The 144,179-nt window shown below is 39.7% G+C and overlaps 1 protein-coding gene across 3 annotated transcripts; it reads right to left on the bottom strand.

Moving 5' to 3' along the window:
• Positions 1-21,075: 21,075 nt before the first annotated feature.
• SMAD2 (SMAD family member 2) lies at positions 21,076-108,064 on the bottom strand. Of its 3 annotated transcripts, none has more exons than XM_070361830.1 (11): positions 107,921-108,064; positions 75,894-76,182; positions 50,336-50,425; positions 49,096-49,289; positions 47,943-48,077; positions 45,643-45,717; positions 33,462-33,515; positions 32,048-32,260; positions 29,557-29,694; positions 29,097-29,241; positions 21,076-26,034 (listed from the first exon to the last, which is right to left on the bottom strand). In XM_070361830.1, exons 2-11 carry the CDS (start codon positions 76,127-76,129, stop codon positions 25,911-25,913), a joined length of 1,404 nt encoding a protein of 467 aa, XP_070217931.1. In that variant the 5' UTR covers positions 76,130-76,182; positions 107,921-108,064; the 3' UTR covers positions 21,076-25,910. The 3 variants fall into 3 exon arrangements, with proteins under 3 accessions (XP_070217931.1, XP_070217930.1, XP_070217932.1); XM_070361829.1 differs by lacking the exon at positions 107,921-108,064 and adding an exon at positions 107,486-107,700; XM_070361831.1 differs by lacking the exons at positions 32,048-32,260; positions 33,462-33,515; positions 107,921-108,064 and adding an exon at positions 107,486-107,705.
• Positions 108,065-144,179: the final 36,115 nt, after the last annotated feature.

Below are 144,179 nucleotides of genomic sequence, written 5' to 3' on the forward strand. Positions count from 1 at the left end.
TCCTTGGCTCTCCTTTTCCCTTACATCTCAGAGCTAATCCATTAGCAAAGTCTTATGCATATCCAGAATGAAGTAATACCTCTGATGTTTGCATAAAAATAAAATGATAGGAGTGTAATGAAACAAGATCAGCCATAAGGTGATAATTGTAGCAGCTGGGTGACAGGTAATGATTATTTGTTATCCTGTCCTCTCTGTTTTTATAAATATTTGAAAAGAATACACACAGACACAAAATCAAACCACTTCTCACCACTTCCATTATGACCATCCTGTTTCAAGTCATCACCACTACCTGGATTATTGCATGTGGTTTCTATTCCTTACCTCTGTATAGGGATAGTACTCTCACCTCAAAATCTATTAACCCATTAATTGCTTTCCAGTATATTCACCAAAGACCAGCTTAAAACCCTAAGACCTCAGGATAGTCAACAAGGCTCATTGTTATATCCGTCTTCATCTTACTCAATTCTCTACCATTTGATCATAATTATTTTGTAGAACGTCCTCAATTTTGCTTTTTCTGAAGCTTCATCATGATTTGATTCAGGTTATATATTTGGTAGAAAACCCACTCAAACCAATGATCACTTAAAAAAATTTTTTTTTAATTTTTAATGTTTCTGGCTGTGCTGGGTTTTTTCCATTATGGCTAGCAGGCTTCTCTTGTTATAGTATTCAAGCTAGTTGCCCTGCAGCATGTGGGATCTTAGTTCCCCATCCAGGGATCGAACCTGCGTCCCCTCCACTGGAAGGTGAACTCTTAACTGCTAGACCATGAGGGAAGTCCCCAATGACCACTTTTTAAAGAAGGGTTCCACCAAGACTCTCCACTGTAAATATACCATTTTCCTTCTTGTAATTGATAATCTGTGAAAATATGCCAACCCCTGATTAACTTTCACTCAATGGTTTTAGTGCCCAATGACGGTCCTTATGATTTAGTCATTACTCTGTTGGTTACATAATGGTGATTTTCTGCATTTACTGGCTGGTATTCTCTGTAAGAAGTGCTCTCCCCTCTCAGGGTGGGTACTTTTCTAGCTGCTGCAGTTAGTGCTGGCTTCGATGAAGTCTGAGGTGGTAAGTTTCAGTCAGAGACTGAATCAATGTAAGAAAAGTGAACTAGCAACTCCAAGGATAAGAACATGGTCAGCAAAGGAATAGACAAAAGTAAACCCCTGGAGGTGCGCATGCCTCGTGCACCCGAGAAAGAGTGAGAGGGTCTACAAGACTAGAGCAGAGTGGATGGGAGGAGCGAGGTGGCGATAAAGCCAGAGCAGTAGCAGGGCCAAATCTTGAGCACCTACTGGGCCATGCTCCAGGAGCTGGGATTCTAAGAACACAGAAAAAACAGTGATGATCTTGAGCATAGGAGGGCCATAATCTGATTGACCTTTTTAGAAGATCAAGTCCTCTTACCATTGTTTTCACCTTTCAGATGGAAAAGCTTGAACAAGTTTGATTAATACACTGGGTTGATAAGGGCATGTGGCAAAAGAAATATTCACATTCATAACCTGTGGTAGTACACACTGATAAAAATTTCATGGAAGGTAAGTGCAATAACTCAAAATTATAAATGGAATTTGATTCAGCAAGTCTACCACTGAGAATGTGTCCTACAGATATACTTGTGGGTGTATAAAATGACATAGGTCCAATGTTACTCTTTGTAATATAGTATATAATAGTAAAACACTGGCAACAACCTAAGAATCACCAGCGGCCATTAAATATGGTAGAGTATCCATAACAGTGGATGCAAAAACAGAAATGAGAGTGGACTTTGCTGACTAACATGGAATATTCCCAAGAAATTATAACTGACAAGATTAAGTTACAAAACATTTAAAATGTAGACTCTAGATGGTCATGAACTATATCTTGGAAGGATATAAAAGAAGCTGATAACATTGATTACCTCTTAGGAAGAAGAAAGTAACTTTGATGTCCACCCTGTTAGGCTTTTTCAATTTTATACTTTATCAGTTCTGTTTCCTGTTCAAAAAGAAGATAAAACTAAGAAGACCACTCTGGCTTCTATGTGGAAAAGAGCAGAAACTGATAGACCAGCTGGGGCTGGGGGCTGTGTGGTCCTTCGCAGAGAACTGATGGTGCCTGAGCCCAGCTGTCGTGGGTGAACTGGTGTATCTTTCACAGCCAGTAGAGCCCCTTCTTCTCTAGAAATTCCGGGTGTTACTGTCTCTCAGAGACTGTTTCTGAAAAAAAGGAATAATCCCAATAGAATCTCCTTGTTGGGCCCAGAGAAGAGAAGGGCCTCGCCCAGACCACAGAGATAGCTGGTGATGAGTCGATAGGAGATTGTAGGTCTTTTGAATCCCAACCCAGTGCTGACTCATTCTAATTACTAGAGTCTTGAAACCAAAGCCCACTTGCCTCCTGTCCCACTTTCCAAGCCTCCACCTTTTCCACACCCTCCCTGTGACCCAGAGGCATCACAGGTCCTGTGGCTTCTGCAGTCTTTTCTCTCTCTAGCCTTCCTTCTGGCCTGCTGCCCACCCCTGCCTTGGACCTCAGTTATCCTCCCCTCCTCCTCTCCGGAAGGCCCTCCACTACACACACACACACACACACACACGCGCGCGCGCCTGCACACAGGGCTGAACTCTTTCAAAGACCACCACCAAAGTTTCTGCACCCAAGCGACCTCCCAGGATGAGCCATCAGACCCCTGGCTTCTCTCCCATGCACCCACCAGCATCCTCTTCCTCCCATCAGGCTCCAAACTTGCCCATCCTATATTCCCACCTCTTTGAGTCCTTTTGGCTAATCAGTGTAATTAATTTCAATCCTACCTTCCACTCTCATAGAGCGTTTCTCCTACCAGTGCCCTGAGTCAGAGGCATAAGGGGCAGATATTTCAGGCGGCTTGCATTCAGATCCATCAACCACAGAGCTAGGGCACTCCCTATCACACCCCCCCTCCCCACATGTCAGAATGGGACCCAGGCCCCTAAACCCTGTGCCAGCTTTATATTCCTCATTCTACTCATTTAGTCTAATATTTAAAGTCAGAAGTCAATGGATTAATCCTACCCTGGTTTATAAACATCTGCATGTGAACTAGAGACTCTGGGAGCCACTGAAGAGAATAACTAATTCTTCTGTTAGGGAATGACAGTGACTTGGCAGCAGACTGGGGTGTTTTTCCGGAATAGGCTTTCACCTAATTCCAAAGATATTAAACACAAGGTCTCTCCATTCTTTTCCTGGAATGTGGTTGGGCTTGAGGGGTCTATGGCTTGGATACAGTTTTGTACTCTGGAAGCCTTCCTGTACAGACCCTGTCTTGCTCATGCATGGCGACACTTTGGCCCCGTGACACCACATGCACCCATGAAGAAAATAGAGCAGACAGGCTTCGGCATAGGCAAGTAAAAAGCAAGTAAAAGCCACAAACCTCAAAGTGGAAATAAGTTTCCCATGGGCTCAGAGGGACCCTGCCCTGGGCGCTAATGCCATCCTCCCTTGTCCAGTGGGTTTATGCAGCACGCCACAGAGTGACGTAACAAATGCTTTATTGACTATTCAACACACACTGTGCCATTCCCTGATCTGTTTAATGTGCTGTCCTTCATTAGCAACGTGTGTTTCAGGGTGCTGTGCAAAATCACAACCAGCTCAGGGCACTAACATGACATTTCCATCCAGCTGTCACCATGCAGCTGGGGTAAGTGGGCTCACACAGTTTGTCTCGCTGGTTTTCACTGAGTCAGTATGTGACTACAGCATGTGCAGAAGAGGTCATCTCAAGAGGGCTCAATCAGGATAAGTAAATAAATGAATGAATGAATTTATCTACATTTTAAAACTTTACAGCCCCTCCCTAGTTTGCCAAGCACTTTTGCAGTTTGTTACCCCTGGCGATCCTCTCCTGTCAGTTACAGCCTGGAAAGAGGACCTAAGATTCACACAGACAGGGCCCTGAAGACATCGAAGAGCATCAGGGATCCCCAAGGGCTCCTCTTTTTTGTTTATTTGGCTGCACTAGGTCCCAGTTGTGGCATGAGGGATCTAGTTCCCTGACCAGGGATTGAACCCAAGCCCCCTGCAATGGGAGTGCAGGGTCTTAGCCCCTGGATCATCAGAGAAGTCCCCCAAAGGGCTCTTCTGTCCAAAAAGACTAGAAACCATGAGGGTATGTGCTGCACTCCCCTTTTACATTTGAGGGCACAGCTCTATAGAGACACAAATTAGAAGACAGAGCCCCTGCCCTCAGGGAGCACTGGGAATGTGACTATAAAGTACAGTAGTCTGCCCTTCTCCATGGGGATTCTTTCCCAGAATCCTCCTGGATGCCTGGAACAATGAAGAGTGCCAAATCCTACATACAAACATACCCATGATGAAGCTTGATGTATGAATTAGGTACAGTAAGAGAAACCACTACTCTTGTACCTTGGGGCCAATAGCTAAAATAAGTGTTACTTGAACTGCTATATAGCCCTGCTATCTTGAAACAGTTCACCTGATAACCTAACTGGCCACTAAGTCAATAAACAATGGGGTTTTTATAAGAGCCTCTTGATGAAAGTGAAAGAACAGAGTGAAAAAGCAAGCTTAAAATTCAACATTCAAAAAAAATCATATCATGGCATCTGGTCCCATCACTTCATGGGAAATAGATGGGGAAACAGTGGAAACAGTGTCAGACTTTATTTTTTGGGGCTCCAAAATCACTGCAGATGGTGACTGCTGCCATGAAATTAAAAGATGCTTGATCCTTGAGAAAAAAGCCATGACAAACCTAGACCGCATATTAAAAAGCAGAGACATTATTTTACCAACAAAGGTCTGTATAGACAAAGCTATGGTTTTTCCAGTAGTCATGTATGTATGTGAGAGTTGGACCATAACGAAAGCTGAGCACTGAAGAACTGATGCTTTTGAACTGTGGTGTTGGAGAAGACTCTTGAGAGTCCTTTGGACTGCAAGGAGAGCAGCAAACCAGTCAATCCTAAAGGAAATCAGTCCTGAATATTCATTGGCAGGACTGATGCTGAAGCTGAAGCTCCAATACTTTGGTCACCTGATGCGAAGAACTGACTCATTGGAAAAGACCCTGATGTTGAGAAAGATTGAAGGCGGGAGGAGAAGGGGACGACAAAGGATGAGATGGTTGGATGGCATCACCGACTAGATGGACATAAGTTTGAGCAAGCTCCAGGAGTTGGTGATGGACAGGGAAGCCTGGCGTGCTGCAGTCCATGGGGTCACAAAGAGTCAGACACGGCTGAGCGACTGAACTGAACATTAGACAAAGGAATGGTTTCATATCTCAGGTAGGATGGAGTAGAATGGAGTGAGATTTCATCAAGCTACTCAAAACATGTGCAATTTAAAACTTCTGAATTGCTTATTTCCAGATTTTCCATTTAATATTTTTGGACCACGGTTGATATGGTTAGCTGAAATCATAGTAAGCGAAACTGCAGAAAAGGGAGGATGACTGTACCACAAGTATTCTTAAATCAGTGGATCTGTTATGTTCTGATGAGAGATGCCCTTCAAAGTCAAGAGGGGCAAGGCATTGTCAGGGCTTAGAGCTCAAGCTCTGCTCCTCGAGCCCTGGACTCAAATCCCACCCCACCACTCATCGGTCAAGGGGCCTGGGCAAGATCCCAACCTGTGTGGTTTTCAGTTTCCCCAGCTGTGAAGTGAGGATGTTACCAGGAGTGTCGCAAGGATTCAGGGAGATAATGTACATAGAGCCTTTAGCGCAGTTCCTGACACACCAGCTGCACACCTAAGACAATATGCCTCTGTGAGCCTTGCTTTGCTGGAAATATTTCTGGACTCTAAGAATTTATATCAGGGCTTCCCTGATGGCTCAGTGGTGAAGAATCCACCTGCTAATGCAGGAGATTTGGCCTTGATCTCTGGTCCAGGAGGATCCCACATGCTGAGGAGGAACAAAGCCCGTGGACCGTAACTACTGAGCCTGTGCTCTAGGGCCCACGTTCCAGAACAAGAGAAGCCACTGCGAGGAGAATCCTGCCCGCCACAACTGGAGAGTAACCTCCACTCACTGCAACTAGAGAAAAGCCTGCTCAGCGACGAGAATAAATAAAGAAAACAAATAAAGCTCAGACAAAAATAAATAAATAAGTAAATGTAAATAAAGAAATTTAAAAAAATAATTGATATTGGGGTAATTTACAAAGACAGAGAAAGGAAGTCCTATGGCTTTAGTTCTACTTCTGCCTTTATTGCTCATGACGAACAGCCCCTTACGTGGTCATCAACTGGGTCCTTTGGGCTGTTTCCAACGATGAGCCCTCTCCTAGTCAAGAACTGCTGAAGGTGTCACAGGCGGAGCTCAAAGGAGGATTCTCAGTCAAGCCTTCAACAACAGCATCACAGGAGTCAGTCTGTCCTCTGCGTCTTTGTCGTTGGTGGTGGCCAGCGGGGAGGGAGAAGCTCTGTGTTGCCATGGGAACAGGCAGTCTCTACACTGCAGGTCAGGCCTGCAGATCCTCTGGTCACCCCCACCCCCTTCCTTTTATTCAGTTCCCTAAAGCAGTGGTGGATGTCAGTGGGTGGTAAAGGGAAGTCAGTTATCCTGGCTAGAAGCAGGCAGGGTCAGGGGACAGGGGTAGGGGGACGACACCCTTCGATCTGGAAACTGAACCAGGGAGGAGGTTCAAGAAACCCACAGGAGGGGGTTAAAGTAGGCGAGTCAGTGTAGATATGTGCTGTCATGAAGAACAGCCCACCCCTCGCCCCCCTTCTCTGGGGCTAAAGAGCAGCCAGAACCAGAAAGACAATTAAGCACTCTTTTGTCTGTGTGCCAGGTCTCCCAGACCTCCAGGTCCAGGTCAGAGCTCAAAAACAGGGCCGTGACTGCAGTCTTTTAAGAGCTTTGCTGGATGACATCCAAGGTTCAGCCTTGTCTGTCTGCAACTCTCTTAAATCTTCTGAGGCTTCCCCACACAGAGCACTCCCCCGCCCCCTCCTCACCTGATGACTAAGTAGTGAGGGAGATGTCATGTGTTCCTACCACGTACCTGTTACTTGGGTGGAGAGTTCTTCTTAATTCTCAACCCCGAAGAACAAGCTACCTACTTCCTTTCGCTTTCTGGTCTGAGATGTACTTGGATATGGAGTGCTGTGGACTTGCTACAGAAAACGTTTTAAGAGGAGACTAGGTACAATGTTTTTTTTGTTTGTTTTTTTTAGGTATAATGTTTTTAATCAATTCTCTTTTTATCGAAGGATAGTTGATTTACAGTGTTGTGTTAATTTCCGCGGTACAGCAGAGTGACCCAGTTATACACATACATACATTCTTTGTCATTCTTTTCCATTATCATTTATCCGAGGATACTGAATATAATTCCCCGTGCTATACAGTAGGACCTTGTTGCTTATCCATTCTATATGTAATCATTTGCATCTACTAACCCCAAACTCTCAGTCCACTCTCTCCCTACTCTTCCCCTTGGCAACCACAAGTCTGCTCTCTATGTCTGAGTCTAATGATTTAAATGTATGATAGATTTCCACCCCATTTGCCAAAAGCCATCCTAAAGAGGGCTGATAAAAGTCTGCTAAATGCTGGTAATTATATAGTGGAAACACGTACCCTTGCAGACATGAAGTCAGAGGGCTCCTACCATCCTGGCTGCCTAGACCAGTTCATCAGAGCACAGTCAGTGAGGAGCCACTGCCAAACACCACAGCCAGATATTGCAGGGCCTTGGAATGGCTTCTCATCCTAGGAAGAAGTAACCTGATGCCAGAATTTGAGGAACCCAGCAAATTTCAAATTGTACACATATGAAAAGAAACTAAACGGCCACCATTCAAGTCATTTCCCAGGTCTAGGACCTCCTGGGTTTTCTCTTTGCCCACTCCTGCTCTCCAGCACTCGCCCCCTGCACCTCCTTCCTCCACGCTCGCCATCCCCACTGCACCTCTGCTCAGGCTTTGTTCTCAAAGGCAGTGCTGCCCACCCTCCCCTCCCCGCCTTGGTCCACCCTGAGTGCTCCTTCTAGGATCCTGAGGCATTTTGTGCCCTCAGACTGTGCTTTTGATCTGATTCCACACTGCTTTATGATCGGAACTGGCTACATCCATGACAGCATCTCAAAGGTCTCTCAAACAGGTAGAGTTGTTCTCCAGTATCCACAGTAACTAGTGTTTCAAAAGACTAGTTGATCAAGCACCATATTTGATGTAGAAATGTAAATAAAAATAGCCCCAGGCATCCTCAGGCGCAGCTAACTGTGCCTGGACCCTCCCTCTGGCACCATCTTCTAGAGTCTGCATCCTCCTCCTTCCCTTGATTTGAGGGGTGCCGCTCCTGGTTTTCTCATGTCAAAACAACTTCTATGTTCTCCAAAGACATAATTATCGACCTGGAGGCTTTTCTGTGGAAGTGAGTACCACTGTCTCCTTAAGGTTTGGAGTGCCCTGGGGAGTTCCTTAGGACCACACTGCAGTATCTGCAGCTTCCACTGAGACCAATCTAACTCCTATTCCCCAGCCCTGAATAGAAGGTAAGGACTAAGCCAAGTTCACTTGGTTTCCAGGGGAAGGACGAGAACCACAAGGCTCATGGCCCCTGTTGCTTTGTAAAAGGCTGCCCTGGAACCCAGAGACGTGCCTTAGCACCTGCAGGTACAATTCACTCCCATGAACTGGGTTGGACTGACCCTCAATCCCAACCTCTCGCCCTGCTCCTACCCCAAACTCACTCTCATTTCAGGGCTTGCCAGAACCTGGAGTCACCAACGGAAAAATGAGAACAGCTGATCAAGAGGGAACCCCGTGGAAGGCAATAAAACCAAAAAACAAAAAACGTGCTGCAGGAAAGAAAGAAGCATACTAAGCATTTTGAGGAAAACAACTTAAAAATTAATGGGCTCTCAAGAAAGAAAGGCATCATAAGAGGATCAATCAGGAGATTTTTTTCTGAGCCCCTGTCAGTTGGTCAAGAAACATTTATTGCATGCCCACTGCTGGAAATGTTGAAGTGGACACAGTGATGTAGGATAGATTTTTTTTTAAATGTTTGGGAAAAACTGATTTTAGCCTCTGACCCCAAGGAGCTTATAACCTAAGTGGTGCTGATCGAATCTAAACCATTCTTCCCAAAGGCCCTGGTCCTGTTAAACTGACTGTCGAGGTTCCTCTCACGTGTGCCCGTGTCACCCCACGTGCTCCCATGTGAGTTCTCGTGTATCTAATTCTCACGAGGTTCCAAGCGCTGCTGCCAGTTGTTGCCATGGTGGGAGGGAATTTTCAGTCTCGGTGGTTGGGGAAGACTTCACACAGGAGAGCACATTTAAACTGGGTCAAGAAGAGTGGATAAATTTGGAAGTGCCGAGCGAAGGCTGGAGAGCTTTCCAAGGCAGAAAGGAGCTCACGATTTAGCAAGGAAGTTGAGTGTACCTAGGCCTAATTATAACATGATAAATGCTCTCCTACCAGTACAGACACATGACAAAGGGAATGCTTAGAAGGACAAGGAAGTTTGGAGCGAATAGAGAGGTCCATGGTGGGGGTGAGATGTGAACCAGACTTTGGAGGGATGACTAGTGTTATATCAGATTGAAAAGGGAAGGACATTCAAGGTACCAGGACCAGAACAGGCAAACACGGAAGCCAGGAAGAGCAAGTCTGAGGTGAGAATGTAGAGCCAACACTTTGCTGATATTAAAGAATCCATCTTCCTCCTACAGTCTTCCTCCTGTGGTCTTCCACTAAAGCTAGGCCCTGAGGCTTAATAATGGCAGGACAGAAAAGGATATATACTACATTAGTAGTAGCATAACTGTGACATTTAGAGTCTTTTTTATTATTTTACTATTCTCCGGCATCTCTAGGATGAAGATAAGGAGTTTTGAATGTCAGGTTTTATTGAGAATGAAAAAGGAGATCATAATTCCAAGAGTTCCATTCACATATCAAAAGCAAAGGTTGGACAACTGAATGCGGAGTTTTCTCTAGAACAGAGATGGGGGAACTTGGGATGTGAAGTAAGGAGAGTCATTTCATAAGGGAGAAAGTGGAATGACTCCTAGGGCAGGGACAGAGGAGGAGTCAGAAAGGAAGAGTAGGTTGTAAAGAAATTAGAACGCCCAGAACTTCATCTTCCTTCCTCTCAGAGTCAAAACTCGTGTGTGTGTGGAGGACGCAGGGTGAGGATGGAGAGTGAGACAGAAACAGCATGATGGGTAAGAGGACCGCTTTCCTAGGCATAACCTGGTGAGCCACTCAGAGAAGTCCTTCTTACGACTCAGAGGCATATGTGCAACACAGCACAGCTTGGAGGCACGAGCTCGGGACTGGCAGAGGGAACTGACCAGATAGTCTGATAATCGCCTGTTGGCTCCCCAAACTTGAGCAAGATGCTCAGGACATCCCAAAGTTCCAATCTCCTCCTTTCCCAAGAGTCAACCAGATGAGTTGTCCTAAAGCTGGAAAATGAAGGCTGCTGAACAATGGAGACCTTGAAACCAAAGGCAATGGCAGACTGGGGTCATCAACAGGTTATACCAACATGTGAACAAAAGCCACGGAGTCACTCACATGCACCAGCAGATTCAGTAAGGGCAATAGCCACTGAACAGACAGCAGGATGGATCGCTGGCAGCAAGCCTGCCCAAGGAACTGAGCACACGCACTGGAGAGCTGCTTCCCTGTCACCCACCTGCTAAAGTCACCTCAAGGAGGAAAACTGGAAGATGCCTTGAAAAATGGAGCATTTATTCCAAAGGGGCAATTAGATGCTCGAGAATAAGAGAATGAGTTATCTTTGATTGGCAAGTGTAAGGTCATTTCCCACTTCCCACACCCTCCTAAATAAAGCTAGATGGGGCTCATGAGGAATTTTAAATTAATGATATGAAATGAAGAAAGTGCGACTTTCTTTTGCACGGACTGAGACACAGTGTGTGGGAGGTGGCAAAAGAGAACAGCATGGACAGGGCAAGTCTGAAAGCCCACAGGGGACGCGCTCTAAAGCCGGGGTTTGCTCACTGACCATCACTTCGGGCTTTCTAAAATGCAGCTCCCACGCTCCTTTCCAGACCTGCTCAGTCAAGATTCCTCAGGGGAGGCCAGGGAAGCTACATTTTAAAAGCTCTCCTTGTGACTCCATTTGGGAAACTGGTCATCGAAACCCTGGTATTAATTCAAGAATTAGCCTTGGACAGGACATGGCTTCCTTCCAGTCAAAGGGAAAAGAGCAGTGCAGCATCCAGAGGCAAGTGGAACAGAAAGGTGACTTCAGTAAGACGGTCAAGGGTGGCTGGTACAAACGAATCTCAACACACGTGGTGGGAACAGCGGGACAGTCCTGACAGGGTTGCAAGGACGTCTGTCTGCATTTCCTGTTGTCTTTTAGAGTAGGAGTTACTGGATATGTACAGGCTGTAGGAAGGGGCAAATGGTGACTGAGAATTGAAAATCTGAGAAGGAATGACTGATTGGAAGCCCTTTAGAGAAGCCACACAGAACCACCTGGGCTTGGAGCCCATGGCTTAGTCTTGACACAAGACAAGTATTCCTCTGCCATTGGACTGAGGAGGGGAGGGGAAGGAACTGGTGGTGAGGAGAAGGAAAATTCTGGAGCCTCACGTGGTACTAGCAGGGGGGACATCCAAGGGACAGTAAAGACACCTCTCAGCACGGGGCCTCTCAGAACCTGGAGATAAGATCAACTTTCCTTGCAAATTTTAGCTCCTAGTCCATGTTTAGCAAAGACAAAAATACCAAAGGCTTTTTTCAGGGTGGGCTGTGAAAGTGGATTGGAATGGAAGGAAAGTCTCTCTTTTTTTTTTAACCCTATCTATGTATTGTTCAGAAGTTTTGATTTTTTTATGAAAAAAAAAATCCTTATATAAGTGTGTAGCTTTAAAAAAAAAAAATACCAAAGCATATTGTGACAGTTTTAGATTGTATGTAAAATATATACTTTTGGATAATACATTTTTAAGTTGGAAAATAAGACAGAACTTCACCTAATAACTGCCTAAGTGATTTACCAAAACATGAACAAGAAAGTAACCACAAATGGTACTGTGGCATGTTTAATATGTAAGTCCAACACATTTTCTATGTTCATTATATCTGAAGACAATGCTAGTTGATCAACAAAATTCCTTGGTTCCACTGCACACTTTTATTTTAGGACGCTTGCAACAGACATGACAAAGAAACGTTTGGTTCCAAATACAATAACCAAAGTAACTAGTCAAGGTGAGGCACATAAAAATTTCATGCATGAAATGTCTAAAATCTGTCCAACAGCAAATTTTTGTGTTGCTCAAAGCAAGTTAAAAAAATACATGTCAATTATGGCTTGCTTAATGCATTTTAGAGATTTTTCTTATGATTTGTAATAGCTTCCTCTAACTAAATGTGTTGCTAGAGATGCTTGAAACATTTCCCGTTAAAAATACATATATCCAAAGTAAGGAGGACAGGAAAAACATGACACCGTGCAGTGGTTTTTTCTCTGGTTTTTATCTGGGTGGGTGATTTTTTTTTTTTCTGCTGGTGTTTTTGTATTTTACAAAAATAATGGGTATTTTATAATGTTAAATAAAAGTAGTTCCATCTCTATGCTTCCAATAAAAGTCCACAAAATATTTTCGTGTATTTACATGAATGTGATCATCAATAGTAGTAGTGACCATTAAAGGGGAGTGTGGGGAGCTCGTTCAAACTTATGCTTGAAGAGAAATACCCAGACTTCTGAGATATATGGTAAGGAAACACTGGGCACACAAAGCTGAAGGCTGAAAAGTCAATTCCACTTTCAGGGGCTACCAAGCTAGGCCGTATCACGAGACACGCTCACCTGCCAACCTCCTCAACAGCAGAGACTCAGACTCTCCACACAACTGCAATATCTGTAATCAAGAGGACACAGATAATTGCGGTGTTTCTTTTTAAAATGTGTCAGAGTTACGACATACTGTGATCCGTTGTTCTTACTGGTGAAGCTTCCCTAAAGCATGCCAGGTCTCCAGAAAGGGTCAGCGTGAGGTACAAGAGGCAAACAGCTCCTTTGCACGTAAGAAGTCCCAGAAAGGTTTTGAAAGTGGTGTGAATCATGTAACATTCTGTCATGTGATGATGGCCAGGGACAACCGGAATTAAGAACCTAGAGTAGACAGAAAATACATGGCTTTGGTTTTAACTCACCTTCACGGTGTGTATTGGAAGAGGTTTCTACTGAATGCTCCATGGATTGAATACACTTGAGCTAAACAGATCCCAGCGTGGGACCTTCATCTCCTACTCCTCACTGGCAAGTAAGTACAAAGCCTGGGCATGCTGCATGGAGAGCCTCCGGCCCTGATTCGCACCTCCTGGCACCTTCCTCCTCCACTACTTCACCGTGGCGCCTTTCCATGCTGAGCTGAGCCGGGGGCTCCCTTCTGGGGAAGTCAGCAGGGAGGCAGGAGACCGGAAAGTGCCTTGTGGGGCTGAGCCTCCCTGCCGTTCCCCCCTGCACCCTCATGAAAACATGCCTGGGGCAGCTGCAGGAGGATGGCACGCAGAGAGGGGCTGAGTCAAGTCCCCCTCCCTAGTGAGCCAGGCAAACCTGCAACTACGCAGAGACGCCCCGTCTAAATCGCTGACCTAATTTGTATACGGCATGTTTATAACTGCATGCCACTGGGCTTTTACGGCTGTCGTGAATTACTTCTGTGGCAACCGAGAATTGCCCCTGTGACTCGACATCTCTTGGTATGGGATCTCTCGCAGCTTTTCTGAGACAGGTTGGTGGCAAAGACCTTCTTCCCTGCTACCACCTCCTGAGGCTCCATCGACTGTGGATTCAGTCCTCCAGCACTGAGCTCCTCTTCTGGGTGATCCTCCTAACCACCCTGAACAGCAACTTCCTCATTTTGGAGGATTGAAGGAAAGGAGGAACTTGAAGCAAACTGGTGAAATTATCTAAAGTTACCACAAATTGGCAGAATCAAGGCCCAAACCCAAGACCTCTGATTCTGAGTTCAGTTGTATTTTCCATTACATCAGAAATGATAACCAAGGCTTACAACGAGCAGAATGTTATTCTGTCCAAAGTCATTCAAGACAGAAAAAGTTTGTTTAAAAAGGCAACTGAGTTTTATTTCATTATTCAAGATAACTGAAGTAGTTGACCATTACAGGGCTGTTTTCTTCAAGCATTCCACCCTTAGCACCTTGTTGCTTAAATGTCTTTTAAAACATTACTATTCACAGTTGAGAAACAGCCAGACAACCAAAGAGACTAAATTATATAAATCTCCCACCATTTCTCAGTTATATCTTAGATTTTATCTTCAATACTCCTCTTCGGCCAATCACTAATTATGTAAATTGTAAAGGTGAAGATTAGTTGTTCCTTGGTGGCAATAGAGTGAAATACCAGTGAAAATATAAATTAAAAGAGAATATATGAAATATGTACCCATTTTAAAGGTGATCTTCTGAAAGATGTAATAACAAACCAGACTCTCAGACATCGCTCTCTTTTGTGATTTTGGCTCTTAAAAAAAGTTAGAAACAAATCAATGAAATATTCTAAGATAAGGCCGTTTTCTAGGGTTACTTTAACTGTAGTTTACAAGGGTGGGCTGGAAATAGGGGGAAGCAGAACAGAGAATTAAGTAACATTTTGGTGAATGAAAGTCACACCCTTTATTATATACATATTACTAGAAATTTTACTTCAAATTTAGTTTAGCTTGATTTTACTAATATATTTTATACTTAGGTTAAATTTAAGCACCTAGATACTGGGATGATATGTTTAGTTTAAAAAGTAGTTAAACTTTTAGAGGACATCTTGTCAGTGGCTGTTGCTTTAGAATTTAAAAATCGCATTTCACTTTGCATCGTACTTCCTTTATACATATAACTTGGAGCAGAAAATTCCTCCTTCAACAACTTCAGAACAAAGCAAGAAACCACAGTGGTTTGCAGGCCACTAATTCTGTTACAGATGAAAGCATTCAATTATCTCTATAAAATTCAATTCCTTAGAAAATGTGTTTGTGATTGACTAAGTACATTTTTAAAATGTGTTAATACCACACGCTATTATTCAAGATCTTGATTTAAAAGTTGGAATGAAGTAGCTTGTGGTTCTTGCGTAAAACAAAGACTCTGTTTTTTTCAATGTAAAAATATTTTCAATACATCTTATAGAAAAACCTGAACGAACTTTTGGGCCAACCCAATAAAAAGGCAACCTAGAATACTTTTGATTCCAGATGTTAAGCTGGGCCTGTGAAAATTATTTTTTTCCACTGCAGCCCAAACATACTTCAAAAATGAAAACTGTTTCAAAGTGAGTCATCGATTATATTCTTATTTACGTAGCATTTATATTTAAAATACTGTGATCAAATACTGCCAAGAAGAAATTAATATCACTCAGAGTCAAGATCTCTCATGAAAAAAAAACCCTTAAACAAGATTTAAAATTAGAGTTAATTCTAAGCTCAAGATGGGTGGTCTCAATGGAATCGCTGCTGGGCAGTAGGTAAGGCCTCTCTGATGAGTACCACTTCTCACCATGAATCTGCATAAAATACATACACAAAATTCTGCATAAAATCTCAGAGGGCTCTCTATAATCCTCTCCAGCTGTGAGCAAAATGTTAAATTCCACTTAACACACACATGTATATGTACATGTTTAAGTTCCCCCTGCCCTAAACAAGCACTCCATCCTGGGCTGGGACTATGGCTGGTGTTCTCATGTCCTCCAGCCAGCCAGCTCAGCAGCACAGTCTCTATACAGATGGAGACCCAAGGTGTAGAGCTAGCTATGGCTTTTACCTCCTGGCTATCTAGGTTTTATTATTAGGTGCGGGCTTCGCAGTAGCACCTTCCCAGCTCGTGGCTGTCAGCTTCCTGCTCACCACACATAGAGGTTCAGTAGTTGCCCAGCTTTCACGCACATTCAGATTCACAAGTTCTGTTCCAAGATCTCATTTTGACTGGCCCCAAAAGTCCTCTCCATCTCTTTGTGATATTCTTTCTTTCCTAAACTACTCTTTAAGCAATCTTATTAAGTATTAATAGGTGCAAAGGCAGCCAACAAAACAAATGGAGGATTGTAAAATCTACGGCAGATACGTATCCCAAACTCCATTTATTCTGTAACAACCAATAAGGTCACGTAGCTGGACTGGGACACAGTAGTACTCTGTATTCTCTTGCACCTTCCCAAAGATCGTGTGGTCTTATCACAAACTTGCTACCCGTCAGTCTGATTCAATGTTCTTGCCCTCAGTCAATGTGGTTGACTTTAAGAATGCAAACTAGCATCTCAGTATCTATTCACTGCAGCAGCAAACAGCTTTTATATATGCTGTTTTCTTTTGGACTCCTACATTGGCAAACTTCTAATTTTTAGGTTGGGCTTATCTTGTATTACTTTGATGAAAAGGATGAGAGTGTGTTAAAAAGAAGCTGGACAACTGCATGGTACACATATATTCTTGAGCAGCAGACGAATGTGGTCTTCACTCTAGTTCTTGGGCACACCTGGTGCCGAGAAGGAGTGCACCGAAATACATTTGTTTGATATTAATAGGCATGCTTCCCACACTAGGACTTTCGATCTGTTTTGAAGCAAGTGGGATAAAAGCATTTGCCAAATGTGGAGAAAGCCCAAACATGCAAACAATACTTCTCTCCTACTCTTCGGCCCACTGAATATGTGCAATTAGGGACACGGGGGTTTGTCCTAAAAATCTCATGGTGCAGATAACCAGCATCGCTATCAGTAGGTTAACACGCAGGGATGTTCCCAGGGTGAAGTGACGACAGGAAAAGGATCTGTTTTAGTCATCTGTCAACTGAAGTCATGCTGAAAATCAATGGCTCCTTTTAAATTAATAGAGCTGTATGGTGTAGCAATTTAGGCAGGATTTAAGTAGGTTTCCTACCAATACAAAATTGTTAACAAAATCAAGCTAGTCTCTGGGCTCTTCGGTACCAAGTAGCATAGTGCATTTTAGCTTTTGAAGTCCTTTTTGATACATCCTAAAGTAAGCGTCTTAAATGGTCTGAAATAAACAGTCTGCTAACGATTCAGAAGTATTGATTCATCCTAGGAACTGAGCTCTTGCAAGGCACAAAGAAAGTCTGGTTGATGTAAAAAGTTTGTTTCTCAATTATTTCATAACAATGATACAATTATGAGTATGTATTATTTTTCAATGAAGTCTTTTAAAAATACCAATTGCTTTTTTTGCTAAGAGTACATTTTGAGAGTTAATGTGAATTTCACCTTCTATTCTGTTGTTCACTGAACAATCATGAGTATCAGATCATTAGTTTGGCACAGGAAAGCTCTGAAATAAACTAAAATGCTTAATCAGCTAGCTCTGTGAGGTATGTGCTGTGTGCGTCTATTCCAAGCAGTGTATATCTGTCTGCCAAGGGAGTGGGATAAACTTTTCATATAACACCAAACTTAAAAAATAAAAAGAGTCACTCAATAGCATAATTCCATTATGTGAAATACACACAACAAAACTTTTTGTTTCCATATAATTTAGAGTGTGGTCAGCAAAATATAATCCCCTCTTTAAAAAATCAGTTTAAATTAAGATCAATAAAAACAATAAAAAAATTAGTCCCATAATAACATGGTTAACAACTCAAATGGCTTTTTTTTTAATGCTAGGAAAAATGTTCACCTTTCAATGGTGACAGTACTGTTAACACAGGTAGAGAGTCAACAAGGTAAAAAGTGAAAGCACATACAGACACACACAAATATATAAAATTTGACCAGAAATCACAGGACATTTAAGCAATGTTTTCTTAAGTAGAACTATTTTTTTTTTTTTTTTTTTGTACTTTAAATAGACTAAAGTATTTGGTGTGGGTGGAGGGAAGGAAATCAGTATTTCACAACTTTAACTTGAAAACCAGCTGAAATAAAGCCTCAGCTCATTGTTTAATTTTTTAAAAATGGAACCACATCATACTTCTGACAATCATAGGATTAAAGCTTACAAAGAACACATCTACCGTCTACATCACAGTGCACAGAGAGGATGCAGTCTGCAGACTACCACAGGGGAACAAGAACAGACTCTGCACCCTTCATATTGCATTACAAAATCAATGCCGTCTTAGAGGAATCTTGCCTCCCGTGTCGGTGTCATAGCTGGCAAGCACCTGAGGGCTAGGAGGCTATCAGAACTGAGGGTGCTGCTCAGAGTGGATCAGAACACCAGTTCCTTGATCTGCCCCTGGCTGATGCATTTAGTAATCACCATACGACATTCACTGAGAATAAACATAAAAATGCCACATTTTGGCTTCTTGAGCAGGACAGTCTGGGGAATGCAGAAGATAGAGCATCAAAGGCCGTATCTTTCCTCGAGAGAAAAAATCCACGCTCCTCAGTTTTCTTTTACCATGAGAATTTAAATTTCAGATATAATAATTTAACCCCATAAAGACATGATCTGTACTTACATATACACACAGGTTCTGAAGAACTTCACTGTCTAGTTGCCTCTTCTGTTTCATTCAACCACCGGGTATCTTTCCTGGATTACTGTTAGTCTCACTACCAAGAGCACATTGGTGCCATTAGCTATTATTTGTCTTAAATCTCACATTCCATCCACAGTAATAAGTGACCGGAGGACACGTGCCGTAAGGCAATTGAACTTAATTGAAACTAGTACAATGTTTAAGGTGAGGTTAAGTCACAAGAATAGCCAGGGCTATCAGCTCCTCCTTGCTGTGTGGGCCTGGGCTTTCCTGGGTTTAGCACTCACAAAGTTTTGCATCCAAGGGGACCACCTCAGTCCCAGACATGCCAGGGCAGGTTGCCACCCTAAAGAGCACTCCTCACTCCTCCCTTAGGATCACTAGAGGAAGGGTAAGAATCTTCAAGAGCATATAGGGCTACTTATGAGGGAATCAGCTCAAAAATCTTTTTAGGACACCTGCTAATCGCTAGTTCCTAGAAGTCCACAAATATCTTACTTTAAGAACACGTTGATCGAACTTAAGCAAACTGGTGAGCATGTAACAGTTCATCCTTGAAGCCTGTTTTCACATAAATCCTCTATAGGTTCTTCAGGTTTTGTCCAGTTATATAGTATTTTACTATATCTTTTTGAGATTTTTCAGAGCTAAATGAATAATCCAGTTTTATATCTTTCCATATTCTTTTTTTTATGTGAAAATATTCTTTGCCAACCATTTCCCACGTTTGGGCTTCATATGTTAACAAGAAGACTGCCAACTGGAGCCATTTCCCTCAGATTATAAAGGCCCAGAATTATGTTACTTTTAACTGTGCTCTACCAGAAGGTCTGGCCTTGGGGAGAGACGGCAAAAAAAATATTCTCAGATATGCACATTTTTATTTTGCCTACAACGCTATGATCTAGTTCATCAACTGCACAACTGCTTTCATCTTAATCTTTATAGTTTTTCTTGTTTTGCCGTCTTGTATTACAGAAATGGTTAGTGTCACAGTTTCACTATCAGTAATAAAAAGATATAAATATTTATGCCTTAAAGGCCCAGGGTCAAAACAGCAAAAATGAAGCCTGAGGTAAAGCTGGTCTAAGAAATGACCATTTTCGGTTCTACATTTTGCCAAAAAAATAGGGTATTTTTAAAAAATGTAAAATCCATGCATGTTACCTACATGCTATGTATGAGATAATTCTTTCTCCTGATTTAATCTGTGTATATACTAGTTACATAAAACCAACAAATGACTACATTCTTAATGCAGGTACATATACATTCATCAGAAAAGGACCCTAATCTTTTTCACCAACAATTTTTTTTGTTTGAACAATCCAAGAATGTGAATAAAGAAAGTGACAAACAAGTATCATCTTAGGAATTACTGAGAAAGGAAAATCTCTTTGGAAGAAAAAGACTTTAGGAAGACTTCTATGCTGAGAACCAACTTTATGCCACAGCACTGTAAACGGCAGGACTTAATACAGAACCAGAAATACAGCAAGTTACCTAGAGACTAACACTGAAAAACAGCCAAAAGCTTTAAAGCCACAGGGAGAAAAAAAACTGTCAAGTGTGAAATGAAAAATATATAATAGTTAAGTATTTTTACAATTCTAAAACTTCACTTCTGTCCTTAAATCAATATATTATGAATTTCACGGTTCAATAAATAAGCATCTTTAATCAGAAGAGGAAGTAAAACCCTTCCCAGCACCACCCGCACCTCCCCGCCCGCCCCTCCCCCACCCCGCCCACCCCAACCCTGCAAAAGAGCAGACTGGAAATTCTGGAGAGAGTAAGAGGTTTTTTTTTTTTTTTTTTCTTTTTAAAGAGGGTAGAAGAATATAATCAGGGGTGGGGGGAGAAAAATCTAGAAGTCCTTTGTGTGGAGTTAATGAATACTCATTTCCTTCATCAGCGGCATTATTCTTTCAAAGGGCCCTTACATCTCAACCAACGGTGAAAATCTGGGTCTATTGAGGATTTCATGGCAGTGAACCAACAGACACTGAAGTTAACTCAGGCTAATAATACACTCTGGTCAGATCCTCTGTAAATCAGAAATGACCCAGAGAGTCTTGGAAAATTCATTTCTGCTGAGCACAGCTAAGAAAGTCATCTTTAGGCTATCCTTAATTACAGAAAACTTGACTTGGTAGTGGTACTTCCCAGGTTATCTAAAGCAGCAGTCTTATGCCAGGGGGAAAAAGAGTAGGGGCCCGGGGCACACAACCTAACATTATTATTTAAAAAAATCTTTTATGTAATCTGAAGTCAGTACCTTTCACAGAGACCACTCAAGAGCTTTTTTTTTTTTTATGTCAGTTTCAGTTCTGATTCTTAATTGTCAAGCTGCCTAAAAATGGCATACTAACAGAACCACCAAATTAGGACCCTGGCAGAATAAAAAATTTACCCTGATGGTCTGTCCATGAAAGGAAGATGTCTGCAAGCCAACTTAGGAATTTTTTACTGAGATCTAACAAATAAAATCATTGAATACTGTTAAAATGTGTGCAGACAACCCCTACTGTTAAGATTTTTATATGAGTGTATATGTATATATAAATCCATACATACACATTATATAATTTATTTCCTACTAAAAAGACTTAAGGCAGTTATGCTATATATAAAGTTAGCTATAATATCCAAGAGAAAACAGCTCCTACCCAAAAAATTATGTGAACACATCAGACAACTTATCATAAAAGCGATCATGAGGCTATCTGTATCCAGTATAGCTCACATTTCCTGGTTGAGGCTCCCAACACAGGAATTCCACTCCCAAGATAAAATTTGCCCCTCGATCCCCACACACAAAAGGTAGTCTGAACAGACAAAATATTTATAAAAACTTTGAAATGGAAGATATTAAAAAGAACTCAACAGAATTCTGACAACCTCTGGACACCACACTCTACTGTTATTACTCTTGATTGTACTAAACACAACAACTCAATATGCTCCAAGGTGGAAACTGGGCTGGTATTATGGGGAAATTATTGGCTGCAACTGCTGGAAAAGTTCATAATCCTAAACACAATTTAAACAAAATGTGATGATTCATGCTATTTGATCGCCACACACATACACCACACATATTTAACTGGACAGAATTTCTGAACCACTTATAAGTGACTTAACTAATCTGAACATCAACCTTCGTGGTGAAAAAAGTTAGGACCCTGGGTGTGAACAGCACCATCCTTTTTGGTCTTTAGTAAAGTTCAAAGGATAGAAACACTCTGATGTATGCAGATAAAACATGGTTGGAAAGGAAGGGGGCAATCAGCAAAACCACTAGGGATACATGCTGTCAAGAGAAGCAAGCAAGAAAGAAATTCAGCTGAGGAATATAAAGGGCTCAGTAAAACAAAGTTCATGAAGGAAAGAAAATAGGCAGTTATTTGTTATGTCTAAACCTCAACGCGTTGCACCAGAGTGAGAGACAAGATCATGGGTTGCTTATGTCCACAGACTACTTAATTATCTAAAGAGATACTGGGGGAATGGTGGAGGGGCAGCAATCTGTGAATCAGAACCACTAAGCTATGAAAGTCAAGACTGTACATAAAGACAGATGTTAAGAACAGTGAGGATTGTCTTGCGTTATATTACATCCCACCATCAACCAGACCAGGAAGGTGCTGATTATTGAATAAATGCTCAAAGTATTTAATTTTTTTTTTTTTTTAAAGATGTGAAAGATATATTTGGACAGTTTTTGGAAGAGGTAGAGAAACGAACTGGGTACATATACTCTTTTATTTGATTTGAACTAGCAAGAGACTAGACTGATTGTTTTTCACCTTCAAAATCTTAGTCTTGATGAAACTGACAATAAAGGCACAAATAAAGTGAAATTAAAATAATTTTAACAAAGAAGAAAATCTGGCAATGTCTAAAGAACAGATGAAGTAAGCAAAAACGTTAAATATGATTTAAGGTTTAAAAAAAAAAACCTTAGATATTAACAACTTGCAAGTACACACTCAGAATACAGAATAAGAATACAGAACAAGAATATTTAGGTTTCAAGAAAAATTAGGCAGGGCTTCTTCTGACAAAGTGACAGGTCCTGAGGGAGAAAGTAACCCCCACAAGACTAAGAGTCAGTACCAAATCCCAGTCATCTTACCACTCAACGTTACACTGGCTGGGTAAAGAACAGGCATCAGTAAGTGTTCACTGAATGAAGGTATATCATAACGCACAATTACAACTAGTTAGTATGGTTAGTTCAAACCCAGTCAGGAAAGTCAACCTTTTATTAAGCAGTGAAACTTTAAAAAAAAGAAATCTATGTAGAACTCCAATACAGGATAAAAATGAAGCTGCCACTGGCCAGCCAGGCCAAAGTCAGTGGGAATAAACTAGCCTCCAATTCCCTAAACCAGCCCTAAGATGTATGTAATCCAGTGTGAAAACCACCATTTATTTTGGAAATGTGATAGAGAGCATGATCCTTCAGTTCTCACGTTGTTAAACTGAGGACATTACCAGCACTGTGTAGAAGAAATTCTAAATGATGTTGCTAATTTAAATAAAGACAAAATTCTACAAAGAGGAGATCGTATCACTTAGAAGAACGAAAACAAACCCTGTAAAGGAAAAAAACAATCAGCAAAAATTAGGCCACAGTGGACAAAACAAAATGCAAAACCAGCATCTCATTAAAAAGCAGATTAAGACCACTGAACATATTCATACAAATGTAACCACCCCCACCATCAAGTCAACTGCTTGACTGGTCTAACTACTGAATACAATAGGGGCTTCCAAAGAGCTGAGTCCCAGCTTCACACTATGTAGAAGAATCCCACCACGACTGTAGAGACGTGATCCATTACTGAAATGCTACAGACGGCACTGCTTTGCTGAACATACCAATGCAAGAGTAACAGCCAGGACTTTCCAGCATTTTGAGTTGTTCTTTGACCCCAGACAAGGAACAGTACTCCCTAACATCACACAACTTCCCAAGTACAAAGGGCAGAGCCTCCACACTTTCAACAGGTCTGAGGGTGGCGATACCTGGGACATTTATACCATCCACAAGACGGGCTGTACAAGTAGTGATCAGTGGGCAGCAGGACGTCTGGAAGCAAGCAGCCAGTTGCGACAACGGTGAAAATTTGCCCAAGGCAGAATTAAAGAAAGGGTTATTCCATTAAATGGTAGTGACCTGGTGCAAGCTTTTTATAGTAAGGACTTGAGGAAGAGGAAACACTAACAAGAATGACACATGAAGCAGTCCATTACAAAATAAGGCCACCATTATAAATTGTAGACCAATCTGATCCTCAAGTTTGGATCTGTGAAGAGGTTTTTGTATAAAGCATAAACACCTAATAAGTGATGAGTTTCCTTTAAAATATGCCTTTGCATTTGATGCCATTTTCTTTGCCAAGAATGCCTATTTTCCCCTGGCTCTCCGCATGGCTTGCTCCTTTCTCACGTGTTAGCTCAATCATCACATTACAGAAGCTTTCCCTCTGCTTTGCTCGATCACAGCCCCCTGTTTATCTCCTTCATAGACAAATACGCTAATTGTTAGAGTAACTGCTATCTCAGCAAAGGTAAGGGCCACAGCTGTCTTGTTCACCTTTATCCAAAGGCTAAGAAAGTTCCTGGCACACGTAACAGGTGAACAATAAATATCTGTAGAACGAAAAACCACTCTACCAAGTTTACACGAACATATACATGCATATACAAACATAGGAAAACGCGGAGTATCTGACAGAAAACAATCAAATGCGGAAAGTACTGAAAATAACACCTGTACATACAGGTGAATGTGGTTATAAAACACAAGTACCAACCAAAGAAAATCTGTCTTTAAAAATATGAAAACTTACTAGAAAGGGACCAGGAGTGGTTACTGGCTGTTTCTATTGAGATGCAAACAAGAAAAGTTTAAACTGGAATGAGTTAACAATAAACTAAATAAAATAAGGATTATCTGCTGTAGAATGACTTCCAACAGAGCTTTTGACACCTCTGGTCGTGCCTGTCCCTGCAGAGCATGAAGTATGGTGGCTTCTAACAGTCACCACATATTCAGGATTAGTTAAGAACAGCTCAGACCACAGGTATTCATAAGATAAAAAACTTGCTAAACGGCTTCTCCCCCAAATTTTACAATTCAGAATTCATAATTATGTAAAATAACATAGATTTTATAAATTTAATACAACATACCTTAAAAACAGATGGCCCCTATCTGCTGATCAGACCTCAGCACCACTTTTCTAGGTATTCTGCCAAAGCAATTACATTTACAAAAGTCCATTTCGTAATACAGTCTGGTGATTAAATCCAATGAAATTCAACTCAAAAGAGGTTTGCTACTGAAATATTTGAAAGTATCTTTTAAAAAGGGGGTTTATATTCTTAGATTGAATTTTCAGAAAGGATAAATATATTGAAGTAATTGCAGTATATCCCTGAAAATAATTATACTGCCACCTGTGCATTTTTTATGAGGTGTAAAGATAAATCAAAAGACTGCCAGGTTACACAAGTCTCTTATTACCTGTTGAAACTGAAATTTGGTGTAAGACAAAGGGACTTACTCCATATGAATTATCACTGTACTCAGAATTAACTGGTGCTGGCAGTATCAGTTCAACCATTGATGATGATGGATGTCATGCTACACTGTTTTGGTGGAAAAGCAGAAATGGAGGAGAGGTTTAGAAAGATTTACATAAAGTTTCCTTATAATGAGATTTAGCAGTAAGTAAACAAACACAGAAAGAATGAATATTTAAGACCCACTGAACACATTAAGGTCAAGGATTTCAAAAGTTAATCCACTTTTCTTCCCCCAAGAGTTTATTTTTGGTAAAAGGCAGAAAAATTAGTTTTTCTACAAGGGAAATCTGCTTCTAAATGATAATTTGAAAATCTTGATATATATTATATATTAAAAAGACACACAAAAATAACAAAAAAGTGGGAATAACAGATTAGGTACTGTAACTTTATAAAGGCTTGCCTAAATCAAGAAGCAGCACACACACACCTAATTTATGCAAACTAAAGATGTATATGAACAGCACAATACTGTGATACTGGATCATGATACATTACCTGTACACATAACTACTACTGTTATTAATAAACCTTTGGGACACTCAGGTTTATGCCCAACAAGACATCAGTAAGTCTTTAAAATCTTCTCTTCCTCCTTTACGGGAGAGTATTTCTAGACATTAATTTTCCCATCTAATATTCGAACATAGGAAACCACTTCCACAAGGTGCTTTAATTGATGAGACCTCAAGTGCTGTTTTCTCTTGAATTTTTGGATAGTAAACAGTCCACGGGGACCACACACAAATACTATGACAGAAGAGTTGGTACATTAAGTCTTTTGATGGGACTTGATTGGTGATGAAGCTTTATGACATGCTTGAGCAACGCACTGAAGGGGATCCCATCTGAGTTAATACTTTGTCCAACCACTGTAGAGGTCCATTCAGATGAAGTTCAATCCAGCAAGGAGTGCTTGTTACCGTCTGCCTTCTGTTTAAAAAAATGAAAGAAAATAATTACGAAATCAAAAGAATAACAGGGATATGGAAGAACTAAGATAAATCAATAGGCTGTATATACGAAAACCTAGATTCTTTTTTGAACGAGTATTAAGTTTGGACATCTATTATTTTGAAAACTGTTTAATCCTTAACGTCTAACAAAGTACTTATAACACTATAAATAATCACTGGCAGGGCAAGAGATATAAACCAGCACTGTCCCAAGCAAATCAGAATATATACAATCACTTTACTTATTAATCATCCGAAGAATAGAAAATACTCAAACAGAAAATGAAGTCCAAATGGAACAGAGTTCGGACTTAAAGTACATCAAAACAAAAATTCTGACCCAAGCTTACCACAGAATGTTCAAAGCTGGGGTCCAATGTCCCCTGACAAAACCAACAACCAACATCCCTTTTAGCAAAATCATGCAGGTTTTTAATAAGAAACACCGCAAGTACTTCAACTAAACAAGCTATCCTCTAAAAATCGCAAACTGTTCAAGGACATCCTGTCACTTTCACATACAGATTTTAGTTCTTATTTATTATATACAGTAAGTCAGTAAGTCTATTTGCTTCAACGTGACAATGCTGCAAACATGAGGAAAGGCCATGATCAACTCTTCACCTCCAAGTGACACATGCTCAGTATAACCTAGAACTACCATTGTATTTCAGAGGATGTGGTTTTCTGTAGCAGCTGGTGTTGGTGCTCTGCGACTCCCTTCAGATTCTCAGTGTTCTCCAGCCCACTTCTAACTGTAGGTATCTGCATTTCTGTGCCTGCGAACCTCTGCTCTGTCCATATATGGAACAGACCAGAAGTGCCAGTGAATTAACATCTCCAGGAACAGACCTCAACCAATGACACAGGAATTGGCATTTAAATGCCCAGTTTCCTTTCCCTCCAAGTGGCGTAATTCTGAGTGTCCTTTACTCTTCCCAAAGTTTTCCTAAGGGAACAGCTCTAGTGGTATGTGTCATATTCCCTCCCTTGCCTCTCTTCTTTACTTCCTCCTTCCTTGGCAGTGTTCCCTCCATTTCCTGAGTAAACGTCTAGCAGGCAAACCCTTGTCTCAGGGTCTGAGCCTCACATTATCTGTGCCCCTGCCTGATTATTCACTTCAGTACTCACTCACTTAACTGAGACATGAATTCTTTACACATCTGTATTTCCCCTTACTGTGTCTCCTGATTTTTATGCTGGGAATCAAGCTGGCACTTAAAGAAACTGAAAAATAGTTTAGAAATCCAAACATCAAATCTATCTCCTCAGCACCTGTGTCATTAAGGGTAAAAGGTTCCACAGTTCACAGATATATGGGTATCTAAGTTATTTTGATCTGTAAATGTTAAAGGAAACTTTATTATCCAAAGTAGATGTACCTGAAACTCCACTATCCATGAATACATACTGTGTATTACTGCTTCTTGTATAGATTTTATATTATCTCTGGGTTAAAGAACAGCAGAGACCACAGTGAATGAAAGACAGTATCTCTTTCCACCAATCAACGTTGGTCTTAGCAGGAGACCCATAGATACACATGGCATTCTCCCTGACCTATGTAACTCATGTTTAATGCCACTCCGTTTCTACCATGTTTCACAACATTATAATCTTTTGAAGGAGAAAAAGAATGTCTGACCTAATAAACTGGTATCAGACAGTACTATCCGAATCTAATTTTAATATCAACTCAATCCAAGTTCAAAGGAAAAAAGAAACTTAGCATTGTTTGAAGTTATCCCATCTCAAAGGGGAAATGATTAAAACAAAAGAGAGCTACAGCAAAGTCAAAAAATGAATTCTTGCACTAACATAACTTGGACAAAACAGTGACAAGTCTCACTTTAGATACAAATATATAACACATTGTATATTTTTATAGAAGTAGTCAAACCAGTAGATCTCAAATCTCATCATCACAAAAGTCATACACCTCAAAATTTAAGACAGGGAATCAAGTTCAAATGAAATAAATTCTAAGAAGGGTGCAAACTGCTGAATGAAACAGGAGTATTATTACTATACCATATGAGTATCTTCTTAAGCAGACATTCAGACTGTAAGTAATGTGAACTGGAGAAAAGCTAAGTATTTTATTTATAGTTTTATTCATTTTATTATGCTGATGAACTATTCCCTTTATTTGATGTGGAATCCAATCAACTGTTTAATCTAGCAACAGCCTAATTGATCTTACTCCCTGATGACAGATTGGTTCTGGTAAAACTCAATTATGTAACTGCTACTACTATCCTTAGAGAAGAGTCAAGGAGAGCTTTCCTCAGGTCCCATCTCTACCACTGAGAACGTGTCCTTGGGCAAACTATTAAATCTCACCTAAGCCTATTTCCAAATAAATATTGAGTTTGGACCTTCTTTTTTTTAAAACTTTACAAAGACTGCAACCTTATAAAGAAAGAATAAAAACAGCGACAGTAATTCTTAGCCATGCCGAGAGGCGTGAGATACTGCATTTAAAACACAGCACAGTGTCTGGTACCCAAATACCCCCTTCTATTACTGAATAATGTTCAATCTTTTAACCTTATATTAAAGTCATCTCAACTTCTTTGTCCAGTCCTATTATTCTTTACTTTCTATACTCCAGTCAAACCGAACTGTATTCTACTGCCAGGATCATCACTTTCCACCCCTGTACACCTATGACTACTGATATCCTAGACACCTTTTAGAACCCAGACTCTGGGCCATCTCTACCTCTCCTGGCCCCAGCAAAACAGCTCTCCTTCCATGAACTGGTAACCCTTCCAATATGCCATTTACGGTGTTTAACACTCTGCATTCTGTGACAGTGCCTGTCCATACACGTTTTAATTCTATGTTCTATGGTGCCAGCACAGGAATTTGCAATAGTTTTGAATCTAGAGGCCTCCAACTTTCTTTTGTTATTTTACATAAAGATTTGCTCTCTATAAACTTCAATGAAAATACGGATAAACTTCAGAAGATTCAAGGAGTGGAAGAAAAAGAATTACACTCTAGAAACTTAAGAATTGAATATGTATTTCATACCGGTATTCTGCTCCCCACCCTTTCACAAAACTCATTCTTATGGTGCACATTCTAGTTAGCTGATACACGGCTTCAAAACCCTGATTAACGGACTGAGCCAGCAGAGCAGCAAATTCCTGGTTGTTGAAGATCTTCAGATTACAGCCTACAATTGAAAAAATATATAAAAACATTATGTATGAAGAAGATAGTATAAGAGAATCATTTTAAAAGAGCTATAGATATTAGAATGGTGGTGGTGGTGCAGTTGCTAAGTCGCGAAACCCCTTGGACCCTAGCCAGCCAGGCTCTTCTGTCCATGGGATTTTGCAGGCAAGAATACTGGAGTGGGTTGCCATTTCCTTCTCCAACAGACATTTAAATATGAGCATGCAAATCATCTCCTGATTTCAAAAATTAATAGCAAAGAAAAATTCAGCAAGTTGACATGATAGGCCCATTTATATTGCTGGATCCATACCTGGTGGAATTTTACACACGGTTGCAGGGTGCCAGCCGTATCTCTGATTACAGTTGGGGCTCTGCACAAAGATTGCACTGTCACTTAGGCACTCGGCAAAAACTTCCCCACCTATGTAATATAAGCGCACTCCTCTTCCTACAACAAAATATATATGGAATTAGTTTTACAACATTTACTACTTCAACATCACTTCTGAAGGATTCTTAGAGGAAAAGTAAAATGGTATAAAGTATCGTGATGATCTCTCCCACAGCTATGCTTTTCTGAAATCTAACTTTGAAACATACTATTATTTTTCCAAGTATTTTTCAACAATGATTTTATTGATTCCTAAAGATAGTATGTGCTCATTCCAAGTGCTTAATGTAGAAAAGTGGATAAGCAAAATAAAGAATTTCAAACAAATCATATTTTTGAATAAAGCAATTTAATTTATTTGAAGGAATTAACTAATGTCTAGATTAATATGCCTTCATTAAGATACACAGTTTTTCTTTTTAAAGAACCCACTATGCTTAAGAAAAGAAATAATAAAAATTATCATCTGCCCCTTTTAAAACTATATATTATTGTGGTAACCAGATCTCTATTTACAAAAGCAGAATGAGGTAAGAAAAAATTATATTGGGAGATTTTAATATACCTCTTTCAGAATTTGACAAATCAAATATACATAAAATATAAGAAAGACAAGGATTAAAAAAAAAAAAACTGTGCAAAGCAGAATTCTAAGACGGCACTTAACATTCTCATCCCTGGTGTGTTTATCTTCTCAATTATTCAGTCAAACACTAAGTAGTGCTTAAATGAATTTTTCAGATGTATAGTTCTTAAATCAACTGACCCCAAGAAACGAACAGTATCTTCGGTGGGCCTGACTTAATCAGGTGACAAACCTTAGAGGGACTGGGCTGGTCCTGGCAAGAGAGACTCAAAGTGGGAGGGGAAGAACTTAACAGTCTTCACTGCTGACTGTAAAGATGCAGCAGAGCATGCAGCTGGCCTCTAGTTGCTGAGAGTAGCCTCTAGTGGACAGTCTGTAGGAAATGAGGATCTCACTGCTACAACTTCAAGGAAGTGAACTCTGTAGTAATCACCTGTGAGCTTGGAAGGGGACCTCAAGCTTCAGATGAGGTAGGGTGAAAAAGCAGGGTAACCCTACTTATTTAGAAGTAAATACGGTAAAGTTAACCTCCTGTTACATTTCTATGCAGAGCCCTAATGAGAACATAGAAAAATCAGAACTATTTTAAAGAAGGGTTAAACTAGTTAAAGAAGGGTGGATATTCAGAGGCCTTCGTCACTTACAAGACATCTGAGTACCTCAGTGAGATTATGTAAAGTTTATACATCAAGCAAGATTTGAGAAATTTCACACGGAGCCAACAAACATCTCTGAAGTCACTAGCACTTTGCAGTATCACAGACTCTTCAGTGATCAGCATTACTTCTCATAGGAGGTAATGGTTAATTAAATGAAAACAGAAGCACACTATTATTAAAAGAAGTTTCTTTAAGGTGATGAGAATTATGTTCAGTTATTTTAGTAGCACTCAAACTATTTCCCTCATTGTCAAAAAACAAAAACAAACAAACAAAAAACCCCAATGTGCCAAAATGTTGCTATTCATATGTCTTAAATACATGCAAACTTACCACACTATGTGTTAAAACTAAAGATTCAAAAAAAATTAATTCATTTGAAAATCAAAATAGTAAACTTACTACATATTAACATAAACAAGTTTATGAAAACTATTTCCCAAAGTAAGGAAAAAATTAGTGAGAAGAGTTTTATATCTTTGCAAACCTCTTAATGTCGGGCTTAAGACAGAAGAATTCTCATCAGAGTCTGTGTTTAACTTCTTGCAAAATCGCAAGCCTTGTAAGCTCTGGAACACTTCACTGTCGAGTCACAAGAGAATGAGAGTGAAAATGGCAAACGGCACCTTAGTACCATTACGAAACAGTTTTCACCTCAAAAACTCCCTGAGAGGGTACCTGGGACAACCACATTCTAAGATCCTCTGAATTATTTCTGAACAAGTTAATGGTGGTTTTTGTTTTAGATATCTTGCTTTAGATTAATAGTGTACAGATCTATGAATTCACTGAAGCGGAGAAAAAACTAGGAGATGTACACAAACTGAAAAAAATTCATGATTTGCTAAAATTACAACCCTAAAATCTGAACATGACAACTTTATGACTGGTAGAGGCTCAGCAAAGGAATTTTAACACATATTTACTGACGGACTTCCCAGTGTCGAGGGTGCCAAATAAAGAGAAACTCAAGATAAAAGTTCGCAGAGAGAGGAAGGATCACCAGAATCACTATTGAAGGCGGTGAAGCTGTGCAACCTGACTGCACTTAAGCTGACAGAGAGAAGGCAGGCTTTCCTGCACACAATCTCTTGATGTGGTAAACCACGCAGTGCTCACGTTATGAGTAAACGGCACTGGTTTCTCACAAGGAAAACAAACATACCTATGTGTCTTCTTGTCATTTCTACCGTAGCATTTCTGTTTACGTTGGAGAGTAAACCTAGGCAGAACCTCTCAGAATTTGATGGATCTGTGAAGCCGTCTACGGTGAGCGAGGGCTGTGAGGCATGGAAGGTCTCTCCAACCCTCTGGTTTAATTCATAATATGCTATTGAACACCAAAACGCAGGCTCTGAGTAAGTAACTGGCTGCAAGTCTGGCAGAGGGGAAAAACAAACCCATAAAAGAAATGTTGTGTGAACAATTCAAGCCATGTCAAGCCAAGAATAGACTGAATATCATTATCTTTACATGTTCTATGCCAGCCTATACTGGCAATAGCCCAGGAAACAGACTTAACATCTACATCACGAACCCCAGATTCCAAAGATCACAGCAGATTTTCAGTTTCTCAAATTTCCCCTATCTCCTTAAGTCATCCAAATCTTCAAACATCTTTTTTAGGCTTTATGGTGCATAACTTGTTCCACTAGTAATTCTACCCCAATTGTACCACATGTAAAATAAGTCAATTTGCATTATACAATTAATTTTGGGTAGGATCGAGTAGAACAAAGCTAAAGCAAGGATTAATACATCAACAGCCCAAGATTAAAAAAAAAACAAAAAAAACCTGTCATGACAGGATACAAAACATGACATATTTTTGACATTTGTCGATTTTAACATGAGTTTCTTACTGAGTTACCCTAATTACAAAAAGAGAAAGCCTGCATATACACAAGAAATAAAAATACAACACAAAGTATGCAAGTGGAAACACAATGTAAATCGAAAGAATCTACGTATTTCACGGGAATACAAAGACCATATATATTTAAGTGCTGTAATTTTGATTAAATTGCGTAAGGAATACCACAGGAAAAAAATGACAATTTTGCAGAATAAATTCCAATGTGTAGAAACTAAAGAGAAATTGTGAAACTGTATAAAATGAAGACCAAGGTGCATATACACCCACAAACATACATATGCACATGTATCAATACAAATACATACACATTAGCAATCACACATATGTATCTCCCATATCACATGTATATGCGAGCAATAAGTCTCTGTATTTATCACAGTCTCATATTAACAACTGCTATTATAAAATATAATAGAAACTAAATATACCCATAAAGTCTAGCCATATAGGACATAAAATTCCTCATGAACAATGCATATGATTTCCATGAATAAAAATTAACTTCTTATATTCATTATGTGCCAGGAGAAAGGTGTTTTAGTAATATTGAGGCACATTATCAGTATCGTTTTTAAAAAAGCACTAATTTGAACAAGCATCTGTTATTCATTGAGCTCTCTTTCTCCTATATATGGAAAGTAATTACCAGAAAGGACATTTAAATACAAAGGTGGAAGAGTACCTCTAAGTATCTGCAACTTACCCAAACTATGATTAACAGGGGAAAGAGTAGTAGGAGATAATTCTGCTGGAGATCCTGAAACAAAAGGGTTCAATTTTAAAACAGCTTATGAAAGAAAGTATTTTCAAAACCTCTGACCAAATAATAAAATTTATTGTATCTAGCTGTATTAATAATCATAAATAATAACACAGATAATTTGCCAAGAATTCAAATGCTTAATGGGACGTTTAATTTTGGGAGCTTCAATATATAAAAGATAGAAAAAAGTCCTGGTTTCAAGTTACCCTCTTGCAAAGGCATCTAATGTTGCCAGTTCTTGGTGTACCTTTCCAGAAATATTCTACAAACCATACAAGCAAATGTATTTCTGTGCCTCCTGCTTTTTATGTACAAATGGTAAACACAATTCTGAACTTTGCTTTTTTATTACATATTCTTCTGTATCAACATCTAGAGATGCTGGTACATTTCCTTACTATTTACTTACACATCTATCCATAACATTACATTATGGTATATTATGATCCCATGTTGACAGGTGTTCAAGAACCAAGATTCCAATGAGCAACTAATCTTGCACATTTTGCATACTCTGAATTGTATCTGAAGAATAGACTCTAAAAGGGAAATTGCCAAATCAAAGGGCTTTCCATCTGTAACTTGGATAAGTTTTGCCGAAATTGTCATCTACAAAGGTTGTATCAATTTACACTCCCAGTCACAAAATAGTGAGGGGAGGCTCATGTGTTATTGCTGATAAATGAGAACAAGGTCTCAACAAGTATAGTTTTAATTTGCATTTCCCTTATAAATGACACTCAGCAGCTTGATATTTGTTTATATTTTATTTCCTTCCTATAAATAGTCTGTTCTTTTCTTTTGCTCAATTTTCTATTGTGGTGTTGATCACTTTTCTCACTGATTTACAGAAGGCTCTTTATGTTTTAGCAATATTAGTCCTTTCATTGTACGGGATGCAAATACTTATTCATCTGTCTTATTTTTCAGCCCGATTTTGATTAAACAGTATTAAAAAACTTCTATGTGACATAATTAATCAATCATTGGGGGGTATGTGACATTTTGATAAAAGTGGTGATGGGGAAATTCTTATCTTACTCTTAACTTTAAAGAAATACTTCTAGTATTTGCCCGTTAAGTATGATGCTGGTTTTGAGGATAAGAGATAAAATTCTGTATTTAGAAATTTTACATAAATAATCATAAGCAGTAAAGATCTGTAGATTTATGTTATAAGCACAAATGTTATGCTGCTTCATAAAGTCAAGCTAGAAGCTTTATGTCTTTTCTATGTTCTGTAACAGTTTAAATAGTATTGGAATAACATATGCTTTAATAGTTCGGTAGAACTCCTGTGTGAAATCATTTACAGTTAATCATTTTCTAGGGTTTATTCTAAGACATCACTCTATTTCCTCTACGAAAGATGACTGTTAAGACAGCTCTACTCTCTGGAGTCAGTTTCAGCAAACTATATTTTCTTAGAAAAAAGTATTTGTTTCTTCCAGTTTGACGTAAACTGGTTAAATCTAATCAAGAAAATAAGGAAGGAAGGGGCACAAACACAAAAAGTTAAGAAGAAGAAGGAACACCACAGACAGAAGAGTGAGACATTACTTCACTCAATTTCAGGCAAATTTTGAAACATGTTTGCCGTAAACTGTCGTTAAATAATCATAACTGTAGGATACACTTTGTTTTCTCATTATCCTCTACATATTTTGAGAACGTTACCCAAAAAAGCAAGACCTACAGCTCCCCAGTTTTAAAATTATAGCAATGGCGCAGGTGTAGAGTAAGGCCAGAAGCCCCCTGATGTGCCCCTCCCTCTCCACACGACCGTGAACTAGAACACCAGGCACACAGGTGAAACGGCGGCCCCCACACGAACAAACGAGCCAACAAATACAGAACAGGTGATGATTTCTGAGAAGCCAGAATAGCCTTCTATAACAAAGTTCTTGTGTTCTTTTTTGTTCCTCAGTTTGAAAAATCTGTTGGCAAGTCATAACAGGTACAGCTATGAAAGGTCAAAACATATTTAGAACAATGAACTAAAACCCACTGCTGTTTCCTGAAGCTAAGATAAAATAAACAGAGCCACTATTAGAAATGGAGGAAACGGCCCAATTTTTCATATCTTTTAACTGCTTACTCTCTCTATTAAATACTTATTAGAAATGACCAGTAGAGTCATGGTTTATTAATTTTGACTGAGTCCAGTCGTATGTGATCAAAGTTAGAACTGAAGATTATGAAAAGTTGGTTATAATCACATACAAAATTTTTAGAATTAAGATAAAAATGTATTAGGTGGCAGAAGTTTTTAGAAACTTAAAAAAAAAAAAAAAAGAGCCAGGTTAAATCATGATTACTCTGTTAGTTATTCATATATACATGCTTCTACTGAAGTCTGGGACTCGCAGTTATGAGAAGCAATAATCTCACTATTTAAAGCTAGTTTCTATTACTTGCAGCTAAAACATCTAGAGAAATCCTTGTGCACACAAGTTTGCATATATTTGTAGGATACATTTTTCAACAAGCACATGCTGAGCAAAAGGAATGTGAGGTTAAATTTTTATAAGGACCCTCCCAGGACGTTCAGTCCCACCAACAATTTATGAGCATTTCTTCACGCCATGTCACTACCTTTTGACATACAACAATTTGAAAGATTTAAATGGGGCAACTCCTACATTTAAAATTTTTATTTATTTTTATTTTGTTATAAATAGTGCACTCATGTCCTTTATGTCCATTTATCTATTAAGCACTGTCTTTAACCTCTTGATTTGTAGGTTTTAAATCTAGAAATCAATTATGAGACTTCTTATACATATTTCCCCCAAGTTTTTTGGTTTTATCTTTCAAAATAAAAAAAATTTTAATAACATTATTTTTTTAGAGCAGTTTTAGCTTTACAGTAAAATCGAGCATTAATAATGTACAAGAGTTCCCATTTACCCACAAATGTACAACCTCCCCTGCCATCAGTGTCTCAGATCACAATGTACATTTACGACAACTGAGGAACCTACACAGACATTATTACTCAAAGCCCACAATTTATATTAGGGTTCATCTTTGGTTGCTGTACATTCTATAAATTTTGACAAACGTATGATGACTTGTATTCACCATTATAGTAGCAGCATACTGAATACTTATACTGTCCTAAAAATCTTTGTGTATTAATCCCTCCCTCCCCTTGAATCCCTAGCAATCACTGATCTTTTTACTGTTTCTATAGCTGTCTGTGTCTTTTCCACAACGTCATATAGTTGGAATCATAGAGGTATGTCCCCTTTTCAGATAGAGTTCATTTGTAATATGCATTTAAGGTTCCATGTATTTTCATGCCTTTATCTGGCAGATTTCTTTTTAGCTGAATAACATCCCATTGTCTGGATGTGCCATCGTTCATTTACTCATTCACTTACTGAAGGACACCTTAGTTGCTTCCAAATTTTGGCAATTAATGAATAAAGCCACTATAAACATCCAAGTGGTAGTTTCTGTGTGTACCTAACATAAACTTTCAACTTTAGGTGACTACTGAGGGGCATGACTGCTGATTGCATGCTAAGTATGTGCTGCTTTGTAAGCAGCTGTCAATCTGTCTTCCAAAGTGGCCATACCATTCATTTTGCATTCCCATTAGCAATGAATCAGAGTTCCTGATGCTCCACTTCCTTGCCAGATTTCAGATTCTGGTCATTCTAAAGGTATGGAGCGGTAATGTTCTAAAAGTCATTTACTTAAGTTTATCAACCCTTTCTTCTGTGGTTTTATATCTTGCATAATTCTTGCTCAGATTATTTTAAAACTTCAAGTTCTCTCCAAATGGGATTCATGTTGATATGACTTACATATTTAGTATCTATTTTATAACTTTTTGAGAAATATTAAAATTAGTTTGAATTTCTTGAGCAAAATTAATGGCAAAAAAATGTATATTTTACTTTTTTTAAGTTTCAGTATATAAACTAACCATAATTATCATTCAAATAAAAAAATAGACTTATTCTTCCAAAAGGAATACATGGGAGGACAGAAAAGTTAGTTAAAGGCCTTAAAATAATTTCATTTTATCATCTTTAAATTCAAATTACAAAAAAACAGTCCCAAAGAACTAAAATTATCTATGATTTTGTTTTTATACCAAAAAAGGCTTAAACATATGATTTTTTAAAAACTCATTTACTGAATACAGAGACCAATCACATTCACAAACCTTTCAAAAAACTGATCGTCATGCTGGCTTACTCCTTCCACCATATCCCTACCTGATCACCAACCAAATCCTACCTCAGCAAATACTGCAAAAGCAGGCATTTTTCTCCATCTCTTGAGAAACACGCCAGAGGAAGCCTATTGCAATAGTCAGGAACAGAATTTCTAGAATCTGAGATCCTAGGTGCAAATTCCTCTTTCTATCTATCCTTCTATGACATTAATTGTGGTACTGCTTTTTATGAATTAAATACCTGCTTTTAATTTTTCATAATGAATATCCACTTGTTGAATAATTCAAAATGCTGCATCAGAAGTTTAATCTGTAAAACACTGTCGAACTTTTGACACAGAATGGTAAAAATTTGAGATTAAGCAAAAATAAGACATAGAAACTACGTAAATCCAGTTTAAAAACTACATACTTCCTTCGTGTTTCTTTATTATGTTCTATGTGTTTCCAAGTTTTCTATAAGCATGACTTGTGTTCAAAATGAGAATACAGTTGCTCTCCTTTTGTTTTTATTAGTAATTTGTAGAGGGTTCCCCTTATGGTTAGAATATAGAAGATGTTGGAAAAACCCTTACTCCTACAATAAGAAAATAACAGAAACACTAAAAAATTGTATTTTTACCAAAAGTGACCCCAAAACTACAGACTCATTTAAATTGTAAGTCATTTACCGAAAGGGATGAGCTCTTCCTACATTAAGTAGGGAGTGGTAACCATTTTCATTGCTGGGAGTATCTGCCAAGTTAGCACACACAGGACTATTCTTGCCAAAGGACAAACCAGCTAAAAATGTAATGGCCACACACAGGCAACTGGAATATGAGAAGCTCAAGCACAGATACAGTCCTCTTCACTAGCCAATTCTAACTCCCATATCTGACTTGTTGAAGGCAGGTGAAAATTCCGAGTAAACCGCACCCTCTATCAGACTAGAAATGAGGGAAGGCGTTCACAGTCTATGAGGTTGGAATGCGGACGTCCCATCTGGGTCCCTGATACACGCAATAGAGATACGAAAACAAGCAAGATCTCTGAACCAATGAAAGCTTGGGTTCATCATTTATACACAATGTTGATGGATGTTTATGTTTATATGAGACACATTTTATAACAAGAGTCACTTCATCAGAAGGATGTAATTCGAAATGTGCACCATTTAATAAGAGACTCAAAATACATGAAGCAAAAACTGACAGGACTAAAAGGAGAAAGAGAGAAACCCAAAGTCACATTTAGAACCAAGTCAGAGTTAAGAAGATTTAAACAGTATCAGCAATGACCTCAACCAACAATGACACCTAGAGGAACACTACAACTGCACAAAATTCTTTTCAACTGTAAGTGGAACTGTAAATCAAAGTAAGTATACCACACCACAGCATAAAATAATTCTTAGTAAATTCCAGAGGCCTAAAATCATGAAACATAATGGAATTAAGCTAGAAATCAACAAGCTATCTAGAAAGCCCCTACACTTCTAAAAAATCATGGATCAAAGAAATCAAAGAGGAATTAGAAAATACTTAAATGATAACAAATAATAATGAAAAATAACATTAAAATTTGTGGTATGAAGCTAAAATAAGGGTTGGAAGGCAATTTTCAGTTTTAAAAGCTTATATTAGAAAAGAATCAATGGGAAAAAAATAGAAAAGAATCAACTATCTAAATTTAAACTACAATGCTCTAAAAAGACCAAATTTAATGCAAAGTTAAGTAGAAGAAAATAATGAAGAATAGAAACAAATCAAGTAGTAAAAAGAGAAACACAATAGAAAAATTTAACAAGTCCAAAACTGGGTATTTAAAAATATTAACTGATACAGCCCCTACAAGATTTATCAAGAAGAAAAAAAATAAATTATCAGTATTTTAAGTAAATAATCAAGATTTGCATGATCTTGCAGACATCAAGGGGATAACAAAACATTAGAAATGACTTTATAGCAATAAAATTTACCTCTCAGATGAAATGAACAAATATCTTTTAAGACACAAGCTACCAAACCTACATGAAAAATAGAAAATAGAGAATCTAAACAACTCCCAATTTTAAAAACCCTTCCCTTTAAGAGATGGTTTCTCTAGTAGGAGCTATCAAGTAGTTAAGGAAGAAGTAACAATCCTATGCAAAATTTTTCAGAAAATAGGAGAAAATCTCATCCAATTTAGAGTCCATTACTGATATTGAAGCTACACAAAAACATTACATGAAAACTAAAGACCAAAATCTCTTATAAACTTAGATTTGAAAATCCTTTTAAAAATTATCAAATCAAACCCACAAAGATTTTTATTAAAGTGCAATTTATCATAACCAAATAAGGTCAAAATTGGTTTGTTATCAGAAAAATCACTTTGTGAAATTCACTTCAAAAAGGAATAAAACTGTATGATCCTCTCAGGAGACGCAGAAAAAGTATGGACAAAATTCCACGGCCATCATTACAAACATTCAAAGCACCAGGAACAGAAAGAAATATCTTCAGTCTGATAATCTATTAAAAATCCATAATTAACATCTCACTTATTCAGGAATTATTAAATGTATTCACCCTATGATCAAGAACAATGTAAAAATATCCATTCTTAGTATTTTTATTCAATACTTTACTGTAGGTCTTAGCCAGGACAGAAAAAGAAGAAAGCATAAAAATGAGAAAGCAAGAAGTAAAACTGTTTTCAGAAAATCTTAGGAATCTACAGAATACTAGATATGAAAAGTGACTTTAGCAAAGTTCAGGAAAAAAAACCAACAGACAATAATCAAATTTTACTCTATATTCTAGGGATAAACAATTAAAAAGTAAAATTGAAAAATAAATTTATAATAACAGCAAAAGGTTCAAACAGTGAAGTATGCATCTCATAACAGCTATACATCTATGCTAAAAACTATAAAACACTGCAGAGATGGCACACCCAGTAAGACCATTACTCTCAAGTTCACAAACCTGACCCTTTTTTCCTGGCAAATTACTTTCCTATTTTGAGAAGATCCTAATCATGACAATCAACTGCTCCTGCTCTGAGATCTCAATTCCCTCAATTTATTTCTAATCTCCATGCAGTCAACTTTAATGGTTAATTCACCTTTTTTATATTTTCTCTAAATACACTCATACAGTATTTACTATGAGTTAGGTTCTATAATTATCCCTAGTTTACAGATAAGGAAACTGGTGCCTACATCATCAAGCAGAGAGCAGAGGGACAATTCAAGTCCAGGCAGTCTAGTTCAGAGGCCAGTCATGCTATCCAGCAGCCATGCATCTGGTTAGAGATGCTGTCTTCTGAGTATAGCATGTGAACCTTATCTAGGGGTACACAAAATGACCAGGTTGCAAGAAGAAAAGGTTAGAACTAAACCAAACCTGTATTTCTTATGATGTTCATTCAGCCTGATCCCTAAAGTCCACAAGCTTTAAAGAATGAAGGCTTGACCAGAGAAATTAAAACACAAAGCAAAGCAAAAAATAACATGTACCTGCTCATACAGTTCTGTATTTTACTTTATTTGTCCTCTGGCTTTATTATTTTTTTTTTTAATTTAATTTATTTATTTTGGCCCCGAGGCTTGCAGGATCTTAGTTCTCCCAACAGAGATTAAACCCGTGCCCTCTGAAGTGCAAGCACAGAGTCCTAACCACTGGACCACCAGGGAATGCCCCCAACTATTAACTCCTCCTATTCCAGAAGGGTTTCAAAGATTAATTTAATCATGTCTTCCCTCAGGAAAAGCATGGACCAGAGTTTAAAGAGAGGTCAATTTTGTTCTAAATTGGGATCCTGCAGCAGTCAGAAAATTCTTGTCATTGCACTAAGAGAATAATAGATAGCAGGTGGAGGACTAGTATTGAAGCAACTTTTTAGCATCTCATGAATCAAATATTCACACTGTCACTGTCATTAGAGTAAATACTTTTAAATGTGTCATTTTGAAAAAGATAGTAACATTTCCTCCATTGAAACAGAATTAGAAATATTAGGTTATGTTCAAAGCTAGCCCCAAAACAATGAATTCATTTTGATTCAGCTTATTCCCCCACACTGGATTTTGACCCATTACCATAACTAAGTCATGTCCGACTCTTTGGGCTCCCATGGACTGCAGCATGCCAGGCTTCCCCGTCCTTCACTATCACCCAGAGTTTGCTCAAAGGCACGTCCATTGAGTCGGTGGTGACATCTAACCATCCCATCCCCTCTGCCACCCCCTTCTCCCTTTGCCGTCAATTTTTCTCAGCATTAGGATCTTTTCCAATGAGTTGGCTCTTCCCATCAGGTGGCCAAAGTACTGGAGCTTCAGCAGCAGTCCTTCCAATGAATAGTCAAGGTTGATAGCCTTTAGGAAAGACTGGCTTGATCTCCTTGCTGTTCAAGAGACTCTCAAGCGTCTTCTCCAGCACCACAGTTTGAAAGTATCAGTTCTTTGGCTCAACCTTCTTTACAGTCCAACTCTCACATCTGTACATGACTATTAGAAAAACCATAGCTTTGACTATAGAGACCTTGGTCGTATAGTCATGTCTATATGACACGACTACAGACGTCTCTGCTATCTCTGTATACGCTGTCTAGGTTTGTCACAGCTTTCCTTCCAAGGCAATCATCTTTTAATTGCATGGCTGCAGTCACCATCCACAGTGATTTTGGAGCCCAAGAAAATAGTTTGTCACTGTTTCCATTATTTCCCCATCTATATGCCATGAAGTGATGGGACCACATGCCATGATCTGAGTTTTCTGAAAGCTGAGTTTTAACTGAGCTTTTTCACTCTCCTTTTTTCACCTTTATCAAGAGGTTCTTTAGTTCTTCCTCACTTTCTGCCATTAGAGTGGTTTCACCTGCATATCAGGCTGGTGATATTTCTCCCGGCAATCTTGATTCCAGCCTATGATTCATCCAGCCCGGCTTTTCACATGATGTATGTGAGTTAAACAAACAGTGACAATATACAGCCTGACACAGTCCTTTCCCAATTTTGAACTGGTCCGTTTCTAACTGTTGTTTCTTGACCTGCATACAGGTTTCTCAGGAGACAGGTAAGGTGGTCTAGTATTCCAATCTCTTTAAGAGATCACAGTTAGTTGTGATCCACACAGTCCAAGGTTTTCTTACAGTCTTGTAGTTAGGGATGTCCTTGGCATAGATCAGCTTGTTGGAGGGCAAGTCTTTGCCCAACTTGTGCTTGGATGTGGAGCAAAAGTTCATGAAGGTCTGGGCCACCACCAACAGGCAGTGGCTACCACCATCACAATGGCTATCCGTGAACCTGGTCTTGGTCAAACACAAAGTGTGTTTTTGATCGCATTCATTCAGAAGCACAGGGAAAGCTGCGGGCAGGTGGACGCATGGTCAGCCGGGCATCGGCAGCCCTTGGGACATGGGGAGAGGAGCTGGCCTGTGGCCTCCCCATCCTCCCAGCTCTGGCCTACACGGTGACCATGGATTTCCATGCAGCTGGGGAGACAGGTCCAGAGAGCCAGGCAGTGAGTGAGGGCTGTTCCCGCTGCACCATTGCCCCACAGTCCCAAGATGAGGTGTGCATATGCAGAAGTGCTCTCACGTGGGGTCACCCATGGGCATGGCCATGGTCCTCTAAGCCTGAACACTTGCTCAGGACTGGGTTGGCTCCGGGAGATGCAGCCCTGCAGACAGCTGATCTCTGACCCCAAACACCACCTGTACGACAGCCATCAGCTGGGTTACCAACAGCCTCTAGCCACGTGTCACTGTTTAAATCAAATGAAGATAAAAATTCAGGTTCTTGGCTGCACCAGTTATGTCAAGTACTCCTAGAAGCATGTGGCCACGTGGACAGCACACACCTAGAACCTTCCACCATTCCAGAGAGGTCCCTGGACTGTGGCCCACCAGGCTCCTCTGTCAATGGGATTTTCCAGACAAGAAAACTAGTATGGGGTGCCATTTCCTTCTCTAAGGGATCTTCTAGATCCAGGGATGGAACCCAGGTCTCCCACACTGCAGGTGGATTCATTACCAACTCAGCCACCACGGAAGTGCCTAACCAGTGATTATATTCATCTTACTGCTCTTTGGATGTTTCACCTATATTATCCAATGGGCACTAATTGGAATCCTTATGCCCTTTTGTGCCTGGCTTCTTTTACCTAATATAATGCTTTCAAAGTTCATCCATGTTGTAGCATGCACCAGCATTTCATTCCTTTATGTGGTTGGATAATATTCCCAAGTATGGATATAACTCACTTAATTTATCCATTAATCATCTGATAGACAATCTGGGTCATTTCTACTTTCAGACTACTATGAATAATGCTTACATTTATGTGCAAGTTTAGTTTAGAAATGCTTTCAATTTTTTCGGGTGAAACTGCTGGGTCTTATTGTTATTCTATATTAAACTTTGAAGAACAGCAAATCTTTCCAAGGCAACTGAACCATTTTCCCACTAGCAACGTATGAAGACTTTTAACTTCTCCGATCTTCATCAAGACTTCTTCTTATTCTTTTCTGATTACGGCGCTTCCTTGGTGGCTCAGTGGTAAAGAATCTGCCTGCAATGCAGGAGACCTGGGTTCAATCCCTGGGTCAGAAGATTCCCTGGAGAAGGAAATGGCAACCCACTCCAGGATTCTTGCCTGGGAAATCCCATGGACACAGAAGCCTGGCAGCTACAGTCCATGGTTTCACAAAGAGTTGGACTTTTTGATTACAGCCATTCTAGAGGGTGTGAAGTGATATGTCATGATTTTATTTGCATTTTCCCTGATGACTAATGATGTCATCAGAGTATATTTTTATGGTATTCATGTCTAAGTGTCACAGAAGCAACTGTCTATCACAGGGCAAAAAGGAACATGGCTGATTTAGGAATACAGTTCTGTGAGGTCCAGTGGTTAGGGTTCTGTGCTGAGGGTAGGGAATGAAGAACCCCATAAGTCATTCAGCCACAATTAAAAAAGAAAGAAAAAGATTCACAACATGCTATATCAAATGATCATCATCTACTTTTCTTCGTTATTTACTATTCTGAAAAGCTATAAAGTATGATTAGCTATAGCAGAATTTCTTAACTTGGAAATCGAAATAATGAAAGAATTTAAGCAACAGAATTATTGTAAAGCCAACCACCCAAGCCCTTGCCATTTAGAAAATCACTTAGATTATCATAAATATAGAATGCCTTAGTATAAACTGCGTAGAAAAGCTATGCTATAACTTGGCAGGTTGTGATATTAAGGTGTCCAATCCTTAAGATGCAACCAAGATGGAATAGATCAAGATACACAATTACAGGTACATCACAGCTACTTCACTGGTAACCTACTAGTTATGATGGGTTATACACATTCTATTATATAACAACTTTTCTATGTGTGTAACATTTATTACATGTAAAAATTTTTTCTTCATTGTGTTTAAAGTTGACAGCTAAGTATTAGAAATTGAAGTAGGTCAAGTACAATATACAAGGTACTTTATGTAAACAATCTACTATAAGTCAGAACTATTAAGTTAAAAGAGCACTAAAAAGCTGATCCCCCTATCTTACTTCCAAGTTCCTCTGAAAACCTGTTATTGGGTTAATTAATTAGAGTCTTTCATCACAAAGACATTTATTCATAAAGTCCCTAAAACTTTAAACAGAAGCACACTTGAAAACACTTGAAAAATATCTGAGTGTTCCCTGATTTTTATTTAACTCTAATAAGAGAAAATCTTAACAATTATTCTGCAGAGTAGTACATGTTAATCTTTCACTGACAAAGAGGGTCCTCTCTCTGATTGCTCAAATATGATTAAATCAAAATAAAAGATTCCATTTTTTTGGACAGGCGTCCCAACTTTTCTAAATATAAGGGTTAGTAATAATTTTAGTGAATTTCAAACACGACAAAATTGTGTATTTAATTACTGAGTAATTTTGAAAATATTTTTTACCTGTATCCATACTTTGGTTCAACTGTTGATCACTTGTTTCTCCATCTTCACTGATATATCCAGGAGGTGGCGTTTCTACAAAAGTTTAGAACAAATCAAGTACAGCTTCAATTTAATCTCAATGCCTTTTCTCCCAGCTACCAAAGATACCAACAAATCACTCCAAATAACATATGAACGTTATATAACATCACTATAAAAAGCAGTACTGGATACTGAGGGCTTATGATTCAGGTTCTGACCCAAACCTTATAGGTGAATCCTTAAAACCCACTTGTAACACAATTGAGCTCTCTGTGCATATTTTCTTAGCATTATTTACATATCTGGCTCATTCTCATTTGTATATTTTCTGGGGCAAGAGCCAAAAATATAACTTCAAAGATGCCTGTTCTTAATCAGAATGTTTAAAAGAAATTAGTAACCAAAGAGAATTTTTTAACTAATGGCTGTCGTAAATGGGTACTTAGACACACAACATAGGCACACAGGTTTCAGGATTACAAAGTAATACAGGCTGACATACTATACTAGGTTCTATAGGGCAAAATACGGTAATATAGTTCAGGAATGGTCTAGCCTGAATTCTATCTAAAAAGTGGATTGCTTGAGTGATTTCCAGACAGTAAGTCCTGAATGCTTGAGGCAGAAAATAAAATTCAAGTAAGACTGCTGCTACACAAAACTGAGGTCAATTACTTTCTGAAAATACGTAAGATTCTAATGTGTCATTTCCAAAATGACAAAATGTTTATATTCAGAAAGTACTCCAATATCTGAATAAGCTTCATGTAAAATACAAAATTTATACAATTTTACCAATCATAATTCCAAGCAGGAAAAAAAAGTTTAGGTGATACAGGTTAAAGGTCTCCTTCATGAGCTCTTAACAATCTCTCTTCAATAAGTTAATTTTAAGTTTTAACTTAAGTATCAAACTTTTCATTTTAAATGTCAGTGCCCCCCAATTTTTAATATGAGAATAAAATAAATTCCTTCATAGTAATACTCGAACAACAAAGAATATAAAAATAAGAATATATACAGTATGTGCTATTTTAAAAGTTAAATAAAATTAAAAACAGCTAAGCTTTGCCAGTTTAACCACAATGTCTCAAAGGTGTAAATAGGGAAAAATACTGAACTGATAAATATGCTATTCTTTTTCATTTTTCTCCATTATTATTTATATATAAAATAGTAAACAACAAAGGTATAATACTAGTGTCTTGGAGGAAATGTTACAATTTCTTTCGCAGTGGAATAAAAAGTGAACACCAAGGTTTTGCTCTCAGTTGGAGCTGGGTAAAGATCCACTGTCCAGAAAAGCAGGTTAAGTATAATCCACATGTGATTTTCCACTTTGTAAAAGACCCATATTTAAACAAAGATGATGGAAAATCAGCCCAAATACCTCCACAGGTAAAAGTCAAACATTTTGACTAACATCCTTCTACATAATCACTGGGTAGGTGTCTTACAAGAGCGAATGCTTACACCTCAGTTTCCTAAGGATTGCTGAATTATACTAATTTCCACATCAGATTTAAGGACTCCCTCAATCCAACACACTACTCACATGTAACTACTTACAGCCAAATTCCTCTCCCTACAAAATGCCTTGTGTTCACCTTGCTTCCACTTGTCCTAGCCCCCATTTTCCACAACAAACTCTTTGCCCCATACTAACTCCTCAAAATGTTTATGTTTCCCAATAAAAGCAGCTTTGAATCTTCTTTTGGAATAAATAGTAATAAAAGAAAAAAGCATTAAGATAGTCAGAAAACACTTTTTAACCTTAAAATTAGCTGTTTTTAAAAAGTCTTTATTTACTTTATGTTTTCAAAATTACCTCCAATGAACAAGCATTATTTCCATGATGAGACACATTAAGACAATTTCTCACTATAGCTGAAACTTGAAGCTCCTTACACATCTTCAGTGGTATAAATAAAACATAAAAGTGGAATAGATAAATACTACACACGGAGAAAAAAATTCAAACACCAAAAAATCCCATATACAGCTAAATGCTCATGCTTACACCTTTAGTTTATACTGGACATGTAATGTAATAGAGCGGAATTTGAGAATCATGTAGTTCATTTATTTTTCGGCATTACTGAGTCTCAGATGAAAAAGAACTAAAATATAAGTTTCCTCTACAACATACATGTTGCTATGTCTGCAGAACTAAAATTTTTTAAAAGCCAAACCATAACTTATTATTAATAGATGAATGTTTATGAACAAAATTTGTATCTATCTCACAGTTTAGGAGACTCAGAAGGCAAAAATACCTGGGATATAATTACTCTGTGGCTCGATTCCTGCTGGGAAGTTAGTGTTTTCTGGAATGGAGTGGGTGTAGTCATCCAGAGGGGGCAGTTCCGTTAGGATCTCCGTATGCCGGGGCACCAGCACCGGGGGCAGAACTGAAAGAGCCAAGAAGTCCAAGTCAACGGCAAGCAGGTGAGAGCGGGCCCTGCTACCAGAAGCTTCCACACACAAGGAAGAATTAGCCCGATTACTTTCTGAAGTTTAGGATCGACTTATTTGGTATTATTCGGCTGCTGAGAAACTGACAAACCTGATTATGATTTTAATTTACCACGAAGTCCACAATCTAAATCTCCAAGTTCTGATCTACCTCGTACTTCTGGGGAAAGAGTGATCCTGATCATATTAAACGACCACAGAAGTTCATAAATCCTCATTGGAAAGGTTGCAGAAAGATTTGTAAAATCAAGTTTTTTTTCCCCCTAAATATAGCAGCATTCTAGTAAGTTTCAAGTACTAAGTAAACTGAGTAAGTAAACTGTAAGTCCTGCTGAGTTTTACTAAACTGCTTAGTTACAAATGGTATCATTAAAGTACATCAAAAAACCAAAGAGCAAAATGAATTAAAACAGTTAATGCAGCAGATAGGTAATGAAACTTACTCAGTTCTAAGCAGACTGCTATCTATAGGATTAGAATTTCCTAGATATGTACTTTGATGTGAAATGTTATTTCAAGAAACTAACATATCTTTCCCTCTAAGATATATTTTCCATAACATATAATCAACATTTTTTTAGTATTTTTAATTACTGCCAAAAAATATACTGAATTCAAGGTAACTTTAATTAGAGTTTTACGCTCCCCTGGTGGGTCAGATGGTAAAGAATCCCCGCCTGCAATGCGGGGGACCTGGGTTTGATCCCTGGGTCAGGAATAAAAGGGAATGACAACCCACTCCAGTATTCTTGCCTGGAGAATGCCACCGACAGAGAAGCTTGGTGAGTCCATGGGGAAGTAAAGAGTCAGACACAACTGAGCAACTAACACTTTCACTTTTCACTATTAGAGTTTTATACCAAAGTTTTCCTGGGTCAATTAGGTGTAAGAGTACCTAATATACTTAAATTCAAGCATTTAACTAAAACGAGGGAAAAAAACTAATTTTCCTACCTGGTGTCTCAACTCTCTGGTAGTGGTAAGGGTTTACACATACTTCATCCTTTTTAAGATTAAAAGCATATTCGCAGTTTTCAATTGCTTTGAGTTCATGATGACTGTGAAGATCAGGCCAGCGCCATAATCGGCAATATATTACATGAGGCAGTCCTTTTCGATGGGACACCTGAAGACGACCATCTAGAGACCTGTTGGGAAGCAAGGGGAAAAGAAAGATGGGAACTTTTAAAAAAGTAAACATACTCAACTGGGCTAAACTAGTACATTAAGAGCATAAAGAAAGGAATGACAGACATTTAGTTAGTTTTAGTGAGTACAAGGAAGAAAAACGGACTATCTTATGGATCTGACATAAAGGTAAGCAGCAGCACTAGGGTATTTTTCTTATAAACATGCTACATAAATGACTCAAATGTCAATCAATGAACAGGGAGCCGCTTGGGGAAAAAATGTTTTTTAAAAAAAGTCTCAAACAGCTACACTTGAAAAATGTTATCAACTTCTATCTCTAGTGACTCAAACTCTTACTTAGGGAGACTTAAGGGCATTACTTCTGTAGGTGACTGAATTATCAAAAAAAGGAACTAGTGTGAAGAATGATAAATACCAACAACAATGTAAAGTAACTTACTAAAACTAACGTAGTTCATTACCCAGTTGTGACCGTTTTGAGTACTGAGGTATATTTTCTATAGCTCACACATAAATGCAGATGGTGATGAAAATGATGAGATGAAATGGACAAATACCAATATGCTCAAAAAGAGAATAAGGTGATTAAAAAAAAATAAAGAACCAAAACGAGTCAGCCTAGCATTAATTGTGACATAAGGGGTTCAGTAAATAACCATGTACTTATTAGTATAAAGATGAGATTTAGATGACAGCAAGAAATTTAGCAAAAACTGGTTATGTATCTACTGGAAAATTAGGCCAACAACAGATTATAATCTACCCTCACACTAAAATGAGAATATAGTTATCGAAGCTCCAATTCTTTAGGGGATGCAGTAATTTAAAGAAGATTCAAAACTAGAATTTCATTGATCAACACATCAGCAGAAACATTTAATATATTTTTAATACTGGCAAGCAGTTATTTTAAATGCCATGCCTTATTTTACATTAAGGAAACATCCTAGGCAAAATCATACTAAGCAACCCACGTTAGGTCTTCCAAAACACCCTCCCTCCCACAAGATCTCTAGGATTCCATAGAGGGCAGAATATTCACCTGGTTTGTTCAGAGAAGCTGTAAAGGCCTGTTGTATCCCACTGATCTATCGTATTTGGTGTACTCAGTCCCCAAATTTCAGAGCAAGTGCTGTGCATAAATTGAAAAACAAAAAATTGATGTGAACATGGAAGCATGGTTATTCAAATTACCATGATGTAAAACATGGAAAATGTACAGAATACTTCCTTCACCCAGAAAATATACACTGCTTCACTTTTTCACGGGCATTTAGTGCTGATTTCTATATTTTCTATATGAAGGAAGCCAATAAATGGAACATGTGACTCCAGATAAATTATGATTATGTTTTTAAAATGTGAACACCAATGCTCTCTAGCTTAATGAAATCATACCTGTGCCTTTTCCAATTTCCTCTACTCACAACAGAGGATCCTATGCCATTAAGTCTTACTAACAGTGCTTCATTTTATAATGCAGTTTAAAAAAAAAAATCTAAAAATGGATGTCAACTGGTATTTTTAACAAAGATAAAATTTCAATTAAAACAGACATATATCCAGTTAAAATTTCAAGCTTATTTAAGATACATACATATTCAGTTTTACTGAAAATTATTATTGCTCTTAAAACTACAAAGGACAAGGAAATGGATTTTGACATCATCCTAGCGTAGCACACTACCTGAAAATTTTTAAGAAATTGCTACAAGGATTAAAGATATGTGAAAGCACAAAATTTGTAAAAGACACTATGACTAAGTTGCTGTATCTAGTTTTTTTCATCAATTCACCTGAAAGACATACACCAGAAAGATTTTTTGAAAAATCTTATTTGAAATTTCAAAAATCAAAATTTTTCTTCCACATTTCTTTCCAGAACAACGACAGTCCAGATATCAGTCTGCCTATTTTCCCTGCCACCACTTCATCTGTGTGAGACGAGGAGAAAAGAAGAGCTTAATAAACAGTCTGGAATCGAAGTACTGACTGCCAAAGGGGTCTCAGATAGCAAGTCGTACTTTTTAAAAAATGAGAGTCAAAAGACAATTTCTGAAACTCCATTCCAACTTCTTACCTGTTACAAAATCATCAAAACTTAAAGGAAGAGAAAGAAACATCTCAAAACCACTTTTGAGCATCTTTTGCTAACGAGCTCACTCACTCAACATTTCAAAGGGCACTGGTGAAAAGCGCTGCCTTCCTGAGGCTGGGCAACTCATCCAGGCCGGCGGGGCTGCTCAGGGCCTCCTGCAGGGTTACTGAGCTGCACTCGGGGTGGCTCTGCAAAATGCATTTTCAGACACTTTGGAGCAGCTTGTTGAGACATTTTTACAGATTCTCTTGGATTTTTTAGGCTTCACAAGTTTAACTTCCACTTCTCAGACTACAAAAGTCAGAAAAGGCCAAACTGGAGGCTAATTCAGACCTTTTTTTTTCTCCCAAAGGTGCACTGACTACAAAACCATGACATAAATGGTTCTTTTATTTAAGATACTTATCAAATATCTACTGGAAACATATAGCACCAAGTGGTTTACAACACAATGAAACCAACCCAACTCTGGTGTTTCATGAATCTGAATTCAAACCTCCGAAGGAACAGTATACACCTTCCTCTCTTTAAAAACAGCCGAAGGAAAATGCCTGAGAAGAGTACATAATGTGGCTATTCTGCTCTTGAGGCTAAAATAAATATTTCACTCAAGAAACTCTGGAACTGACATGAGAAGCAGAAATATAACAGGGCATGAAGAGCTTAAGCTGTGCTTTATTCAAGCCCTGAAATTTATCAGAGAACAATAAACAGTAGCTGTTAAAAGCGTGCAATCAATCTAGAGGCAGACAGAACTACGTCCCAACTCTTAACTCGGCTACTTTTCCACTGCCATCATGGGGCATTTAAGCCTCAGTTCTACTGACCATTGCAATCAATCTCTCTCATGCAAACTGGAAGGTTTATTTAAAAATAATAAATTTGCTTCTATCAAGTAAAATTTTTCCTCATTTATATATGAAAATTTTCTTAAAGAATCAATTTATATCAAAATATACAAAATACCTAGGATAAATGTAATTATAAATGTGTCAAAACTACTAAAATAAACGCTTTATTACTAAAGAACATAAAAATCAACCAAAGAGAAAAACATACATCTTCCTAAATAGGAAGCTAACATAGCAATATCAGTTCTGCCTAATTTCTATATTTGATGGACTCTAAACAAGAATTTAAAAAAAAATTTAAGACTCAAACAAAATTGCCCAACATATAACATATCAAAAAAAATTACAAGAATGACCAAGAAAATATCCACGAAGAAGCAACTGGCTCTACTAGTTCCTGAAACACATTATAATCTTCAATAGTGGGAACTGTATGAAATTAATAAAGGAATACACAAACAAAACAGAATGGAGGTTCTGCAGTAGAACAGCCTCAATCAGGCAAACCTTCCTGTGGATAAAAATGACAGCCTTTAAACAAAATATAATAAAATTAACTATTTGAAAACAAAATAAAATCAACTATTTGATAACAGTGGAGAGACAAAAAAACAGACACAAACTGAAGGAAAGTCAACCTCTCTACGGGGGTCCTGCACCAGGTGAGATGCATTTGCGTGGCTCCGTATCTAAAGGCGCCCCACAGTGGACGCTACCCAAGGGAACCAGACCTGAAGCAGAAAACAGCGCTTTTAACGAGCTGCAGAATCAGAGGGTGGATTTGGGGCTACCGGAAAGGCTGGAAAAAGAAGAGGGAAATCCCATAATGAAGGAAAGAAGCCACAAAGGAAGGGGGGGGACATCAAAACAGGAGTGTGAATTCTGGCCAGACCCTAAACTGTCCCTGTGGGAGAGGCTCTGGAGGCCTGTTCAAAACCAGCACTTGAAAGTCTAAAAGAACTAAGCTCAGATTTCAGCTACTCCTTTCCTCAGAAGCAGTTTGCACTTTAAGGTCACCCAAAACTATTTGTAAGAACAAAAATCAACACTCTTTAGAGAAAGATAAAGAGAATTTAGTCTCTATGATATTTTGTCCCAAATATCCAATACAAAAAAAAAAATCACAAAATACTAAACATGTGAAGAAATAAGAAACTGTTACCCTCTGGTTAAAAGAAAAAACAGCCATTAGAAACAGACCCACTAAGATGAATCAACAGACAAGAATCTTGAAGTAACTATTATGAGCATGCTCATGGACTTAATGAACCAATAGGAATCTCAGGGAAACTATTAAAACAAATGAAAACTCTAGAACTGAAAACTACAAAGTCAGAAATTAAAAATTAACCTGATGGAGGGAGAAGACAGAAGAGTCAGTGAATTTAAAGATGGATCCATAGACGTTATCTAATTAAAATTGAATAAACTGAATAACAAAAGTCTCAGTAGCATGTGCAGTCCCCAAAAGAGGACAATTAAGAACAGACAAAAATATTTGCAATAATAATAGCTGAAACTCTTCAACTTCAGTGAAAAACTAAACTTATACTTCCCAGAAACTCAGTGAATAATAAGCAGTTTAAAAATAACACCCATGAAACAACCAAAAACACACTAGGGCATATCACTGTCAAACTGCTAAAAACAAACGCTGAAAAGAAAATCTTTAAGCTGGTGAGAAGTATGAAAACTCTTTCGAAACACAAAGGACTCCATCCAAACCTCTGCAGTAGAAGACTTGACCAAACTCTAACATGGCTTCTAGAAACCTAAGGCCTTGTCGTGTGACACAGACCCTTTGGAGTTCCTGTCTGGAAATGCTCAAGACTGCCAAAAGAATTTACCATTTATCCCAGCCAATACTGATACACAGGCTTCTGACCTCCTTTTCCTGCGGAGCATCTATTTAAAAAAGCTTACAATTGTAAATCCTTCCTGTCTCTTTGAAATGTATATATGACTCCTACAACTCAGGAGGGGAGGACCTGAAAACCATTCCTTTGAAATGTAACTGATCATCAGGAAAAAAGGGCCTCTGTCTGCCTCCCAGTCTGCCCTCTAAGGAAAGGCAGAAGCCTAACTTCTGATAAACGCCTTTCGGCAAACACAGATGGCCTACATCAGTGACACTGACCAAACCTCTAGCCTACTTGTGTATATAATTTTTCACTTCCCTGACTATGTTGCAGACCCCACCCTTGACCCCCGTGCTACTCATTATTCCAGTCACCTCTGGGCAAATTGGAATTGGGCTCCCATCTTACCACCCCGATGGCAATAGTTACTGAATAAAATTTGCTTTTTATCACCTTTAACCAACGACACGCAGCTTTAACTTTGACAGCGGCCTAACCACAACAATTCATACATGGAGAGGCATAATAACAATTTCTCATTAGAAACAATGGAAGCCTGCAGGTAATGGAATAGCAGCTTTAAAGAGCACCAAGGGAAAAAAACCCTCAACCTAAAATCCATAATCAACAAAATTCAGGATAAAGAGAAATGACAACAGATGTAAGTTAAACCACAGGGGAAATTTTTAAAAAACTAGAAAGTAGAGGTATGTAAGCAAATATAAAAGATAGTATTCATTTCAGCTCTTCATTTCTACAGAAAGATGACGACGAACAACAGAAAAAAACCTATAACTAAAGGCATGCGGGTGTAATTTAAATGACAAGGGCAGCAGAAGAAACAGGAGGCTTTTTAGAATTACTACACTATTGCGAAGCTAAAAATACATACTATCACTGGGAAAGCAACCCCCTACTTAAACAGCCAGTAGAAGACCTGACCAAACTCTAACATGGCTTCTAGAAACCTAAGGCCTTGTCGTGTGACACAGACCCTTTGGAGTTCCTGTCTGGAAATGCTCAAGACTGCCAAAAGAATTTATAACTAAAGAGCATAGAGAAAACTATTAATAAAACAAAATACTAAAAAATAAGTCCAACGGAAAGAAAGAATAAATAAGAGATGATAACTGAAAGCAAAGTGTAAAGAGTGAAGCAAAGCACAGGTCCAGCCCGTCCGCGTTAACATTATACATGAACGCACCACACACTCCAGTGAAGAGACACGTGTCAGAGGAATACAGGATGCAAAATGCCTACCCAAAGGGTGTGCTTTACACATACAGATGGGCTGAAAACACAAGAGTGGAAATACAGTTCATATAAGCAGTGAGTTTAATAAAGCATAGTCCCAGAAATAGTAAGACTCATGTCTAAAAATATTACCAGAGATAAACAGACATGTTTCATTGAGAGGGCCAATTCATCAGTAGACCTGTATGCATTTAAAAGTTCAAAATACATGAAGTAAAAACCGACATATCTAAAGACAGAAATGAACAAATCAGTCATCAGAGTTATCTCACTAACTCTTAGGACAGTCAGACTATCAAAAAAAAATCTATATATCATAATAAGAGCTGTACAATACTATCAACGACCATCTAACTGACATTTATAGAATCTGCTTCAAGTACACACAGCATATTTAACAAAGAGAGCAAAACAGTGCCTGACAATCAGCGGGTGGGTGGGTAAGTGCCTGGTTGTTTAGAAGAGGTTAGAAAATTGCCGAAATTTTTCTAGAAATGCTAATTTCTTCCCAGAAATGGCTTTCAATTTACATCACTAAAAAAAAAACCAGACCAAACTTAGGACAATTTTCTCTTTCCTTCTAGTCTTTATGTTCGGGGACATGTAGTTCAAGACCTCCCAAGAGGACTCCGTCACTTTTCATCATCATGTATTTTAACAAGAATGGCATGTAATGAGAAGTTATCCACAGATCTACGGTATGTTGTTGTTTAGTCACTAAGTTGTGTCCGACTCTTTTGTGACCCCATGGACTGCAGCCTGCCAGGCTCCTCTGTCCGTGGGATTTTCCAGGCAAAAATACTGGAATGGATTGCCATGCCCTCCTCCAGGAAATCTTCCCAACCCAGGGGAACTCTCGTCTCTTAAGTCTCCTGCATTGGCAAGCGGGTTCTTTACCATTGGAGCCACATGGGAAGCAAAAGATCTTCAAAAGCAAAACATCTGGAAAAAGAAGAATTATTGACACAACATGGATGAATCTCAGAAATATTTGATTCAGAGAAGCTGAACATGAAAGACTAGATTCTGAACGATTCCATTTACATAAAGTTCGAGAAGGGACAAAACCAACTCAAAGTGCAAAAAATCCCAACAGTAGTTGCCTCTGGAAAGAAAGAGAAGGAAGAACTTCCCGAGTGACTGAACGAAACCTTCTTTATCTTGATATACTGTAGCGATGGACAGGGAGGCCGGACGTGCTGCAGTCCACAGGGTGGCAGAGTCGGACACGACTGAGCAACTGAACTGACTATGTGCATCTGTCAAATCAAAACCTACTGAGCACCGTGATTTGTGCACTTTATGATCTGAAAATTTTACCGAAAAATACAAGCAAGGGGGGGCAAAATTCAGACACTGAAATAATAAAAATGGAAAGTAGCAACAAAAAAATTATATATTAATTTAGTATATAATAAAGTTCCCTATGAATTGACAAGGAATGATCTCTCAAATAAAATATTAAGTTGAAAAAATGTACAGTATTTTTAAGCTACTCTGTTTAAAAAAGAAAGACAGTAAAAGTATCTTCCAATGTCTGTACAAGCGTACAGGAAAGACACACACACACACACACACACAGAGTGAACCGGAGTTACTTGAGGTGGGGAGAGGGAGGGAAGAGAAAAATTTTCAATGTTTGTTCATTCTGTTTTTACATATGCATGCATATATATGTTTACACATAAAATATATACAGATTTTAAAACTATGCCAATGTATTGCCTTTTACCAAAATTAAACAAATCAAACAAAAGAACACTGCCACAGAATTAACGTAAGTCAAGTTGTCTTGACATTTCTATTAAAAGATATGCTTCTAACCTTAGATAACTAAGAATAAGAAGTACAGATTGTTATTTTCTATTCTGCGCCATTTCAGCTCACATAGGGCATTATATAGGAGATAACAAATGCCAGTCTGAGGCCTGTTTATTCTAGCCAAATGTCCTCTTTATCTAACATGAGCCTTTGGTACCCATTTTCTTCCACATGCATTTATGTCAATGGCCTGCACCTAGCCCCCTTTTAACCTGACTACTAATTCTTTAGGTATGCCTAGCAAAACAGGTTAATTTTTAAGACCTAGTAGTCTAGGGGATTTAAATCAGGCAGTTTTAATTACTCCCTCTTCTTTAAAGAGTCTTTCTACCCAAAGTTTTAATTTATGAACAAAATAAACCCCATAAGACCTTGAGCTTCCAAAGGTCTCTGTATCCCTACCACATAGCAAGCAAGGTAGCTGGTGACTAAATTAGTATTTTTATAGCATAAAACTGAATCAGAATGTTCCTGGGCACACTAAATCATAATACTTTAAATAACAGTGAGGAAAAATGGCTCTCTCAGGTTTTCAGTTTGTTAACAAGGAGTGGCAAGTTATAACTGCAAATATGGACAGTTCCTAAAAGGTATTAAAAGAAGTAAATGCAGGAAAAATGTCAGAAAAACAGCACTGATTACAACTACTTTATAAAACTCTTGTACACTCTCTATTTCAATAAGTTCAAAATGCAACATTATCTTATACTAAATAAGGAAAAACTTCCAATTTTATTTATATGATGTGTCCCAAAGTGAAGAAATGTACATCTGAAAACCAGTGAAATAAGTAATAACAATTACCTTTGTAAGTTAGCCAGGCCATATGCCAGGCATAATTAAGACTTTAAATGTATTATGGACCTCATAAGAACCTGCAAGCTACTTGCTATCTCACTTTAAGGTAACTGAGCCTCAGAGGGACAGTAAAACAATCTCCTAACAAGTGGCAGGGCCAAGATTCCAGCCCACTCTTGTCCAACACTTTCCACTTCACCAGGAGCTTTCTGAGTTTTTGTTTTCACAGCACTTCTGTCAGCATTTCTGTGACTAAAACCTGGGGATCCCTGGGCACCTCAAATACAGTACGGTCGGGAGTCTCCAATAATTTTTTTAAGTTGTATTTTCATCCCGAGTAAACAGTAACATAAACCTTCTAGCCACGTGTTCTGGATAACCTGGTAAACACCAATCTCGCTCTGCTGCATCATCTCAGTGCCTCAGTTTGGATCAGGGTTTGACAATCACCTCAGCACCAAAGGTAAGCAGAGAGACTGACTTAACGTGGGAGTGATGAGACCACACCAAAAAGGCCAAATGGTATTAGGATGTGCTACATAAACTATGCTTCCTAGTACTCTTAGAGAAAAGAGGTGCAGAATTTAGTGATACAGGGCAGATGATAATATGCTGACCTTAAAAGAACCTTAGTCATTCAGCACCACAATCACAATGGAAACAAACAATATTAACAAATCATTGACTTGATGCTAGAATTTTCTGTTACAGAACTCAGTATAAACTGGCCTTTTGATAATCATAAACCTTCACTAAATTATGTTTCTACACATTTAAACAACACTAAGAAGTCCACAAGAAATGTCTACATATCACTTGAAAGTGAAACATATCAACGCTTCACTGTTATAAGGAAGAGAGATGGGTCTGAAAACATTAAACGGATAAAAATACTTGATAGGAGAAATTCATATGTTCCAAAGCAAGTATTACACTTTATTAATTACAAAATAAACTGTAGTAATAGCACTGTCCCATACACATTAGCTCAACATCTCCTAAATTTGACTATCTGACTTTAGGACAGTCTAAATACTCAAAAGTTTAAAAAAATTTGCATGCTAATTGGTTAAAAACAAAAACTGGTCTCAGATAAATTCAGCCTGGTCAAAATTTGATATAGATATAGTTCACCAATGCAATTAACATACAATAATATGCTGAACTAAGACACAAGAGACCAAGCGTAAGTCATTTACAAAGCTGTCCTTGCATAGATTCAGTCAGATGAGCAAGCATGTCCATAGCAGAATCTCATGCAAAGTCCTGCAGACCTTGTACCAGAGATTTCTCCACAATAAACCTCATTATGTTTTACTAATTCATTATTTTTCATGACTTTATTGCCTAAAGAGTTTATTTCTTCTACAAATCAAAAGGAGTAAGGATCTAGACCGTCATGGGGAAATCCATATATACAACGCTGAACACTGAGTTAAATTAACAGAATGGCATCAACAAAAGAACTTTTCTGGAGGCTCCAGTTCGATTACTGATGTACTCATGAGATAACGAGGGGTTTCCCAGGTGGCACAGTGGTAAAGAATCCACCTTACAATGCAGGAGACACAGGAGACACTGGTTCAATCCCTGGCCTGGGAAGATTCCCCCAGAGTAGGAAATCGCAACCCACTCCAGTATTCTTGCTTGGAAAATTCCATGGACAGAGGAACTAGTGGGCTAGTCCATAGGGTCGCAAAGGGTCTGACGCAACTCTCAGCATGCATGCAGGATATATGAACGCGTATGAAATAATTTGCATTGACCCATCTAAAACTATTTCTACTTACAATAGAGGAGGTCCTTCCATTTTGTATGTGACTAAAAAAGGCTAAAAGTTTATATCAGCTCAGGAATCAAGAGCTGATAACTGTAATAAAAAAATAAATTCTTGTCTCTATAATTCTGTATACTGTATGTATCTGTATACTCCACTTTATCACCATTATACAGCTGAAGTGTGGGATCAGAAAACAGGAAAACGCCTACCTCCAGATAGTTTTTAACCTTCCCTCCATCACCAAGAAAGGAGCTTTAGGAACAACCTTGTTCTTAACAAATTAGCAAAGGATATAAAGGAACAATTAAGAAATTTTCATTGGCTACAGAAAACTTAAGGAAAAACTGCCAACATTTATTTTAAGCATTTGCTATGTACCTGGCACTATTCTTCATATGTATTACATAATTTATACTCGTACCAACCCTATAAAGTGAATTAACATGAACATTGTTTTCATATAAAAACAATGAATGTGAGCAGTTAAATAACTCAAAAGGTCACAAAGCTACTGAGGTAACAGCCAGGATTTGTATCTACTTCTGGCTGGCTTAAGAGCCTAAATTTTTCAAGGTATACCTTTGCAGAATGATGGTTTAAAATCTGTAGTTTTAAGCTTTTATATGAACATGTATTAACCATATTTTCTCATTTTCTGTATCCTTGACACGCTGGCATCTGGAGCTTTGATTTCAGAGAGACTACCCCCCTCCCAGGTCTAGAGACAGCAAGGGACTCCGTTGAGAGCTCACCTTTCAAACACAAATCACCAGAGCTCACACCTCTGCTATTAATCAAACTCTGACACACCAAGCTAATATTCTTCCTGCCCTACATCAACCTAGGGGTATGTTCCTAGACATCTAGGAATCACTCTGTAGCCCACAGACTGACCAAAATGACTAAAACTTCCTAATCCTAAACTAACTCAGCATGTCCATCCAGCACTGTCACTCCTTCCCTGGAAAACTGCAATGAAAGCGCGGAGCCACGCTGTCCTTGCCCCAGTATCTATTTATCAGTCCATCTTATTTTTGATGTATTCAAAATTAAGTTGTAGATACTTTAAATCTAGACACTGAAAGCATACATATATCGCACTGTTCACTCTTTCTTAGAGGTAACATTTACACAGAGTCAAACAGATCTTAATGGTACCATTTTGTTAAGTTTACATTTTATCAAATACATAAATGGGTAACTGTATCCTGACAAGAAGTCCCCTCCTACCCCTTTCTCAGTCAATCCCTGCCATCCCCTCCCCACCCCCAAAGGCAATCTTTTTTCCACTGCGATGGCGGCTGTGCAGTGGTATTTCACTGTGGTTTCACAATGTGCGTTTTCCCAATGACTAACAATACCACACACTTTCTATTTGCTCAGCAGTCCTTTCCATATCTTCTTTTGTGATGCATCCAAATCCTTTGTCCATTTCTAAAGTAGGCAATTTCCTTCTCACTGCAGAGTTAAGAAATACTTTATAAAGTGCAGATACAATCCTCTTTTTAGTTAGAAATACGTTCTGCAAATATTTTCTTCCACTCTGCGACTTGTTTATTCATTTAATAGTTTTTGATGAAATGCTTTTTAATATTGATGGAAGTCTAACTGAATGTCCTCTTATTGCTTTTCATATCCTTTAAGAAAAAAAACAAAACAAAACAACACTTTGCCTACGTCCAGGTCACAAACAGCTGAGAAAAGAAGAGAAGAGAAAGGCAAAGGCAAAGGAGAAAGGGAAAGATACACCAACTGAATCAGAGCTCCAGAGAACAGGAGAGATAAGATAGCCTTCTTATGTGAACAATGCAAAGAAAGAGAGGAAAACAACAGAATGGGAAAGACTATAGAGATCTCTTCAAGACAATTGGAGGTATCAAGGAAACACTTCATGCGAGGACAGATATGGTAAAGAAAGGACAGAAATGGTAAGCACATAACAAAAGCAGAAGATATTAAAAAGAGGTGGCAAGAATACACAGAACTATACAAAAAAGGTCTTAAGGACCTCGATAACCACAATGGTGTGCTCACTCACTAGAGCCAGACATCCTGGAGTGTGAAGTCACTGGGTTTTAGGAAGCATTACTAGAAACAAAGCTAGTGGCGGTGAGAGAATTCCAGCTAAGCTATTTCAAATCCTAAAAGATGATGCTGTTAAAAAGCTGCATTCGGTATGTAAGCAAATTTGGAAAACTCAGAAGTGGCTACAGGACTGGAATAGGTCAGCTTTCATTCCAATCCCAAAGAAGAGCAATGCCAAACAATGTTCAAACTACCATACGATTGTGCTCATTTCATGAGCTAGCACAGTAATGCTCAAAATTCTGCAAGCTAGGCTTCAACAGTACATTAACCGAGAACTTCCAAGATGCACAAGCTTAGAAAACGCAGAGGAACTAGAGATTAAACTGCCAATATCCACTGGATCACAGAAAAAGCAAGGGAATTCCACAAAAGTGTCTACTTCTGCTTCACTGACTAAGCTAAAACCTTTGTGTGGATCACAACAAACTGTGGAAAATTCTTAGAGATGGGAATACCAGACCACCTTACCTGTCTCCTGAGAAACCTATATCCAAGTCAAGAAGCAACAGCTAGAACTGGACATGGAACGACTGGTTCAAAACTGAGAAAGGAGTTTGTCAGTGCTGTATATTGTCACTCTGCTTATTTAACTTATGCAGAGTACACCATGCAAAATGCTGGGCTGATGAATCACAAGCTGGAATCAGGATTGTGGGGAGAGAAACATCAACAACCTCAGATATGCAGATGATAACCATTCTATTGGCAGAAAGTGAAGAGGAACTAAAGAGCCTCTTGATGAAGGTGTAAGAACAGAGTGAAAAAGTGGGCTTAAAACTCAACATTCAAAATACTAAGATCATGGCATCCAGTCCCATCCCTTCATGGCAAATAGATGGGAAGAAAGTGGAAACAGTGGCATTTTCTTTTCTTGGGCTCCAAAATCACTGCTGATGCTGACTGCCTGCAGCAATAAAATTTAAAAGATGCTTGCTCCTTGGAAGGAAAGCTGTAACAAACCCTTGTGTGTTTAGTCGCTTCAGTCATGTCTGACTCTTTGCGACCCTATAGACTGCAGCCCACCAAGCTCCTCAGTCCATGGGATTCTCCAGGCAAGAATACTGGAGTGGGCTGCCATTTCCTCCTCCAGGGGATCATCCTGACCCAGGAACTAAACCCACCTTTCTTATGTCTCTTGCACTGGCAGGCAGGTTCTTTACCACCAGAAAGGTTCTGAGAAGCCCTAGACAAACCCAGACAGTGTATTAAGAAGCAGAGACATCGCTTTGCCGACAAAGGTCCGGACAGTCAAAGCTATGGTTTTTCCAGTAGTCATGTACAGATGTGAGAGTTGGATCATAAAGAAGGCTGACAGCTGAAAAACTGATGCTTTTGAACTGTGGTGCTGGAGAAGACTCTTCAGAGTTCATTTGACAGCAAGGAGATAAGCCAGTCAATCCTAAAGGAACTCAACCCTGAATATTCATTATAAGGACTGTTACTGAGGCTGACTTGGCCACTTGATGGGAAGAGACGACTCTCTAGTAAAGACCCTGATGCTGGGAAAGATGGAAGGCAGGAGGAGAAGGGGATGACAGAAGACGAGATGGTTGGATGGTATCATTGACACAATGGACATGAGTTTGAGCAAGCTCCAGGCGATAGTGAAGGACAGGGAAGGCTGGTGTGCTGCATTCCATGAGCTCGCAGAGAGTCAGACATGACTTAACTGAACAAACGTAATTCAATTTGTTCACAACAAATAAGTCAAAACAAGGTCACAAATTATTTTCCTATACAAGCTTGACAGTTTTAGCTTTTAGATAAGAACTCTGATTCATTTAGAATTACTTTTGTTGAATGGTACAAGATGGGACCAAGGTTCCTTCATCCACATGGACAGTCCAATTCCCCCAATATTATTTGCTGAAAAAGACTTTCCTGTCTCTATTGGATTGCTTTGGCAAACCTGTCAAAAATCAATAACCATTTGTTGGTTGTTCAGTTGCTAAGTTCTGACTGACTCCTTGTGACCCCACCGACTGCAACACGCCAGGCCCCTCTGTCCCCCACTATCTCCTGGAGTTTGCTCAAATTCATGTCCATTGAGTCAGTGATGCTCTCTAATCATCTCGTTCTCTGCTGCCCCCTTCTCCTTTTGCCTTCAATCTTCCCGAGCATCAGGGTGGCCCCAATAACCAAGAACCCACATCTCTTACTGTTTTATAGAACCATCTATTTTAAGGTTCTCTATTTTATCCTATTTATCTGTTTTCATGACAGAATCACAATATATTATTATTGGAGCTTCACACACAGTCAGATAATTTAAGTCCTCGAACACTGTTGATCATTTTCAAAACTGCTTTGGACATTCTAGGTCCTATGTATTTCCATGTAAATTTTAGGCTAAGTGTGTATATTCTATGAAAAACAAATACATATATTTTTAGGGTTTGATGGAGATTGATTTGATTCAGATTAAACTGGAAGAGAACTTAATACTACTGAGTGCCTCAATACACAAATATATGTCAGTTTACGGCATGATAGTTTAACAGGAAGGTTGTCTCAGAGGTGTCTCCATCGGTTTCCTCCTGAGAAAAGGTCCCATTTTCTTTGTTCCTCAGAGGTTGAGTAACTTAAAAGACTGTATGTTGGACGCTGAACATCACATGATGGGGATGCTAGATTCCTCCAAGTGTTAACTGGGTTTGTTTTGGCAGGTAATTAACTTGTTTGTACTCAAACTGCAAACTCTTAAGTCTTCAAGCAATTTCCATCAGTTTTTACCTTCAGCCAGACTGCACTAACTCAACCCCACACACATGTGGGTTTAGGGGTCAGCCTAGTGATTTCGGCAGTTTTACAGGAAAACCTGAGACTCCCCTTCAGTGGCTCTCTCCACGCTAGAATTCTCCGGTCACTCATCAGCAACTCTGGTTGTCCTCAACCCTGATCTCTGCTTTGTCAGGCCAGAAAACGTGAAATTCATATTGAAATTTTAGCTACTCTATCCATTCTGCATGGATAAAAGCAATAAAAACAGAAAATTTGCCTGTCACTTCCACCCAAGGGTCAAATCTCCTTCAAAATGTCGATTTTGTTTACTCTGTAGTGCCTTATTTTTCTTTGTATTCTGTGCAGAGTTGATAAGGCTTATCTGAGGGAGTGTGAGTCTGATAAAAAGAATTATCTGACTATGTGAGAAGAATTCTCTCCTTACTTATTTAGTCCTTAATTTTTAAGATTTTGAAATTTTAATATACAGATCTTGTCTTTAAAAAAAATGTATTCTTAGATATTTTAATTGTATTGATGCTATTTATAGAATTGTTTTAATATTAATTCCACTTGTTTGCTGTTAATGTATTGAGTATTTAATGAAAATACAACTCATCCTGTAAAATGCAGCCTTGTTAAATTTACTCATTTGCTTTAGTGACTGTTTTTGTAGATCCCTTGTTTCTTACATAATCACGTCATCTACAAAATGTAAGTGCTCTGACCCATTCTTTGAGCTCTTTATGCCTCTTACATTTCATTTCCCTGCCCCACTGCACTGCCTAGGTCTTCAACTATTGATAAAATGATGAACTGAAGAAGATATAAGAATGGATATCCTTGTGCTCTTAGGGAAAACATGTTATTTTGTAAGTATAATCTTAAGCTGTCAGTTTTTCTTAAATGTGCTTTATCAGACTGAGGAAACGTCTTTACATTTCTCATTAGCTGGGAATGTTTGTCATGAATGGATGATGAATTTTTATCAAATGCTTCTAACCAAGTACAGTGATCACATTGCTTTCCCCCTTTGTTATTGCTCTGAATTACACTGATTAATTTTTGAATATTATAAACTACCCTCTCACTGTTGAGCTAAATCTCACTCAGTCATGATGTGCTCTTTGTATATTGCTGGAGAATATGTGTTTTGTTAATTTTTTATACCTTTGCTCATGACTAATACTAATCTGTAATTTTTCTCCTTTTTGTGCCATCTTTGTCAGGTTTTGGTATTGGGGTTACAATGACCTCATAAAATAACTGTTTTTCTGAGTTTTTGTGAGACTGATGTTATTTCTTGCACAAATGTTTTGAATTTACCAGTAAAACCATCTGGACCTGGAGTTTTCTTTGTGAGAGAGATTTTGATTATGAGTTCAATTTCTTTTTCACTGATATAGGGCTATCCAAATTTTCCACTTCTTCCTGCACCAGCCATAGTAACATGTTCTTAAATTTGACCATTACAAATTACTGGCATAAAGTTGTTGAAAATATATTCATAGTATGCTTTTAATGTCTAGGATCTAGCACAGTATCATCTCTATCATTTCACACATAGCTGATTCGTGGTTATGGGCTCTTTCATTCTTACGTCATCAGTGTTACAGGAGAGTTTATCAGTTCTACTGACCTTTCTAAAGAATCAGCTTTTGGATTTATTATCTTTATTGTCTCTTTTCTAATCACTGATTTTCTGCTATTTTTTATTTTATCTTCCTTCTACTATTTTCTTTGACCTTTTCTCATTTCCTAGGTGACATCTTAGATAATTTTTCTAATATAATTATCTTAAAGCTATAAACTTCCCTGTAAGCATTGTTTTATCTACATCCCACTTATTTTACATGGTGTAATCTGATTATCCTTTAGTTTTGATATACATTCTAATTTTGCTCACAGTTTTCTTCTAAATAACCCATGGGTCAAAGAATTATGATAATTTCCATTTTTTAATACATGTCTTATTGGTATTGATTTCTAATTTTGTTCTGCTCTTGGCAGAGAACATACTCTGTTGACTTTTAATCTTTTAAAATTTACTGAACCCTGCAAATAGTCTTTCCTGGTGAGGGTACCATGAGTACTTGAAAAGACTTACTACACCGATTTAGATCTACTTTTCTATAAATACCAAAACAGTACTGTAATTTAGATCTTCCATGTCTTTACTCACTTGTTTGGTCTTATTTAACTCTCTATAACTACAAATTTGTGATTCTGATACATTAATTCTATCAAGTTTTACTCATATATTTCGAAACTTTTATTAACTAGATACATGTTTATGGTTATGGCTTCTCAGAGATGTCATTTTATCATCTTCTGGCCCCACTGCTTCTACAAAAGGTCACATGTCCTTCACATCATTATTTCCTGGTATGTAACATGTCACACTGTTCACTGGCTGCTTTCAAGACCTTCTCTTGCATGGGTTTGACCATGCTGCACTTGGTGTAGCTTACCGTCATTTACCCCTAATGAGTTTAATGAGGAATCTGACTATATTTTGATGTTCAACTGTGGAGAGTTTCAAGTTCCACCATGTCTTCAACCCTCTGCCTCAAATGTGAGCAAACTGGTAAGGAAATCCTTGTGGCTGGTCGGAATTTTAAACCAAGAAAAGTTTGGGTACACACAGGAATGCGGGAATTATCAACCCAGCCCCACGACTCCCATTACCTCTTTCTCAAGTAATTTTTGGACCAGTCTGGAAGCCTGTCCTGCTTTTCCCGAAAGCTTTATCATATGAGCAATAATCTTTTTCATTCCCTTTTAATATACGTTTGGCTTCATCAGTCTCACATCAAAATCAAATCTGAGGAGGGATCCATCCCATGTACATCTCACACAGATCAAGCACTTACTATGTATCGGGCACAGCACTAATCTGTTACATACACTAGATCACTTAACCTCCCAACAGCCCACAAGTAAGGCAGTTCACCCACTTGACAAATGAGATCATCAAAGCACAGAGATAAAGTGACACGTCTAAGGCTGCACAGCTAGCAAGTGGTGGGGCCAGAGGCTGCATTCTTAACTACCAACTCTATTCTGCCTCTTACACAGTTCAATAAAAATAAAAACATGGCAGATAATTAAACCAATAACTTTGGAACAGCATTTTAGATAAGTAAAGCATTATAGAATGTGCTTAACTATAAAAACTAGAGCGGTCACTGCAAGAGTTAATTTCTCAGGAAAAAAACATTCTTTGGACAATGAAATTAGTAGAGTCACTCCCAAATCAAAACAGGAGGAGACAACACAATTTCCATAGAGTCTAATAAGATAAAAGGGATACTTCTATTCTTCTTGGTTTGGAACAGCTCTTCTTAGAAACAGAAGGACCAAGAAATGACTGAAAAAGTTACTGACCTTTCTCTTTAAATGTTATGTTGAAAATACTCTTTGAAATCTTACTAGGTGCTTCTACTGCCTTTGAAAAATAGCAAAATATCCCCCACACAAATAAAATAGTCCCTATAATTGGAAAGATTTAAATATCAATTCTAAAAATAGTTGCTCAAAATATTTCAAGTTCTTCCAAAAAACAGAAACTATTACTTAAAAAAAAAAGCCAGCACCAAAGTAGGCTCAAGGACATTTATTTTAATAATACAGCTGATGGATTTTTAAAATTTATTTTAATACATATTCTGTTTTTAACAATTAAAAAAATAGTATCCTAAAAGACAAGAAATCCTAACAAAATATAACTTTGTGGTCATTTCAATCTATTAAATGCATAAAACTTAAAACAAGAATTACACTACAGAATAGAGTTCTGTAAAAAACTCAACTTATTAATCACACATTATTGTGATGCTGTATTTGGCTGTAAAGAAATGACTTTCTAATTTGACAATTTTAATATTAGCATCCTAGAAGATAAAAATTAACTCACATTCGTATACCACTTTGAAGTTGACAGTGGGATTTTACATGTAGAGGTTAAAATGTTTTACATGGTTAATGTAAATTATATAAGCAATCACATAAAACTTATGGGAAAAATTACTGTAAGTTAATTACTTTTCATTATAAATTTCTGTTCACTATCTAACTCTGAACTTTTACATCATCCTTAATAAAAATACAGCCTCCCTTAACTTCCTCTCCCCCACTGGCCTAGCAAACTTAGGGTAAACCAAGTTACGGAAAAATTATATCCTCTTAATACATAAAAAGCCATAAACATAAGCAAGGTTCATAAAAGAAAAAAGTCTGGGATGAGGGAGATAATCAAGAATTTTACATGTTTTAGTTCTAATTTAAGCATTATTCATGATAAGTTTCATACGAGTCTCAAGACAACCAATTCACATTGTTCATAACAACCCAAAAGCAAAGCTAAAATAATACTGGATTTTGAGAACAGAGATTGAACAGTTCAAGGGGGAAAAAAAATGTGATGGTAATAAAAGAAAACTCTAGTTGTAATAAAATCGTTCCTGGGGAAAAAGCATCATTGGATAATTTAACAGCTATACAGTCAGATTTTTAAAAAAAAAAAAAAAAAAAAAAAGTGTTAAAAGGCTGTGCACTTCATGTAGACATACGTAACATTCCTCCATTCTCCCCACTCAGTTTGCTTGTCCCCAGTGTCACTAAATGTGGATTCCCTAGTTTTCAAAAGGAGAACATAGACAGTTTTTTGAAAACCTGTTCAGTATTCCCATATCATTACCCTCAAGCAAGCTCCTTTTCAAACTGTTTTCCTCATTTCTGCATAAAATCTCAAAAAGGTCACATGGCTGTTCTAGTACACAATATATATAAAGTATATATATATATATATACACACACATATAGTATATAATACATATAATTAAAAACTTCTTTGAAAAAATTTATATTTTACTACTCTCATCTAAATCGAAACTTTTATTCTCTCATTGAATTTTGCTAACTTCAACTCTTCCAGAACTCTCCAGCTGTTACTTTTAAGGGCCCTGTGGGTTCTGGAATAGCAAGAGGGGATTTTAGAGGAGGAGGGAAGAGCCCTATAAGGTCAGAAGCCCAAATGCTACCTTTCCCTGCAGTTAGTTTCTACTGGAAGAGTTTCTCTGGCTGTCCGGTTTGGGTCACTTTGACTCTCCAAGTTGAGCCTCTTGATCTTTTCAAGATAAGTCAACTTCAACTACCTTAGAAAAGTCCACCTGGCCCATGGGAAACTTCCACTGATACAGAAGCAGCTCAACTGTTCTCTTACTTTTTTTTTTAGGCTTTTTCAGGTGACAGTCAAGTACCAGTCTATTTCCCATACCTCAATTCAAACTGAGGAGTTCCCTGACGCCCCTCAATCTGGATAAAAGGAGAAGGGAAATGCCAGAGCAAAAACCTACTCTCTCCAAGTTTTCATATGGGATCTCCCTCACGAACTCTTTATCGCGGGAAGCAGGTCAGTAATAGGTTAAACTTAACAATACTTGTCTCAGCTAATCTTTCCTGCAATTCCTGCATAAATGGTATAGCACCTCAATTCTGATTGTAGGTTACTTGTAACCAGTTCTCACATTTGGGGGGGTCTCTGAATACATATCATAAGAAGTCTCACTTTAATTAGCTGTTACAATTTTACTTCCAGGTAAGATATAAGCAGGTCATACATAGCAAGCTAATGTTCCCTGTTGCAAAAACTAGAGGGAAAAAGGTTAACAAAAAAATGTATTCAAAGACAACAGTAAGCACAGCGAGCAATTAAAGCAATGAGATCCAAACGAACAAAGACTGAGAGAAGAGAAAACACTTTCTGGTGAACAGAAAACTGTCTGCGCCATTTCCTTCCCTGGAGTCACTTGTACATTCCAGGTACGAGCTGAGCACCAGGTTCAGTCTGGGAAAACAAACTCTAATGAAGAAAATGAACACGGCCAAACTTGTGACAATCACAAGATTCTCCTCCCTCAAAGATGTCTGCCTAATTTTAAAAATGCAACCATCAGGAGGATCAAGCACCAAACTCAAATTATGGAAGAAGAGTTGATATGAATCTCCCACAATGCTAATGACGGAAATAAATAAATAAAAGGTATGTGCCAGTGCAGACTAAAACAAATTAAAATGGCAACCAAGCCTCAGCCCAGATCAGCCACGAAGATTAAAGTGATCAGCCTGTCTACCTAAGAAAAAGTTAATGACTCTTTGGGGAAGACATCATTTGTAGCATCTATAAACATGGCTGCAATTTTTTAGATGCGTATTATTTTAGCTAGGTTGATTCTAGGCAGTTAAGTGAATTCTTCAAAGCAAAACATCAAGTGAATGGGACAAGAAAAGTGAGGATGATGTTTACTGTAATGAGTGTTAAATTTAAAATTAAATAGATAATAATAAATCTGGGTAATAATTCTGTAATTTTATAAAGGAACCTAGGTTCTAGGGCAGGTATGTTTTCTCTGATAAGGTAAATGATAAAAATGCCCCATGGAAGAATGTATTATATACACACACAAAAGGACTTTGAATACCAGGATCCTACAGCATGCGCTACCTTAGAAAAAATAAAAATGTAAATGTAGGCATCAGATAAAAGTTAAGGATCTTAACAATGTGTCTTTCAAACTGTGTTTCACAGGAGCCTAATGAAGTGTTCATCAGAAGTGCTTTCACAACGTATACACAAATATTGCAGAGAGAAAATGACAAGCTGGATGCTGAGGCTGATAGTCTCAAAGTTCTAGTTTGCATTTATACACTGTTTCACTGTTTTGACTAACTGATTTTATATTTTAATAGTTATACTAAATCATGATAATTATCTGGCAGAAGTGTTTACTAAGCAAAGACGGACAATTATAATTCAATATGAGTTCTCTGAGAAAACCTGGAAGGAAAATGAAGACATGGAATACCTGGGAACATTTCAAATAAATCATATTCATGACTATAGTGCTTTATAGCTTATAAACCAATAGTTATAGTATTTCGAAAAGACCCCAAAAGAGTACTGTGAAAGAACTCAAGATAGTACTAACCCCTTTCACAGATGAAGAAATAGTAAAAAATACAGTTACACGCCTCAGGATTCACATTCATCAGTACTGAAGCAGCTTACAAGTCACCAAACTTAAAATTCAGAGTTCTTTCTGTCATAGTACTCCATGTATATTATCTCACACACACATCTATGTATGAGGGAGGAAGAATCATTCTTATTTTCTTCCGAAATAAAAAAGCACTAATTTAAGAAGAACGGAAGGATACTATAGTTCAGTTTTTAAAGACTTTTCTTTAATTCTTTCTGGGTTATCCAGAGAAGCAAAAGAGTAGGAATATGAAAATAAAAATAAAAGCTGACAATCTGCATAAAGTTTACTTCAATTACTCTGATGCTTTAAAAATTTGCAAGATGGAAAACAAAATCCCAATGTCAGTGACAGTATTAATGAGATACTCAGTATCCTGGAAGGATATATAAGACAGTAGTAATACAACAAGGTGAGGATATGGGTGATGACAGGAAGGAGAGGGAGGAATTTTCCCGCTGTATAATCTGTGTTCGAATTTGGAATCATGTACAACACATACATACTACTTTTATCTTTTTAAGGAACATACTTTTTAAAGGAAAAAATATAAACACGTGTATAACATGTTAAGAAAATGAAAACATTGTTTCTCTGTAACAGGAAAGTTGACTTAATTTAAAGGATTTTAAAAAATATATAAGAATAGTCTAAGTATTGCCAAAAAAGTTCTTCTTAAACATTTAACTGTGCTGACTACAAAAGTAAAGCATACCTTCATAGATAAATACCAGGGAAAAATTATAGGACATTTCTCTTTTTAGGTAATCCATAAGTAATCACTATTAACAATTTGGCATTATTTCTTCTAAAGTTTCAAGATTAAGCATTAACATTTTTATACTTTATCAACTTATGAAAATTCCTATTCCTAATTTGTTAACATGAGCACTGGATTTTATAAAAAAGCTTTCTAGATCCATTAAGATCAGAGCTTTCATAAATACGAATACGCAGTGTCTCATATTAATGGACCTCCAATAGGTCAATCATACTAGCATTTCTGCAGTAAACCTTACCCACTCATGATTTGGTGGTTTTGTTTTTATAATTTGAGCTTTTTTATTTATAATTTTTGGATCTATTTTTACGAGTAAAGTTGGTATAAACTTTACTTTGCTATTCAATTTTACTTTACCATTCAATTCTGGTATAAAATGAGTTATGTAAGTTTCCTTTATAGTTAAGGGAATTATGGGTTATGATTGGATTTACCTAATTCTTTGCTATTAAAAACAATGCTGAAGTGAACACCAGATATCTTTGACCATATTCCTGACTTTCTTTAGGATGAACCATCAAAATGTCATAAATGGTCAAACACAAAGTATCACCTTAGGAAAGTCCTTATAATTGATGTTTATAAAAAAAAATTCTGTATTCCTGCTTATTTACGTACAACGACCATTATCAAATTAGCATTCAGACCTCACAGCCTCCTGTTTTTAACTTTACAAGCTCTCCATCTCCACTGCTATCTGGATTTTGTTTTTCTGTAGATAATATGCACTGAAGGCCAATTTTTCTTCTTTTGACTGATTCGTTACCTAAACATCAATTGCCATTCTGATTTCTGACTGAGTTGTCTCGCGATGGAAAAGCTTCATGAAACTTTATTCATACAATTCAGCTCACTGTAGCTTAGTAGGTTAAGTTTTACCCATGAATCACTTTGTGTCACCACATACAACAGTAGGAAGGAAGCAGTGACACATATGTGCAGCTACAGCTATCGCTTTCTTCAGAGACAAAGTGATGAAGGCAGAGCTAATTATATGAGGGGGATGGGAGGGACATAAAGTCAGGTCTGGGTTTCTTTCTACCCACAATTTAGTCCCACTCTAACATCAGCAGATGGAGGCAGAGGGAAAGAAACGGTTGAGAGTCAACGAGACACTAACCATTTAAGAATATCTGCCATTTTAAAAATTAAGTAATTTATGCTTCATGTTCATCAATACATGATGAAAACATCAAGACATCAATACCTAAAGGTATTTTATTAACAACTCACTTGCAATTTTAAGCTAACAGACTTACAGTAAATCCATTTTGCATTACATCTTAAATAATTTTGCTTAAGCTGCGGTTTGGATTCCTCCACAATGGGCCCTTTCTGCACCCACTCTCCCTGTTTTACAGTTGACACCATGACGAGTTGACCAAATGTTTAAGGATATTCAGGAGTTAAGAAATGACTAATAACCTGATACTATTTTCAACTATTAACAAGAAAGCAAACTTCAAAAAATATATGGTTCCAAACAGTACAAGAAACTTAAATTTTTCAATAACAGCCAATATTAAATCTACTTTTCTTGCAGTATTAAAAAAAAAAAAACCCACCAAATTAGACAAGCAAGTTTCTAAGCTTCAATGAACTTTTATTAAAGAGTGAAAAACAAGATACTGGACAATCAACACTTCACTTTCATTAATCGGGTAAAAGTGTTGGGGGAAAAATCTTTAAAGAAAAAGAATGTAAAAGAAAAAAAATCTCTGAAACTAGTGCGTAAAATGAAAAATGGACAAGAAGGAAAAGAAATCTGACTAAGGGGACGTCCACGGTTTAAATACAAAGTCTATACATTTCAATCAAGAGGCTGCTACCTACTGAATCTCCTTAAGAGGCAGGACTGCACGACTCTCCTTGCAGCTCCGCTCCGTCAACACTTCACTGCACTGGCAGCAGAGCCTTAAATGAAGCCGTGCAGAACCACGGCCCCATGTCTTCCTGGACCGGACCGCACCGCTCCCTTGGATGAGGAGGAAACATACTAACCAGTCTCCCACCTCCACTCTTGACAGTCTCACAGCCCTTTTTCCTCACGTCTTTCCTAAGACTCTCTGATGTCTCCCCCCTCACCCAATCCCCAGGGCTCAGTGTGAACGGCCAGCATGGGATGCAGCGCTTCCTCACTACCATGCAGCCTCTGAGGCAGGCCGTCTCCCGTCTCCTCCCCTACACTCCCAGGACTCCGGTGAGCAGCCCTCCCCACCCTCCCCACCGCCACTCTGGGTGAATCAAGCTTCTCCTAACTAAATTCCTCCTTAACATCCATCCAACTCGGCCACCAATCTTTCTTCAGGAGGAAAATTTTCACAAGCTGCAGAATAGGGAAGGCTTCCCACTTTGGACACAACTCCCTGAGTATACATCTTTCAGAAAGCCTACTGTATGTTATAAAACTATCTTTCTTGTTTTTTCAAGTTTACCTCCCTTACTAGGAAGTAAGCAACTCAACAGCAAAGACTATATGTTGATATTAATAACTGTTTACTGAATTGAAATGCCAGGCATCTATAAATATTTCTAAAATGAAAGAATAAACCAGGAAAAGTGACACTTACTTAAGAAATACATGAAACAAGCAAGGTAAAAGAAATGGATAATTAATCTACCAAACAAGGCAGGAAACATTCTGTTAGTATTTGCAAGTAGATAGGCTGGTGTTCTATGTCTATTATCAACAAGCATCCACAGTGTATTTCCCAAAACTCATTAGAAACATGTCAAGTAGAATGGCTTCACGTGCCATGTGCTAGCCTGTGTGTGTGACACTGCAAACATTTTAGAAAATGCGATAAACTGACACTCCCTCACACTCTGTAATGTGCACAACTATGGCAGGACAAATTAGAACCACTTGCTACTTTATTTTAAAACACTGTTTCTGAGAGTGGTACTACTCTGAAAACGATTAAACGTACACTAATAAAACTTCAACCTCTTAGGTAACACATCCTTCTAATACAAGAGGCAGGTCTTCAAGACAGGTTCTGACCAACTACAACACACAGGAAGCTGTCTTACATACGGTTCTTTGTTAGAAGTAATGTTGTAACTCAAATAAAAACTATACAAAATTCATCACAATGTGAGCTGTCTCTGTTAACTCCTTACTGAAGTTTTGACCAAAGGAGGAGAAAACGGCCAGTCACTACTGCGCTAGTGATAGAAAATATTTGACTCTTTATTCAAATTCGATCACAGAAATTACAAAAGTATACAATGAAGCATTTAGGCAATGAAGGTAAAGGAAGATAGTGAAGACAAAAATACAATCTAAGTATTTTATTTTGCTTGATTAAACCATCTCACTGTTCAAGAAAATGATATATAAGTCTTAATGAGTCAAACAAAATTAATGTGATAGGTTAAGAACAGCTATCTTATTTTAATAATCACTACTGATTTGAAACTAAAAAAATTTCAGTAACGTTCCCTTAGATTCCTTTAAGCAACTTTCAACAGTAAGGCCCTCAAATTTCTTATTTAACAACACTTACCTTGGTATGGTAACACATTTAGTATTACAATTCTGAGTGGTGATGGCTTTCTCAAGCTCATCTAATCGTCCTGTTTTCTTCAGCTTCTTCACCAAACTTTTAACTGCTTTCTCACACCACTTTTCTTCCTGTCCATTCTGCTCTCCTCCACCAGCTCCTCCAGATCCACCAGCTGACTTCTTCCATCCCAACAGTCTCTTCACAACTGGTGGAGTGAATGGCAAGATGGACGACATGTTCTTACCAAAAGCGGTGGTCCACTCTAAGAAAATATCCTCCTTAATCTAACCTAGAAGAGACACCGAAAGAATAGTTTAGAGGCTAACTTTACGATCAACCACTAGTTTCAGCACAGTACCAAAAGGCAATTATGAAACAGAAATTCAAATTATTACTTTCACAACAGACGTTCAAAAGTTATCTTTTTCACCCTTGAAAATATCTTTACTAATTTAAATGAACTGTGAAAAAAACAAATTCTTCTAAAAACAAGACAATGTTGTAAGTGGATAAATGTAATATTTTTGCAAGTGAAACCTTGCATCTTTATCAACACTGGACAAGTTTCTCATCACCCATGTGACTTTATGTTTAATTTTTAATGGTATCAATAAAACATTTCACCAAAAGAAAGTTTTCCTCACCTTTTGGCATTTCAATCTATTCTCAAAACTTGTTAACAAAAGATACTTTTTAATTTACAAGCCCAACAACCCCAAAGTTTTAAACTTTCATAGCGAAGTATCATAAAGGAAAATCTAAAGTTAAAACAATGGAAAAGGCATCAAGTGTGAAGTAAACAAGAAGGAAGAAATAAAAGTAAAAAGAGTCTGTGAAGAAAAGACTTGGTTCACTTTTACCATTCCCTGAGACTTTTAATTAAGCTTCTTTTAAAAAAATGTTCATTTTTATCTAAGTAACAATATGTATAGGGAATAAAGTCAAATACAGCTCCTCTTCCTACACCAAGGTACAAATTCCCTAAAATCTTTTAAATTTATTCTTGCTATTTATACCTCAGTAATGACAGCCCTTGAAATATCAAGTTGAGATATACTTATCGACTTTTCTACAGGAAAATCAGGATTTACACCACAGCCACTTGCTTTCCTCCAACTTTAAAAATAACCATCTCCCAACTGTAGCTTTGTACCTGATGACATGAGCAGTAAACTACTGTATCATCATGAGCTCCTTTCTGTACAACTCTCTTCCCTACAGCTAACTATGTTAGTTTTCCATTTGCCCAGTTTTCTAAGCAGCTACTGCAAATTCTTCCCACACTCTCCACAAGCCCCTCAATTACAATTTAATGTCAATGGCTTTAATCTCAAAGTAAGACATAAGATAATTTGCCACTTGAGGACAGAACTGGAGAGTTCAGATTTGAGAAGAATGGAAAATATTTCAAAATCTAGCTCTGAGAAATTCAGTAGAAAATCCAACTACAGCAAAGTGAAATAACAAACTTTATCAGGTATTTGCTAGATTATATACCAGAAAGTATTCCATAAAGGAGTTCCACTTCTAATTAGGATGTAAAAGATCACAATAGATCATCACTTTCACCCTAACAATCCAAACAAGACAGAAAAAGATATAAAATCATGGTTTTTCTGAACCCATCAGGAAGTTTAAGATGCAAAGTAACCTGAGTGGAACTAAATTCCAAAAAGTGTGTCTTGATAGAAAAAGGAACCCACAGATGGTCTCTTTCCTGGTGGAGCGGCTATGGAGGAATAATCCCATCACAGTGAGAATAAGCAGAAATCAACCTAAATTTTAATACATTTTAACAGCAACATGTAAGCTGACAAGATATATTAGAATTCCAAGGATTCCACAGAACAAGTCTGCACTACTCAACCACTCAATCCCACAGACCTGCACCAAGTATTGGCCAAAATGTGCCAAAGGGCAGAGGACAAGGCTGGAGAGCTGAGCTAACCCAAGAAGCTAAAGGTCCTCCTCAAAGGCCTTGCAGAGGAGAGGTAAGAGAAATTAATCCAAGAGACTCCAGACATTGAGCTAGGCTGAGGTGGGACAGGAGAGCTGAGACAAGAACTTCTACGGAGATACTCTGTAAATTGAACTACCAAGGCTAGGGTAGGAAAGGATTGCTGAGAGAAAGCACTGGAAGATATAAGAGCCTGGGGCAGCACTCCAGAATCACAAGAACCCAGAGAAAAGCAGAGAAATCACCCACAGTTCAGAAAGCTGATGGCTCAAAGCATAGGGAGAGAACTAAAATTACAATAAGACAACAAATCTTATAGAATGTGAAGTCTTAACCCTACTCTTAAAACACTTGAGCTTATCAAGCTAAAGTTGCAAACAAGCCGAGAACTAGGTCAACTACACACACATCTTATCACTTAGCCTCACAAGAAATGATGGGCCATTGCATTGATTTTACACAAACATTCAGCATTCACTCAAAAATTACAAGACAGAGAGAGTAGCAAACCACAGTCAAAAGAGGACAGTATTAATATAATCAGATCAGACGGTCTAGATTTGGAGATTATCAGACATACTTTTAACTATGATGAAAACTGATGGAAGAGACAGCATGAATAACGAAATAGAGATTTTCATCACAGACACTGAGCTATAAAAAAAGATCACGGGGAAATGTGAGAAATGAAAAATACAATATCAGAAATTAAAGATCTCTTTAGATGGATTTAGAAACAGACAAAAATAAGCAGTGAATTTGAAGACAGGCCAAATTAAAGTGCTCAGATTTAAACACGAAGAGAAAAAAAAAGTGTGGAAAAAAATCCCAGAACATCCAACATCAAATGTGAACTTGGGTTTAAGTGGAGTTAAGTGGAGTATAACTGGGGTCCCAGGAGATGAATGGGACAGAAAAAGCATAAGAAGAGATAATGGCCAAGAACATTGCAAAAATGATATCAGACATCAACCCACAGATGCAAAGGAAACAGCTAACAGTCAATCTGCTGAGTATTTCAACCTACTGAATATTAAAGATAAAAGATAATGGAGAGCTCCTCCCCTATAAGCGGCCATCTCATAGGAAACAAAGGCTTCAGCCAGGAGAGGAGATGAAGGAAAGCCTCCCACTTCCCAGGCCCAGGGGAAGATCCCCTGCCTCAGAGGGAGGAGCAGAACCCCATCTGGGAGGGTGGGGGGAGCCAAACCTACTTGTGCACCTGCCACGCGACAAGCGGCTCACGTGTACCATCCCTACGGTCTACTCCTAGAGGAAGGCAGGAAAGAGCCCCCCCACCAGCAGCAGACAACGTGCCCTGATGCTGAGGAATGAGTACAAAGAAAAGCTGTCTGAAAACGCTTCCTAAGACCTACTTGACTTCACACTCAGCATGCCTGGCTCTAGATGAGTGACCACACCATCATGGTTATCCAGGTCATTAAGACTTTTTAAATATAGTTTTTCTGTGTATCTTTGCCACCTCGTCTGCTTCTGCTAGGTCCTTACAATTTCTATCCTTTATCATGCCCATCCTTGCATGAAATGTTCCCTTGATATCTCCAATTTTAAGAGATTTCCAGTGCTTCCCATTCTACTGCTTTCCTGTATTTCTTTCCATTGTTCACTTAAGAAGACTTTCTTATCTCTCCTTACTATTCTCTGGAACTCTGCATTCAATTAGTGTATCTTTCCCTTTCTCCCTTGCCTTTTGCTTCTCTTCTTTCCCAAGCTATTTAGAAAGCCTCCTCAGACATCACTTCATGGCAAATAAATGGGAAAACAATGGAAACAGTGACAGACTTCATTTTCTTGGGCTCCAAAATCACTGCAGATGGTGACTGCAGCCATGAAATTAAGACACTTGCTCCTTGGAAGAAAAGCTATGACAAACCTAAACAACATATTAAAAAGCAGAGACATCACTTTGCCGACAAAGGTCCGGATAGTCAAAGTTATGGTTTTTCCAGTAGTCATGTATGGATGTGAGAGTAGGACCATTAAGGCCGCTGAACACCAAAGAACTGATGCTTTTGAAGTGTGGTTTTGGAGAAGACTCCCGAGAGTTACTTGGACAGCAAGGAGATCAAACCAGTCAATCCTGAAGAAAATCAACCCTGAATATTCACTGAAGGACTGATGTTGAAGATGAAGCTTCAATACTTTGGGCCAGCTGATGCGAAGAGTCAACTCATTAGAAAAGACCCTGATGCTGGGAAAGACTGAAGGCAGGAAGAGAAGGTGACGACAGAGGATGAGATGGTTGGATGGCATCACCGACTCAATGGACGCGAGTCTCAGTAAGCTCTGGGAGATGGTGAAGAACAGGGAAGCCAGGTGTGCTGCAGTCCGTGGGGTTGTAGAACAGTCAGACAAGACTGAGCGACCAAACAACAACTTCAGACAACCACTTTGCCTTCTTGCAGTTCTTTTCCTTTGCAATGGTTTTGGTCACCACTTCCTGTACAATGTTACGAACCTCCATAACACTGTAGTTCTTCAGTCACTCTGTCTACCAGATCTAATCCCTTATACCTATTTGTCACCTCCACTGTACAACCGTAAGGAATTTGATGCAGCTCATACCCGAATGATGCTGTGGTCACTCACCTAGAGCCAGACATCCTGGAGGGTGAAATCATTGGGCCTTAGGAAGCATTACTACAAACAAAGCTAGTGGAAGTGATGGAATTCCAGCTGAGCTATTTAAAATCTTAAAAGATGATGCTGTTAGAGTATTGCACTCGTATGTCAGCAAATTTGGAAAACTCAGCAGTGGCCACAGGACTGGAAAAGGTCAGTTTTCACTCCAATCCCAAAGAAGAGCAATGCCAAATAATGTTCAAACTACCATACAACTGTGCTCATTTCACATGCTAGCAAGGTTATGCTCAAAATCCTTCAAAGCTAGGCTTCAACAGTATGTGAACCGAGAACTTCCAGATGTACAAGCTGGATTTAGAAAACGCAGAGAAGCCAGAGATCAAATTGCCAACATACACTGGATCATAGAGAAATCAAGGGAATTTCAAGAAAACATCTACTTCTGCTTCATTGACACTAAAGCCTTTGATTGTGTGGATCACAACAAACTGGAAAATTCTTAAAGAGATGGAAATACCAGACCACCTTAGCTGTCTCCTGAGAAACCTAAATACATGTCAAGAAGCAACGGTTAGAACTGGACAAGGAACAACAGACTGGTTCAAAATTCAAAAAGGAGCTTGACAAGGCTGTATATTGTCACCCTGCTTATTTAAGTTCTATGCAGAGTACATCATGAGAAACGCTGGGCTGGATGAATCACAAGCTGGAATCAAGACTGCTGGGAGAAATACCAACAAACTCAGATATGTGGATGATACCACTCTAATGGCATAGAGTGAAGAGGAACTAAAGAGCCTCTTGATAAAGGTGAAAGAAGAAAGTGAAAAAGCTGGCTTAAAACTCAACATTCAGAAAACTAAGATCATGGGAACTGGTCCCATCACTTCATGGCGAATAAATGGGGAAAAAGTGGAAACAGTGCCAATTTTTCCAAGGAGCAAAACTGGTTTACCAGTTTAAAAAAACAAAAAACAAAAAACCAAGCACCTCATTTACAGTATACAAGAAAAATCCTTATGATTCTCTTAACAGATGCAGGAAAAGAAAAGCATATGACAATGCTAATTTAACATCTATTGCTGTTTAGTCACTACGCCGTGTGTGACCCTTCTGTGAACCCATGGACTATATGGGCCACCAAGCTCCTCTATCCATGGGATTTCCCAGGACAGAATACTGGAGTGGGTTGCCATTTCCTTCTCAGCAATCTTCCTGATTCAGGGATCGAACCTGAATCTCCCTCATTGGCAAGCCGGTTCTTTACCACTGAGCCACCACAGAAGCAATTTAATATCTATCCATGATCAAAAACTCTTAAGAGAATTAGAAACATAGATGAGCAAGAAGTTCTTCATTCTGGAAAAGGATAACTATGAAAAACTACAGCTGGCAACATATCTAATGATGAAACATTAAGTCCCTTTCCCTTATGACTAAGACAAGGATGCCCACTGCCACCATTTCTATTCAATAACGCACTGGATGCTCCAGCCACTGCAATAAGGCAAGAAAGAAGTAAAACACATAAAGACTGGAAAGAAAGACGTATGTTCTCTGCTGATATGACTGTCTCTATTGAAAACTGCATAAAAATCTATAAAAACACAGGTAAAATTAGTAAGTGAGCCAGTAAGGTTTTATGATAGAAGGTCAACATATAAAACTAACTGTATCTCTACATACAAGTGAAGAACAAATGGAAAAGGAAATTTAAAGAAATACAATACACAACTGCAACAACAAAAAAACCTATAGGTCCATCTAAATTAAGATACTCAGGACCTTTATACTAAGAAATGCAAAATACTGCTAAGGTAAATGAAAGAAGACTGAAATGAATAGAGACCATGTTTATAAACAGGAAGACTCAATATTATTTAAATGTCTATCCTTCCCAGTTTGACATATAAATGCAAGCCCTGTTGAAATTTCAGCAGGATTTTTTTTTAAAGAAACTGATATGTTGATGCTAAAATTCCCATGGAAACAGGAGATCTAGAACAGTAAGACCAATCTTGAAAAATGAACGATTTTGGAGGACTTATACCACCTTATTTCAAGACTTAGTAGTCAAGATCATAGAGTAGACATAAGAAAAATAAACAGAGTGAAATACAAGAGTTCAGAAATAGACACACACGTATTCAGTCAACTCATCTGCTAACAAGTGAAGTGAAAGCCACTCAGCTGTGTCTGACTCTTTGCAACCCCATGGACTATACTGTATAGAATGGAATTCTCCGGGCCAGAATACTGCAGTGGGTAACCTTTCCCTTCTTCAGGAGATCTTCCCAACCCAGGGACTGAACCCAGGTCTTCAGCATTGCAGGCAGATTCTTCACCAGCTGAGCCACAAGGGAACCCCAATACTGGAGTGGGTAGCCAATCCCTTCTCTAGCAGTTCTTTCTGACCCAGGAATCGAACCAGGGTCTCCTGAATTGCAGGCGGATTCTTTACCAACTGAGCTATCAGGGAAGCCCTTGCTACAAACATTACCAAGGCACCAAGTCAATCTATTTTCAACATTTTTTCAACAACATGGAAAACAGTAAGCCTCAATCACTATCTTATACCATTTTCAATGTGAAAGGAAAATCTTACCTCCAGAGGGAAACAAAAAATACTTTTATGTCCTTAAGATATAAAGTGCACTAACCATAAAAGAACTGTAAGTAACACAAACCTCATCAAAACTTAAAATGTTTGCTTACCTAAAGACACCTTTAAAAAAACGAGTAAGTCACAGATTAGAGAAAAAATGTTATAAATATATTTGGCAAAGGACTACTATTCAGAATATATAAAGAACTGAAAGTCAAAGAAAAACATGAACTCTGTTTCTTTAAAAAATAGGCAAAAGACAAATTACAGATATTTCATGAAGAGGATACAGGAGTGCAATAAGCACATTAGGAGATGTTTAATATCAACATTCTTCAGAAAAATACAAGTTAAAACCACAATGCATTTCACATCTAAAATGGTTTAAAAATACTCTGACACCACCAAATGCTGGTGAAGACACAGAATCTACTAGTTTGCTATTGCTGCTACAACAAATTATCACAAACTTAGTGCCTTAAAACAATACAGAGTTACCGAAATGAGTTTCAATAAATTAAAGAAAGTCAAAGTATTGTCAGGATTGGTTCCTTCCGAAGAGTCTAAGAGGAGACTTTGCTTCCTTCCCTTCAGCTTCTGTTGGCCTCCTGTATCCCTCGGCTTTGCCCCGTTTCTCCATCTTCGAAGCACATCACTCCCGTCTCTGCCTCCACTGTCATACTGCCTCCGCTTTCTGTAATCAAACGTCCTTCTACCCTCCTATTAGGACACTTGAGATTACATTTAGGGATCATCCAGATATTTCCCCCAAACCTCCACATCTCAAGATCCTGAACCACACCTGGCAAGTCCCTTTTGCCATATTAAGTAATATTCACTGGTTCTGGGGATTAGAACATGGGTGTCTTTGGGGACCATTACTCGGCCTGACATGTGTAACAGGCGGAATGCTCACACCCTACTGACACAAGTGTAAAATGGTTCTGTGCCTTTGGAAGACTGGCAAGCTCCTACGAAGTTCAATATACATCTACCCTATATCAAAATAATTCCACTCCTAGACATATGTTCAAGAAAAATGAAAACTCAGGTTCACAAAAAAGAGACTTGTACAAGACTGTTCACAGCAGCCATATTCACAATGGCCCAAAACTGGAAATAGCCCAAATACCAAGAAAACTGGAAAAAAAAAAAAATTAAATTGCCGTATATTTGCACAATGGAATACTGCTCAGGAACAAAAATGAGCGAACTTCTTATACACTTCACAACACAGATGAATCTCAAAATGATCATGCTGGGAAAAAAATAATAAAGTTATTATTTAAGAACAAAATATACAAGATATACACTGATTCCATTTATGACTTCTAACAAGTGGGGAAACTAATGTAGTGACAAAAGTCAAAATAACTGTCTCAGGAAAAGGTAGGCGCACACAGCGGAATGCTTAGCCAGAGGCACAAATACCTTTCTGGGGTGATAAAATTGTTTTCTATCGTATTTTGAGAAGTAATTACATGTGAGTACACAATTACGAAAACTCATAGAACTGAAAATTTAAGGTTTGGGCATTTGTCACATGTAAATTACAACTCAAAAAAATTAAAAAGCACCTAAACAAATACACTAATAAGTTCCAAATAAGCAAAGTTAAAAGGATTTCTTAACCAAAAACTTACCAAACCTTCAATATGCCAACTCATACTGGAAGTTTCAGAAGCGAGGCAGTGACAGCTGCCCAACAGTGTAAGGAAGCCTGCGTGTGTCTGCCCACACCCGGAGGTGAGCCTCCACGAGCGCTTCTAGCCGTATGCTGGGGACAGGGACAGGTGGGGTCGGGGGAGGGGCCGTTGTCTAAGAACAAAAACTGAGAGCCCAAATGACATCCAGTCACAGACTTAATTGGGGCAGTGGTGGCAAGGCTGCTGTACAAGGGGAACACATTTACTATTCAATAAATAAGTACAACTCTCAAAAAAGGACTCTGAATTCTCAAAAGGTCATCCTCAAAAATGATCTTCCAGCTAAAGATACTGAGGCCTCGGTATAGTTTGCTAGAAAATAAAGGTCACAACCTAATTATCAATTATTATAATCATATTCATTCCCCTCAAAAGGAAAAAACAATTAAGTCCCCAACCTAATTCAGGAGACTGTCCCAAGGGTCCCAAATTTCATAAATTTACTTGGCCATAGTAACTTTTTTATAGGGACGTCTCTGGAATTCTACATAGCAACACTGCCCCGACGTCCTTGATAGCCCAACTGTGCTTTAGATGCTAAAAATTTGAAAGAAGTAAAAAAATAAGATTATGTGACTTCCTTTAAAGTTTTCCCACTGTGAGGTAAGTAAAGAACAATGAGAACTGCACAGTAGATAGCACCATTAAGCTGTCCATAGAGTGAGATGCTGTAAAAGTGCACATAAATAAGCATACATACAAATGCTATATATTATAGTATACCAGAGTAAATATTATAATTGAAAAATACTATAGCATATAAAACCACAACCTGACAAAATAAAGCAGACACATAAAACTTCACCAAACACAAGTAGACATTTACAAACCAAAGCAGACATTTGCAACTAACAGGCAGCAAAAAGCGTATTTGGCTACGTTTTAAACTCTGCTGAGTTCCTACTGTGTGTCACAAAGCACGCTCTAGTGGAGCCAGCTGCATAAGCCTCAATATCATGTGACAGTCTTGTCCGAGCACTGAGAATATGCTTATTAATTCAACCTCTGGAAGGGAGACATATCACAAAAGCGACAACAAAGCAGAAGTGTGAAGAGAGAGAGAGAAAACGAACAGCAGGCAGCAAGTTCAGTATGTTTGAGAGACAGGAAACGTTTTAGGAGTTACAAAAAAAGAAGAAAAACAAATGCAGGTATTGCTGGAACACAGAGTACAAGGAAGCAACACAGTAGGAGAGAGAGAAAAGCGAGGCCGGTCCAATTTAAAACACTGAAGACAGAAGTTACCGCTAATATTAAGAGCATTACTTCAGTGATTGCACAAACAATTCACATGTGTTTCTGGCCAAGTGGATACGGACAGTTTAGGGAAAGGGAGGATCTGAAGATAATGGTCACTAACCAGTGTAAACCAAGCAGCACGGAATAATGCATTAATCACTATTCAGAACACAGAAACAGAGGCCAATCTGAAAACTAAGGTTACAGGGTCTGTATTAACACATGGCCTTACTCGTGTTCATCACATGACCGGGGGCAGCAGAAAACACAGCAGAGGCTCAGCAGAGGGTAGTCAGTGGAGGAGAGTGCACACCCAGGCAAGGCACAGCACGCAGCCCTGTGGAGAAGGCGTGCGTTCAGAGGACCCTCCAGGCACCGTACAAGCTCCACACCCATTTTATCCTTAGAACAAAACTCTTATTCCTAAGTAACAGGAAAGAGCCCTGTTCCTTGTGAAAAACTGCCAGAACAAGCAAATACAGCAAGATGCTATCTAAGAGTGCCTATACCTCTAGTTCAATTAGTTCAGCCGTAAGAATTACAGCTAGGAAAATGAATAAAAATCAAACTTTTCTATTACCAGCAAAATGAAAGGGATTCCCAGCGTCAGGAAGAACCTGAGTAAACAGGGTCTCTGTTTCACTTTTGTTAGGAAAAATGTTTCTTGTGAGTTAAGCTGTATTCTTAGGGATCTGAAAACTTTCTATAAAGTCTTTTATAAAAACTTTTTTCTTCATGGAATTGAAAACATGAAAAGTTTAAGCCTATTCTGGGTCATCTGAATGACTTCATGACCTAGTACGGCCATGATGTCAGTGCCCCATGTCTTAGAAAGAGCAGTTACGATCACTTTGGAACTACGTCATCACTTAAAGTTACCAGTCTTTACTTGTCATGTCTTAGTAATCATGGCTGGTTAACTCCTGGCTAATTATCTCTGGAGAATTTTTCAATTATGCAATAAAATAATTTTTTCAGTAATGCTAATATAATTAGTTGGGCATTTTAAATAGCTAAGGTATCATATATTTAGCCAAAAGTTTTGAAATGTAAACAGATTGAGTTTAGGTTTTTATAAGATATCGATTTCTGCATGTTCCAACTTGAGGACAAAATAGAGTAAGAAAACAAGAAAATTAATTTATGATCAAGTTATCAAAATATGAATGAATCTTTTACATCATACAGATTTCCTTCAATAGTGTGGTAGCAAGCTCTGTACTCAAGTCAGAAATGTTTTTCTCAACATCTGCAAGAATTGAAAAGTTCAGATACTAACCCTGCTTCTAATTCCAACTGTGATACTTATATAGTGCAAATTTCAACAGAATAGGAAAATTTCACTTCACAGCCATAGAAGAAAGCTTATCAAGTGATATTTTAGTAAAAGTGGGATTCCAAGATTACTCACTGGAAAGTTTCAGTTAAGAGGTCTGATTATCCCGAACTAGCAAATAAAGCCAAGTTATTAATAACTGTAAAACAGTTTTGCAAATGGCATTCCCTACATTTCTTCAGTCTTCAATTTGCTATTCTTCGTATACTGTTTTTTATTACGATAAAAAACCCTATCAACTGAATGTGTACTACAAAAAAAAAACACCTCGAAATCCTCAAAATGTTATTTTATTTCCTTACATTGTCTTTTAACATACAAATTTATACTTAAATCAAAATCTTATGATACAATTTTGTTAATTTCTAAAGAAATCTCTTTCTACATTCAAATATAGTAGCAAACATTTACTAAGTGCTTACTCAATGACACAACACATTAGTCTAACAGGTAAGCATTAACTCATTTAATTCTCTTAAGAATTCAGTGGGGTGGGTACTATTATTTACAAATGAGGAATCTGAGACACAGATACCTTGATTTTTTAAAGATACTGCTCCTTCTAGTTATTCTTATAGTTTACATTTGCTTTTCACATTTAGGTTTTAACTTAGCAGGAATTTCCATTTAAGGGGTGAGATGGTAATCTCAGTATCTCCTTTAAGAATACCTATCTTAAAGATATGTGTGTGTGTGTGTGCATGCTCAGTCTCTCAGTTGTGTCCAACTCTTTTCGACCCCATGGACTGTCAGCCCACCAGGCTCCTCTGTCCAAGGGATTCCCCAGGTACGAATACTGGAGTGGGTTGTCATTTTCTCCTCCAGGGGATCTTACTGACCCAGGGATGGAAACTGCATCTCCTGTACTGCAGGCGGATTCATGACCACTGAGCCACCTGGGAAGCCCATCTTATAAGCACCGTTTATTAAATTAGTTTATCTTTTACTAATTCAAAATGCCACTCCTGCCACATACCAAGTCCCTGTAAATAAATGTCTCACTGGGGACTTCATATTCTGCCCCCTGGCGGGCTTATTCACACCTACACTCCTGCTACTGCTCTCAGGCAGGCTTCGATATTTGAAAAGCAAGTCCTCCCTTACTCTTTTTTTTAATATGGATGTTACTTTTAATTTGATGGACTTCCCTGGTGGCTCAGTGGTAAAGAACTGTCCTGCCAATGAAGGCAGCTCGGGTTCGATCCCTGGGGTGGGAAGATATCCTGGAGGAAAAAATGGCTCCCCACTGCAGGAGTCTTCCCTGGGAAATCCCCTGGACAGAGGCGGCTGGTGGGCTACACCCACAAGGCTGCAAGAGTTGGATGCAACTTAGAGACTGGGCTTCTCCAGTGGCTCAGCTGGTAAAAAATCTGCCTGTAATGTGGGAGACCTGGGTTTGGAGGATCCCCTTGAGGAGGGAACGGCTACCCACTCCAGTATTCTGGCCTGGAGATTTCGACGGACAGTAATATAGTCCATGGGAGAGTCGGACATGACTGAGAGACTTTCAATTTCACTTTAGTGACTAAATGACTTTTAATTTGATGTTGTCAAATTCCACCACAACCCTAAGAATTTTCGAAGTGTGATGAATTTGTATTAATTTATGACACTAGGTTGGAGAAGGCAATGGCACCCCACTCCAGTACTCTTGCCTGGACAATCCATGGATGGAGGAGCCTGGTGGGCTGCAGTCCATGGGGTCGCTGAGAGTTGGACTCAACTGAGCGACTTCACTTTGACTTTTCACTTTCATGCATTTCCAGTGTTCTTGCCTGGAGAATCCCAGGGACGGGGGAGCCTGGTGGGCTGCCGTCTCTGGGGTCGCACACAGTCGGACACGACTGAAGCGACTTAGCAGCAGCAGCATGATACTATGTATTCTTATTTATGCAAATGAAACATTTCCACTTATTTTGGACTTAATACCCATCAGTAAGCTAATTTTCTGTATAAAGGTGTTACACATCTCATTAAATTTACTTTTCCCTCCAGTTATCTTGAATTTTATTGTGGCTAGAGTGTTAATTTTTTTTAAAAATAAGTATTTCAGTCATACAAATATATTTAAATACCCCTGGATCTCCCATCCAGCTCTGTCAACTCTCAGCATTTTGTAGTATATGATTAGATATAAGACATGACAGATGGATTTAGCTAAAGTCTCCTATGAACACCTTTATTATCCCACTGTCCTTCCTCTTGCTTCTCAAGAGATAGCCATGATTTTGACTTTCCTCCATGATCATTAAAAGGTTTTGATACACATGGTATCCGTAACAATAAAGTTTTGCACACTTCCATAAATTTGTGTCAAGCTTTGACACTACTCACGTCACTTCACTTTTTTCATTCATTATTAGAACTGTTCATGCCAATACATAAATAATCTTCAACTCTAGGGCATTCATTTTAGCTGTCATATAGCATTCCACTGTATGACCCCAACAGTTCAGTGTCTGCTGCTGCTGCTGCTGCTGCTGCTGCTAAGTTGCTTCAGTTGTGTCCGACTCTGTGCGACCCCATAGACACCAGCCCACCAGGCTCCCCCGTCCCTGGGATTCTCCAGGCAAAAACACTGGAGTGGGCTGCCATGTCCTTCTCCAATGCATGAAAGTGAAAAGTGAAAGTGAAGTCGCTCAGTCATGTCCGACTCTTGGCGACCCCACGGACTGCAGCCTACCAGGCTCCTCCGTCCATGGGATTTTCTAGGCAAGAGTACTGGAGTGGGGTGCCATCGCCTTCTCCAGTTCAGTGTCTAGTCTCCTTCTAAAGAGGAGGTTGTTTCCAATTATCCACTCTTACAAACTCCCGTCAGTAAGTAGTTTGGCATGTAACTTCTCATTCATATAGGAGAACTCTTTAAGGACAGAAGCTTCTGAACTTCCTGATCAAAGAAGAAACCCCACAGCAAGAAAAACGGTTTCTCACTGTAGCCTCACACACACACTTAAAACAGGCATTTTTATTATATGTTACCCTCTGCCATCTAAATTGAGGGTTGTGAACTACCGATGACTATGAAATCAACTTAGTTGATCCTGAGCAGTATCTTTTTTAAAAGAACAGAAAAGAAAAAAATAAAAACAGAATATGTAGAAAACAGATCATACTCGATTTCAAAATTTTTAATTCAGCCGGTGTCTCGTATATCAATATATTTCCCACCATGGGTCTGTAAAAAACGAATGAAAAACAATGCCTTAGGACATATACCAACGAGTGGAAATGCTGCCTGGCAGGACATGCACATATACATCTTTACCAAGTACCAACAATATGATTACACTAATTGTCATTCCCACCATGAAAAAATGAGTTCCTATTTTACCATCAACACATTATTTGGTCCCTCAAACTTTCATCAAAAGCATGAGTGCAACAGAGGGGAGGGCTGTCAACACTTAGCATCTCCCCAATTACTAGGAAATTTGAGAATATTTTCATGTTTACTGACTTTTCAGCTTCCTGTTCCTCTGAACCATTTGTTCACATTCACCATCTTTTTCTTGCCCCTGTGCTTAGTCACTCAGTCGTGTCCAACTGTTTGCGACCCCACGGACTGTAGCTCACCAGGCTCCTCTGTTCATGGAATTCTCCAGGCAAGAATCCTAGAGTGGGTTGTCACTTCCTTCTCCAGGGGAACTTCCTAACCCAGGAATTGAATCAGGGTCTCTTGCATTGCAAGCGGATTCTTTACCAGCTGAGCTACCTGGGAATTCTTCATATAATCATCTTTTGTTAATTACACAAGCCACATATATCTTCACCTAGCAAGTGACTTTTAATGGTCTTTTTTTAATAAAGTATTTCACTTTAAAGTGCTCAAGTTTATCAGTATTTTAAATCATGTATACAAAGAAATAGAGAAAACAACAGAATAGGACTAGAGATCTCAAGAAAATCAGAGATACCAAGGGAACATTTCATGCAAAGATGGACTCGATAAAAGACAGAAATGGTATGCACCTAACAGAAGCAGAAGATATTAAGAAGAGGTGGCAAGAATACACAGAACAACTGTACAAAAAAGATCTTCACGACCCAGATAATCACAATGGTGTGATCACTCACCTAGAGCCAGACATCCTGGAATGTGAAGTCAAGTGGGCCTTAGAAAGCATCACTACGAACAAAGCTAGTGGAGGTGATGGAATTCCAGTGGAGCTATTTCAAATCCTGAAAGATGATGCTGTCAAAGTGCACTCAACATGCCAGCAAATTTGGAAAACTCAGCAGTGGCCACAGGACTGGAAAAAGTCAGTTTTCATTCCAATCCCAAAGAAAGGCAATGCCAAAGAATGCTCAAACTACCGCACAATTGCACTCATCTCACATGCTAGTAAAGTAACGCTCAAAATTCTCCAAGCCAGGCTTCAGCAATATGTGAACTGCCAGATGTTCAAGCTGGTTTTAGAAAAGGCAGAGGAACCAGAGACCAAATTGCCAACATCCTCTGGATCATCAAAAAAGCAAGAGAGTTCCAGAAAAACATCTATTTCTGCTTTATTGACTATGCCAAAGCCTTTGACTGTGTGGATCACAATAAATTGTGGAAAATTCTGAAAGAGATGGGAATACCAGACCACCTGACCTGCCTCTTGAGAAAACTATATGCAGGTCAAGAAGCAACAGTTAGAACTGGACACGGAACAGACTGGTTCCAAATAGGAAAAGGAGTACGTCAAGGCTGTATATTGTCACCCTGCTTATTTAACTTATAAGCAGAGTACATCATGAGAAATGCTGGGCTGGAAGAAGCACAAGCTGGAATCAAGATTGCTGGGAGAAATATCAATAACCTCAGATATGCAGATGACACCACCCTTATGGCAGAAAGTGAAGAGGAACTCAAGAGCCTCTTGATGAAAGTGAAAGAGGAGAGTGAAAAAGTTGGCTGAAAGCTCAACATTCAGAAAACGAAGATCATGGCATCTAGTCCCATCACTTCATGGGAAATAGATGGGGAAACAGTGGAAACAGTGGCAGACTTTATTTTTTTGGGCTCCAAAATCACTGCAGATAGTGATTGCAGCCATGAGATTAAAAGACGCTTACTCCTTGGAAGGAAAGTTGTGACCAACCTAGATAGGATATTCAAAAGCAGGGACATTACTTTGCCAACAAAGGTTCGTCTAGTCAAGGCTATGGTTTTTCCAGTGGTCATGTATGGGCGTGAGAGTTGGACTGTGAAGAAAGCTGAGCGCTCAAGAATTGATACTTTTGAACTGTGGTGTTGGAAACCCTTGAGAGTCCCTTGGACTGCAAGGAGATCCAACCAGCCTATTCTACCTAATCAGTCCTGGGTATTCTTTGGAAGGCCTGATGCTAAACCTGAAACTCCAGTACTTTGGCCACCTCATGCAAAGAGTTGACTCACTGGAGAAGACTCTGATGCTGGGAGGGATTGGGGGCAGGAGGAGAAGGGGACAACAGAGGATGAGATGGCTGGATGGCATCACTAACTCAATGGACGTGAATCTGAGTGAACTCCGGGGGTTGGTGATGGACAGGGAGGCCTGGCGTGCTGCAATTCATGGGGTGGCAGAGTCGGACATGACTGAGCGACTGAACTGAACACACTTATACCTTCTTAAAGATCCTTGAATATGCTGTCACTTTTTAAAAGTCAAATTGCAAAGTTTTGCTGTTCACCGTTGCAATCTATTTTGGTGTGTGATGTAGGGTAGGTATCTTCTCCCCAACAGAAATAATCAAGTACACCAGTACCATATACTGAATCACTTCCCTAGTATTTACAAATGCTACTTGTGTTTCTAGGCTTTTTTTTTCCTTTCCTTCCATTAGTCTATATCTGAAACAAATACCATCATGTCTTAACCATGAAAGCTACAGATTATGTCTTGGTATCGGACAAAATGAATTCTCTTTCACCTTTCTGCAATTTTACTTGGAATGACACTGAATTTATAAATAAATAGAGGAAAATTGATATTTATGATACTGTATCTTCTATTCATAAATAGAAATATATTTTCTTATAATTGAATATTACATGGGTCTTATAATTTTTTCCATTAAGATCCCACATATGCTTTTATTTTTTCCTAGGTATTTTGTAGTTTGTGTTGCCATTTTAAAGGGTGTCTTTTTTAAATTCAGATTTTGCTTGTTGCTGGCATATAGTAATACATTGGTTTTTATATACAATTGAGCCTTGAACGAGAAGATTAGAGATGCTGACCCTCCACACATTTGAAAATTCACATGTACCTTTACAGTTAGCCCTCTATATCACAGTTCTACATTTGAAGATTCAATCATGAATGGGGTAGTACATAGTTTCTGGGGGGGGAAAAACACACACACACAGAAGTAGACAGGCACAGTTAAATTGTCAACTGTATTAACTTAAAAAAAAAAAATCAACTTTATTGAGGCATAGCTTATATACAATAAAATGCACAAGATGTTAAATATGTAATTCAGTGAGTCCTGATAAATACATACCTCCATATAATCACCATCCCTGTCAAGATACAGAATATTTTCACTGTCTGAGAAAGTTTCCTTGGATCCCTTCTGAGTCAATATACCCTTCATATTCCTGATTTATATCAAAGTAATTTTCACCTGTTACATAAATTCAGAAAGTTGTAAGCATGCCGCAGGTACACTTTTATTTTTTTTAACAAAGACCATTTACTCAAATTAATGTTTCCTTATATTCCTAATATTCTAAGAAGTTTTGTCAAGAATAAGTACTGAATTTTATCATATGCTTTCCTTCACCCATTGAGATTATCATAGAGCTTTTTCCTCTTTTGATGTGTTAATGTGATGAATTTCATTTACAGGTTTTCTAATGTTTAATCATTTTTACGTTTTGAGACAAACCCTAATTAATCACAGTGGCTTTTTTGTTATAAGCAAATACTAACATTTTATCTAAAATTTCATTGCTGTGCTTATTATTGAGGTATAGCCTGTATGTTTCCCTTCTGATACGACATCTGTCCTGACGGCTGGTGGTACTAAAATTACAGTAGCCCAGCAAAATGATTTTTTCTCATATATTTATTCACTGCATCTCTTCTCCTATCAAGACCAGACCACATAACATTTTACATGACACTGGAATTACTGGTTCTTCGTAAGTTTTGTAGAACTTGTCCATCTGGGATTTTCACTTGGGGTTTGGATTTTTTGAAATTTTTATTTAATTTCATTTCTTTGTATTTTCTAACTATGAATTAAGATTTTAAAATTATAATCAAGTTTCATATCCTTAAGCCACTTTTGGTAGTTTATTTTGCTGCTGCTGCTGCTGCTGCTAACTCGCTTCAGGCATGTCCGACTCTGTGCGACCCCACAGACGGCAGCCCACCAGGCTCCCCCGTCCCTGGGATTCTCCAGGCAAGAACACTGGAGTGGGCTGCCATTTCCTTCTCGGAAAAAGAAGGCACACATATATTAGAAATGAAAAAGGGATAGGACTGCAGACAAACTGAGGTTTCAGAACTGAGATACATGAACAGCTTTTGCCTTTCGATTGGAAAACAGGTTGAATGGAAATTTATTTTGCTAGAGATTTCCATTCAACCTGTTTTCCAATCTAAAGGCAAAAGCTATTCACGCGTCTCAGTTCTGAAACCTCAGTTTGTCCGCAGTCCTACCCGTTTCATTTCTAATATATTTGTGCCACTTTTTCTCCTCTGTCAATCTTGGCTAACTTAGTCTTTTCAACTTAGCACCTTAAGTTTAGTCATTTCAATTATATTTTCCCCCATTAATATCCCTCAACTTTATTTCCTTTTGCTAACACATTACATTGTATAGTTAATGCATTTATTTTTCTTTACTAAACATTCTTAATTCTTCAATAAACACTTGAAATTCTAAATTTCCCAGGTAGGCAAATGAGCTTTTGTTGTCTCCCAGTTTTGATGAGTAGCATTTTCATCACCCTAAACATTTCTCATTGTTTTCCAGCATCCACTATGGATTTGGGAGCTGGCACTGTCCTCCTGCTGTGTTTCTGACTTAACCGTGCTAGGGTCCCAGAACATGACTCGCAGGGTGAGAATTCTTAGCCATTTGTCAACATTTGCTTTGAGGTTTGATACATAACCAAGTTTTAAAAATTCCACAGGTATCAGAAAAGAATATATTGTCTGTAACTGTTGCATGCTTGCTAACTGCACATTTCCAATCCTGTATAACCTTATTTTTAATCTATCTTTTCTTAAATCATTGTGACGTATACTAGAATCTCCTAGTATGATTATTACACATTTGTTTGTTTATCCTTGTAATTCTGCCAATGTTACCGTATAAATCGCTACAGACCGTCCCTATCACACCCACCTTGCCCTGCACCCAAATTCTTAAGTACTCTGAAGCTGCTCAGTCACGTCCGACTCTTTGTGACCCCATGGACGGTAGCCTACCAGGCTCCTCCGTCCATGGGATTTTCCAGGCAAGAATACTGGAGTGGGTTGCCATTTCCTTCTCCAGGAGATCTTCCCAACCCAGGGATTGAACCTGGGTCTCCCGCATTGTAAGCAGCCGCTTTTACCGTCTAAGCCACCAGGGAAGCCATCAAATTCTAGGATGACATAATTTTAAAGTAAAGAAATGCAAAAAGCTGTGCTAGGCATAATCCCCATTCGAGCTGCTGTAACGGAATTCTGTAGACTGGGTGCCTTATTAAACAGTGGAAACCTCTATTTCTTACAATTCTGGAGGCTGGGAATTCCAAGTTCAAGGTGCCATCAGATTTGGTGTATGGTACGGGCTCGCTTCCTACTTCATAGACAGCTGTCTTTTTCCTGTAACCTCATACAGCAGAAGGGGGCAAGGGAATTCCCTGGGGTCTCTCTTAAAAGGGCATTAATCCCATTAAGGAGGGCTCCACTCTCATGATCTAATCACTTCCCAAAGGCCCCATCCCCAGATAACATCACACTGGGAATTAGATTTCCACTTAATGCCTAGCACAATTTTTTGCATTTCTTTACTTTAAAACTACATCATCCTAGTTTAAGAGGCATTTAATTAAACTTTTTTAAGTTTTCATTCTCCTTTAACCAGTAAGCTTAATGTGAACTTATGTACTGGTTTATGGACATACTGAAGCTAACTTTCTATCATCTTATTTTGTTTTCTAATTCCTAAGCAGTTTCTTCGATTCTTTTTCCCCTTTCCTGGCTTCTGCTTGATTGATCACATACTCATCATTTCAACCCCTTCATCCCCGCTGATTTGGAGTTACACATTCTATTCCAATTCTTTCAGGAGGCACTCCTTAAATTTTTAATGGAAAACTTTAATCAGTGGTTGTAGGTGAAGACAGCAAACAAAAACCAAAATAACACACAAATAAAGGAATTTAAAAAGAAAAGACTCTCATGAGGATAGGGTGAAGAGTAAGAAGAAAAGCAAAATTTTTTAACTGGAAAATGGATGGATGAGTAATAACTGTGAACAGATTTCAAAAATTACTACTAACTCTAAGCTACCTGTGGAGAACCATTCTATTTACACAGCAGAATTCTCAAAAGGTTAAATTGTGGACACTACCAGGCATCGCAGGAGCTGAGGACCGTGAGGGGGAAGGAGATAAAAGAGACAGGATTGAGTGAGGATATCTGAGAAGCAATCACCACCTACTTAGATCCGCTCCCCCGCTGGGTAACTAACTGCCCCTTTCCCTCTGCAGAAGACTAAACCTTTATTCTTGGCAGAGAAGAAATCAGTCTACCTGGACTGGGGAACGGTCTGGGTCCTGTTAGAAGAGATGGAGTAAATGAACACAAGGCATGCTAAATGCAGACACTCCCCAGCCCTTTCCTTCACTGAGTTCTGGTTCCCAAAAATACTAGAAGCCAGACCTTTACCCATTTCGTCAGAACACGACTCCTCTCTGGGGTACCTAACCAACCTAGGAGGAAAAATATACAGAAATTGAAATCAAGACTTTACCTACAAACAGTCCACTCAGATTATTCTTCAATGAAACTGAAAGGACACATGCCTCACCCAAATGCATAGTTTCCAATCAGCTTTTCAGACCCCTACTTTCTTAATTAAGGATTACTTGGATTATTTGAGGAAAAATGAAGCAAAAACAGAAAAACGCAGCTTTAAGAAGTTTATATAGAGAAAGAAAACACTGTCAAAATCATCACTACACCCAGAGAAACGAGAGACTATAGCAACCCTGACCAAGAGCGCATGTTTTACAGAGGAAACAAGCTTTACAAAGGGAACCATTCAAACAGTAAAAGAAGAGCTCTTGGACTGCCCAATGTTCAAACATCAGAGATGACAATGGAAGGAGGGGGAATTATCAAAGAAATCAAGAAATATCCCCTGAACTGAAAGATGGGAGCTTCCTGATTGAAAAGGTCCATCAAGACCCCAGGCCAATGGATCAAACATGCCCACATAAAGGCTGGTGGCTGTAAAACTTCTGAATGCTGAGAACACAAACGAAGAGCCAAAAGTTCCCAGATATAAATTTTTTAAAAGGTCATATAGAAAAGAATCAGAATGGATTTGATTTTCGGAACAGTAAACTAAGTGAAGCCAACAGATCAATGCTCTCGTAATTCTGAAACACAATTATTTTCAACCAAGAATTCTATTAGCCACCCAGGATTGAATAAGGGTATTTTCAGACATACAATATCTCCAAATATTTTCCACATACACTCTCTCTCAAGGAAAGTCCTGAAGGGAAGGATACGTTTTATAGAAAGAAGGGAGAGCAAAAGAATAAGAAATCTAGCAAAGGAGAAAGGCTAAGGAACCCCATGAGAGCGGAGGGGGATCCCAGGACAACTGCTGCATCCCAGTGTCGGCAAGCAGTGCAGAGTGGAACGGGTTCAAACAACATGCAGCAAGAATGATACCAGGCTTCTCTCCAAAGTGGACAGACATTGTAAAAGTCAATGGAAGCATGACTGCCACTGATGAGACCCACTAAATGTTGAGAATGAATGTGACAATAAATAACCACCGGGTCTTTTTTAACTATCATCCAGATTTCTGATCCTATAGATTAGAATGCAAAGGAAAAAAACCTGCCGGTTAAGAGGAACTCTCATACGTTCAGACATGTTTATATACGTATGGAATTTTAGACCCAGTGCCGCTCAACAAAAATAGCATGCAAACCACGTATGTATTTGTAAACCTTCTATCAGCTACATTTTTTTTTAAAGTAAAAATAGTTGAAAGTAATCATAGTTAAAAGTCATCCGCCAACAGTCGGACTCAACTGAGTGACTGAACTGAACTGAATCATTTTAGTAATGCAATCAGTTCAGTCTAGTCACTCAGTCGTGTCCGACTCTTTGCGACCCCATGGACTGCAGCATGTACTAATTTATCCTACCATATCTAAAAAGGGTTTTCCCAGGCGGTTCAGTGGTAAAGAACCCGCCTGCCCATGCCGGAAACATAGAGACAAGGGTTCGATCCCTGGGTTGGGAAGATTCCTTGTAGTAGGAAATGGCAACCCACTCCAATAAGCTTGCCTGGAGAATTCCATGGACAGAGGGGCCAGGCGGGCTGCAATCCACGGGATCACAAACGGTTGGACATGACTCACCATACACACAAGCATCTAAAATATTATCTCAGTGTGTAATCAGTATTAAAGATGAAAATACTTTATTTACAGTAATTTTTTTTTTTTTACTTAAGTATTATAAATCCAGTGTGTTTTATACATGCAGCCCATCTCAGTTTGGACTAGCAACATTTCAGGTGTTCAAGTGCCACACACAGCTCGTGGCTATCTACTGAACACAGCAGCTCTAGAAAGATACAGAACTGGATAGTAGGAGGTAAGAGATCTGAGGGAGAGTTACTTTTCATCATTTACTATTTTGTTCCTTTTGAATCTGGCATCATGTGCTCTTATTATTCAAAAAATGAATAAAATACATTTCCTAAAATATACTATAAATGTAGATATCCTCTGACCTACTTCTAGAAATCTCTTCTATGGATGTATATAATGATGCAGAAACAGTTATTTGTTGCAGCACTATTTTTAACACAAGACTGGAAATAAACGTCCATCAACAGAGGACTGATGAAATATAGACACACATACAAAAAAATACTGTGCAACCAAAAGAAAGCTAAAAAGTACTTATTACATTCTGACAAGGAATAACCTACAGGATGCATTATTAAGCAAAATACAAGACCATTTTTTGTACTAAAAGGTAATGCATGGACAAAGTTGCTCATATATGCGTAACACTTTCAGAACAACACAAGAAAACCTCATAATGCTACTTGCCTTTAGAAAGGCAACTGAGTAAGGCGTAGCAAGAGACTTTTCAGTGTGTATCTTCTGAATTTCAAGTTTGAATACAATAATGTATTACCTACTTAAAAAGCCCACTATTCATAAAAAACCCCCAAAACCCAGTATTCTACATCTAACTAGTGTCTGCTTTTTATTTACCATGCTTGGCATTCATGGGATACTTAAGCCCACCTACAAAGACTAGTGTTTTTCTAGTTTTTCCATAGAGAAGCTTGAAGCTTGTTTTTCTCAGAGTCCATAGAAGTTTCAATGTTATTGGAACAGATGTATATATATGTGTGCGTTTTAGTATACAGTTTCCAGAATTTTATCTCCTTTTCCCAAATGGCCATAGAACCCCAGCCCAAGCTACTGGATTATTTATCTAATAAATTCCCCAAGGCTTTTCCTTGACACTAACTGATTTTCTAAGCTTCTGATACCTGGAGACTTTTTTCTCCTTTGCTTCCCTCTCTAGATCAGCTATATATATATATAGCTGATAAAAAAAGTTGTGCATTTTATTCAATATTTGAAGGAAAAGGAAAGGGCCTAATCTGTGTCTCTTTGTATGATTTTAAGAAATCTAGATAAAGGGCGTATACAGTCAATGATGGCAAACACTGCAGCAGTATGATAATGGATGAAGACTGCTAAACTGGGCAGTTCAGAATTCAGTGATGACTTTTTTAAGGACAGCAGGAAGGCGATATGGAAATGGGTGACAAAAAAACCACGAAATTCAAGTGTCGAACAAAGAAAGTCATTCAGTGCTGAAAGTAACCGTGGATGTCAAACATCTTCAAATTGCAAATATGAAATATTCCCCAAATATCTATATATTTATTTCAAAAGAAAATCAAGTTAGACATTTCAACATAAAATACGTGAAATGTGATGGTGTTGCCTCAAAAAGAACACCTAAGTTCCTGCTGAAATAATAAAAAATCACTATGAGATTTTTGGCAATCCACATTCAAACATGTATCACACAGGATAGGGAAAAAAGCAAGATGTATTAATGACCTGGATTTTTACAACTGTTTTAGTCAAAGAAACCAGGACAATAGAAAGCATTAATGAACACACACACACATAAACGCCAGTTGTACACTAGTAAGGAAAGGCACTGCCAACTGGAAACCCAAGTTGGCCCCATGGAAAGCCTTTTAAAAGGTAATGTGCCTTTTAAATAAAAGCAAAGAGAAACATCCATGTGTTCAGTTTTACGGAGTGTTAAAACGTAATGTCAGAGCTTGAATTTAACCCTAAAAAGCAGGTCATTAGTTGAGAGAAAATCCACATTAAAGGAGGACTGCTGAGCAGAGTCTATCTGTTCCTCAGTTCAGCTACTTTCCTTTCACTTTTAATGAGTTGTGTGGAATCCATAGGCCTATATTCAGCTTATAAACATAAAATTACATACTCGTTTATCATCCCCAGATTGTAAAAAAGGATGCAATTATTGAGACTACACAAGCCCAGACTCAAATCAGCATAAATATTCAGTACTCCAACTTCTCTTCAAATTCCCAGAGTCTGTATTGACCTTCTGCTGAAGCAACAACTTACGCCCACATCAACCGGGTGCAAGTCCTCGGGGTGTAAAAGTCCAACTAAAACAAAAACTAGAGGATGCCCGACAGAACTTTCTTTAAAATTAACTAAAATTAAATTCAATATTCATTTCCTGTTACAGTAGCCATACTTCAAGTGCTAAATAGTCACATGTAGCTGCCGCCTATGGGGTCGCACAGAGTGGGACACGACTGAAGAGACTTAGCAGCAGCAGCAGCTGGTGTATACTATGTTGAATGGTGTGGGTCTACACCAAAGATCCTTCTCTACAATCTATTATTCCTCTAGAGCTTCAAAGGCTGCCTGGGGGTAAAAGAATGACAGGGAAACTGCACAGGCAGGACTTCAGTAACTGCCACTTGGCTCACATTCTGAGATTCTGCATAATGTTGCTGTTGCTGGCAGGAGCCTTCCTTCTGGTTGCTGCTGAGTGTACATAGGTCCGTGTGAGGTTTAAAAAGTGGTTTAGAGCAAAAATGACCAAGGCACAACCCTCAGGCCAAAGCAGGACCCTCCTGATACTTAAAACATTACACAAAAAGTTTAACTGGCCAGCTTACCTGAACTACAGCCTAACCACCTGTCTATAAAGTAAAACATGGTCTAAACAAGGAAGATTTGCATTCATTGCCATAGATAGAGCAACTCTAGTCAACAAAAAAGTTTCCATAGTTCATTCAAATCAAGGGAGAAAGCCCATGTGCTCAGCTTCCACTGTACCATTTATCAGGAGTTTATTCTGTGAACTTTGAACACCAGATTCACCACCCTACATTTTGTAATGAAGGGTGTGATTAAAACGGAGCACTTCTTTTAATATTTACAAATCCGTAACCATTATCTCTTTATAGAATTTTTGGAAAAAGCTGAAGTAACATATGCAAATGTACTTTATCTTAAACAGGCAAACTACAAGATCACAGATTTACTACACTACGTCCTCAGATGGAGTTTCTGAATTCAAAGACTCAAGGTAATAAATTTGATGAACTTGCAGTGGCTCCTCGCAGTTATTCTTCCTTACTAGCTGAATACTTTAAACCTGAAGCTAGGCCTACCCCCTCCAAGAGAAGAGAGGTGGTGGGAAACGGCACTACAGACTGTTTAAGGAAATGCAGGTTTTCAGATGCAAACTGGACATGGGTACTGAACAGATCAAAACTAAAGTCTGCACTCACATTCCATTGTTCCAAAGTGATCCCAAGATTTTGAAAAATTACAGAACTATCTGGAAGAGTTAGTGACAATTTCATAGTAAAATTTTAATGAGAATGAATCACTTTAGGATTTGTTTTCTTAAAAGCACAAACCTAAAGACAGATCTAAATGACCAGGTATCTGTTCTCTATCAGTGTGGCTCACTTATTATCCAAAAGAAACCCGTACACTCTAGAATGTATGGCAAGTGTGTTAGTGACAATCACCTTAACTACCTTAATATTTCTGGCTAACTAGCCAAACCAGAGGCAGGGTCCAAACCCATCTGACTTGGCAAAATTACATTCTTTCTACATGAAACTACTGAAATTGAAACTCAGAGCTATCCTTGAGATGCCTACCTATAATCAGTATTGAAGTATGTCCTAATTGAACAGATCACAATTATACCAATCTGGAGAAATGATCGAAATTAAATCAGAGATAAGCAATAAGCCTCAAACTGCATTTTTAAACAAAAAGGGCTGGATTACTTTTGTACCACTAGTTTTTTTTAAAGTCCCTTTTTTTTTTTTCCCAAATAGCTAAGGCTATAATTACAAGGTCACCAATTAATATTAATATTTGATGGAGTAGATGGTTTAGAAAATACAACCTGGAGATAGGAAAGAGGAAGATCCAAAAAAGTTATCAAGGCTAATATTGAACAGAAGTCACTTATAAGAGGCATGAAACCCTCAATAGACAGACCAGCCAACTGTCCACACTGGTTCTAGAAATCACTAGCATACTTACTTTATCTTAAAACCCAAGTGAACAATTGTACATGACATCCCTGCAGATTGACAAACAGAATGACTTCCTCTGAAGAACAGGTATGGGTGCTATACCATTCACATCACCTTTCTTTACTACTGGCCTAGCAGGAAAGATTTTTCAGTCTGGAATCAAGGCTCCCAGAAAGGCAAAACTAAAGAAAAGCAGCTTGGTCATGGTAGGTACTGTGGATCTTTCATGAAATAAATCATTAGAATCACGTTCTACTCCTTTAAGAACATGTGTTAATCATCCTGAATGACGATCTAAAGTATATTATGTCGATTACCACGCTCTTTAAATAGATTTTCCCAAATATGATTTAAGCTAATTGATGAACATTCATTACTATGCTTTCAGGTCTGGTCCTGCACTGAATGGTTCCAGACACGCTAGTTAGGCTCTGAGTATTTGTTTCTGTGTCTTGCAGATTATCTCCATTATCCTCACCAAGCTGCTATCTGTTTTATCTTACAATGGACAGTAGGCTAACAGTTCCCCATCCTCCTAGTCCACTCCCCATTAGCCTGGCCTCAACCTCCCACATTACCCACAATCTATTTGTCTCTAATCTTCTGTGGGTTAGAAGTAAGATAACTTTGCTTGTTAGAAACATACGAAATAAATGCCAACGGGATCTAATTAAGGGTAGCGATAACGCTCCCGTGACTAGGGCTATAAGGTATGGACTCGGGACAATCTGGCTACCCTTGGCCTTTCTGCTTAGTGTGTTTCTCATATGTATGTTATCATAGGTCAAGGAGAAGAGGGTAGGAGAGTTGTCTGAATTAGAAAGAAAACAAGTGAAAACTACAACCAGAAGAGAACAAAAGAGATACCTGAGAAGACCCTTATGTCTTCTCAGCCACTGTTTTAGATACCTTCATACCCTCATCACAATCATTTACTCTTTCTAATAACCTTAAGAAGTAGGTGCTATCAGCTCCATTTTCAGTCAGAAAACCAAATCCCAGGAGTTAAAAGTAATTTGTCCAAAAAACTGAGAAACTGACTGTAAGCCTTGGTCTCTCTGACTCCAAAACCCAGGGCCTTTCCACTACACAAGATTACAGCCCAATCCTTAGTCTTGGTTGGGTAACTGTTCTTATACTTTATTTCTGGTTCTTTCATTGGAACCTGACCAGTTCAGGTTTGCTTTCTTTCCCTAACCATTTTCTATCAAGTGAAGCAAAAGTTGCTCAGTTGTGTCCGACTCTTTGCAACCCCACATGGAATTCTCCAGGTCACAACGCTGGAGTGGGAAGCCTTTCCTTCTCCAGGACATCTTCCCGACCCAGGAATCAAACCAAGGTCTCCAGCATTGTAGGCGGATTCTTTACCAACTGTGCTATCAGAGAAGATACAAATGGCAGTGGAAAATCAAACCAAGGCCAAATGAGGCTAGCTTGTCAAGTGTTCACCTGCTCAGCAACAAATACTAATGTCTGAAAGACTGGTCATACCTTCAATTTGTAGAGACTGTGCAAAACTGGTGACAAGTTCCCTCTTTCCAAAAAAAATACACGAGCTGTTCCCAGAGACGATGAGTGAACATGTGACCCCTTCCCCAGCGCTGTGCTCTATGCTCAAAAGAAAGCGGTGCAAGCATACTTCAGGAAGTGGCTCAGTCCTGTATTACAATCTCCCTTAATTTGTATCAATACATGAACATGATTTTCTAAACACTGGAGAACAGGGCAAGGAGACATGAAGACTTCCCACTTTTCGAATTCCATTAAGAAACAGGGTATACTTGTTCCCTGTTACTTTATTGCCTAGTTCAAGGCTTGACACACAGCAACACATCATTTTACTGTTTAATAAATGAGTAAATGTTATCTGTTCAATAAATACAAGTTACGTGTTAAATAAATGCATAACCTTCCTGGACTGGTTTTGAAATCTTTTTGTTTCACATTTTCTGACATACTTTTGTGATACTTACTGGAAAACATCTTAGTGGAAAACATCTACAGATAAAAATGGCTCCTCTACTCCCATCAAAAGACATGCCCCTCTCCAGCCTCTAAAAATGACTCTTGTCCCAAGAATATGAATAAGGCTCCATCTGCCAGACTGCACTAAATACAGATTTTATATGCATTACAGAAACACCTGTATAAAAAAGCTGCTACAAGAAAGGAGGCCTCAGAAGTCCTAAAGTACAAAACCAAACAAGAATAAGGAGTGCTTTTGGACTTTTTATAAAAGCCAAAGTTGAAAATATCTGCAAAATAACTATTCAATAGGTCTTTGATCAGCAGGTTATGCAGCTGAACTATTCTGTCACTCAGATTTTCCCTCAGTGTGAAGTAACAAGATGTCAGCAACACGTTTGAGGTATTTACAGTATGAAAATGAAAAGGAGACCTTTTGCCATCTTGAAGTAGAAACAACCTTTGTTCTTACTAAAGAGAATTTCTGCTGAAATATACAAAACTATCCCCAAATTCCTACATAAGAGTTAAAGCACATACCAAGCCTGACAAGCCACAAACAACAGGAAATTACTCTGCACAGTTTCTTGCAAACTATTATTTCATGAACCTTACAGATGTGTGTGTAGAGGTTTGACCATTTATGACTTTAAAAAGCCAAACTTTGCTGAACATTTACAATGTGAAATCACTTTAGAAGGTATAGCTACAAAGTATAAAAACCAAGTTCTAACAGCAATTTCATACTAAAAAAAGCCCAGAATGGATGTTTCCAAACACCTTACATTAATTAAAATAGACCAATGAACTACTTCAAACTCAACTTTAACATTAAGGGTTTAAGTGGGCACTCATCTTAGAAATGCCAATAGATTTGAACTATTCTTATTTACTACAACAACTAATTTTACAGCAGGAAAAAACTTAAGAAACTTTAAAAATAAAATCAGTGTTGGTCTCTGACTTTGATATGAATGTTTGCTAAATGAACTTCTGGTGGAGAAAATTCTATCAATATCCTGTATGGTATTTTTTTTAAGGCAAATGAAAAAAACATTTTCAAACTATGACACATTTATGAAGACCATTTTACATTATTTCTTTCATCTCTGTGAATATTTGCTTCATTTACTTGTTCACAACTTACCAAATTTAACTATTTAGCTTACACATTCCCTAACCCTAACTTTTTTAAGGGATCAAAACTAAAACAGCTAATTTATTATCAAAATAATAGAAAGTGTATTATCTATTAGTCTCAAGGAAAGCATCCTTAACAATCAGTGGTGAAGGTTCAATTCATATGAAATCAAAAGAAAAGATGGAATTTTTGAAAAGATGCAATTACTCCAAGCAAGTTCGCGAGATCACTTATTTATTCACAACAAATTTAGCTGTGTCGTGTTAAAAGTTTAAAACACCACAATTTAGGATACCCCAAACTGTAACAAACATGACAAGACTGATGGAAAAATGCTACCTCATTTTCGTTTTACCTGGAAATGTTTCTTTTTAAATAAAGGGTTAGTTGACAACAAACCGGCAGTATTTAGCTTTTTCAAGGGTCAAGAGGAAGGAATAACAAAACCAACCTAACTACTGTTTTTTCTTTTGTTCAGGATCAAAAGGAAACCATTAACTACGAAAGGATTAAGTAAGTAGAAGACAAAAGTACTCGATCCAAGGGCAGTATTCCCCAGGAGAGAAGAAAACAATTAAAGAGGCAGGATTTGAAAACCAAGTTTGAAATACGTGAAATCAATTAGCGTGCTCTCTAAAGGCGTGTGATTAAAAAAAAAAAAACTAATAGGCTCCACTCACAAGAGCAACTTTCACAAGCTAGTAGAGAAGTTATGTGGACGGAGTACCAGCCGTGTGCGTGTTTGTGTGAGAGCACACGCTCGCGATTCTGAACCCCGAGACCAGAATGGTTAACAAAGGTTACAGCACCAGAGGAGGGGGGGGAAAAAGTGGAAGCAAAGTCTCGCATGCTCCTAACTCGGGCTTCCCAACAAGTCCCAGAAACCAGAGCTCCGTCCCTGCGGGATTTGAAAATCACCACCACAAACTACCGAGGGTGACCGCCACGGAGGAGGAGGGGACGGGCCGGGCCACACAGCCGGCCCCCGCCCCGGGCCGCGCGCGCGGGCGGGCGGGCGAGCGGGCGGGTGGCTCCAGCGCCGACCCCGTCCCCCCGGCCGCCCCGCCCGCGCTCCCGCACCCCGCGAGCGGCCCGGCGCCTCGCCACACCCCGGCGCCCCGGCCCCCCCGGCCGGGCCAGGTGACGCGGCCGGTCCGCCTCACCGACCCCGAGCCCCACAGAGACACACCCCGGCCCCGAGGCCCCGCCGGGCGCCGCGGCGTTACCTGGACCGAGGCTCCGGGTCCCGCCCCGTCAAGAGCCCGGGGGGGTCCGGGACCTTTGTTCCTTCCTCTTCCGAAGGGGATGGAGGGGCCGGGAGGGGAGAGGGGAATGGGCCGACTGGAGGCGGAACTGAAAACACTCTGGCGGCCGCCCCGCCCCCCCAGCCGGAGCCCGGCCGGCGGCCCGGCGCGCGGGGAGGGGACGGGAGAGGGGGCGGCGCGGGCCCGGCCGCCGCCCGCGGGGAGGAGGGGGTGGGGACGCGCGTCCCGCCGCCGCCACCGCCGCCCCTCCTCCCCTCGGGCGCGCGCCCGCCCGCCTCGCCCCCACCCGGGCGGCCCCCGACGGCCGAGCCGTCCTCCCCCGCCGCGCCCGCCGGCCCCACCTCCGCTTCCGCCCTGCGCCCTCCGCCGCCGGCCACAGCGGCGCGGCGCACCCACCTCCGGGCGGCTCGCTCGGCGCTCGCTGGCTGGTGGCTGGGAGCTGCTCCTCCGCCGCCGCCGCCGCCGCCGCCGCCGCCGCGGCCGCGCGGTAGCCCCGCCTCCCACCCCGGGCCGCGAGCCCCGCCGATTCGCCGGCGCAGCCCCGGGGGGCTGGCACCCTGCCGCCCTCTGATTGGTGTCCCCGGACGCCCGTTAGGGGCGCGAGGTACGCTGGCCGAGCGCGCGGCCTTGGGGGCGCGCGCGGAAGACCCTGGGAGCGAAGAAAGGGAAGGGGTTAGGCCTGAGCGCCCGTGTTAGGGCCAGGGCGCGAGCTGTGGGCTCTGAGAGGCGCGGGCCGCTACCTCTCCCCACCTCCTTTCCCTCCGGCCTCCCCGCCCTCCCGGCCGGACCGGCGGCGCACGCAGCCAATCAGCGCTCTGGGTGCTCGGGGTGTGAGCCGCGCGTCGGGGGCCTCGAATCGGAAGGGAGACGTCGCTCGCTGATTGGTCCCGCCTCCCCCGTAGAGCGTGAGGCAAGGCGCGGCCGGGCGGGCGGCGGAGGACTTAGGCGGGGTGGGATGCCCGCGGTTTCGGTTGGCTTCGTCTCTCGCGCGCTCGCACGGGAAACTCTGGGAAAGGGAGTCGGGGGCGGGGAGGGGAGGCGCGTAACCTGCCGTGAGGGCGACCACCCTTCCGTCCTGATCTCGGCCCTGGTCCTCCGTCCCCGTCTCTGGCCGGCACCACTGGGTGGGGCCTGTCGGAGGCCGCCGCCCGGCCCACCTACTCTGTAGTCAAGCCGGGAGTGGAGGCGTACTTATCCTCGGGGTGGGAGGCCCCGACGGTGGGCCAGCTAAGGGGCCGCAGAGGGGTGTGCCGAAGCCTGCGTCCCGGACCCACGCGCGGGGCGCCTAGTGCGAATGAGTGGGCGCGGCCCTCGTGGTGGTAAACGGGGGCGGGGTCCGAGATGTAAATAAGCCCGGGGCCGAGCTCTTTGCTTGGGCTGTAGGGTCTGGTGGCGGGGCGGGGGGGTCACAGGTATTTTTCTTGAACGGGAACTTGGTCCTATCTTCGTGAAAAAATGGTGCTCATCATGCGTGCTCTGAATGCTCCTTGTGAAGTCTAGAACACAAGTGCCTGGCAAGATATCCCTCAACTGCTGAGTTATCTGTTCGGTTCTTCATGTCTGCACTTCTCAGGCACTGTTCTTAGACCCCATCCTCGCACGTCTGCACTACAAAGCCTCTAAGCTGCTAGAAACTTTGGTCGCCTTTTCCTTGCAGACCCAGGGCCTCTGCCTGAAATCTTGAACCCAGCCAATCACATCAAGCGATTATCAAGCATGCACGATGTTAGGCAGAGAACACCATAGAACTTCAAGTTGAGAAGAAATTCGGGTCTCACATAGGTCGTTGGTGGCAGAGACTAGACTTGTAACACGGTTTTGTTGGTTCTTGTCTGGCACTCACATGTACACTGCTTCGTGAATTTAACAGAGGACTCGAGGCAGAGCAGCACTGGCAATACAAATCAGCAAGCAGGAAGTACCAAATGACCGTTACAAATAGAAAGGCTTTCTGAAATGCATTATTTTCAGAAATGAAGGCTTCTCTTAGGAGGATACCTACTGTTGAACCTAGAGAGATTCAACTCAGATCCTCTGAGTGTTACAGATTTTCCAAATATCCTTTTAAAAAAAAATCTCCATATCTACTATCTCTCTCCTCGAACATGGAAGTACTTTTCTCATCAAAAGTTTGTGATGAAGAGCATGAACCCTGGAGTTGGGCAAATTGTAGTTTTGAATGCAGCTGTGCTTCAAATCAGTGACCTTTTTGGCAAGTAAAATTCTCCTGCAATGATAGCTGCTTAACTATAGTTGTGTGAGGGAGGTGGGAGGAGGGTTCAGGATGGGGAACACATGTACACCCATGGCTGATTCATGTCAATGTATGGCACAAACCACTACAATATTGTAATTAGCCTTCAATTAAATAAATAAATATAGTTGTGTGATGATTAAAGAAAGTAGTAAATATGAAAGTGAATAGCACATGGTTTTGAAGTTCGAAGAAAACCAATAATCGTTATCATTTCTTCTCTTCTGTTGCCTGCAGGCACATAGGTCACGATGAACCCACTCAACAGAAATCTTACCTTCAAAAGTTTACCTCCAGGGTGGCCTCTCCTCTTGTAAATTTAGAGGCAGTTCTACTCACCTCTTTCTAAAAACAGCTTGTGAAGGAGAGCTAGGAAGCCAATTGGTGGAGCTGTTCCACCTCTTAAGACTTCCCTTTCCATTTCCCAGAGCCACCAAGGAGGATGTTCTAGGGCAAAGGCTATTTGATGTGGAAGTAGGAAGGCTGTTTATGGTTTGTGGTCCTTCTTCCTACTAACAGACCACCAGTTTTTAAATGAAATAGCCCATAAAAAGCTACCTGGGTCACACAAGTGTTTTCTCCTATGTGACCAGGGTGTGCACTTGGATGTCCCTGTGAGTGAGGACAAATAGAAGCAGATCTGACTGGAATTCCAGAAGAATCTGCTCCCAGTGTGAGAGGTAGGTACTTTGAGAGGCACATTAATTCGATGGATAATATACTTGAGGTCTAAGACCATCTCTCCAAAGTGTCAGACTTTGAATCCCTAACTCTTCCATTTAGGAAGCCTTCCAGGATTTGTATGATCAAGTAAAGGGGAGGAGGGGCAATCTGGCTACCAATGCAGTCCCCAAAAGGCTTAGGAAAGGAGCATGCCTTCTGCCACTCAGCTAGAAATGCATCTGAGCCGAAGTGGATCAAGATAGAAACTGAAGGCAGATGGAGCAGGGATCGCCGTGGCAGCAATCAACTTGGAAATTCATTAGGGCACCTCAAGATCTATCAGTAGGCCCCAATTATATGTTATATTTTAAATCTTATGTTTATATGAATAGACACCTTGTTTAACACTTTATTTTGCATGATACTGAAAAATCAAATCTATTTAAAAGTAGTAAAATGTTCCAGAAAGACACATAAGGAAAATGGTAACAGTGTTTGCTTCTAGAAGGAGAGCCTTGAAGTCATGAGTGGAAAACTTTTATCATTAATTCTTTTGTAGTTTGAGTTTTAAAGGATATATGTGTGTGTGTGTGTGTGTGTAATCTCCATGTATTGATTTTTCATAAACTAGAACTCACATTCCTCCTCCTTTCTGCTAAATCTGTTAAGTTCTTCCTTGTTACTCCAGCCCAAAAGATATCACTCACCTATGAATTTTCTCTCATGGTCAGAAAGATTTACATACCATGACTTTGCTTTGATTAATGTCTTGATCTATTAGTTTAGTCTTGAGTAGTTTTTTAACTTCTCATGTGTGTGTTTTGTCTTGCCATTTAGATTGTAAATTCCTGAAGGACAAGGACAGTAAGCATCTTGTTCTCAGTTGTTTCCCCACAATCTGAGATAAAATACCACATAATTGGAGAAATATTAAATACAGCATTTGTATAGCAGAAAAAGGCTGTATGTGTGTCAGAGGTCTGCAAGCATTCTACACAGCTTTGCCCCTTCCAGTTTGTATTTGCCCTCAATAAAACGTTTGAGTATCTTGTGAACATCCAATCTCTATATTTGTTCATCCTCGTGGAACGAAGTTGCGGTATTACATCTCAAAGATTCAGTTATTTGCGACTGAAAGGATACTGATTAATGAGATGACCTGAGTAAAAGTTGTAAAGAACAAAAATGTGGGGTTATTTTTGTTGTAAATGAAGAAACCCGATACCAACTGCATTTTTATCTCAGTATGATGAAATTTCATGTTTTAAATGAAGTTATGTTGAAGATGTGTACACCTGCCTCTATAAACACACATTCACATGCTAATTTTTACTAAAAATAAAAAATATGTAATATCTGATAGGAAATGCTGGAGAATAAAGCATAAACAAGAAAAAAGAATTTCAGCAAGTATTTATCAGATATCTCTTATATGCCTATCATAAAAGCATCGGTTCTTCATGGTAGAGAATTCTCATTCCATGGCAAAAATCACTCAAGAAAATGAAACATGCAAGTGGTTTTTTGATTTAGAAAAGAAGAGATTGGAAGAGAAATGACTGTGGTTGAAAAATACATTTGGAGAAAACAAGTTATATTTATCATCATTATCCAGGCATCTGATAATATTTCTATCTGTACATTGGAAAGCGTAAAGAATCACTGGATAATTTATGGTGAGATAGCTAATGCAATGATTGTTCAAACATTACTTGGAAAATTATAATTCCAGTGAAATGAGCATTCCCATAAAGGCATTTAAATGTTATCTGAGATCTCTGTATTTGAAATAAACTAAACAGGGGCCACTGTCTAAATCCTAGAAGGACAATGGACAAATTATTTAAAGTTCTATTGTGAGAGGGATAATTTGGTAGTCAGTTATCAACAATAGGGCCTTATGCCTTGATTATAATTGTCTGTGTGTGACAATATTGAGTGAGCCAGGCTGCTGCTAGGCAGGATAAATGTATGAAGGTATAATACACTTAGAAAATTTCAAGCTTATTAGCATAATTGTTCTGATGAAGACTGAAGAGCTTACTTAACTGACTGGAGTAGACAATAGATGCATAATCAGTGTCCTAATGATTGAATTAATGAGCCCCCATTGTTTGTCCTTACTGTAAGCAGTCCTCGGCTATGAAAAAGACATTTTGCTAAAAGAGTCTGACAATTGTGTTAGCTGATGAGTGGCCAGAATGTAATTAATGATGGAAGAGAGCTGATTACTATTGGGTCCTAAAGACTTCAACGGTGGATTTCAAGGGGCGAATTACATAGCTACGGAGAAGTTTCCTATCAGCTCCCCCTTGCCTTCATACAATAATGGAACCTGATCAAAGCTCTTATTTGCAGCTAAGGAAACTGAAGCCCGGGCTTTTCCAAAGTCCTGTGACCACTTTAGGGGCTATACATACATTGCCTCTGCTGCTCTGGCACTGCCTGCCGACTTTGACCTGCCCCTGGTCTACGCCCTCCCCTATGCCTTTGCTACCCTCTTCAGTCTCCCTTTTACCTTCTGTGCACGTGTCCTAACCAAACTTCACAATGAATATGGGACAGGTTTCTCCTCCACACCTGAACCTCAACACTAGACAAATGTGTCTGTCTCCAAATCTATTCTCCAGACATTTCCTATGGAAAACCTGCTCCTCTGCCCGTGGAAAAAGCTTCTAGCTATTCTCTGTTCTAGATTAGAATCAACCCTTCTACACACACACACCTATGACACTCTCATATCACCTTTAAACTTTTTTCTTCAGAACTCTTATCATTATCTGGAATTATATCTATTTATTTCTTTACTGATTTATCATTTGTCACTTCTCCCTGCTGAATGTAAGCTCTGTAAGAGCAGAAAACTTGTCTGCTTTATTCACCAGAGTATCCCCTACTCAAGCATGCCTATTTCATTCTCCATATTGTCCCTAATTCAAGCATACCTGGAGGTACTCAATACATATTTTTGAATGGATGGATAATTTCCCCTCACACTCAAAGCATGTGAACAGTGAACTCATTATCTTTTGTTTTACTCTCTGGTTGTGTTCTATCCCAGTTCCCTAGAAAGCAGAGCCTGAATCAAGAAGGCTGACGCTTTCTTTAGGAGATATTATTCCAGGTCAGGGACAGGGAAAAGGCAAGAAAGAACGGAGAGCAGCGTATAGCGATGCATGACTGTGCTGAACACCGCTTCACAGCAAGCCTTGACAAGCGCAACCACTTGGCCAGACAGACAACATGGAGCACTCATGCCTTGGAACATCTGAGGAAGGAAGGAATTTTATCTTATGTCTCTAGTTGCCCACTGGTCACAGCTTGCCCCACAGGGGGCTAACTTTCCCATACTTCCCAGGTGTGTGATCTGTATCCTTTGGCAGCCACTCAGAAAGCAGGTCCCTGCCCTGGAGGCCAGAAGGGGTAGGAAAAAAACTTGGTATGTGGCTGGTCGGCCTTAGGCTGTCAAATCACGAGGGACTTCACTAAGTCACTCATGGTAGCAGCTAAGACAGAGCAAGAGGCCCAGAAAATCTGAGAAGACACATGAATGGGGCCTGCTGTAGAGCAGTTGTTACCACAAGCATAAGAGCACGTCAGCTTCCTTCACTGCATTATAGCAGCGGCCACCCACAATAAGTGATAAATATTTGTTGAAGGAATGTGTGTAAATGGCATCACCATCTCTGACTAATGTAAGCCAGAACCTTGGAATCGTCTGTGATCTTTCTTCTTCTTGCCTATATATCTAATTGACACAAATTCCTCCATCTCCTTAATACATCTCTGATCCAATACCTCTTGTCCAAGGTCACTGCCTTGATTCAGACCTTCAGCATCTTTCATTGGAATTCTTGCTATAGCTCCTTAACCGGTCTTCACATCTTTAGTCTTCCTCTCCAATTCAGTCTCCTTCCTGCTGCCAGGAATTTTTTTTATAGCATATTTTCTGAATGCAAATCTGATAATGTTACTATCCTGATTAAATTGATAGTTTTTTTTTTTTTTTTTAAGATAGAATCAAGCCTCTTTAGCATAACCCAAAAGATCCTTCATGATCCGTCCTAGGCTACTCTCTTTAGCTTTACACCTCCTCCCACCCTGCCCTTGTACCCCAGCCAAGCGGAATTCCTGGTGTGTTTCCCCACACACCATACTCTTCCATGCCTCAGTGCCTACGTTGTGCTCTTTGTTCTGTCTGCAACGCATTTGTGCTTGATGAACCTCTTGTTGTTCCTATTTAGTCGCTAGTCACTAAGTTGTGTCTGACTCTTTGCAACCCCATGGACTGTAGCCCGCCAGGCTCCTTTCTCCATGGGATTTTCCAGGCAAGAGTACTGGAGTGGGTTATTTCCTTCTACAGGGTGTCCACCCGACCCAGGGATCGAACCCACGTCTCCTGCACTGGCAGGTGGATTCTTGACCACTGAGTCACCTGGGAGCTCTGATGAACCTCTACTCGTACTTCAAAACACTGTTTCCATGTAACCCCAGTTCATCCATTGAGGATCCATCCACCCACCCACTCATCCATCCAGGGTTCACTGTAAACAGGTTTCTTAGTTGCAAGCAGCAGCAGAAGCTGATATTTGCTGAATTAAGAGAAAGGCAGTTCATGAAAGGATACTGGGTGACTGACAATTGCTGGGAAGTCTGCAGAAACAGTCTCAGACAGTAAGCAAGAATAAGGAAGTCTGGGCAGCAGCCAGGATCACAACCAGTATCGTGGTACAGTGCTTCGAAGGAGGTGACCACCACCATTCAGAATAGGATACCGCAGCTTACACTTGCAGTCCAGCAGCACTGGACACGGTACCATCCATTACTGGCACAACCAGCACTCTTGGTCCTGGAAGGCAGATGTCACTGCAGTGCCTGTTATTGCGGCCAGAATGGATTCTCCACCAAACCTACTTTGTATTACTCGGGCTCTCTCTTTGAAGTCTGTGGCAGACCCATTCAGGCTTGCTAAGCTTAACACATATTCCTTGCTCTAATTGCAGGCAGCTTGGGAATGTAAAGAGGTGACATTTTTGGACATCTGTGTTGTAAATGGGATCTGCTTCTCTCCAGTAATCTTTAGATTAGCCCCCCAAAAAGGAAAGGGGATCAGATTTTGGGAAACCCCAAATGACAAATGTGCTCAAGTTCTGTCAACATATAAATTGACATCTGCCTGTATTAGGTTCTCTTGGAGGCACTAAGGATACAAAATTGACTGAGGTGACTACACCCACTGGCCTGGTCAAAAAGAAAATAGCAAGTGTTAGCAAGGATGTAGAGAAATCAATGGGAGGAATGTAAAATGGTGGACTTCGGAAAACTGGCAATTCCTCAAAAGATCATACAGAGTAACCATGTGCTTAGTCTCAGTCGTGTCCAACTCTTTGAGACCCCATGGACTGTAGCCCACCAGGCTCCTCTGTCCATGGGGATTCTCCAGGGAAGAACACTTTAGTGGTTTGCCATGCCCTCCTCCAAGAATCTTCCCATCCCAGGGACTGGACCCAGGTCTCTTGCATTGCAGGTGGACTCTTTACCATCTGAGCCACCCAACAATTCTACTGTTAGGTATATATCCAAGAGAAATGGCAACATATGCTCACTTAAACACACACACACATGTTCATAGCAGCATATTTATAAGTGCCAAAAAGTGGAAACAAACACCCATCAACTGATGAGTGGACAAAGTGTGGAGTAGCCATACAATGTAATATTATTTGGCAGTGAAAAGGAACGAAGTCTGAAGCATGCTACCACATGGATGAACCTTGGAAACACTGTGCTAAGACAAAGAAGCTATTCACAGAGGACCACATACTGTATGATTCCACTTATATGAAACATCCAGCATAGGCAATTCTATAAGGATAGAAAATAGATTTGTGGTTGGCTAGGTCTGAGAGCCAGAGATCCTGGAATGTGAAGTCAAGTGGGCCGTAGAAAGCATCACTACGAACAAAGCTAGTGGAGGTGATGGAATTCCAGTGGAGCTATTTCAAATCCTGAAAGATGATGCTGTCAAAGTGCTGCACTCAATATGCCAGCAAATGTGGAAAACTCAGCAGTGGCCACAGGACTGGAAAAGGTCAGTTTTCATTCCAATCCCAAAGAAAGGCAATGCCAAAGAATGCCCAAACTACTGCACAATTGCACTCATCTCACATGCTAGTAAAGTAATGCTCAAAATTCTCCAAGCCAGGCTTCAGCAATATGTGAACCGTGAACTTCCTGATGTTCCAGCTGGTTTTGGAAAAGGCAGAGGAACCAGAGATCAAATTGCCAACATCCGCTGGATCATGGAAAAAGCAAGAGAGTTCCAGAAAAACATCTATTTCTGCTTTATTGACTATGCCAAAGCCTTTGACTGTGTGGATCACAAGAAACTGTGGGAAATTCTGAAAGAGATGGGAATACCAGACCACCTGACCTGCCTCTTGAGAAACCTATATGCAGGTCAAGAAGCAACAGTTAGAACTGGACACGGAACAGACTGGTTCCAAATAGGAAAAGGAGTACGTCAAGGCTGTATATTGTCACCCTGCTTATTTAACTTATAAGCAGAGTACATCATGAGAAACACTGGGCTGGAAGAAGCACAAGCTGGAATCAAGATTGCCGGGAGAAATATCAATAACCTCAGATATGCAGATGACACCACCCTTATGGCAGAAAGTGAAGAGGAACTCAAAAGCCTCTTGATGAAGGTGAAAGAGGAGAGTGAAAATGTTGGCTTAAAGCTCAACATTCAGAAAACGAAGATCATGGCATCCGGTCCCATCGCTTCATGGGAAATAGATGGAGAAACAATGGAAACAGTGTCAGACTTTATTTTTCTGGGCTCCAAAATCACTGCAGATGGTGACTGCAGCCATGAAATTAAAAGACGCTTACTCCTTGGAAGGAAAGTTACGACCAACCTAGATAGCATATTGAAAAGCAGAGACATTACTTTGCCAACAAAGGTTCGTCTAGTCAAGGCTATGGTTTTTCCTGTGGTCATGTATGGATGTGAGAGTTGGACTATGAAGAAGGCTGAGCGCCAAAGAATTGATGCTTTTGAACTGTGGTGTTGGAGAAGACTCTTGAGAGTCCCTTGGATTGCAAGGAGATCCAACCAGTCCATTCTGAAGGAGATCAGCCCTGGGATTTCTTTGGAAGGAATGATGCTAAAGCTGAAACTCCAGTACTTTGGCCACCTCATGTGAAGAGTTGACTCATTGGAAAAGACTCTGATGCTGGGAAGGATTGGGGGCAGGAGGAGAAGGGGACGACAGAGGATGAGATGGCTGGATGGCATCACTGACTCGATGGACGTGAGTCTGAGTGAACTCCGGGAGTTGGTGATGGACAGGGAGGCCTGGCGTGCTGCGATTCATGGGATCGCAAAGGGTCGGACATGACTGAGCGACTGAACTGAACTGAGATCTGAGAGCAAAGAGGGATGAGATAGAGAGTAACTGCTAGGGTTACATTTTTATCCCCAGCAAGAGTTTCTTGCTGGGGATAAAAATGTTCTAAAATAGATTGTGGTGTTGATTGTACAAATCTGTGAATATACTAAAAATTATGAAATTGTATACTCTTAACTGGGCTTCCCAGGTGACACTAGTGGTAAAGAACTCACCTGCCAATGCAGGAGATATAGAGCCGTGGGTTTGATCCCTGGGTCGGGAAGATCCCCTGTAGGAGGGCATGGCATCCCACTCCAATATTGTTGCCTGGAGAACCCCAAGGGCAGAGGAGCCTGGCAGGCTATAGTAAATCGGGTCGCAGAGTCAAACACAACTGAAAGGACTTAGCACACGTGCACACTTTAAGTTGTTGAACGTGTGGTCTGTGGCTATTGTTTTTTTTTAATGAATGAGATAGAAAGCTCTCTCCTCAAGGAGCTGACATGCTTGTGGGACAGCAAACAAGCAGGTAACATACAACTTAAACTAAATGGTCAGCCTCTTCCTCGTTCCTACCTCTTCTTTCTTTATTCCTCAAAAGAGAATAGATCCCGCCCCCTTCCCTTCACAACACTTATTATACTTTTTAAAATCATCTTTCTCTGAAAAATAAGATCCTTGAGATAGGATGTGTGCCTTTGAACTATGAGTCAACAGGAGTAGGCGCAGTGCCTGGCATGTAGTAGGCCTATAATAATTGTTTGTTCACTGGAGAATAAACGACAGAGCCAGGACTAGGAGGTGGGTGTCCTGAGTCCCAGGTCAGCACTCCTTCCAGTCACAGCGGTGTCTGACATGAAGGCTCCCCAGATTGGACAGCTAGCCGGGAGAGTCTACACGGAAGCAAAGGTGCTTTTACAGGCGTCAGTCTCCAGGTACATGTTTATGTTTTACGCTCTAAGCGTAATTGTGCTGTTTCCTCCCTCGTTCCACATGTCCTTCGAATAATCTTTCTACTCACCTCATTCACAGCTTTCTCCCTAGAGTTCATCACACTATAGCAGCTTGGCTGGCATCTTTAGCATCTTGTAATCCTGAATACTCAGCAGTGACTGGGGCTCCCTGGACTATGCACGCAGGAGTTCAGAAGCCCAGATTTTGGTTTTTTAATTATTATTATTTATTTTTGGCTGCAGTGGGTCTTCGTTGCTGCCTGTGAGCTTTCTCAAGGTGCAGTGCACAGGCTTCTCACTGTGGTGGCTTCTCTCAATGTGGAGCACAGGCTCTAGAGGACAGGCTCGAAGTCGTGGCACACAGGCTTAATTGCCCCATGGCATGTGAGGTCTTCCTGGACCAGGAATCGAACCCATGTCCCCTGCATTGGCAGGCTGATTCCTACCCACTGGACCACCAGGGAAGCCCTGAGGCCCAGATTTTAGAGATTTGGTTTTTCACTTATCAAGAACCACCAAGTAGAACTTTTACAAGTAAGGATTACCTTTAAAAAATTATTTTTTTCACAGCCTACTGAGATATGATTTTGCAATGAATGTTCTCTACTTCTTTTCCGAAACAGCTTTTTTTGGAGACATAATTCACATACTATGCAACTTGCCCATTTAAACTATACAGTTCAATAGTTTTTAGTATGTTCACAGAACTATGCAGTGATCATCACAACAGAACATTTTGTCACCCCCAAAATAAACCTCCTACCATTGCATTCACTTCCCTTTCTCTTCGCCTTGCTGCAGCCCTAGCCAACCACTAATCTAGTTTTTTGCTTTTGTAGATCTGCCTATTATGGTTGTCTCATGTAAACGGACTGGCTTCTTTCACTGAGTACAGTGTTTTCAAAGCCCATGCATGTGGTAGCATGTCTCAGAACTTCATTCCCTTTCACGGCCAGATGATACTCCATTGTATGCATATGCCACACTTGTTTATTCATTCACCCGTTGATGAGCATTTGAATTGTTTCTGCATTTGAGCTTTCATGAATAATGCTGCTTTGAGCATTCTTATATGATTTTTTATACTACTGCGTAGATCCTAACTTTATTCTCAAATTTCCTCTCCCTTTCTGATCAGCTCTAAATATGCTGTCCATCAGTCTACAAGATTCTGCCAGGCTTTTTATAAAGAATCATTCATGGATATTGAAAGCTTGGCAAACATACAGCCTTGCTGCTTTTGGAGTTGGCTGCCAATATATAAAGTATTTCATTGAACTAATGAAACAATTATCTCTCAAATGACATTTTGTGACTTCTGTTTGGAGATGCCAAGAAGCCAAGTTTTCCTTTCATTCGACAGAGCTGTGTGTTCCTGGAGAATCTCCCCTGTATTAAGGACTGTGCACTGTGCTGGGAAGAGAAGGAACAGGGCACAGTCCTTGCCCTACAAGATCCTTTATTCTGTTAGAGGAGGCAGCTCATTGGGTTTGGTCAGGGTAGGCTTCCCAGAAGAAGAAGCAACTGTAGCCAAGATGGTACCATCAGAAGTTAACCAGACAAAGAGTCAAGACAGCAAAGGGAAGCAGGTGTGCAGAGGTCCACATGTGAGAGGAACATGTCTAGATGGGAAGGAGGAAGGAAAAGAGAGAGAGAGGAGGGGGCATGAGGAGGTAGGGAAAGAGATGAAACTGAACAAGAATGCCAAGTAAAGAGAAGATCACTGCCTAAAGGGGAAGGGTTAAAAATTCCGCAGAAATGAGCAGTCACAGAATGGTTGACTCATAAAACAAACAAACAAACAAACATGAGAACTTGTTGGAAAACATACACTATGAAAAAGAAATCACGATTTGTTATTTTTCAATCCTCTTTTGGGGGAAACAAATATATTTCCTTTTAATCAAAAGGTTCAAATTTGGTATCAACTTGTAATACTAGTAATGTTTTAAATCACTTTAGTAAATATGAACTCTTCATAAATATGAACTCACTTTTAATAAATATGATTACTCACTTCTCTGAGGCTATAAAATGTTTCCTAATGCTTGAATTTTCACTTCCAGGCATTATATGGTAAATCAAGTAAGACATGAAGAAAGTGAAAGGAATGCAAAAATATTTTATATATTATATGTATTACTTAGAAAAACAGCACTACAAAATAATTCAAGTCTGGGCACTAATCTCTCTCCTTAGCACAATTATAATTAATGAAATTTAAAAATAAAAGAGCCCTACACCAAGAGGCCTTCAACTAAGAGTCTTTTAAATATTTTTGCTTTGGAAATCTTTCTATTCTCTAGTTCAATTCTAGGTAGAACAATGGGAGTGTAGTAAATACACATTTATTAGATGTTACAAGCAAAGCACTATTCTGTGGGCTATGAGGATAGGAAGGATACAAAGGATAAAAGGGTCCAAAGCATGGCAGGTGTGGTTCCTTCTCCCAGTGACCTTCAACTGAGAACAAGGGAGCTCAGGACAGGGGAGACAGCGAATGTTTATTGCTAGTCCTATCACTGGATGGCTCCTAAAGCTCGCTTTATCTCCATTAATTTTCAAATGACCCCAGAAATACGGAATTTTTCTTCTAAACAGCAAAGTTTCCAAAGAGGTAAAATAGCTTGCCTAAGATCAATAAGCTACAGCGGACATTTCCAGTTGAGCTAAAACCCAGGAAATGTGCACCAAGTGCAGACATCTGGGCAACCTCCTTGTTTTGCTGAGCCAGAATGAGGCTGGGTTCTCTCGTAATTGACCTTCGGGGGTCTTGTTTGCATATCTACCCTTTGTGGAAGGCAATGAAAGGATGTTCTGAGACCTGGGGATGGGACCTGGGCAGCCACCCAACACATGTGGGTGTGTTTCTGCAAGGCGTTGATTCTACTTCCAGACCTAGGAGGAAGCACAGGGGCAGGCACATTGCTGCTCATGCCTGGGTCACCCCAAGACATTCTACCTAAATCTCCTTGGACCCCCAAGATGTGACTGTATCCTTGGGTGCAGGTAACTCAAGGAGTAGGGCCAGGGAGCCCAGAGAGGTCATGAGTTGTAGCTGGGAGCAGGATGCTTTCTCCTGGATACAGCAGGAATGTAGCCCAAAGGCACCAAAGCCACAGGGCTATGTGGTCAGTGGGCTGCATTTCAGAAGGACTAGAGATGGAAGTGTTCCCAGCAAGAAGACTGGGGGACAGTCAGGCTTACTGATGCAGGGGGTTTCTGCTACAGTGTTTTAGCATGGCCTTGCCTGGAATGGACTTCCCTGTGGCTCAGTTGGTAAAGAATCTGCCCGCAATGAGGGAGACCTGGTTTCAATCCCTGAGTTGGGAAGATCCCCTGGAGAAGGCAAAGGCTACCGACTCCAGTATTCTGACCTAGAGAATTCCATGGACAGTATAGTCCATGAGGTCACAAAGAGTCAGACACGACTGAGCGACTTTTACTTGCCTGGAATGGAGGAGCTCTTCCCTAGAATGGAGAGCATCTTGTCCTATCATATTTACTAAGCATATGCTGTGTGTCAGACACTGTTCTAGACACTGAGCTAAGTCACTTCAGTCGTGTCTGATTCTGCAACCCTATGGACTGTAGCCTGTCAGGCTCCTCTGTCCATGGGATTCTCCAGGCAAGAAAACTGGAGTGGGTTTCCATGCGCTCCTCCAGGGGATCTTCCTAACCCAGGGATTGAACCCACATCTCCTGTGGCACCTACATTGGAGGTGGATTTTTTACCGTTGAGCCACTGGAGAAGCCCATTCTAGACCCTAGAACACAGCAAATAGTATTAAACAAACAAACAAAAAAATCTCTATCCTCTTGGGGTTGCTGCTAAGTCACTTCAGTCGTGTCTGACTCTGTGCGACCCCAGAGACGGCAGCCCACCAGGCTCCCCCGTCCCTGGGATTCTCCAGGCAAGAACACTGGAGTGGGTTGCCATTTCCTTCTCCAATGCATGAAAGTGAAAAGTGAAAGTGAAGTCGCTCAGTTGTGTCCGACTCTTAGCGACCCCATGGACTGCAGCCTACTAGGCTCCTCCATCCATGGGATTTTCCAGGCAAGAGTACTGGAGTGGGGTGCCATTGCCTTCTCCATCCTCTTGGGGTGCTGTATTCTAATTGTGGGGGCAGGAGGTAGAACATAAGAAAAATGGGCAGTAAATATCAGGGAGTTAACTTTGGAGGAGAGAGATAAAGCATGGAAGGAGAATAGGACATGCTGGGGTAGGGGAAGAGGGCAGCTTGCAGTTCTCAGTAACACAGAAGCTGAGACCTGCTGGAGGCGAAGGAGCCAGCCGAGTAGACGTGTGGGGAGGAGGTTCTCAGGCAGCAGGGAGTGAGGGCAGTGGTCCGGGGGCAGGGGCAGGCCAGGCGGACCAGTTAAGGCACAAGGAGGGCAGAGTGAGCAAGGGAGAGAGTGGGGAAGGGGCGGGGTGGGGCTGTGGGTAGGGGCCATTTTAGGGACTGTGCCTCTAAATAAGGCACAGAATAAGATGAAGATCCTGGGCATATTCAGCTTTGAGGTTGTAGGGGTGGAATAAAGAGATAGCTGGATTGGCCAGGGTTGGGCTATTGCCACCCCAAAATAAAGAATTGGGAGCAGACAAAGGAATGAGGGGGCTTCTCAGGTGGTGCTAGTGGTAAAGAGCTCACCTGCCCAAGCGGGAGACATAAGAGGTGTGAATTCAATCCCTGGGTCGGGAAGATCCCCTGGAGGAGGGCATGGCAACTCACTCTAGTATTCTTACCTGGAGAATCCCGTGGACAGAGGAGCCTGACGGGCTACAGTTCATAGGATGGCAAAGAGTCAGACACGACTGAAGCAACTCAGCACTCATGCAGGCAAAGGAATGAGGAGTAATTACAATGATGAATTATTCCACTTACCACTGTTGTGGAACCAGCTACCTTAAAATACAGAAACAACCACAGATGCTGTGTGTCAGGAATTGGGGTAGGACACAGTGGGGATGGCTTTTCTGTATTTGATGATGTCTGGGGTCTCACCTGGGAAACCTGAAGGTTGGAGGGTGGGCCAACACGGTTCATGCTGCCATAGCGGGGCAGCTTCACTTCCATGTCTGGCGGCTCACGCTGGTGGCTGGCCAGCACACCTACACACGGTCTCTCCCTGCGGCCCAGCTCCTCACAGCCCAGGGGCCTCGGCAGCCTAAATGGCCACTCAAGGCTCCCAAGGCGAGTGTCCTGAGAGAAAGTGGAAGCTGCCAGTGTCTTAATGGGCACAATGTCACCATGTTCTACTGGTCAAGTAGTCACAGAGCCCAGATTCAAGGAAAGGGGACATAGGTTCCATCTCTTGACCGGAGAAGTGGCAGAGAAGAATCATGTTTAAAATACAGGACCAGCTGAACTCGTTTAAAGAGAAAATGTGGTTAAAGGGCAAGAAAAGGCCATAACAACATTCTTAGAGTGAACTCTATCATTTGGAAGTAAGAAATATGAGGAGAATCCAGCCAAGGAGAATATAATGGTAGTGGGAAAACTGAGATAATGTGATGATTGTTTCAAGAAAAGGGAAATGATCCACTGTGTGTGGTGTTGCTATTAATAACAGGTCAGAAAGATAAGCCTGAGAAATGCCCCTGGGCATGGCAAAGTGGAGAATGTTGATATCATGACAATGACAGGCTTAGTGAACCCATGGGGATGAAAGTCTGATTGGAATGGGTTAAAGATAGAATGGGGGAGAGAAGGTAAGGACAGCAAAGATAAGACATGTCTTTTGAGTTATTTTGTAAAGAATAATAGAAAAATGGGACAGACTAGTAAAGGGAGTTGCAGATTAAAGGAAAATAAGATGGAACATAAAAGATTTTATAGGCTGAAATGAACGATCCAGTAGAAAAGAGGATAGTGGTGGGAATGATGTCCTTAAGTTGGCGAGAGTGGATGGGACCTGGTGTACAGTGGATGGTTTCATGTACAACATGGATGGGCCACCTGATGCATACCTTCTCCACGGGGGTGAACACTGGTTCTTACTCTTTTTATGTATAGACTTCAGATATAGTATAGAAACAGATATGCAGAGTATCTATAGGACTAATATTTCATGGGGGGGCATATTTAGGGAAGAATATATCTAAAAAGACTTCTTTAAAGAGTGTGGTAATGAAAAGAAGGGTTGAGAAATACTAGTCTATTATAATCGAAAAGAAGGCAGGACGTATGTATAGATAGTAGGTATTTGGGTGCTGTGGTAGGGAAGGTGGAAGCTCGCTTCTGATAACCTCTATTTCCTTAGTGAAATAGGAACAAGAAGAATCAAATGTTAGGAGATAAAAGGGAGTTCTGCAGGTTTGACAAGAGATGAAAAAGTTTGAAATTGATGTTTTGGCAGTTAGGAGTGGGAATTAACTAAGGGCTCACTTGATGCCAGTGAACATTTTAATATGAGACTCATTGGCACATTTGTATGAGTTTCTCCAACCACATTTAGCTGCTCAGTTTAATCAGAGGTTGGGGAGGGGCCTATCCCAAAGAACGACTCTACCTGTCATCATTGTCCCACCCACTCTCAGTGGTCCCCATCACAGTGAATGTTGCCGGGTTTCACACCAAGCACCTGCAACTCTCCATCTGAGAACTTCCCGTTGGCCTGTGTTCCAGGCAGGCCAGGAGTGCTGGGAAGCCAGTGCCCTCAGGCGTCATCTTCAGCCAGTGATAGATGGGATGCCCCCATCTCCTTGCCCCTGGGTATGGCAGGGAGGGAATAGCCTCATGAGTGTTTGCATACCTGCTTAAAAAACGCCCTTTATTCGCTTCCTTCCCTTTCACGTCTGACTTTCACATATCCCTACCAGTGCTTTCTGGGATCACTTCCCAAATATACTGCTTACACTCAAATTCTTATCTGAGGGTCATCTTCTGAGGGAACCAAACAGGACAATGATGAATCATAGCTTTTAAGCCAGGAAATGAGATAATTAAGTACATGATGGAGGGCGTGGGGGATAAAAGGGTTGAAAGACAGTAAAAGGTGATAGGACCAGCACGTCTGAGGAGCCAATGAGATTAAAGATTTGGAGTCGGGTTCCAGACATAGTGATTAGAGAGTAGGACGCTTGAAACTGAGATTATGAAGTTATTGGTGAAGACAAAGTTTAAGGTATGACCTTGGGGATGTGTGACTTGGTGGGGTGGAGAGTGAGATCGTTGCAGGTAAAGGATCAAGGAACTGAGAGGCCAAAGACTAGGCAAAAACATGTAGGGAAGAATGATTATCTTTCATTTGACTTCTGCCTCTCCCATAGAGTTATTCTGAAGATTAAATAATATAATCCACCTAAAGGTGTTAGTATAGGGTTTGGCACATAGTTAGTGCTTAATAAATGTCTGTAGAGACCCACAGATGAGCACGTGATGTAAACCACACCAGTCAGTCCTTCCCAAGGAGTGTTACAACTCAATCCGTTGAGGAAGCACTGTCTTTCCTCTTTGGTTATGAGGCTGGAAGTTTGCAGCTGCCTAAGATAAAGAATCTGCCTGCAATGCAGGAGACCCAGGTTCAATCCCTCAGTTGGGAAGATCCCTTGGAGAAGGAAATGGCAACCCACTCCAGTATTCTTGTCTGGGATATCCCATGGACAGAGTAGTCTGGTGAGCTACAGTCTGCTGCTGCTGCTGCTAAGTCGCTTCAGTCGTGCCTGACTCTGTGCAACCCCATAGACAGCAGCCTACCAGGCTCCCCCATCCCTGGGATTCTCCAGGCAAGAACACTGGAGTGGGGCTACAGTCTATGGGGCTGCAAAGAGTCAGACATGACTGAGTGCCTAACACAATATGGCAACCTTCAGACCTCACAGGTGGCACGAGTGGTAAAGAACCTGCCTGCCAATGGAAGAGACAAAAGAGATCCCTTTTGGGTTGGATCCCTGGGTTCGAACCCTGGGAAGATTCCCTGGAGGAGGGCACGGCAACCCATTCCAATATTCTTGCCTGGAAAATCCCATGGGCAGAGGAGCCTGGTGGGCTACAGCCCATAGGGTCACAAAGAGTCAGACACGACTGAAGTGACTGAGCACACACGCACACGGACATGGCAACCTACACTGCCCCACAGAGAGAAAGACAGATTTAGGGCAACACAAAGACAGAAGCAGAGAGAACATGGAGAGAAGATCCTAGCAGTGAGATTCCCAACAGTCAGTTCTCTCTATAACCAGATCTGCTGCTGTTGCTGCTAAGTCGCTTCAGTCGTGTCCGACTCTGTGCAGCCCCATAGATGGCAGCCCACCAGGCTTCCCCGTCCCTGGGACTCTCCAGGCAAGAATACTGGAGTGGGTTGCCATTTCCCTCTCCTATGCATGAAAGTGAAAAATGAAAGTGAAGATGCTCAGTCGTGTCCAACTCTTAGCGACCCCATGGACTGCAGCCCACCAGGCTCCTCCATCCATGGGATTCTCCAGGCAAGAGTACCTGAGTGGAGTGCCATTGCCTTCTCCGATAACCAGATCTACCTTCCCTCATTTACAATGATTGCTTGATTTCAATAAAACTTTTGTAAAACTTTTCATTTTGTTTGGCTTGAACTAGTTTGAGTAGAGTTTCTATCATTTGCAACAATAATAAAAAAAAATAAAATAATAGAAGAATTTGCCTCTTGCTTTATGCTAGCCTGAGTGATCAAACCCATGGTTCATACATGGAGATCTTTCAGAGCCCTAGAGAGGAAGAAGTATGGTGAGATTCAAGAACATCTGACAAAGATTCATTCCTGAGTTTGTCTCAACTCTGCCATTTGCTAACTGAGTGAACATTATACCTTGAGATTTCACTGGGAGACTAGCCTTCCTAACTTAGGTTTAGCAAAGTCTTTGTCTGCATCATCTACTTCAACTCACATAGTAGATGATGCACACAGGAGACATTTGTTTTAGAATTCGTTGCCAGAAAAAAACTTTACTTCTCTCAAAGAATTGGCAAGGGTTTTCTTCATGGAAAGCGAGAACTACATAATCAATTGTGTTTGTTCACTTTGGCTTTTCTGGAAGCTCAGAGTACAGCTCAACATGGAGGACCTTATACTCTGCATATGTGAATATGTGAATTTTATATTTTCCTCCTAATCTTAGTATTCTATTCTTCCCATGTGGCACTAGTGATAAAAAAAAAAAAAAAAATCTCTTCTTCCAATGCACAAGACGTAAGAGATGTGAGTTCAGTCCCTGGGTGAGGAAGATCCCCTGGAGGAGAGCGTGGCAACTTATTCATGTAGTCTTGCCTGGAGAATCCCTCGGACAGAGGAGCCTGGTGGGCTATGGTCCATAAGGTCACAAGGACTCGGACACGACTGAAGTGACTTAGCATGCACACAATCTTAATATTCAATTCTAGTCTATTTTTCTTAAAGCATATTTATATGTGTTATATAAAAATTTTTATATGTGTTATATAAAAATTCCTCAAATTATTTATGGAATAAAGCATAAATAAACAAGTGAACACACTAGTATTTAATCTGAGGGATGTTCCTTCTCCCTTTACTGTAAAATGATGGAGTTAAAATTTTCAGCGGAGATGGCAAATTCTCAAGCCTCCATTTTACTCCAAATTATAGTAGTCATACATGGCTATAAAAAATGAAATGAAAACAACACAACCAGGTTCAAAAACAAGATAAAAATCTCCATTACCCAGAAACAAAATAGAAACATCAAGAAATAAAAAGGGCTGAAGCCACAGCTTGCTAGGCTTTGGGTCTAGAGGCAGCAGCCATGGCTAGGAGTTCCACCTCTGCAGAATAGTGAGCATCAAATGTGCTGCACATGCAGTGGAGTGTTGCAGCCACCAGCACTTACCTGACCAGGAAGGGAAGCTGAAAAAGCAAACTGTTTTGACCAATGTGTGAGCTTACAGCTTTTATAGAGGCAGGAGGGAAGTCTAGGGAGGTAGGAGACAGACACACAGGCCCACAACCAGGAACAAAAACAAGCAGCTCACTGGCCTGGTGACTGGATCTGAAGCATCCTCAGTAATGTTATAGGGCAGAACCCCCAACTGCATATATATATATATATGGTGCTCAGTCGTTCAGTCATGTCTGACTCTTTGCAACCCTGTGAACTGGAGCCCACCAGGCTCTTCTGTCCATGAGATTTTGGGATTTTACAGGCAAGAATCCCCAAGTGGATTTTTACTTCCTTCTCCAGGAGATCTTACCAACCCAGGGATCAAACCCATGCCTCCTGCATCTCCTGCATTGGTAGGTGGATTCTTTATCCTTGAGCAACCTCGGAAGCCCCTGTGTATATATAAGACCAACATTTCTAAGACCTAGATTGAGACACTGGGTTGAGGGTGGGGGGAAATCATAAGAAGTAACCACAAACCTGCTAAATAGGGAAGAGAGAAAAAAAACAAATATCCCTCTCAAAATGAATTTCCAAACTAAAATTACTGCAAGGCATTTGAAGACATTTAAGGCTAAGAAGACTATAATCATAATCAGTAATGAAAATACAAATTTACTCCATTAGAAATGCATTTTAGAGGCTGTTCTAAAGAAGACTTAAACGTAAGTATTTCAGCATGCTAAAATCACATCCATAATAAGAAAGATAGGAAAACAAACAAGCAAAAGTAGGAACAGTTATATGTGGCAAAAAAATGATTCAAAATTTGAAATAAAATTACAGATTTTGAAATTAAAAACCTCATAAGCTACTGAGTACTTTTTAAGAACAAAATAGTAAATTTGATGACAGTATCACAAAATTTCTCAGAATGCAGCACAGAACACATAAAAAGTTTTAAAGAAGAGTTAAGAAACGTGGAGAATAAATTGAGAAACTACACAATACATCTAATAAAAGTTCCAGAAGAGAAGAATGCAGGGAATGAAGGAGAAACAATAGGAAGTGGTAACTGAAAATTTACCAAAATTAAGGCATAATACAAGTTCTTGGTTTAAAAGTATGGAATACCAAGGAAGAGAAAGAAAATTAAATCCACACTTAGATACTTTAAAGTAAAACTGCAAACTATTAAATGAAAAAAATTTTAATTGTTTGAGATAAAGACAGATCACCTAAAAATAAATGACTACTAGAGGTTTCTTATTGGCAACAATACAGGACAAAAGGCAATGGAATAATATCCTCAAAATACAAAAAACTATATTTGGTGACCCTGAATTTTATACCTAGACAAACTGTCATTCAAGATGCAGCAAAATATAGACACACCCACGTAATCTAAGAGACTTTACTACCTGCAAATCCTCACTAAAGGAGAATATTTACACTTTTTAATTTAAGGAAGTAAAAAGTTGAAGAAAAGAAAAAAGGAAGAAAATATTCAAAGAAAGTAAAGCAAAGCCTTGAAATATAGGCATACCTTAAATGGCATGTGATGGGTTCAGTTCCAAACCATGACAAAAATAGGGAGATCACAATTGAGCCACATAAATTTTTTTGTTTCCCAGTGCATATAAAATCTATGTTTGTGCTATACTGTAGTCTGTTATGTGTACCATAGCATTATATCTAAAAATAGCAATATACATACCTTAGTTTAAATGTCCATTACTGCTAAAAAAAAAAAATGCTAACCTTCATCTGAGCCTTTAATGAGTGTTAGTAGTAACATCAAAATCACTGATCACAGATCACTGTAGCAAATATAATAATAACAAAAACTTTGAAATACTACGAGAATTACTAAAATGGGACACAGAAATGAAGTGTGCAAATGTGGGTGGGAAAATGGCACTGAAAGACTTGCTAATAGAATTGCTATGTAAGGGCTGCCACAAAACTTCAGTTTGTGAAAAATGCAATATCTGCAAAGCACAATAAAATGACATGCCATAGAATGAAGTATGCCTGTACAAGGAGAAATGGTGAGTACAGAATGAGAATGTATGTTTCCATAAATTTCACTACTACTACTAAGTCTCTTCAGTCGTGTCTGACTCTGTGCGACCCCATAGACGAAAGCCCACCAAGCTGCCCTGTCCCTGGGATTCTCCAGGCAAGAATACTGGAGTGGGTTGCCATTTCCTTCTCCATGCATGAAAGTGAAAAGTGAAAGTGAAGCCGCTCAGTCGTGTCTGACCCTCAGCGACCCCATGGACTTCAGCCTTCCAGGCTCCTCCATCCATGGGATTTTCCAGGCAAAAGTACTAGAGTGGGGTGCCATTGCCTTCTCCGTAAATTTCACTAGTACTGACTGTAACAAGAATAAAATATGATTATACATGTACAAAGGGAGGGTAAATTAATTAGAAGACTGTGGGCACAGTGTGCAATAGCTAAAGTGTATTCATGTTATCATTTTTAAAGAAGGATATAAATATTAAAAAATTAGTTAAATATGTACAAATTAAATATTTAGAATGATCACTTTAAAGAATAAAAATAGTATCTCTAGCTTCTCAAAGAGGGGATTTAAGAATAGAAATACAGAAAATTTTATCTATACACAGAAGTGTGGAACGGAGATGAAGAAGCAAAGGAGAATATAGTAAATAGAAAACAAAGTAAGATGGTAGAAACAAATATGTTAACAATTTTAATATATAGAAAAGAAATTCACACAATAAAAGATAGATTATCAGATTGGATTTTAAAAATTCAACCATATGTTGCTTATAAGACACACCTAAATGAAACCATATAAAAAATGTTAATAAAAGAATGGAAAAAATATATACTGTGCTAATACTATCCAAAAGAAAATAAGGACAATAGCAATAACACCAAACAAAATTTACAGCATGAACTCCACATAGGGCTAAGGGGTATAAAGTTAAAGTTAGTTACTCAGTCATACTTAAATCTTTGTGACCCCATGGACTGTAGCCTGCCAAGCTTCTTTGTCCAAGGAATTCTCTAGGCAAAGAATACCGAAGTGGGTATCCATTCCCTTTTCCAGGGGATCTTCCTGACCCAGGATCAAACCTGGGTCTCTTGCATTGCATACAGATTCTTTACCATCTGAGCCACCAGGGAAGCCATATAACAATAAAAGTAATGATCTTAAAAGGATATACAATATTCATAAACATATGTTTACTAATCATGTAGCTTTTAACTACACAAAATAAAAAGTGATACATTTATAGGGAGAAATTGACAAATCTGCCACCCCAATGTAGAACATTAACCTGCCTCTTTTAGAAATTCCTATATCAAGCAGACAGAAATTAGATAGGTTATGGAAAGTTTGAATAACAATAGTAAGAAGTAAGACCCATGGATTGTTTAGAAAACCCTGCTGGTTGGAGGAGGGTTAGCAGGCTCATTGGGAGAAGATTAGAGCAAAAACTCACAGGCTTGAGCCCTGTGTCAAGACAGCATCTGCAACCAGCAAGCTCAGGCCTACATATTTTGAATTCAAGGGCAGGGTCCCAGAGGAGCACACAGTAGGACAGGGACTTGTGGGGAGGGGATGGCAGGGAAGGTCAAGACATGGCCTCTACCTTGACTGGGCCACTTTGGGCAAATCACTTTGATTTATCTGCTTCAGTTCTACAAAACAGAGATAATAATTAAGACATATATCTCCAGGTTTTGTAATGAGAATCAAGTCAATGTGCTAAAAAGAAATTAAAGTGGCTGGCACATATTGAGTGCCTGCTAAATGCAAAACATGGTAATAGTTGTAAAAATTATAAAGGCAATCACATAGAACCTGCCTTTAAAACTGTTCAATTCAGTTCAGTTCAGTTCAGTCGCTCAGTCATGTCCGACCCTTTGCAACCCCATGAATCGCAGCACTCCAGGCCTCCCTGTCCATCACCAACTCCCGGAATTCACTCAAACTCACGTCCATCGAGTCGGTGATGCCATCCAGCCATCTCATCCTCTGTCATCCCCTTTTCCTCCTGCCCCCAATCCCTCCCAGCATCAGAGTCTTTTCCAATGAGTCAACTCTTCGCATGAGGTGGCCAAAGTAGTGGAGTTTCAGTTTTAGCATCATTTCTTCCAAAGAAATCCCAGGGCTGATCTCCTTCAGAATGGACTGGTTGGATCTCCTTGCAGTCCTAGGGACTTTCAAGAGTCTTCTCCAACACCACAGTTCAAAAGCATCAATTCTTCTGTAAGATGATGTTGTCCAGCAACAATTTACCAGGGATTTTGCTTCATCACTTAGCCAGACAAGCACCTGCTTTGGTATCAGACTGAACTCAGCTCCACGATTCTCTGTCCATGTGCCTTTTTTCCTGCTCTGTCAAATGGAGGTGATGACAGTGCTTACCAGATTGGATTTTGGGGAGAATTAATTGGAATAACACAGTAAGCATATTTTCAGACACATCAAAATATTCAGTAAATAGCTATTAATATTACCTGTAGGATTCAGTAAATAACTATTGCCATTAATAATGTTAATAAGATTAAAATGTGAAAAATAATGCAATTAGGATAAATGAAGTTGAAGAAACAAAAAGAATTTAGTTAGAAAATGTACTTCGTCAATGTACCCAAGTCCAGAATGACAAAAGAAACAATATGAGTTGGAACTAGAAAAGTATTTATCTCCCCTTAGTCTAACACTTTTTATGTGATATAGGATTATGAAATCTAACCAGTCATTGTTTTTAATTCCCCTAACAATGGCCACATCACAGTTATTTTCTAAGAGCCAACTGATAGAAGCATAAAAGCCTATAATTAGGGATCTTACTTGGATTTGAAATCAATAAGAAGAACCTGTCATTTTCTGATGAGGGAAGTGATGTTACCAAATAATGCCTGAAGATTAATCTTAATTTTCTAGCACATATTATTGCATTTCCTATGTTACCGACACTTTTACATTGTTAATTTTGCTCTTGTGGCTTTACAACACCTTTCTGAAAGAGGTCTGGGCACATAGAATTTTCCCTATGTGAAGAAGAGATGGACGTAGAGAGTTGAAGTACCATCCTAAGGTAACTGCTGCTGCTGCTGCTGCTAAGTCGCTTCAGTCGTGCCCAACTCTGCGAGACCCCATAGATGGCAGCCCATCAGGCTCCCCCGTCCCTGGGATTCTCCAGGCAAGAACACTGGAGTGGGTTGCCATTTCCTTCTCCAATGCACGAAAGTGAAAAGTGAAAATGAAGTCGCTCAGTCGTGTCCAACTCTTAGCAACCCCATGGACTGCAGCCTACCAGGCTCCTGCATCCATGGGATTTTCCAGCAAAAGAGTACTGGATTCTTCACAGAGCTAGAACAAATAATTTCACAATTTGTATGGAAATACAAAAAACCTCGAATAGCCAAATCGATCTTGAGAAAGAAAAATGGAACTGGAGGAATCAACCTACCTGACTTTAGGCTGTACTACAAAGCCACAGTTATCAAGACAGTATGGTACTGGCACAAAGACAGAAATATTGATCAATGGAACAAAATAGAAAGCCCAGAGATAAATCCACACACATATGGACACCTTATCTTTGACAAAGGAGGCAAGAATATACAATGGATTAAAGACAATCTCTTTAACAAGTGGTGCTGGGAAAACTGGTCAACCACTTGTAAAAGAATGAAACTAGAACACTTTCTAACACCATATACAAAAATAAACTCAAAATGGATTAAAGATCTAAACATAAGACCAGAAACTATAAAACTCCTAGAGGAGAACATAGGCAAAACACTCTCTGACATACATCACAGCAGGATCCTCTATGACCCACCTCCCAGAATATTGGAAATAAAAGCAAAAAATAAACAAATGGGACCTAATTAAACTTAAAAGCTTCTGCACATCAAAGGAAACTATTAGCAAGGTGAAAAGACAGCCTTCAGAATGGGAGAAAATAATAGCAAATGAAGCAAACGGACAAACAACTAATCTCAAAAATATACAAGCAACTCCTACAGCTCAACTCCAGAAAAATAAATGACCCAATCAAAAAATGGGCCAAAGATCTAAATAGACATTTCTCCAAAGAAGACATACAGATGGCTAACAAACACATGAAAAGATGCTCAACATCACTCATTATCAGAGAAATGCAAATCAAAACCACTATGAGATACCATTTCACACCAGTCAGAATGGCTGCGATCCAAAAGTCTACAAATAATAAATGCTGGAGAGGGTGTGGAGAAAGGGAACCCTCTTACACTGTTGGTGGGAATGCAAACTAGTACAGCCACTATGGAGAACAGTGTGGAGATTCCTTTAAAAACTGGAAATAGAACTGCCTTATGATCCAGCAATCCCACTGCTGGGCATACACACTGAGGAAACCAGAAGGGAAAGAGACACGTGTACCCCAATGTTCATCGCAGCACTGTTTATAACAGCCAGGACATGGAAGCAACCTAGATGTCCATCAGCAGATGAATGGATAAGACAGCTGTGGTACATATACACAATGGAGTATTACTCAGCCATTAAAAAGAATACATTTGAATCAGTTCTAATGAGGTGGATGAAACTGGAGCCTATTATACAGAGTGAAGTAAGCCAGAAGGAAAAACACCAATACAGTATACTAATGCATATATATGGAATTTAGAAAGATGGTAACGATAACCCTATATACGAGACAGCAAAAGAGACACTGATGTATAGAACAGTCTTATGGACTCTGTGGGAGAGGGAGAGGGTGGGAAGATTTGGGAGAATGGCATTGAAACATGTGAAATGTCATGTATGAAACGAGATGCCAGTCCAGGTTCAATGCACGATGCTGGATGCTTGGGGCTGGTGCACTGGGACGACCCAGAGGGATGGTATGGGGAGGGAGGAGGGAGGAGGGTTCAGGATGGGGAACACATGAGAAATAAAGGAATAAAAAATTAAAAAAAAAAAAAGAGTACTGGAGTGGGGTGCCATTGCCTTCTCCACCTAAGGTAACTACCTAGTTAGAATTTTATATGATAGTTTAAAACCAAAGAAAATAAGTCAATCAATCCAATGAAGATGTTGCCTGCTTAGACTAGCCATCTAAAAGATGAACTGATGTATGTATTCTTTTAACAAATAGTATTTGCCCTGGGTCTGGGAACATACGGAGTCTCAGTCATTGCCCTATCAGAGAAAAGGACCTAGAAATACTTTCACAGGAGAGAAAAAAGGTATAATAGACTCACAACACTGCTCTTGTGGTATAGTGAACAATGAATATCAGTATTTGCCTGCCCATAACATTCCTTTCCAAACTACTCCTCTTCCACTTAAGAGGATCTCACAAGGGCTGCCATCTTCTTAGATTACCTCAATCCTATGGCCACAGTTGATTGGCCTGGAGGTGAAGAGCATCTGACTTCATCTGTGGCAATCAGAACCCTACCTAGGACCACTACCAGCCCATATGGCAACTTTGTGGGAATTAGAAAAGATGTCCCTTCCTCAGGACTCTTTTTATGGCCATCTGTGAGGAAACTGGGAGAAGGAAATGGCAACCCACTCCAGTATTCTTGCCTAGAGAATCCCGTGGACAGAGGAGCCTGGTGGGCTGCTGTCCGTAGGGTCGCAGGGTCAGACACGACTGAAGTGACATAGCATGCATGCATGTGAGGAAATTATTGAAATCTACAATGCTTACAGTATGAACAGTGACCCTGAGTTTGTGCAGTGACTTCCTTCAGCAGGATTTTTGAACGTCAAACTAAAAACAGTATGACAGGCAATGTCTTTGATGATAACATTCAGGAGCCAAGGACAGTCATCCACTCTGACACATGGAGAAGGCTGCTCTGCAGTGAGACAGAATGAAGTCAGTTGGTGGAAAGAAGCCAAATACAGAACAGAGGGAGGTGGTTCTGGTCATTTTGGGGCCACGATTCCAATTGTTCCTGGAGGCTCCACTGCCTCCCTGCCTCTCCCATTGTTTAGATGTTCGACTCTTTCTATTTTTCCACAACCAAAACATTCCTCTTTTCTGCTTACACAAGATCAAACGGAATTTTTTGTTACTTGCAACTAATGCAGCTGTGAGTTTCATTCCACTAATTTCCACATCCCTCAATTTTAAAAGCTAATGCGGGAGGACACTTTAGCTTTAATCTCAACTTGATCAAGTATGATTTTTACACAAAGGGAAATGGCTCTGTCTCTATCTATTCCAACCCAGTAAGTAGTTTCTCATTCTATGTCCATGCCTAAAAAGAAAATTACATGTTGGCTGCCCACTTTAATTGTTTGTAATCACTGAAATTTGCAATCCCATCCTGTGGTGTGTTCTGAGACCTCTCCTCATGGGGCAGTCTTTCAGTGTGTTCTGTTGGCAGTCTCTGTAGCAATTAGAAAATTGGGAAATGTATAAAATCCAGAGGGATATCAATTTTGACATTTCTTTTCTTCAAACCACGTTGTTGTTAGACATGTGTGGAGCCCTTAAAAAAATTAAGTGGAACCATAGGTTTTACTACTGACTGCATATAGAGCTCATCTTGGTCCACGAATTCTTCGTTGCCCCACTGGTAAATTCAAGTCTCTTACGTTGGTGCAAAAGTAATTGCCGCCTTGCATTGTTGAACTTTGCCATTTGATTAATATTGGAATACATTCTTAAATACAAGTGGTTGTGTTATACATCATTTTAATGCTCATTTCTTGCTTTATGTTTTTTTTTTTTTTGCTAATGATTTATTACTTGCCATGTATTTTATATTTATTTTAGACTATGGAAAAGTTGTTAGACAAAAAGCAAATTCAAGCGATTTTCTTATTTGAGTTCCAAATGGGTCATAAAGCAGCAGAGACAGCTCACAACATCAATAATGCAGTTAGCCCAGGACCTGCTAATGAGCGTATGGTGCAGCGGTCATTCAAGAATTTTTGCAAAAGAGACAAGAGCCTTGAAGATGAGGAGCAAAGTGGCCGGCCATTGGAAATTGACAATGACGAGGTGAGAGGATCACTGAAGCTGATCTTACAACTGTGTGCTGAAGAGTTCAACATCGACCATTCTATAGTTGTTCAGCATTTGAACCAAATTAGAAATGTGAAAAAGCACAATAAGTGGGTGCCTCATGAGCGGTCAGAAAAAAAAAACAAACAAAAAACTGTCGTTTTGAAGTATCATCTTCTCTTATTCTACACAACAACAACAAACCATTTCTCTATTGGATTGTGACGTGTGACAAAAAGTGGATTTTATACAACAACCAGTGTTCACCGGCTCAGTGATTGGTCTGAGAAGAAGCGCCAAAGCACTTCCTAAGCCAAAGTTGCACCCAAAAAAAAGTCATGGTCACTGTTGGTGGTTGCACAATCAACGCTTCAAAAGTTGAGTGAATTGGACTATGAAGCTTTTCCTCATCCACCATATTCACCTGTTGTTGTTATTCAGTTGTGTCTGACTCTTGGACTGCAGAACTCGAGGCTTCCCTTTCCTTCACTATCTCCCGGAGTTTGGTCAAACTCATGTCCATTGAGTCAATGATGCCATCCAACTATCTCATCCTCAACTTTGTTTAGAGGTCAGTATCTTTATTAGACTTTCTTCCCCCCAAGGGTACATGACTCTTTCTTATGCTTCTCTTTGTCAGATTGGATTTTAATTTTTAGTTACAGTCAACAATGCAAGGCAGGAAGATTGAATCTCTTTCGTGTGCATGCATAAACACATCTGGGCTTCCCTGGTGGCTCAGCAGTAGAAAATCTGCCTGCCAATGCAAGAGACCCAGGTTTGATCCCTGGGTTGGGAAGATCCCCTGGAGAAGAGAATGGCTCCCCCAGTTTTCTTTCCAGGGAAATCCCATGGACAGAGGAGCCTGGCGGGCTATACTGTCCATGGGGTTGCAAAAGAGTCGGACACGATTTGGTGACTAAACGACAACAACAAATACACGTATCTAATTAAATGCAACTGTAAATCATAAGGCTAATTTTAAAACAAACGTAGAAGAACTGAGGTCCATTCTTCTGCCCATCTTCAATGTGCTTCAAATGTGTGTTTTCTCTTTGGAATAGGAAGGAGTTATTTGGAACCATGTTATCTGGCAAATCATGCCACAGTATGCAATTTCAGGTTTGAGAAAAGCATTATTAAATTATAAGACCGATTTTCTATGTGGCTTAAAAGCTGCTTCCCAAAAAAAGTTCCAAAGGAAATCAACAAAAAACTTTCCGGCAGTGGAAGCATCCTTAAAATAGTTATGTAATCTTCTAAAGAGATTACTCAGAAGGGGAACCACTCATTTGGATAGAAAAGGATGTATATGCTTGCCATTTAAAAGAAATTAAGAGATAAAAAAGCATAAACAAATGCATTTGCATCAAATACAGCAACATATATATTTATGTTTCTAGAATATTCACCAAAAGATTCTGGAAAAATTGGCTATCTATAGATAATCAAATTAGATCTTCACCTTACGCTATAGCCTAAAATAAATTCCCAATATATCAAAGTGAAAAAAGTAAAGTCATATGACTTTTAGCGATTAAAAATGTGAATGAAGTATAAGCAAATATTTTAAATGGTCTTGGGACAGATTTTCTAAGCATAAAATTATGAAAGAAATGTAAATGCAGGAATGATATATCTGTTTACATAAAACATAAGACCAAAAAACATTTTATAGGAACACTGTACATTACAGAGTGAAGTAAGTCAGAAAGAGAGAAACAAATATTGTATATTAACACATATATGTGGAATCTAGAAAAATGTACAGATGAACCTATTTGCAGAGCAGGAATAGAGATGCAGGCATAGAAAATGGACACGTATGCACAAGAGAGGGTCAAGAGGGATGAACTGGGAGATTGGCATTGACATATGTGCCCTGCCATGAGTAAAACAGACAGCTAGTGGGAACCTGCTATACAGCACAGGAAACTCAGCTCTGTATTCTGTGGTGACCTAGATGAGTGGGATGGGGAGTAGGGTGGGAGAAAAGTTCAAGAGGGAGGTGACATTTGGGCACATATTGCTGATTCACTTGTGCAACACTATAAAGCAACTATACTCTAAATTTTGAAAAAGAGAGAGAAACACTGTGCATTAAATAAAGCAAATATTCAATACCCTTAATACTATATAGAGCAAAAAATTTTTTTTAATTTATATAAATATGAGATGTTTTTTTAAATGTTCAGTTTTACTAGGCACCAAAAACATTGCACATTAAAAGTTTTGTAACTGGAGTAATATTTCTAAGTATCTGACTAATGTGGGGTTTGTGGGGCTTTGGATGGGTTTTTTGTTTGTTTTGCTTTGCTTAATGGTTCTTAATTTTGCTTAATGAACACTTGACGTTCCCCAGCCTAAGAAACCCATCTGTATTGAGTTAAGGGGAAGGAGAAGAGCTGCGAGAGTGGGAGGCAGGTAGTGTTCTTACCATAAGAAAAAGGAAGAGTTAATAATTTGCTTTCGATACCAAAATAGGTTTGTACAGCATGGTAAAAGTCTTGAGAGACAGACTTTGTCAGGAGAAACAGGATTTGTAAATTCCTGTAGTTCCTATTTAACCAGACTAGGGACTAACCCAGGAGGGCTCAGAGCATTCAGTCTACTCTCCTGTAGAAGGAAGAAACTTCCGTCTCTGCCCATGATGGCTAAACGCTGAGATAGGTTGACTTCAGGACAAGAAGGATATAATATTGAAGCAGCAGGGAGAACAAAGAGACCTTTCCTGCTCAAATGAAGAGAACACCAGAGAAAGATTGGTTTTTTTCCTTACTACTTATGCCAGGCAGATACTTAAAAACATCCAAATAAATTTTAGGGAGCCCAAGGCCATTGGGGCTGGCAGTTTCCTTGCCCAGATGCGACACAGGAAAAACCCTACCTATAGCTGTTTCAAGCCCACAGAGAGGCTGAACAGGGGGTGCACAGTTAGACAAACTGCACACTCCTGGTTCTCCATGGCCAGCTTGCAGCAAGCGAAAGATTCATGTGAAGTCACGTGCCTTGGTAGAGAGTGCAACAAGGCTGACAGGGTCAGAGCACCACAGAAGCAAGCTCAAAAACCCCAGCAGCGGATGCTAGAACATCATCCCAAGAGGCCGGGTGGGGGCAGGCGTCCTTCAGCAGTACCAGATTCAGGTAATGGATCATTCCAGTGTCCGAGAAGTTGTTGCCTTATGGGGGACTGGTTTCTGAAAAGTCTGAATTTGTACATCAAAAATACGTGTTTAACCAGAGGACCGGGAATACTGTTCACAGGCAAGTGTAAAGGCTCCCACCATCCAGAGGCGAGGCGCTCACAAGGAATACCAGAGCGTTCTCAAAGCACACTGAAGCTACGCTTCTAACACGCACAAATGCAACTTGAGTGACTGACCCTGCTGCTAACATCATATCTTTTTTTTTTTCTTCCGTGAGTTTTATTTTTTTCTGTTGTACATTTTGGTACTGTCTTTCTTTTTTCTTTTTTTTTTTTCTGAAAATTCCAAGAGCAGAAGAGCCTGGCAGGCTACAGCCCATGGGGTCACAAAGAGTCAGACGTGACCGAGAGACTGAGTGCATGAACATTGTCTTTTTTTTTTTTTTTAAACCATGCATTGCCTTTGAAATAAATGAATACAATAAACATTTTAAAGATATGCTTTTATTTTAAACAAGAAGAGGAATCAACAGAATGAAAGAGAATTAAGCAGAAGAAAATCTAAGCTGATGTCTTAGCTAAAATTAATTTCTCTGAAGTTATGTACAATTGGCTCTGCGCATCCCACATTCACAGTGGGTTGAATCCCCCAATGTGGAACCCACAGATATGGAAATCCCACTGTCCCCACACCTTGTATTAATATACAAGGGACTCGAACAGCTGTGGAGTTGGCTATCTGGAACCAGTCCCCCACGGATACCGAAGGGTGACTGTACACAATAAAAATTCAAAGGTTAACAAAATTGCTTTCCTTAATTTAGACACACCTTACTTCATATATATCTCTTTAAAAAAATTTTAAGATGAAAATGAGCCAGCTCCTGCACTGACTTTCATCATCTGTATTGGGGAAGTCCGGTATATCCCTGCCTAATTAAGCGTTTGCTTACTGGGATTAGCGCTGGTGAAGAGATTTACCACCTAGCGAGGCTCACGAGGCTCCCAGCACCATCTGTGCAGTGAGCGGTGCCTGGAGGAAAGAGTGGGACAGAGATCTGGTGACTCACTGGACCCGGTAAAGATGCTGTCGAGACTCACAGAAAACAGGATATGATAATTCTCTCGAGGCTTAGCCCAGCTCTGCTGTGGTTTCCTTGATATGCTCTCTGATTTCCCAAGACCAGACTTCGGTTTTTATTGCTCTTGCGGTGGTTTTTCCACACACACCCTGGTTCAGAGCAAATGATGTAATGAACTCGTGAGCTCCTTGCTTCTCCAGGAGGCCGAGAGGAACACGTGCCCAAGGTCATATGTGGGCCGGTGGCAGAGTGAGGACCGCACTTGGTTGTCCTGACTGCTCATCCGGGAGTACCCGAGTTTGAGGAGAATGCTCACAATCAAGGCTAGACCACTTGTTTACTTATCGACACTCATGAAACCCTTTACATTTTTATGATCCACTTGAGGGCGGCTTAAATTCAGACCCATCTAGCTCTCACTTGGAATTCTCCACAGATGACTTCTAAACTTGGGCAGGGATGAATTATATTTAAATATGAACCATTCACCCCCCTGGGACCTTCAAAGATTCCCTTTTCAGAGCTCCCTGCACCTGCCGCTAACTGGGTTTTCTCAGTAAAGCAGCTGAAGTTTATCATTATCATCATCATTTTGATAGTAATACCAGCATACTGTGCGTGCTGCCTCTTCAGTCACATCCAGCTCTTTGCAAACCCATGGACTGTAGCCCGCCTGGCTCCTCTGTCCGTGGGACTCTCCCGGCAAGAATACTAGAGTGGGTTGCCCTCCCCCAGGGGATCTTCTCGACTCAGGGACTGAACTCACATCTCTTTTGTTTCCTACACTGGCAAGCAGGTTCCTTACCCCTAGAGCCACCTGGGAAGCAAGCACATTGAACAGAAGTAACCGCCTCCCACCAAATTCCAGTGGAAAGCAATTCTCCTTCACACACTCAACCACTCAGTTTTCCTGAGACACAACTGCTGTTATAAGATTTTCGGGTATCTTCACAGAGTTGTTCCATGAATACAGAGTTGTTCCATGAATACACAAGTGTATGTGTACATACATATTATACCGTTGCCTCTTGCTTTCTCTTTTATATTTAATCTTTCTTGACTGGTGTTCCATGTTAGCATGTATGTAGCAAGGCAGCTCTTTATTTTCAATGCCAAATATACCTAGCGCTTAAAGATTTACCTCTAAAACTGTGATATTCTGTTGATTACATTCAACCAAAACTTTTCTTTCTATTCCTTTCAAGATTAGAATTGGGAAGATTTTTAAACAATAAACGGTCAGAAGATATAAGGTAAATTTCTATAGTACCGAGCCATAGAATCTAATACCTCAGTGTTGGAAGGGACCTCAGAGTCCTACGGTCTGATATTTTGCCAGTAAAAGACCTCCTTCCATGCTCCTCCTGACAGTGTCACACAACTTCTCTCTGGGGTAACCTCCACGGGCAGCCCATTTCCTCCCCAAATAAGCCGTTCTACCTCCAGAGAGTCTGAGGGCTTCTTACATCAAGGTGAAACTTGACTTCCTAGTGGTCCTTTCCGGAATCTGATGACTGCTGCCCTGGCACCTCCAAACTTACCTTCAGACTGCTCTTCTCTGGGGTCTTCCACTCCTCAGGACCACCCTCCTCCTTGGCAGGCACCTTGCTCCCATTTGTCCGAAAAGGAGGCAGTTAGGCCAGGGCAGGGCTGCAAAGCTGAGGCCAACACAGACCGAAGGCACACAGTTGTGTCTAGGGACAAAAGGATATCACCTGTGATCTTGCTCACCTTTTCCGAATATTTCCCTACTTTCCCTGAAAACATTCTGAACAAATGATATCCCGTGGGTTGAGTAGCCATATTTTCTGGTACATGCATCAGCCACCAGCCAAATGTTTGCTTGCTCTGCAGGGAAGACCATCCCATTTGCAGCAGGCTCAGAAAGGAGCAGGCACAAGCATAGGCCGGCTGGTACTCCGCCCAAGGGCTCCCTCTGGTTCTTGGAAGTTTAGGGAAAAGTGTGGCCACCATTTGCAGTTGTGCTGTTCTTTGAAGACTATGAAGTCAACTTGGGAAGAGCTAAAGTGATGTTTATCCACATTTGTCTTTGGTTCATAGGAATATCAGTAATACAGTCCCTGATTTGGTGAACTTACTGGGTTAACAGTTATTGCTTGAAAGTAAAATGGTACTAATCATGATAGATGAGAATAACCAACTACAGAAGTCTCTCCACCTAGCTATAGCTGTCTATATTTATGTCTATATGATATTTCATATAATACATTGTATAAATACATAAATATATAATTATATGGGCTTCCCAGGTGGCTCAGTGGTAAAGAATCCACCTGCCAATGCAGGAGACGTGAGTTTGATCCCTTGGATGGGAAGAGCCC

This window comes from Bos mutus, chromosome 24 (genome assembly GCF_027580195.1).
Source record: "Bos mutus isolate GX-2022 chromosome 24, NWIPB_WYAK_1.1, whole genome shotgun sequence".
In the NCBI taxonomy this organism is placed as follows: domain Eukaryota; kingdom Metazoa; phylum Chordata; class Mammalia; order Artiodactyla; family Bovidae; genus Bos; species Bos mutus.

Excerpts from the sequence above, each read along its gene's own strand:
- SMAD2 (XM_070361830.1), bottom strand. The coding sequence starts at position 76,129 with ATGTCGTCCATCTTGCCATTCACTCCACCAGTTGTGAAGAGACTGTTG. Across the intron at positions 49,290-50,335 it reads AGCTTCTCTGAACAAACCAG|GTCTCTAGATGGTCGTCTTC; the intron begins GTGAATATTCTG and ends GCTTCCCAACAG. Across the intron at positions 29,695-32,047 it reads AATGACAAGAAGACACATAG|GAAGAGGAGTGCGCTTATAT; the intron begins GTATGTTTGTTT and ends ATTTTGTTGTAG.